The 144,179-nt window shown below is 39.5% G+C and overlaps 1 protein-coding gene across 1 annotated transcript; it reads left to right on the top strand.

Moving 5' to 3' along the window:
- Positions 1 to 88,644: 88,644 nt before the first annotated feature.
- ACTBL2 (actin beta like 2) lies at positions 88,645 to 89,775 on the top strand (the record flags this gene model as incomplete). The annotated part of the gene is made up of 1 exon (XM_080696762.1): positions 88,645 to 89,775. The coding sequence occupies one exon, from the start codon at positions 88,645 to 88,647 to the stop codon at positions 89,773 to 89,775; it is 1,131 nt and encodes a 376-aa protein (XP_080552888.1).
- Positions 89,776 to 144,179: the final 54,404 nt, after the last annotated feature.

Raw genomic sequence — 144,179 nt, 5'->3', positions numbered from 1 at the left:
GAATCGAAAGCAAGTGTTCATGTTCTTTCTGCCTTCAGAATATATGCTGCTCATGGCAGCACCACTGCTGGAGGATGGTCCTTCCACACTGAGCACCGATAGGGCGACCTCCAGTGCTGATCAGAAGAGTTTGGCAGCATTTGCTTGCTGCCTGCTGGAGCCTGGCCTCAATCCAGCCAGCAGCTGAGTGGCCACCCAACTGCCGGATGCTGCCCAAGGCACAGGGCTGACTGCCAAGTTGTTTACCAGCACCCCTCAGCAAGGCCCCATCGTTTGAAGCTGTCTTTCACTGTGTCTTTAACACTTTGGCTCTGACCACCCAGCCTCAGCAAGCATGGCCCACATTTGCCCAGGTCTGTCACCTCCTCCACCCTTTGTGCCTCCTGGTCCAAGCCCCGTGAAGACTTCACTGCTAGCAATGCCGTGACTGAATATTAGTAGGAACATGTAAACCAGGGCCATCAGCCATTTCATCTCTCAATTCCTAACTCAACCAAGTCACACTCCTCACATACATGCCCATACTCATTTTGCCTCACATGGAGACATGAAAATGCCTCATTTATCAATCTTAATAGGCAATTTATAGCTCTGAAATTCCTAAGAACTGTTTTCTTAAACAGTTTGCACATACTTATATGACACCTGCTTATGTCATTTTCAAAGGGCCCTATTTTAAGCCCTTTCAAATAATAATAACTCATATATCCAACATGGATTGCGTTGTCTCCATTGTGCAGGTAGGAAAACTGACTCAGATGGTATCTTGCCCAAGGTCACTTGCTAAGAAGTTGGGGTCAGGTTTTGAACTCAGAGAGTCTAAATCCAGCATCTCTGTCTCTACCACTATACTCTATGACCTTTGGGTTGGAGCACATAAGAAAGAACTGAGTGAAGATGGATGAAGAATGGATGCTAGTGTAGGAAGAACAGAGAGACAAGTGCTAACAGGTTAAAAAGAGTGATCTCAATAGATTGTTAATGGAGCAGGGAAGATTCTCTACTAATAAGTCAAATATTGCATGAAACCATCAGACTTGCCAATTTTTTCAGTGCCCTCTTTTTCTTAATCCACTCTCTACACTCCAAAAATAACCAATGTGGAAACATCTTCCCAGCCATTTTCCTTCCAGCACACAAGGGAGTGCCTATTCATAACAGTGTCTATTTGTCAAGATGCAGAGATTTGATAGATTCTAAAATGGAGACATTACTTTGATAATTTATAAATAATTGGTTTTCAAGCTGTGGCACACAGCCACTTTCCTTGAGCTAGCAAAAAGGAAAAACTCAGTAGTTTTATACCTCAAATATCTATGACACTATTGTTTAGGTGGGGGATGTGCTTGGGGGTGGTTCTGTTTCTGTGGTTGCTTAATTTGGTATTTAAATTATGTGGTTGTGCATTGCAATGAGTTGATCCACACTCATCTGTGGGTCTTTTGTGTGGCAGTATCACACACATCTGACTATTTTCCATAGATTCTGGCTTATTTTATAACGACTTAGAGAAAGTGGTAATGTTATAGCTAAGGAATTTATGTCATAATATTAATCCTTTTCTAGCCTTAAAAAAGCTAATTGTTCCCTGCGCTGTAGCCACTCCCTCCCTCAGAGTTCCTATTGAACTGTACTTAACTATCTGGGTGGGCTTCTGGTAATAATTAAATTGCCATCTCCATTAAATACCAGGGAAAACAGACAGTGGAGACAGCATCAGCAAAGCCTGTAGGGATGTTTCACCATTGTCTTGAGGTGACTTGAGGGCTCTTTCATGTTCACTGTTCTTCTGGCCTTAAAGCTATAAATGTCATATGATCAAGCATCCATTAAACACTGGACTCCTGCTTGCAGCAAAGTTCTATTATATTTTGACACTTTATTTCCCCAATTAAACAGTGGCTTTGGAAATACATTAAAGACTCCTTCAAAAAGCACTTGCAATCCAAATGTCAATAAGGATCAGATTTTTAAAATTTAGAGAAAAGAAGAGAGAGAAAAGAAAAAGTGGTAAGGAAGAAGGAGAGAAAGAGAATACTATGGAGGTATCATAGATCATTGGCAAAATAAGATTTCTGGAATTTAGAAATAAATATTAATTCCACCTCCTCAAGTGGTTAGGATCCAAGAAAAATGGAAGCAATCTTAGGCTCTTTTCTTCAATATTCAAACCTCATAAACTGGGTACATTAGTCAGAACCAGGTTGAACTGAATTATTTTTTATAAGTGGGAGGATTGAGGGTATTGCTCAGTGGCAAAGCATTTGTGTAGCATGAACAAGGCTCTGGGCTCAATCCCCAGCACTAAACACATACACACATACACACACACACACACACACACACACACACACTAACAGCAGTGATGTGGACACACTACACAAACCTGAGGCAACTGGGGGCTGATACAGCAAGTACACAGTTCAGGGTCCAGCATCTACTCCGTGTCCCTCTCACATTCTTAGTTTACCAACTCATGGTTTAAGATGGTTCCTTGAACTCCAGCCATCTTATTTGCATTCCAAAAAAATATGGAAATAATAGAAAAAGGGAAGGAATAAAGAAGCAGTGTGCTTTCTCCCTTGAAGAATATTTTGAAAGCCACACAGTCTCATTTCCAGATCACATTTTCTTGTCCCAACACCTTAGTTACAGAGCCATACCTTAGTCAAAAGAAAGCAAGTAAAGGTAGTCTTGCCAGGTAGTAAAATGCCCAGCTTAGGAGAAAGCAGAGAAAGCATTTAAGATGAGAAATGGTCATTCCAGCCACATACAAAAATAGGCTTCCCTGCTGGGGTATTGAAATATGTCTGGGAGCTATTAATATAATACTCCAAATGTGGAACTTAGATGGAATTATATAGTAATGAACAGTTTTCTTGCTTCAACCTAATCTTCCCCTTCGACCTATCATCTCTATCCTGTCCCACTGTAGATATTGCCCACCAGCAATTTAAAAAGTTAGACTTATAACACTGATCCCTAAATTTGATAATGAAAACATCCTTAGGCTCGTACCTTTCAGGGTTGCAGATGATATATTTACACGGTGCATTATTTAAAGACAGAAAATTAGAAGAAGTTTCCTGATAAAAAGCTTATCAAAACATTGAAATGTAATAATAAATACTAGAAGTACCTGGTAATGATACATATGAATTTTAAAAATTACTTCTAAAGTGGCTGATGTGATGACCAGGAAGATAATGGAGAGCTGGAACTACGCTAATAAGAGAGAGTGATGGGAACAAGATGACTAAAGATGAAAGGTCGTCTGACACAAGCTAGTCCTACCATACTATGGCAACCCTATCCCAGACAGTGTCAAATAGTTATCACGGAATTGCATGAGATAGGTGCCTCTTTTTTACTAAACCCTTTTAATACTATAGTTTGTATCTTAAATGTTGCCCCAAAAGCTTATTATACATTAAAGGCTTGGTTCCCAGTTTGATGCTATTGGTAGGTGGTAAAAATTTAAGAGAAAGTCTATTGGACACTTTTAAGTCATTTGTACTGTACCCTCAAAGGTGATTGTGAGGCCCTGCTCTCTCCTTCCTCTCTCATTTTTGACAAGGAGGGGAATGGCTGCATTCCCAAGTGTTCCTCGCTGTGATGTGATGCTCATCTCAAGCCCAGAGCAAGAGGGCCATATGATCATGGACTGAAACCTCCAAAACTGTAAGCCAAAACTCATAACAACCCTTTTCTATTCTTTTCTTTTCTTTCTTTTTTTTTTTTTTCAGTACTGGGGATGGAACCCAGGGGCATTCTATCTCTGAGTGACAGCCCCAGCCCTATTTTTATTCTTTATTTTGAAGCAGGGTCTCACTGAGTTACAAAGGACCTCACCAAGTAGCTGAAGCTGGCTTCATACCTGCGCAATCCTCCTGTCTCAGCCTCCCAAATGCTGCGATTAAAAGCATGAGCCACCATGCATGGCTAACCCTTTTTTTTTTTTTTTTTTTTTTTTTTTTGGTGGGGTTGGGTCCCAGGTGTTTATTGCAGTACAGAAAGCTGGCTAACACTTCACAGATAAAGAAATTAAAGTTCAGAAAAGTTTAGAGACACATTCAAGACCACACATGTAGAAGTGGCAGAAGAAATTTATAAAAAATTACAAAAAACTAAACAGTAAATTAGCCCAAAGAATACAGTCTTTCATAAAGACAGGCCATCTTTTGAGAAGCAGAGACCTGTCCTGGAGGACATGGCCAACCTGAAGCAACCTAATAGAAGGGCAGCCTGGAATCACAGCTTGAGACTTGCCTTTTGCCCTTCTGCCAACTTCCTGCAGTTGCTCACATGCATAAACCCAACCAGGAGTCCAAGGCAAGGGTGTTCTTTAAAGCCAAGATGTAGTCTACACAGGTCAGCCTCCTAGAGAAGAAAGCAGGGTTGAAAGAGGAAGGTTGAATCCAGAGGGCCAACAAGACACCTAGCACAGAACTTATTTTTTTCTATATGATTCATCCACTTACCAAAAAATAGCCAACGTAAGTCTCTTGAGTCTAAAGGAAAGAGAATGGCATGTCAGCAACATTCTCTAAGTGGCTCCCTCTGTTAAATGCATGGGGAATGGTAGAGATCTTATTTATTTATTTATTTATTTATTTATTTATTTTTGCAGTACTGGGGATGGAACCCAAAGGAATTCTTCCTCTGAGCTACACCCCCAGCCCTATGTTTTATTCTTTATTCTGAAACAAGGTCTCACTGAGTTGCAAAGGGCTTCACTAAGTAGTAGCTGAGGCTGTCTGTGAACCACGATCCTCCTGTCTCAGCCTCCCTACTGCTGGGATTACAAGCATGCACCACCATACCTGGTTATGGTAGACATAAGATCTTTCATCTCAGGTTTGCAGATCTCTAGAACATCCTCTACAAGTGATCTCTAGACATCCTCTACAAGTTTTCTTTCTTCTGCTGTTTTGCGCACTATGGCTTTATTTAATCCTCCTAAAATGTTCTTCTAGTTTCTTTTGGCCCATTTACTTCCCACCTACTCACTTTTTCAAGATAGTCTGTGTAGAGTAATCCATTCCATATAGGCACTTTGTGGGACTTCAGTTTCCATAGCAACTATGCTCATTGGCAAAGCACAATGGAACCTTATTATCTATTAGCACTACATGAAATGTGCTTGAACTGCTTGCATAAAAATTTAATATAGAAAGAGCTTTTCTTCATGAGGACATATTTTTGTTGTATGAGTTTACCATCATTATTTAATTAATCTGCTGTTGTTCGGTACTTAGAATCCTTATTATTTCACCATTAGGAACAATGCTATTTTGAAGATAGTTATAAACATATCTCTGTGGCCATCTGAAGGTATTCAGTAGGATAAATACTTAGGAGATTTGATTAGTCAAAAGCCTTACATGATTTTTATTGTAATAGATACTACAAAGTCCTTTTTGTAAGCCATTTGCACTTCTACCTAGTATATGGAAGTATATATGCCTTTATACCATCCCCAACCCACACTGAAATAATGGATATTACAAATCATTACAATAGATTCCCAGTATGATAGGCAAAAATTAAGGTTATTTTATATAGCTATCTGTGATTTCTAGTAAAACTGAGTATTTTTCATATGTTTATAGAACATTTACATTCTACTCTTCAAATTGCTGGTGTTTGCATTTTCCCATTTTAATAAAATATCTATTTCTCATTGACTTGTAGATATTCTCTGTGTTATGTAGATCAAGGGTTCAATTCTGTTATTTATTACACATATTTTCTCCTAATCTTATGCTTGTCACTTATAGTGGGTTTCTTTATAGATAAAAATTCACAATTTTACATGGCAAAGTGTATGAATTTCTTGTAACCTCAAAATTATAAAAATATGAAAGCTTATTAAAGAAAAACCTCCCCTCTCTTCTCAATTTTTAGGACTTCTCTCTATATATATTTCTCTGAAATTTTCCATCTATTTGGGTTTAGCATTTGATATATTCTTTTAATCTGAAAATAGTTCTTTAACTTTGGAAATATTTTATATTTTGTTGTTGTTGTTTAAAATTTCTTCTCTCTGATTTTTTTTTGTGTGTGTGTGTGTAGTACTGGGGGTGGAACCCAGGGGCTTTCTACCTCCTGGATATACTCCCAGACCTATTTTTATATTTTATTTGGAAACAGGGTCTCACTAAGTATTGAGAGCCTCACTAAGTAGCTGAGGCTGGCTTCGAACCTGTGTGATCCTCCTGTCTCAGCCTCCCAAGTGCTGGGATTACAAGTGTGCACCACCGCACCCACCCACCCCTTGATTTTTTTTTATTCTCTTTCCAGAATATCAGGAACTCTTAAATTGTTCTAAGTTGATTTTCTTTCCTCTATAATCTACCTTTTAGACATTTTTTTGTGTGTGTGGTACTGGGGTTCCTGGAAGCCCTTCTACCTCCGGGCTACATTCCCAGACTTATTTTTACATTTTTATGTGGAAACAGGGTCTCCTAAGCCAGCGCGCGTGGCTGGCTTCGAACCTGCGCGATCCTCCTGTCTCCCAAGCGCGGGGATTACAAGCGTGCGCCACCACACCCGGCCTACCTTTTAGACTTTTTGATGTAAAATTTCTGTAAGATTTTGTCAAATTTACCTTCTAGTTATTTTACTAGGTTTGAAATTTGTTTTCATATTTTCAATTCCAAAATGTCTTATTTTTGTCTTTTAAATTTTTATTTCTATAGCTTTTTGACTTTTATTTCATAAACAAAATTTATCTTTCCAAAGATGTTAATGAGAATAAGTTTGTTGTTTTTCCTTTTGTTTCAAGTTCCATCTTCCCTCATAGATCCCATTTTTTTCCAGCTGCTTGCTTCCCCTTCCTGGCCTTTATATTAGAGTCTCTTCTTAAATGTCTCGTGGCTCTTCCCATTCACTTATGTATAAGAGGAAGGAGCTACAAAACTGAGCATGTGTTCTTTTCATAAGGTTTCACTGTGAGGGCTCAGGCTATACAATAATGTTGATGAAGCCCTGTCTTTTTCAAGTCCTTCTGGGCTGGTTGGTGCCATGCTAGAAGGATAGAACTCTGCCTAAGGATTCTGGCACACAAATGGAAGGAGAGTGCTGACGGTCTTAACAATCAGGAAGTATACTTCCACTTCACCTCTTACTTTCATTGTTGTACTCCACTGTCAGCTGGGCCTGGTGTCCCCAGTCCAGACATTCTCTTCAGACAAGAGAACTTCAAACAAGCTTTTAGCCACTGCTCAAAGTTCCAAAGGAGACACAGAATGGCCTCCTATAAACTCAATAAGAGTATCACGTGTGAAATAGCACCTTGAAAAACTAGGAGGCTGGTCTGCAAGTTGTTATATATGCTCACAAAGGACACCTAATAAATTATGTTGTCCCTACTCTGTTTATACTACTATAACTAGACATAGTTACAAATCATTCAGAAGCCAAGGATAAAACAGGAGTGATTTTTCTCATTAATATGGCTTATAAACCACTTGTGAATGGTTCATTACATTCCTAATGTCTTTGGAGTTGACTGGACAGATGGATTAGCTCCCAAGAGAAAGGATAATTCTTCCATGGACTGGAGAATTGCAGCTGGCCACCTGGTTATTTAAGGCCTCTTATGCCACTGAACAAACCATCAAAGAACAATAGTATTCTCCTGTTTGAAATGATTATTTCTAATTACTAAAAGAAATTAGGACTGTTGAACAAAAGGGCAGAATGCTGTAGCCTGGAACCCAGAGAAATCCTTTAGAGCACTTTCACTATATCTGTGCCCTGTGACAAATTTTTTTTCTTTTTTTTTTTTTATTGGTACACTGTATTCATACATCATTGTGGGATACAAACTTTTGTAGACATACATGTACACATCGCCCAGTCAGCCCCCACCCAATCGCCACCCCATTCCCTCCCCATCCCTCCTTCCCATGCTTGGCTTAGTGGTTGACATCTAGTATTATAGCAATTTATCCAAAATTAAAAATGATAATTTCACATAACAGTTTCATTTGTCTAATACCAAGTTTTTGATGACTTAAAGATAACATTTCAATATTTCTATTTGCTTTTTTTATTACCAGAGAATATTTTTTTCTATTTTTTAGGTGAAACTATCATATATTTATATATTTATTTTTCAGAAAAAAAACTATCCTAATATGGAATATGGAATCTAGATACCCAAAACGATCTTGAAAAAGAACAAAGCTAGAAGATATATATTTTCTGATTTCAAACCATATAAAGCTACAATAATTGAAAACAGTGTAGTACTGTTCTAAAGGCAGATATATAAACCATTGGAGTTAAATAAAAGCCTAGAGCTAAATTCTTCCCTATATTGTCAAGTTATTTTTGACAAGGTTTCCACGAATATTTGGTGGTGGAAATAATAATCTTTTAACTAAATATTGTTGAAAAATAATACTTACATGGAAAAGAATAAAATTGGACCCTAACCTAATCCCATATACAAATATTAACTCAAAATAGATAAAAGACCTAAATATAAATCTTAAGACTATAAACTTTTAGAAGAAAATCTGGGTCATAAAACCTCACAACATTGAAATTGGCAGTGATTTCTTGGATATGATTTCAATGGCACAGGCAACAGAAGGGTAAACAAACTCCCTAAAAAATAAAAAAATATTGTATATCCAAAGACAATGTAAATGTAAACAGAGTTAAAAGTTACTGATAGAATGGGATAAAATATTTCCAAATGCTATATCTGAAGGTATATTAATATTCCAACTAGAAATCCTAAAAATTAACAACAATAAAGGCAAACAATACCATTTAGAGATAGGTAAAAGACTAACCTAAATAATGAATCTCCACAGATAACCAATCTTAGTTGTCTGTTGGATGGAAACCCTTGTTTCTCTGGTTCTGGTGTGTGTTACCTATTTCTTCTTTGTAGTTAATCTCTTTGAGTATTTTCTCTAGCGCTGGTTTTGAAGACATAAATTCCTTCAGTTTCTGTTTGTCATGGAAGCTTCTTATTTCCCCATCTAATTTGATAGAAAGTATTGCTGGGTAGGAAATTTTTGGCTGGAAGTTGTTTTCTTTCAGAGTTTGGAATATGTTACTCCAAGCCCTTCTGGCTCTCATGACTTGGTTTTGGAAGTCTGGAGTGATTCTAATTGGTTTGCCTCTGAATGTCACTTGGCCCTTTGTTTTTGTTGCCTTTAAGATTCTCTGCTTGGCTTCCACATTGGTCATTTTGACAATTATGTGGCGTAGAAATCCTCTTCTTCGATCCTGTCTAAAGGGAGTTCTATAAGTTTCCTGGACCTGTGTATCAACCTCTTGCTCTATGTTTGGAAATTTTTCTGCTATTACTTCCTTGAAGAGATTGTTGATCCCTTTGGTTTCACTTTCTTTTCCCTCCTCTATTCCAATTATTCTTAGGTTAGCTCTCTTAAAATGGGCCCATATTTCTTCAATGTCAGATTCCTGCTGTCGGATATTTTTTTCTAGATTAGAAACTATGCGTTCATTTTTGGAATGATCATCTTCTAAGAGTGAGATTCTGTTCTCCATGTGGTCTAATCGGTTGTTTGTGCATTGAATTGAGGCCTTTACTTCATTAATTGCATCCTTTATCTCTTTTTGGCTCTCTCTGAGTTCTTTTCAAAGCACCTCTATTATTTCTACAGTTATTTTCCTGATTTGATCTTCTATAAATCTCTGATTTTCTGTTTTATCGGGTTCTGATGTTGTGGGGTTGTGGGCATTCATTGCTCCAGTGTTATTCCTCTTTCCCATGATTTCGGAAGTTTGTGCCTTCTCTGGGTTCTTCCCTTGGGTCACTATGACTTCGCTTAAGGTGCTCTGGATCTCGAGTCTGTAGTATATCTGACCCCACTACTCCTTTACTGGATTGTATCACAGAGTCTCCGACCCAGGGAGTCGATAGAGGCTGCTTTAGACTATGGGGGGTGCCAGGTTGCACGTTCTCCTATGGTGTGATATCTCTGCCACCGCCACTCCCCCACTGGGTCAAGTCCCTGGGAGTACAGTACTGGGATTTCTCCTCTGTGGCCCGCAATTTGACTCACTGTTCTTGAGTTCGCAGATGTAGCTGTACTGGACTCCGTGAATTCACTGCTGCTGCCACCGGTGGCAATATGGCACTCCTGCAATGTCCTCGGCCATGAGGCTGGCGTATTTTTTCTTCTCTGGTTTTGAGTTCCACTCTGAGTCCCTGCAGCGTGTGCTGAGCTCAGCCACTGGGAGCTTTAGATGTTCCCTGCGCCGAAAGATCCTGCCTGGCTTTTCCGCAGCAGCTAACCTCGGCTTGCTGTAGCCGTCCCGTGAATTCGCCGCTGCCGCCGGCAGTATGGCGCTGCTGCCGCGTCCTCGGGCGTGAGGCCAGTGTATCTCCTCTGTGGCTCTGAGCTCTGTTCTCAGACCGCTTTCTCTCTGGAGCCTGGTGATTTTTTTGTTTCTCTGGTGATGGTGTTTTCTGGCTATGAAAGGCGCTGATTTTGTGGTAATGGAGATTGGTTGTTAGCGAGGCTCTTAAGCCCCGCTTTTCTCAGTCGCTATCTTCCTGGAAGTAGACAAAATATTTTAAATAGCCCAATATAATGAGGACCCCTGAGAACTCAAACCTAAAGAAGCCCACTCAAAGGTGCCTTTTAGGAAATACATTCCCATAACCTTATCAGGTAAAAGATATTCTGACTAGTTAAGCTTTTGAATTCAGGCAAAGAGAACATGAAGGAAGACAGTTCCAACGTTAGCCTTAAGATCAGGTTAAAAAAAAAGACAAAGTATGTATATTTCCTTCCATGTTTGCACATTATATATTTGTGAATATTGATTAATTTTTCTTCTTTTTTCTAATATTTTATACATTTGATTTTTTATTTGCCTGTCTTCTTTTTCTGTTAAAAAAAGAGTTTCTTGGTCAAATGTAATGTTAGTTGGAGTATAATGGATGTGGAAAAGTCATTCTGAAACATAAAGGTAAGAAAGATTTAAAAAGAATTAATAAGAAAATTAAAAAAGGTCAGCCAAAGAATTAAAAATAAATAAGCAGTGTTGTGCTATGAAAATCATAAAAAGAAGAGACATAAAAACACAAGGTCCCTTATATACAATATTTCTAAAAGACCCTTGTAAGACCAGAAAATCAGTCATTAAATTTGATAAGTTAGTAATAATTTATTGACAACTAAATTTTGTATTAAATATGTGGTTTTAGAAAACTGACTAAAGCAAACTATAAGAATGGGAGGTAAGAAAATAGAAATGATGAGTATCATCAATAAATATGATTAAAATGATGAGTATTTTTCAATAATGTTACTATAAAGGAAAACAGACGAGAGTTTTTGTCTGGCGTGTAGATAAATGAAGGGTAATAAAGTGTTAAGGGAACATTTTAGTTGGCTTTGAGGAATGATCTGATATAGAAGAAATGTGATAATAAAATAATGAATGGAAAAATTTCAGAGAGGAGTCCTGGAGAACATTAATAGAAGAGAGTCAGGTGGGTGAGTAGAGATTAACCTCAGCTGAGAGTAGGACCGTTTTCCTACTGTAGCAAAGACAAGAGAGAAAACATGGGTACAGATATAGGTAGGTTAATTTTTGGAAATTCTGAAGGCATTTACATTTCTTTTTTAAATTATCAGCCAAATAAGACCCAAACATACCACCTGAGCAGAGTTGGGTGAGAGTGCTTTAAAGAGGAATAAGAAGATATAAAGTACCAGAAAAAATGGTACTTTTTATAAATAAAAAAGCATATTTATTAGGGATATGTTTTAGAATTGTTGAGCAATAATAATGATATGCTTGAAATTATTTGTCACAAAGTAAGACTAGAGACCAAAATAACATTTACATTCAGCCACTTAAATTCAAGCTGGAGTAATAAGCTGGTTAGACAGAAGGTAGTACTCAGCTTGACTGTGAGATTTCAGTATTGACAGGTACAATACATACCTGACATAGTCTAGAGTATGACAGAGGAGTGGAGAAAAATGATCACAATAGATGAGAATGTACAGGACTTAAATGTGATACAGTAACAAGAATTATAATTTTCATGTGCAGAAAAAGAGAGCAAGACTTCTGTGAATAAAGAGGAGTCATGAGGGATGAGAGAATTACTGCAAAGAGGAAAGTTTGCAAGGAAGTTTGTGGACCAAGGGAAATTACGTACTTCAAACTAAGATTTTTAGAAAAGGAAGAAATTTTGTTTGAGAACAGCAAAAAGAAGAATATTATTCAAGCTGTGTGGTGTCAGAGGGCTAGAGAGAAAGGAACCGCCTTGTCTTAGCATTTTCACTGATATAATCTAAAAGACTAACCATGCAACTTAGAACAAGGAAGATTTATTTGCTCACCTTTTCCTTGGAGACTTTTGGGTTAAGTTCATGTGAGGCCAGGGGCCACAGATCTCAGAGCATGGTGGCAGGGAGCAGAGAGAGGGAGAGCACAAGGCTTGACTCTCACATCAGAGAGGCTCAGAGGCTAGAGAGCAGAGAGAGGAGAAACCAACATATAATCCCTACAGTCACATACCCTAAGGACTCCTCCTTAACAACCAGGCCCTACTGCCAACATTTCTACCTTGTTTCTGTGAAAGCTAGGGGTACAGTCCAAATTCAAACCACTACAAGCCTCTCATGAGGCAGCCACGTTTCAACTAGAACAGTAAAACAGTGAAGGAAGCATTACAAAATCATACTTCTTTATCCCAAGTTGTCTTCTTTGTTAGATAAATTTTATCTTTCTTTTCTTTCTCTACTTTTATGGAGAATATAATCTAAACATTCCTTCAGATAATTTTTAAATTTTTTATTGGTGCCTTGTAGTCATACATCTTAATGGAGTAAAAGATGGTAGAGGCATACATGCACACATCACCCAGTTAGCCCTTACCCAATTCCCACTCCATTACTCTCCCTCCCTCCTCATGTTTGGCTTAGTGATTGTCTTTGATATGTTTGTGAATGTACATCATGTACATTAGGGCATTTCCCTCTTCTTCCCTCCCATCCCCTTCAATTAGGTCACCTTATTTGCTCATTTATGGTTTATCCTTCTTTGTCTAGAGTTCCTCCATGACCCTTTTTCTCCCTAGCTTCTGCATATTAGGGAAAGCATCGGATTTCTTTCTTTTTGTGACTGACTAATCTTACTTAGCTTAATGTTCTCCAGTTTCATCCATTTCCTTGTAAATGATGTAATTTTGTTCTTCTTCGTGGCTGAGTAAAATTCCATTCTGTACATATACTGTAGTTTTGGAATCCATTCATCTGTTGATGGACATCTTGTCTGTTTCTATAATGTGGCAACTGTGAGTTGTGCATCTATGAACATAGATATTCATGTATTAGTTTGTTAGTTTTGTTTCTATTCTTTTGGGTAGATACCCAGAAGTGGTATTGCTGGGTCATACGGTAGATTTGTTCCCATTCTTCTGAGGATACTCCAACTGTTTTCCAAAATGATTACACTAATCTGAAATCTCACCAACAATGTACTAGAGTTTCTACTTCTCCACATCCTATCCAGCATTTATTGTTGTTTGTGTTTTGAATGATTGCCATTCTAGTTGGAGTTAAGTGAAATATCAGGGAGTTTTGATTTGCATCTCTCTAATTGCTAGTGATGTTGAACATTTTTAATGCATTTATTGGCCATTTGAATTCCTTCTTTCATAAAGTGTCTATTTAGTTCAATTGCTCATTTTTTAAATTGAGGTATTGGTTTTCTTAGTGGTGAGTTATTTTCTCTTAAACACATGTATATTTTGCTAAATAAAATACTCCATGTTTCAAACAACTTGTGTTTTTTATATCTTAACTCTTCTTTCATATAGAGTTCTCAGCATATTTACCTGAGTTCTGAGGGCATCCCTCACAACACCTTCTACCTCATGAAATGCATCTTCAGCTGTGATTACCCTAACATGCATCCCATCCAATACTGGATTCTTAAAAATTGACTCTCACTTTTAAACATCAATGATTTTTTTTTGTGTGTATGTGGTACTGGGAATGGAACCCAGGGGCATTCTACCTCCAAGCTAGACCACCAGCCCTATGTTTTCTTCTATATTTTGAAACAGGGTCTCACTGAGTTGTGGAGGGCCTAAGTAGCTGAGGCTGTCCATGAACCACGATCCTCCTGTCTCAGCCTCCCGAATGCTGGGATTGCAAGCATGTGCCACCACACCTGGCTTCATCAGTGTTTTTTATTATTATTTATATCATTCTAATTTTGGTCTGTGGTAGTAACATTGTCAATAATCCTTCTGAGAATTTAATTTATTGACGTCTTCTTCTGTTAGCCTCATGAACTCTAGTTACTATTCATGTGTTCGTTCTTTTATTTATTGAATTTAATATCTTTCTTTCCTTAGTGCTGGTTTTCCTCAAGTGTTTAGTCATTCTTGGGTCACCATTTGTACCTATATATGAAAATTGCCATTTTTATGCCAATAAATATTCTATTTACAATGGCAATCATTAGTGGTTGATTGAGAAGGATCAGATATGCGAGGTTAGATATGCGAGATTAGATAGAGTATGTAGGTAGCTTGTCTTAAGTATGAAAACTCTTCAGTTCTTCTGGAGGTGGTCTGTGGAATACTGTGCAGCCTTGTTGTTCAAGCCCTACCACCCAGTATGTGGTTATCCTAGGTCAGAATTTCCACATTAAGGAGTTAATCTCTGAGTTTATTCTGTGAGCAAAGACTGAAGACAGTTGTTCTCCTGCTTCTATTATCCTTGTAGAGATCTTGTACTAATTGCTTTAGTCTTTTTTTTCTTCTCAATCTAGATACAACTCTCACACAGTGACTATTCCTCAATCACATAGTTTATTTTAGTTTGAAAACAAGACTCTGAGTTATATCCCAGGAGAAATTTCTACTTCTGCCTGCTGTTAAGTCTAGCCTGAGGAAGAAGGGAGGACAAAGGATTTCCAAATGCAGCCTATTAACTAATTTCCTTGTGATAATACAAAAGGATATAGTTGAACCTGCCTCATACCATACACAACAATTAACTCAAACTGAATCAACATCCTAGATATAATAGCAAAAACCAAAATGCTCTTATAATAAACACCAAGGTAATAAACTCAGAGTTGGCAATGAATTCTTAGATATGACACCAAATGTATGAACATTAAAAGAAAAAATTAAATAAATTAGACTTTATCAAAATCAATAATGTTTGTACATCAAAGAACACATCAGGAAGACACCTACAGGATGGAATAAAATATTTACAGATGATAGATCACATCCAGAATATATAACCAACTCTTAAAACTCAATGAGAAAAAGACAAAAAACTAAATTTTAAAATGCGCAAAGGACTTGAAAAGACTTTTCATTAAATGATTTTACAAGTGGGCAATAGACACATGAAAAGATATTTAATATCATTAGTCCTTTAAAAATGCAAATAAATGCCACAATGATAAGTTACTTCAAACACATTAAGTTGGCTATAACTTTTAAAAATTGAAAATAACTCATATTATTGAAGACAGAGGAATTAGAACTCATGAACATGGCTGGTGGGATTGTAAAATGGTTAAACTCTATGGAAAGCAATTGAAGTTTCCTCAAAAAGTAAGGAAGAGATACCATATGATCTAGAAAATTAAAATTATATATCCAATGAGTTTAAAGCAGGTTCTAAAGTATTTGTATATGACTGTTCATAACAGCACTAGTCATAATAGCTATTTAATGGGTATAGAGTTTTAATTTTGATTTTAAGAATTCTGGTGATTGACTGCACAACAATGTGAATATACTTAACACTACTTAACTACATATTTAAAGGTGAGTAAAATGTTGAATTTTATGTTACATGAATTTTACCAAAAGTAAAAATAAAAGTAAATCAAAACACTGGTTCTAATTTATTTCTCACTTCAAGAAGTATCCTTATAACATATCAAATACTTTAATCTAAAAATTGTTTCCATTTACTAGGTATTTTTATATAGTCTATGTTATTTCAACACATAAATTAGATTACTTTGTTACTGTTATCTTGGCATTAGCCAAGTTCCCCTTCAATATTGAGAATATTATAGCACATTCTTTATGCCAGAAATTAGTAAGCAGTATGGGAGAAATACAGATCCCACGCTCGCTCACTGTATAGAACTGTAGAAGCTAGAAGTTTTGGAAAGATTTATTTTGGGATAAAATTAGATTCTTGCCCAAATCCTTTTGCCATAAGGAACACATATACCATAATTTATTTCTATAACACCCTTATTACCTTCCCTTGTGCACATCATCACCATCATTACCACATACCTCACACTAGTTCTTTCTGGGGAAAGAAATGCTGTGGGCTACAGTCTAGTTGTCATGACAACACAGTTGCATCCAGGAAGACAATTTACTCTCAGGCTACTAAAAATATGCATTAATTGTTACACCCAGACTTAAATAGATCTTTCATGTAAGATTAGGGTTGAGTTGGTTTATCAGGCACACTAAGTGTACTCATATCAAAGATGTAGAAGCAGTTCTGAAAGTCCAGTTTAGCCATAAATACATACTTGTTGCATAATGGTTCCATTTTAATTACATACCATCTGAGAACATTAAAACAAACCACATCTAGCTCCTTGGTTGCTTACCTGTGCCACATAGTAGTCAAGAAGGAGGGCATTACAGGGGCACTTGACCCTTGAAAAGTTCAATAGAAAAGTATTGTTTCCTGATTCTCCTTGTCATTTTCAGACTTTTCCATGCCCTACTGTGCCAAGAACACAGTTTCTTTCACACTCTTAATTTTAATACCAAATGTCCCTATCCCAACCAACACTCTGATGCCCTACTAGGATAGCTGGACCATGACTAGCTTTTATTAAAAACTTCATTTCCTGCCAGGATGTATGCATACCTTGAAAGGGGCTCCTCAATTATTAAACTGTGGTTCTTGTGAATCTTCACAATCTCAGATCAAGAGGAGGCTGTCATTGCCAATCAAGGAGGTTAGACTAATACCAGTAGTGATCAGAGCGAGTTATCACATGAAAGACAAGCCCTTTCATGGTCTCAGACCTGCCTCTCCTGAAACTCTCATTTCCAAAGACCTCAAGGACTCTACCATCTCTTCCACCAGGCCTTCCAGGGTCTGAATCAGAGAGTGATTCTTGCTGGAGCTCTGGTGTGGGTGAGTGCTTACCAGGTTCTAGAAATATGGGGATCAACACCCTTTAGAGAGCTTGGATATCTGCTTACAATCCATGAAGAGACTCAGAATGCTATAGTGTAACACTATAAGGATAAAGACTGAAGATACTATTAATCAGTAAACACAACTCCTTTGGTTGGGCTCAGTTGTGTCTGAGTTTGTCTCATAATTATCCTTCTTACATTTTTATAAGATTTATAGAGATAAGATTGCTATGGAAAACAGACTAGGTTATGACATCTTTGTATGCCCATGGGCCCTCCTTGGTAAACTTTATATGGAGAGAATTTTCAGCACAATCAGAACCTTCTATTGCACTTCATTAGTGGGGAGGAACAGACAATGTTTAGAAAACTCTAAGAGTTAAAAAATAGAAAAGGAAGCCAGGCGTGATGGCGCACGCTTGTAATCCCAGCATTCTGGAGGCTGAGACCTGAGGATTGCAGTTTACAGACAGCTTCAGCTACTTAGTGAGGCCCTCCACAACTTAGTGAGACCCTGTTTCAAAATAAAGAATAAAAAAAATAGGGCAGGGGGTGTAGCTTGGAGGTCGAATGCCCCTGAGTTCCATCATCAGACCCACAAAAAAAAAAAAAAATAGAAAAGGAGAAGATAAATATTTGTGAGCCTTTTATTACTACAATTTCAGAGTGTTTTTTTCCCCTGAAAAGTATATCCAGATTTCCAGTTGCTTAGAATTAGGTCTTCTTCACCTTAAAGCAGCTCATCTCTCTGTGTGGCCAGCTTGCACTGAGTAGGAGTTCCTGGGTGGGGCATCCTCACTTCAGCAATCCCAAGAGAAGAATTTAAAGACCTACTGGTGTGCTTCCAATGGATACAGAAAAACAGAAAGGAAGGAAGGAAGGAAGGAAGGAAGGAAGAAAGAAAGAAAGAAAGAAAGAAAGAAAGAAAGAAAGAAAGAAAGAAAGAAAGAAAGAAAGAAAGGAAAAGAAAAAGGAGCAACTCTTGACAACGCCTCAGCTTACATCCAGGATTCTCCTCATTAGGGATCTGGTTCATCCATGTCCAGAGGCCCTGGGCTAAAAAATACACTCTTCCTTTTTTCACCACCCTCTGCTTCCATCTCAGCAATTGCCTAGTTCAAAATAATTCCATTAAATAGCAGTTTCCAATAAGGTCTTCTAGGATAATGAATGTTTGATTAGACCTTGGTGTCCAAACTTGTTTTGCCTTCAAAAACTGATCTAACAAATTTTATAAAAGAATTGGACTAACAGAAATACTGTTGTGGTATTATATGCAAAGAGAGAAGAGAGATGGCCCACTGAGAACTTGTGGGAGGCCTTCTCACTTGCTCATGTATGGCTATGACTGTACCTTCTCTCCTGTGAGAGACAGAATATTAACCCCCAAAATGTCCATGTCCAAATCCCTGGCACTTATGATGTGTTATCTTATAAAAGGGGCTTTCCATACATATCACACACACACACACACACACACACACACACACACACACACACCTGAATTGTTGTAAGCCACTAAATTTTTTATAGCAGAAAAAAGAAACTAACTAGACCTCCCCTTGTTCCATCTCAAGGAGCTAACAACCAGCAAACTCTGCCTCCCAGGCCTCCTAGCAGCTTGCTGCCAGTTCTGTTCAGCAACAAAACACACTGGAAAGGAACCAGGAGTCTGCAGAAAGAGAAAATCCAGGGTCTTCCTGCTTTGCACAATGTCTCCAGCAGCTTTATTCCTTCTGTGGTTTCAACTCTTTTCTTGTCACCCAGATCACAGGCTATGGAAAGACCACTGCCTCCACCTGTCCCTCCAGACCTCTCAGTGGCCTTGCCTTCCTTTGTTTACTTCTATAGCTGTTTTAATGCCTTTATTGTGAATTTAGCATATTTGATTCCTTCTATTAATATACCTCACTTGGGTTATATTTTTTAAATATATATATTTGCATTGTAGTCTTAAATCATAAACTAATTCAGAGTGATAAGGACAGACGCACACGGCACTTAGTGGGCTCCCCTCCTGATCCCTCTCAACTCCATCCCCTTCTCTTATACATGACATTGAGATTGCCATTGATAAGTCCACATATGTACATAACATCAAGGGAAATGCTTTCCACACCCACCACCCTCCTCTAGACCCCTCCATCACTCCACTGGAGTGTCTTCTCTTTCATCTAAAGCCTCTCTTATATCCTGATTATTCCTTAGCTACTACATATGATAGAAAACATTTGAGCCTTCACCTTCTGTGGCTGGCTAATCTTAAGATAATGTTCTCCAGGTCCACTTATTCTCCTGCAAATGACATAATTTTGTTCTTTATTGATGAGTAGAGTTCCATTGTGCATATGCCTCATAATTTTGTAACCCATTCGTCTGTTGATAGACACCTAGGCTGATTCCATAATTTGGCTGTTTTCTTGCCTGGGTCCTTTCAGGGATCAATGATTTTTTTTTTCTTTTTTAAAAGTTAATCTTTTGTTAGAACATTGTAATTGTACATTATAGTGAGATACATGGCAATACAGACATACATACACACATCACTTGGTCTGTTTTCCTACCCATACCGCCCCATACATGATAGTGAGATTCATAGTGATATACTCTCACCTGCACATTATTTGGTCTGCTTCCTTCCAACCTTCCCCTTTTGCTCCCCCACTCCCTCAGCCCCCTTCCATAGGTCTATAAGTCTCATTTTCATGAAGTTCCTTTTCTTTCCTTTTTTTTTCTCCCTAGCTTTGGCACATGGGAGAAAATATACAACCTTTGATTTTCTGAGTCTGGACACCAGCCATATTACTAATTGTAACTCATATGTAGTCCCTGTCACTGTGTTGCTTGCCCCCGGTGGTTAAGATGAATCTACATTTAAAATCTTCTCCCTTGCCTCTTAACTCTCTCTTCCTGGGAACATTAATAGCTTTTCAGGATTGACAGTCTTGTTGCTTCCTTCATGCCAGGCTTCTGTCACCATAATGAATTGGATAACTCATCACAGCCAAGGCTAAGCTGCAATTCATTAGCTTATGTAAATTGTATAATTCAGGTGTAAATCAATCTGGATTTCTGTGATCTAGTGACCTGGTAAAATGAGAGCAACAGTGATTAGTAAAAAAATAAAATAAAAAAAAAATAAAATCTTGATTAGCCTAAATCTCACTGGCAAATCAGGACACTTTTTTTTTTTTTGATGTGTAAACCAAAAAAAAAAAAAGATCATTCTCAACAATTTTAGGTCTGGAATCATAGCACTGGTAACTCTCAATAAACTCCCAAGGTCTAATTCCTACCCTGATATATTTGTTTGCTAGGGATGCCATAGCAAAATCCCATGGATGGGTGGCTTGTAGGACAGAAATTGATTCTCTTATCATTCTGGAAACTAGAGAGCCAAAATTAAGATTTCTCCAGAGTTGGATCCTCTCAAGGCTGGGTAGGAGAATCTCTTCTATAACTCTCTACTCTCTGCTTGTGGTTGTCCAACAATTCTTCATGTTCATGGGCTTGTCCTAGAAGCATCACACTAATTTATTTCTGCCTTCATCCTCATAGGGTGCTCTCCCTGTGACTCTCCAAATTTCCTCCTTTCCTAAGGGGAAATTGGATTAGAGACCACCTTAATGACCTCCTTCTAACTTGATTGCCTCTGTAATGACCCTCTCTCCAAATAAGGTTGTATCCTGAGGCACTGGGTTGGACTTCAACATATGAATTAGGGTAAGAGTAGGAACGCAATTCAATCCATAATGGTTATTCTACCAGGTAGGCTGTTGATAGTCACATTTTTAATTCTGATAAACTGGGTTATATGCCTCAGGCCTTCACTTTTAATGTATTTACAAGTCTCACTTATACTAATAACAAGAACAAAACTCATTTGACCCAACAGACTATTTGTTCTATTTTTAATCTTTTCTATAGGAATAAGAAGAATGACTTTTCCTATCAATCCTATTGCTACTGAGACAGGTTGAGGACATTCTCCACATTTCTTTTATTATTACTTAGAAATTAAAAATCACAGTGATCTGAAATATCTACTTTTGTATTTCTATTCATCAAGTTCTATGAAATTGGAACAAAGGTAAGATATCTTCAGACAATGTCCCACAAATAGAAAGAGATAATATGCTTTAGGCAGAGGGAAACATCTTCTATCTTATAACTAGAACCACTCTTGGGCAGGCTGCTTTCCTTTTATTCAAACCCAAATTTGAGTAAGAAATTAATTTTTATTAAGTTCTTAAATCATGTGTTTTCCTTTTTTCAAATTCTTTCTTTAGTTTTATTTATTTCTTCTGGCCTTTCTGGAAGAAAATTAATTTTATAACTATAGAGAAAAAGAAAGATAAAGAGTTCAACAACAACACACTTCAAGTCATACAGTGAAGATAAGCAAGGTAAGCATGCGCCCAGACACTGAATTTAAGCCCTGGAGAGATGTATTTTATATGATTACATGTGATATTAAAATATAAAGGCCCAGTCTGAAATCATGTAAAACACATACCTTTTATCACTTTTATAAAAGTAAAGTAATTATACTAAAACATGTAAAGAACACTTTCCTAGGGCAATAAAAACTAATTGAAAGTCATGCTTCTTGTGCTTAGAAGCTAAAAAGATCGACCATATAAAAAGGGGAAAAACGTGCCAACTAGGCTATATTCCTTAAAGAAAGTATTTCTCATTTTCTGTAACCTTCACAATTCATGTTCTAAAAATATATGTGCAGGTTTTATAAGGTTAATGTCCTGAGGGAGGTGTTCGATACTTGGATAAATGAGTTGTGATAAAACTGGCTCATAGCAACTTTCTGGAACTGCAAGATATTTTACAAAAAGCATTACTGGAGAGAAAAGAAAAGAACAAGAGACACAGAAAATTATTCCTCCGCAGGCACATTTTAAGCTAGCCACTCAAAGCTATCCAGTGGCCAGCTGCAGGACTCAGCATGCAGAACCCCTAGCCTAGCGTTATTAGATGAGCAACAAGATCTGCTGCACAGTGGGCTTCTAACAGACCCTTCCAGCTGCTGATTCTGAAGCCATCATCTGCAGTCACTCCTTCCTGTCATCCTAGTCCACTAATCCTAAGTGTTTTCAGAGTCCACCTTCATTTCTTTCTTCTCTGCCTAAGTCATCACCACCTGTCACATTTACCATGTTAAAATAAAGCCAATGCTTTTCATATAAAGCCCTTTTGTTAAGACTATAGCATAAGAATCGTCAGCAAAAATCACAGAGAAACAAATACTCTTTTGAGAAGCTGCAATCCTTCAATCTTTTGTGAACCACATGCACCAAACATTACTTGATTACAACCCTCAAATAGGAAACACGTTTTTACCCTGTTTCAGGGGAAGTAAGACTATATTGGCCTCTTGATGGAAGTCTTCTTTGCTGTGTCTTCATTGTGTATGTAGTCACTCCAAAGGATCAAATGTATCAAAAAGTTTGGCAAGAAATCTTTCCTTCCTTTTCCCATTTCCCACGGAGTTTATAAACGTTGGCCCTTGAACACACAGAACTGTGCAGGCCTATTACTGTAAACTTTCTCTGCCTGAAAATTAATATACAGAAGCAATTTTATATTCCAGTCATAACTGAAAATTGTGGTTCTTGAGATTTGGAAGCAAAGTGAAAATTATAAGTCAGAACAAAGGCTATTTCAGTTCCACATGCCTGGTAGAAAATTAAGATTATTACCCATAGTTTCCAATGCTATAGGAACTAACTGGAGGTAAAAGGATGTGATTTCAGTTGCTTCTTTTATTTTCTTATTCCCCTTCATGTCTGTTTCATATTCATACTGTTTATATAAACTATTCTCATTTTCAATATCCTATCACATACTAACCTTGAAATTCAATAGTGTATATTTTTTGTGGTACTGGGGATAGAACCCAGGGGCATTCTACCTCCTAACTACACCCCTAGCTCTATTTTTATTGTTTATTTTGAAACAGGGTCTCACTGAGTTGCAAAGGGCCTCACTAAGTACTAGCTGAGACTGTCTGCAAAATGCGATCCTCCTGTCTCAGCCTCCCAAATGCTGGGATTACAAGTGTGCATCACCATGCCCAGCTCAATAGTGTATTTTTATCTGAGGCCTTTTCTTTGCCATTGAGAACCAATAATTATTGGCATATGTGATTATTATAATAATAGAATAAGGTTTAAAAATGGGCTCCATTCAAACTACCCAAGTTCTAATACCAGTGTCACTACCATTTACTATTAAGCTGAGACCTATGAAATAACCATTTTGTAAGTAGGTTAAAAAAACAACTTAGTACTCATAATAGCTTCTGGATCAATTTATTGAAGTCTCAATTATCTGAAATGATGATAGCTGCTTTGAGTAATTAATGAGGTAAGTGTTAAGAGCCTGGGTTACATAACCAAACTAGCAGGTAAGAAGTGTGGTAAGGCAGTGCTTTTTTTTTTAAGGTGCACAGAAATTACCTGGGGATCTTATTAAAATGAGATGCTGATTCAGTGACTCTTCAAGGGGCCCAGGGTCCTGCATTTCTAACAAGCATCCAGAGGATGCTGACACTACTAGTGTAGGGGACTACCCTGGGAGTGGCAAGGTTATATAAGAAGTGTCCCTGGGATGTGGAAAGAAATCACCAGGAGCTGTGTGCATGTATGCTTTGAACACATTGAACGTCACTGTGAGGTATAATTGCAATACACAAATTAAATGACTAAAAATAAATAAATAGCTTGGCATGGTGGCACATGCTTGTAATCCCCACGCTTGGGAGGTGGAGACAGGAGGATCGCGCAGGTTCGAAGCCAGCCGCGCTGGCTTAAGAGACCCTGTTTCCAAATAAAAATATGAAAATGGGTCTGGGAGTGTAGCCTGGAGGTAGAAGGTTTTCCAGGAACCTCAGTATCACCAAAATAAAATAAAAATAAATAAATAAATAAGTTTTGTTTGCATAACCTTAAATAAGAACTGGTCCTTCTCTGATGATAAGAATTACCTGGGGCACTTATTTAAAATGCTGCTTCTCAAGCTTCCACTTCAGAGACTTTTATTCAATCAATCTGGGATTGGGCCCAGATTTTTTTTTTTAATTTTTAGCAAGTCCTTGCAGGTGAATCTCATTATGCAGAAAGCATAAGACGCACCATTATAGATAGGAGAGGTAGAAGCAAACTCTGGATTATTTTCAGCAGAGAGGTCAGGGCAAGCTTTGAAGAGGAGACAGCTCTGAAGCAGACCTTGGAAGACAGGCAGGGGTGATCTCCAGAGCCATGTGAAGGAAAGCCCTCCAGAGAGCACCAGGATATGGTGGCTCAGGAGGAGCCAAGGCAAAGAGTGCCATTTATCATTTGTTATTTTGAAAAAACTTGAAAGATGTTGATCATTCCTGACATGAGCAGAACTGATCTTTCAGCACCAGGGCTGCACATAGACTGAGGCTGGGCTCAGACTGGTGACAGTGGAATCATCCATCATGTATCTTGAAGCGGAGCCTATGACTGGGAACCAAGTACATAAAGGGACGGACTGGGGGGTGAGAGCTTCTTTGTCTTAGCTTTATCAAAAATAGAATGCCCATTTAAACATCCAGGTGTTCATATGATGAGTAATTTTCAAAGTGCTTTTTATATGTTAGTCCCTTCAAAAAATATCTGCCAACAGCTATGTAGAGTCCCACAGCAATGGAATGACGGGAGAACCATTTGCAAATCACAAGTAGGGTTAGTTTTTATCATCCACACAGACTTCAAGAAACTCAAATGGTGCCCTGAGGATTCTTGTAGCTCACCTAACTCTAATTTCTTTAAGAAGTTTCATCTCTTCCTACAATAGCTTTTTATGAAGGTCCAACCCTGAGTGCCAGGGCGATCAGTGACTAAGCCACTTTCAGAGAGTTATAGCCTTTCAACTCAAGGACATCCTCTCTTATTTAGGACAATGTATTTTTAATGTAGTAAGGTGTTTTATCTCCTCCAAAGAGGATCCAGTGAATGGGTGGATGGATGAATGGATGGAAGGATGGATGGATGGATGGATGGAAGGAAGAATACACTTATACATCACTCCAAGCTTATTAGAGTGCTAAGCTCTACTATCATATTCCAAATGTTCACCTTTCCCTTGCATCCCCAGCACCCTACTGGCTCTCCCAGCACTCCTGCTGCACTGGCTCCCTTGCTCCAGAATTATTTCCACCTCAGAAGACTACCTATCTGCACACAGGGGTCTGCCTCTCCCTAATGCATTGCTAAGTGCTCATGTTTTGCCCAGTCCATATCCAATCCAGTGGTGTTCTGATTTAAATGAGGTTTTATTCCCACTCGTTCACAATATTAGCTATCTTAAATGCCATATTATTTCTGATAGCTTTAATTTTTTTTTCATTTTCAATGGCAAATGGCCGTTAGTGAAAAAAATAAGCTAAGCGCAATAGCAAATGGGTTTCAAGAACTTTTTTGAGAACTTTCTAAGAACTTTCTGGACTGCTTTGGATGAGGTAAATTGACTAAGATATGTATGTGCCCTGCAAGTTTGCTCAAGGTAATAGCAAAGGAAATCCCTTGTTTCATACTCCAGACACCCAGGGGAATTATAAATTAGGTGGGAGGGGTCCATGAAAACAAAACAAGCATACATGAGCAAGGCAACTGGAGGACAAAACAAGGGAACTTCTAAATCAGCAGTGTTCAAGATGCCATCCACAAGGCCCATATATACATAAAATAATTGTTAAAGTATAATTTATGTGCACTTAGACTTTTTTGCCACAGAAATAGCAGGCACAGCAGCCTCTCTGATCCCACACACTCCACTGTGTACAGTACTTCTGTCACAGCTGACAAGCAGAAGTAGTCCTGAAATAGTACTTTGTGTTAGAGCTTTAATTCTTTTTCATGCAAGTAAACAGAACCCAGTGCTATCAAGGATGCTTCAAGCATCTTCTGCACTAGCGTTGGCTTACTGCGGCACACTTAGCTTCTGTTTCTTGGTTCACGCCTCTATAAATGGGAGGCAACACTACCTCGCACATTAGATAATAACAGCTGCATTTATCAAGTTCCTGCTCTGTGCCAGCCACTTTGTATATTGTCACTTATGCTCACACCAACCTACCAGCATGGTTTTATTATTCCACACATTTCACAGAGGCAGACACTAAATCTCTCCCAAAGACAGATTATAAGTGACAAAACAAAGCATTCAATCAAGGTTCATCTAGTACTAAGTTTTCCAATGCCATGTTTCTTCGTGTGACGGTGATGAACATATTTCTCAGGAGTCAATTACATTTCCAGGTGAAAGAGTCCATGAAGAACAAACAGCTGAGGACAGAGACCACCTGTCTACTCCAGTTTTTATTTCTCATCAGATAGCAGCGCTAACCCTACCCTGGTATCTTATTCTTCCAAACTTTACTTTAATAAACTATAATATACCTTCTCCCAGCTCTCTCAACTTTCACAAGGCTTAGGTAACTGTCCCTGCACCCACCATACACATTTTAAACTGGTAGGGAGTTTAGGTAGAGAGAATGTTGATCACTTCCTTTATCACAGTTCAATATGAAAAGGAAGAGTGCTCACTAGAAGACAATAAAGTAGAATTTGAGAAGAGTATTAGCATCTGAAAAAGAAGACCAAAAACTTGCCACACGAGGTACTACCATCACAAAGCCAATTTTATGAATTTTTTAACTACTCTATTCCACTAAGAAAAATAAATTAAGTTGGTGTTATAAAGCCCTCTTAGTCTGGATACATATTGCTAATACCAGAGTCTGAGGACACTGGCCTTGGGGCTGGAGGACAAGCTGGATCCCATTTGCTTAACTGTATGTTTGGGTTAACCAAAAGCCAGCTAATCAGAGCCACATGGTATTTATGTGAACTCCTTTCCATCTAGAAAATAGATATCCCCCAAACCAAAAACAAATAAATAAATAAAACTTGCTTACCAAATATGCTGCTCTCATTTCCCCACTGTTCTTGATGTTTGCTCATAAGAGCTGATTTTTGACCAGACTAGTGGTCATTTAGGGGAAGGTCCACTCCATAACAAGCCTCATAATGACCAAAGAGCATACATATCAAAGAGATACTTCTATGTCAAGACTAGGGTCAAAATGGGATGCTGGAGTTGTTGCTTTTCATAACATCTTTACCTAACCTCAGAAGCCACACTAGTAAACTAACTCTGCAAGCATTGCTAGGTTAGGAATTGCGAAAGGGAAAAGACATAGTCTAGTTGTATGACTTCTACTTCTGAGTTAGAATGCCATTAGGGACTCTGTAAGGAAACACAAGTGCAATGGAATATGGGTGTGTCTTTTGTCTTCTTTGCCCTTGACAGATCTCCTTTGTGGCTTATCTGGATGAGAAAAGAATAGCCTTCATTTCTTCTTTTCTTCCTTCTATATCTACTATTTCCCCCCATTTTTTAAATTTTTATTTAGTATATTGTAATTTTACATAATATTAGGGTATAGTATGTCATAAGAATACATGCACATAACCATTGTTACCCTCCCATTACCTCACATCTGGACTGTTCACTATTTTTATTTTCAGTGCTGGGGATCAAACCCAGGGCCTCTGCATATCCAAGTGCTCTGCCCTTGAGCCAAACCCCAGCCAGCCCACGCTGCCCACTTCTTACATCAGAATATGCAGCAATCGCAAGTGAGTCTTAAACCACTTTCAAAATATCGTATCCCCACTCAAGAACCTAAAGTCCTACTTTTTTTTTTTCAGTATTAGAAATGAAACCCAGGGGCATTCTACCTTTGAGATATACCCTCAGCCCTATTTTTTATTCCTTATTTTGAAACAGTCTCACTGAGTTGCTGAGGGCCTCACTAAGTAGCTGAGGCTGGCCAAGAACCATGATCCTCCTGTCTCAGCCTCCCAAATGCTGGGATTAAAAAAAAAAGCAATGCAGCATGGAGAGAGATGCCTCCTGCTTGGGGGTAAGTGAAGGAATTAAGTCCGGAACTTAGACATGGACTCAGGCCCACCAGAGTAAAATCCAGTGCCAGGCAGAGCCCCAAGGCCTCTGACCCTGGACCAGATCCTAGGGACAGAGCCTCTGAATCTGCCTTAGCCTGATGGCCAAAAGGCTGGCTCCACAACCCCTCCCCCAGCCTCAAGCAGTGGAGTACCCAGACTCTGCCCACTTAAGAGTAGGATAGTGAGGTAAGCACTAGGCTTAGTCTTGAAACTCAGCACCAGACCATTGACACCCAACACCAAAGGGTTCCCCAAAGCCCTTGTCCCCAGGCCAGTACCTGTGGATGAGGCCTTTAGACCTGCCCTGGTGCCAAGAAGAGACTTGTAGCACCAGTAGGGCATACTTGTGTGCCTGCCCATATCACCTGTTTTGGCTACAGTGGTCTCAGCCCACAGTGGCAGGCAGACCATAGCAGCATGGGTATTGGTACTACTATAACAAAATCACAGAGGCTGCACAGCATATAAAGAAAAAAATTTTCTCACAGTTCTGGAGTTTGGAAAGACAAAGACCAAAGCAACAGGTGCCTGATGAGGACCTTCTTGCTGCTGCTTCCCAGGGCAGAAGGCATGAAGGCAAAGAAGGATTGATGCTTTGTTTTCACATGACAGGAGAGAACAAACCTATTCCCACAAGCCTTTTGGTAGGAGTATTAATTCATGAAAGCACCTGAGCACTTCCATTAATCCCCACCTCCCAGTGCTTTTGCTATGGAGATTAATTTTCCAATATATTAATCTGGAAGACACATTCAGATGATAGGACCATAAGGTGAGGCAATTCCACTCCTAGTTATTTACCCAAGAAAAACGAAAACCTACATTCACAAAAATACATGTATATCCTTGTCCATAACATCTATAATCATAAAAGCCCCAAACTAGAAATAAGCCAATGTCTATCAATAGGATACATTAACAAACTATAGTATATTCGCAACATGAAGTACCACATAGCAACAAAGAAATGAATTACTGATGCACACAACAAAATAAATGTACCTTAAAATGGTACACTGAGCAAAAGAAATAAGACACATAAGAGTACGGCATGGGGTATGTTGCCAAGATAGCCCTGGCTTCAAACTGAGTATGAATGTTTGCTTAAATCTTTAACTTAGGCGCCACTGGTATCACCCAAGTCCCAGCCTGAAAGTCCTTGCTGTAGAATTTTACTTGTGTGGAGCCGGAAAAACTAATTTCCAGTGACAGAAAGCAGATCAGTGGCTGCTTTACATCAAGAATTGACCATCTGCAAAGAGTTTGAGGGAACTTTTGGAAGAGATAGAAATGTTCAGTATCTTGATTGGGGTGATGATTAAATAGATATAAATATTCATCAAAACTCATTAAGTTATGGACTTGTAACAGGGTGAGGTATAAAAATATTTCTCAATAATGCTGAAATGCTAAAAGACAGAGATAAACCAACTTCCACAGAATGATGAGGGGAAAAAAACTGCATCTCAGGAATCCAGTTTTCCCCCTGTATGAGACAGGTCACCCCTGGGGAGAACCAAGTCCTCTCTTGTTTGAGTTACTGCACACTTGGTCACTACATAAAATATCTTAGCCTGAGCCCCAACTAACACAATTACATAAAACTCAGTATCTTTATCACTTACTCTCATGTGTATTTACTGTATTTATTCAAAATAGATGATAAATTATACTTAAGGCAGGCCTGGAGAAAATTGAGTCTTATTCCCCAAATTGCTCAGATATACAGGCTCATGGATAATAGCCAAACCCATGTCTCTCTCTCTTCTCCCTCTTCCCTCTTCTCTCTTCTCTCTTCTCTCTACTCTCTTCTCTCCTCTCTCTCTCTCAGAATACTTCATTTACTTGAAGCCCACTATGACGGCCAAAGCATTTTGGTGGCTAATTGGTGCTCTCTGTCCTAGGAACACACAACAATTAAGCAAACCTATTGAGTCATTTCATGGTCTCCAGAAAAAAAAACAACAACAAACAGTGGATTATTACAGAAGTAACAGCAGATATAGTCAACATGATGAACTCTTCAAAGAAGTTATTGATGTTGAGCAGGTGATGGAGTCATCGTTTAGGTTAGCAAAACACTATCTCGTCTGTCCCCCAACACATACACACTGAAATACGCTTTCAACTTCTAGCTCTTCTGGCTGTGCTGCATAAATAGTACATCCCTCAGTCTTCCCACAGCCTGCTAAGAATCTAAATTCACTTATATTTGGAGATTGGCTAAAAAAGGATAATAGAAAATTTTCCGAGTGGATAGATGATACTTGTAGTTTTAATGACCCATATTCTTAAAAGGTGTACTGAGGTAAAAGAAGATGTGGAAAGTAAAAGTTAGTATCAAAAACTGATGAATGACTCTTTGTTCACTGAGCTCACTGTATGCAGGGTGTCATCTAAAATTCTAAGTAAACAAGAGGTATGCTGAAGGTACCCTCTACAAACAACAACACTATCCTCAATTTTAATAAGAGAAAAAGCTGAAATATATGACCTTTGGATTCTAAAGAAAATGCTATGGTGTCTCTAGTCTCATTTCCCATTTAATCTCTGAGACTTAGAAAAAGAATCCCATCAAAAATTTAAAAACATCTGCACTATATTAAATCATAGGTATTGATAAAGATTTTTCCTTTCTTGAATATATTCTAAGCATTCACAGGAGTAGCTTCATGCAATACAATCTGTTTATAAGATGAAAATACAAGATAGTGAACCTAATTCCTAAATAACCACTCTCATGTCATCTTTAGGAACAGAAGGAGAACACACTCCTTTTATACACTCAAAAGTAATGAGCACATATACCTCTCTACCTTATTCTTGAACTTTCTGCTGAAATTGGCTAGTTATGGCACCACCAAAGCACACAACTCCTAGCCAAGAGCTATCTTTGTGGTTGAAGATCAGTAACACCTCTGGAGTCCTATGTAGAAGCCTTTGTCATCAGCATGGCCCTATCTTTTCCTTTCCATGGCCCTTTGAAGTGGAATTCATCCTCTTCCCTGAACAGCTGCAACTAAAGAGGAAACTTCTGCTCCTGTCCCTCTTTCAGCCCTTGCCTAACCCTTCAATCATGACCTCTTTCCTTCAGCAAAAAGGGAAGTGAAATTTTTAATCTAATCATCACAAATTAGGTTGAATCAAGCTCCAGCTAGTGATTGCACCCTGAAATCAGTAACTCCAGTAGGTGTCCTTACTGTGCCACGCCAACCACAGTGTACTCCAAGACTCACCTCCCCCCTTATGACTATGAGCCACTGGCTTCCTCGCTTTCTCTCTTTCTCTCTTTCCATATCTATCCTTCCCTTCCAACTCCTCTGCTTATGATTGTGAGGTCTTTAGACTTAATATCAATAAAGTAGAAAGTCTTACTCAGTCCTGAGCAATTCTCCAATATGACTTACATAAAATAAGATTATTGGGTTCTTATTAAGCATTATCAGCATCTCATTTCCCATTTGGCTATTGTTTCCCATGGAGTGCTCCCTTAGCAAGAATCTCAAAAAAATAAAATAAAATAAAATAAAAAGGGTGATTGTTGCCAGGCGTGGTGGCGCATGCTTGAAATCCCAGCACTTGGGAGGCTGAGACAGGAGGATCGCACAAGTTAGAAGTCAGCCTCAGCTACTTAATGAGGCTCTCAGCAACTTACAGAGACCCTATTTCCAAATAAAATATAATACAGGTATGGGAGTATAGCCTGGAGGTAGAAAAGCCCCTGGGTTCCATCTTCAGTACTGTAAAAGAAAAAAAAGGGTGATTGTTAGTATTCCCAGACATAGTCCTGCACAGCTAAGAGGCATAACTAACTTCCTCTTCTCTTTTTGATTCTACATTGACTGAAGCACAATTACAAACAATCGCAGCAGTTTTATTTACACAATACCTATAGTTTTTAATTTTATTCTTTGTGCACTATCTTATCTGAGTCTCCTACAACTCATGAGGTTGGTACAACATAGATTATCAACTCTATAATAACAAAACTGAGGCTAAGAAGAATTAATTGACTAATATAAAGATTTACAGAGGGCCAGAACCCAAAACTGAGTGCTCATCTTTGTAAATCAAGACATTTCTTTTCATGTAAAATCATAGTTTCTCAGTGTACCTTAAAGAGAAAATTGGAAGTATACCCAAGAAACATGAAAAAGGGGCATTTTGTGAACAATTAAATAGAAGTGTGCAAGTAAATATTTCTGTGTACCCCTATGCTAGCAAAGGACCAAAACATAAAATGTATGTATATATATTTATAATTATATAATTACTTCATAATTGTAAATATAATCATTTGATGAAAGATAATTTTAGTTGGTTTTATTGTTTTCCTAAATTATATCCAAAGTGTATCCACTTCGTTGCTTCTAGGAAGTTTGCTCAATTATAAGAGTCCTCATAACCTCGTTTTAATGACTGTTTTAGATTAAAACAGAAAACCCTCCCATATTTTCTTACCTATGGGAAGTAATTGCAAATGCTACCATATATAGTGTGATGTTTTCACATCATTCCTTGCTTCAGCGCAATAAAGCAATATACTTTTATCTATTTATGAATTTATTTTAGAAAGGCAGACTGCCATGTGAAGTGCCTCATTTGGATGTGTCTGGAGTCTTGGAAGCTTGACTACCCTACATTCTCCTACAATTGGACCTTGAGAGCTTGTTTGGAGGTTCTATCAGGGGTGTGCAACTACTCATATACCTTTGACCGAAGACCAGTCCTCTTCTACTCAGGGAAGGTCATCCTCTTTGAGCGTGCAGCTTCAGGAGGGACACACATGGAGCGGTGGAGGAGGAAGGGGACACCTGCCTAGCCAGCCAGATCAGCAGAATCAACCCTGGTGATCAACGGGGTGACAGAGGTCACAGCAAGATTGCCCTCACCAAAAAAAAAGCAATATACTTTTAAAACAAAGAGTTCTTGTTGCTAATAGTATAGATGTTTACTATTGATTTTTCTCTACTATAGTACTTCTTACAAACAAAATATTACTTTTAAACTAGAGTTATATAATTAAAACTATGCCCAGAATCTAAAAGTAAGATAAAATAGAGGTCATCAGATATTTTTTTTTTAATGGTAAAGAAATGTCAGCCCTGGATGAATGACATAGAGATCTACCTTAATATTTTAGGACAAAAAACCCTATTGTGATAAAAATGACTTTAACTCAAAATAATAAACCCACTGCAAGTATTAATAGTAACAGACTATACCCTAAGTATAGCCAGAATGTAGAGATGAAGCCAAGAGACAATAGCAACCACATAAATAGACTTAGCAGTTAATGGAGCTTCAATCAACTGGAGTGCAACCAAATCAAGTTTATTTCCACAGAGAGACTTAGTTTGCCAGCTTCCCAATAACATGCTGCTAGGGATCTCTAAATTGAGCAGGCCAGTCCAATTGCTGACAGACCCAAGAGGGCTGAGCTGGCTGTCAGACACTGCCCTAATGCACAGAGTATGTGCTTCAACTGCTCACAATTGTCATTTGGTTAACAGATATAACCAAATTTTCATATACTACAGTCTTCAGAAGTGGGTGTTTTTTTTTTAATCAAACATCTGAGTCTACGGTCCAAGTTGTAAAATGCATTCTGCAGAATTTCCATGAAGTGTATATGTCACTGCATCTTTTCATCACCATGACTGGAGTCTGAATCCAGAGACCTTGGCCAAGTAGCATAACCAGAGGTCAACTGATTTCTCAGTTATGTGGTGGTAACAAGATTTTCCTACTTTGTTTTGGCCTGAGAGTTTATTGATTTATTTGTTGATATTTCCCCCATTAAATTTTTGTGGAGCCAGGCGTGGTAGCATGTGCTTAGGGGGCAGAGACAGGAGGATCGTACAGGTTCAAAGCCAGCCTTCTTGGCTTAAGAGACACTATTTCCAAATTAAATTATATATAATATATATGTCTGGGAGTGTAACCCGGAGGTAGAAGGGTTTCCAGGAACACCAGTACCACCAAAAAAAAAAAAAAAAAAAAAATTGTGGAGCACCTACTGTATGCCAGCCACCATGGTAGGAATGAGAGACGGAGGGCAGGATACAGCAGAGAATAGACCAATATCCCTGCTCTATTGAACTTACACTCAGGTGGGAAGTAGGTAGATGAGGAGAGAATCCAACAATAAACAAACATGCAAAATGTTTAGTATATCAAAATGTAAAAAGTACTAGGGAGAAATTAATGTTTAGAAAGGAGATAAGAAAAGCAAAGATAATAGCAAGTTTCTGTTTTAAATGGGGGGTGGGGAGTCTTCAATAATAAGGTGGCAAAAAAAAAGTCGAAAATATCTTATAGTGTATCTTTCCAAAGTTGAAAAATACTTAAGTGAGGAGAGCCCATTTACAATTCTGATTCCTCTGTTCTAATCTCCTCGTAAAATGAAGACATGATGAATTATCTGAATGCCCACAAGTACTGCCTGGTATACAAAATTCAACAAAATTTCTTGTGTGTATCTCATTAGTTTTCCATTAGGGGAGTAGTGAGAAGCACTATGATTTGAAGAAAGATCACAGAACTGGAATTTGGCGCTTTACTCTCTACTCTGTAAATTCTTTTATCACTTTACCAATGTGTAAATGCATTTGTTTCTTCATTTGTTTTAGTGGATTTGGGAAGCAAGATATACATAGGCACAAATTAAATAAGAAAAGAAAAAATATATATTTTTTGCTAGTTCTAATAAAAACTCTTGGAAGAGATTTGCAGAATAAGAGTCATATAATTTGTCAAGTGAGAGATGAGAAGCGAATCAAAACATTCAGAAGAGAGCAAACTGGGCCAGAGTATGAGGTGTAGATGAGGAGTTCTTTGTCATTTTCTTGACTGTAGATAAAATACTAATGAGGCTAATAGTATATAATGAAACAAAGAATGGAAACCAGAGCCCACTAATGAATCAACTTAAGGATGTGAGGATCTTAAACTTTAAGGAGAAGGAGGTCCTATGCATTTAAGAAACTATCAAGAAAGAGAATTTCAGAAATAGAGAGGAAAGATTTTCAGTCAAATATAACAGCTAGAAGACAAAGAGATAAATCAAAATAAATTCTAAAGTTGATCTCTTATGATTATATATTTTCCAACATTTTGTAATTGGCATTTAGCATCATGATAATCAGAAAAAAATGTAATTCATTCTAGGAATAGTCCAAACAAAATAATGTGATTCCAAAAGCAAACAGCTTAAACTAAAAATCCCACTTAAGACATTGTCCTGAGGTTTGTGGTCTGATGACCATCTATTTCTTTTTTTTTTTTTTGTGGTACTGAGGTTCCTGGAAACCCTTCTAACTCTGGGCTATACTCCCAGACCTATTTTATATTTTTATTTGAAAACAGGGTCTCAGGGAGGCTGGCTTCGAACCTGCGTGATTCTCCTGTCTCCACCTCCCAAGCGTGGGGATTACAAGCATGTACCACCATGCCTGGCTATGACCATCTATTTCTATCAAAAACATTTTGCATAAAGGAGAATTGTGACTTTAGAAAACATTTTAGAAACATCCAGTAGAATCTCCTTCAGTTGCTGAAAAAGTTCATGAAATATGGAGGACTTGTGCAATATAATGGTAGCACACTAAGACAATCAAAACCAGGACAGGACCACAGCAACATGAGGGCCATTAGCCCAGCCCTTAGCCTAGCAAGAGAGAGCTCATCAGCAGCGTGCAGAGAAGAGATTGGTGGCTAACACCAGAATATTTTAAACTAGTGGATTTTAAATTGTGAACAATAGCAGTCTTCAGACAAAACCTAGTATATAGGCCCAATATAAATAAATTTAAAAGGGTCAGATTTACTGTGGGAAAAAGAGCCTACAAGTGCACCTTCTCAGATCTCCTTCAGCACATCCGGCAACTGACAGTGGCACCTCTAAAGACCACTAAACTCAAAGAAACATGGTGGGACATGGTGTGAAAACCATTGACTTTATTTTTTATATACATTTTTGGTGCTTGGGAATTGAACTCAGAGGCATTCTACCTCTAAATCATACCTCAGCTCTCTTTTAACTTTATCTTTTTTTATTTTAGAACAGGTTCTGCCTAAATTGTCGAGGCTGACTTTGAATCTGCGACCTTCCTGTCTCAGCCTCCCAGGTACTGAGATTACAGTTGAAAATCATTGACTTTTACATCATCTTTACATATTAGGATTTTACTTTGCGGTATGGGGAGGGGCAGTTCATATAAATAGACATTAGCATAAATATGCATATAGATAAATTTATCTCTTTAATTCATAAAATGAATTTTAAGTTAGCTTTTTAGTATAATTGATTTTTCTCTGATGTGCAGTCTATGGCGAGCTATCTGAACTTGGTTGAAAGCATCCATCTTTGTAATCACCGTCTTGATGGGTAAACTAAGCTTGAGCATCATAACCTACTAATTGCCTAACACAGCCCAGTTTCATACATGTTAACTAAATAATATCACCCAATGCCTAGGTTATCTGAAGTCTATGCAGATCTTTGATAAAATGAAAAAAGCAGAAGTAGGACTAAAAAAAAGTAAATATAAAACTAGAGCAATCTTCTGCCTAAAGACACTGCATATTGGTCATATATTGATCATCTATGTTCTCTTAGGTGCTGCCTTGGGTTCTGTTTCTGAGAGAATCTCACCGTGTAGCTCAGGCTGGCCTCACACTCTCTGGCTCAGGTGGGATTGTACGCGGCCACACCCGACTTGTTTGGACTTTGAATTAATGCAGTCAGCTTTTGTTTCTTCTCTTGTTGTTATTTACCACTTAGACCTCTTTACCAAACAGCCTACAATGACATCTCCATACATGGTTTTCTCTGAATGGCTCATCCCACCGCCCACGACATATAATGCTGAGAAGGCTACCAAGATGACTATGAGAAGGAGGGAACGGAGGTGATGAACGATCTGCAAGGGGTTCTAAAATGATTAAGTCCCAAGTTCCAACCGTAATTCAATTGTAATGTGCAATGGAAATGAAATCATAGCTACTTATTCATTTCATTTGACATTTTTTATGGGTTAAGGAAAAATAAGAGCAGACTTAAGATCAGTTCTTTCCTTCCAGACAAGTCAGGAAAAGGAAAGCTAATTATTGGAACAAATGGAAAGAGTCCCCATGCATTTATCCACTTAAACATAAAAATAGGAACTGAGCAGCCAAACACTTCTTTCAGAGGCTTTTGCTAAGAACGTAAAGGGAGTATCTCACAGACTCCAGCCTCCCTTCCTCCCTGGCTGCCTTCCTCTTTTACTACCAAGACGCTGAGGCCCCGAACAAAGACACTAAAGCAAGATTTCTTTGAATTTTTAAGGAACTGGAAACTGAGAGACACAGGGTTGGGAAAAGGAGCCCTTCTATTTTTCTAATGAAATCCCTCAGAGGGAAATCCCGCCTTTAATTCAAATTAGAACCAGAAATGGCAGAGATTACGTTATAAGAAATTGAAAAACCATGGTCTTTGGTTGTAGTGAAATGGGAGATGCTTTCAAATGTTCTAGGAATAAGCTTCACCAGCAGCTTCAGCTCTTTGTAGTTCAGAGGTTTTGCAGGCAAAAGCTGGCTTACATCCAAGCCTTGAAATGACAAAAACCCATTTTTAACTTAGGTTGCTGTGAGGGTGTCCAGGAAATTCCTTAGCAGGACTGGGTTTACAGGGTATTGCAAAGGGTTGTTTTGGGTTTCCTTGCAAGCATCTTGGGAAGAGGTGCTGCCTGAGCTCTGACTGAGCACTGGAGACCTGACTTGTAGGGGGAGTTTAGGGTGACGGTCCCTCCACAAGGGAGACTGCAAGTAAAAAAAAAAAAAAAAAAAAAATGGAACTGCCTCACTAAGTAACTAAGGCTGTCCATGAACCTCAATCCTCCTGTCTCAGCCTCCTGAATGTTCCATTCCTGGCTGTGATAGGTATTATTATAAGCTATATTTCATAGGAATAAGAGTTCAAAGGAATAAGTAAATTGTTGGAAGTTTCACAGTCAGTATTTATATCTAGGCAGATTAACTCTTTGCCACTATGTTATACTGAGCTCCAAAGAAACTCGAAAATATGAAACTAAAACATGGGTACTAATCTCTGCAGGGAAAAGTATATAAGTCTAGGATAAGAATCAGAAGAGGCAACAAGGACAAAGGTTCTTATTTTCTAAAAGCAGATAAAAGAAGACAATAAAAATGATGTTTTTATGAGTCTGATATCAAACCCAAGCAAAGATATGTGCAAACATATAGTTTATGCACTTTAGAAAAAAATAGTAGGTACTAAGTACAAGTCTAAACTCATTAAGAACAAGTCTTACCTTCTGATGAGGTTAATAAAATGTCAGTTCAGGGAAATTACAGAGACAGAGGTTAAGTTCAGTAATACATTGGCAACATCCATTTTAATATTCTTAAAATCATTATTAAAATGTGGTTAGATGAAAAAATGTTCCCAAAGGGAGATGATTCCCAGGTATCTATCAAGTAAAAAGGAGGTCTTGAGTGGCAGGAGGGTCTCAATTAGTCTTATTCTATTTTTAGCTATGATTAGGAGAGAATATACTTTCCAAAGACAAAAAAAATCACAGTATTTTTTTTTTCTGAAACAGGATCTCACTAAGTTGCAGAGGGCCTCACTAAGAAGCTGAGGCTGTCCGCTAACCGCCATCCTCCAGTTTCAGCCTCCCAAATGCTGAAATTACAAGCATGTGCTACCATGCCCAGCTGAAATCACAGTATTTGGAGTGGTCTTTCACAAATAGAAAGACCAAAACTAATTGACATTTAAAATTTTTTGATAGGCTAGAATAATGTATCCAACTCATGTACTAAAATTTAACAAAATAAACAAAAAAATTTTCACCTAATTTTTTTAAAAATCAGTTGCAAATGTACAGGGTAAAGAATGGCCTTTAAAATAGTTCATGTGAAAGACCTCAGGGCTTGAGTGGATGAAAGCTCAAAATAATCCCACAGCAAAAGCCTGCTGCCCAAAGAGCTAATGCAGTCTTAGGCTGCATTAAAAGAAATGTATCTGTCATCTTCCTGAGCTCTAAGCACACCCAGGACTAGATTTACTGTGATCCTAATACATTTGCAATGTACATCCAATACATTTGGGAGTACTAATACATTTGGGAGTACATCCAAACGAGAAAAATTGGCATCACAAAGGAGTTAGAAACCTTATTAGGGAGCATAGTTGATAGGATCTGTAATGCAACAAGTCGAAAACTTAACTGACTAGTATTCCCTCCACCTACTGTTCAAGTATGTGCTATGGTTAAAGATGTCTCTATTCATCTCCCCAACCAGACTAGAAACCTTAATATCACCTCACCATAACTTGTCCCACTACTGACAACAGATCCCTTAATCCTGTCAATTTCTCTAATAAATCATTTTTCCTATCCATCCACCTTGAATTATTTGATGTTCAATATCCATTCCTTGTATAATTGCAAAAGCCTTCCAACTAGTTTTTCTTGTTTGCTTGTTTATTTTGTTTGTTTATTCTTTGTTGTTTTATTTTGGACCTCTTCAATCTGCCTTTACTATAAACAATAATTTTCTAAAATGTCAAATATTTCAAGTTATACCTTTTATTTAGACCCTATTGTCCATTTAAAAATACTCCAAACTCCTTAACATGACCTTTGAGGCCTGCCACTATTTGAACCATTTTTTTTCCCATGACCAACCTCACCTCTTGGTGGGTCAATCTCTTTGTACAATCTATATTCCATACATACTGAACTCTCTGCACTTCTTGTGGATGTGAGCGGAATTGTAAATAAGTGCTATCATCAGAGGAGAAAGTCTGGAGGGTACAGGTCACATGGGTAAGGCTTGAACCATTGCTTATGGCAATCAAATCACCTCTATAGAGAATAGAGTTGACTGAGTCTCCTGCTGCTCCTCCCCAAGTCTACCTCCTCCTTCATGCAGAGGCCACAGTTCCTGAGAGCCACTACCACTCCCAGCAGGGTGAGGGTACTGAGTCAGACCTCTTCCAAATGGATGGAGAACTCATCTAGTGGGCACCTTTGGCTTGGGGTATCCTCATCAGTCTGGCCTAAACTTTGGAACTGTGGGACAGTATGAGATTCTTCCTACACTATCTTCCTCCCATCTGCTCTCCTTCAGAGGTGTAACAGGCCACATTGTGGTCTGAGCTCCCCTCATCTCTGCTTTGGCCCATCTCCTGCTCCCCATTCTAAGCATTTCCTTGCATACCTAGACTCTTCTTAAAGTCTGCTTCTTGGCAGACAGATCTAACACACTGTCTTTACCTACCTCGCAGTTCTGTTTTTCCTCTGTCTTTTTCTAATGTCTCTTCATGAAAACCTTTTGCCATCATATCAACATGTTACCTTAAAAGTCACTGAAAAGGCACCACTCTTTCAAGAATGGACTCAGGAGAAAAAAACTGGTCTCTTCCCTACCTGTGGGAAACACCGGTTATGTTGTGTTACACTGCCATGCTCTTCTTTCTCCCCAAAATATCATTAGTCTATTGGTTCTCCTGCAGACTCCTATTCATCCTTCAACACCCAGCCCCAGTATCATCTCTTCTGTGAAGACTTCCTTGAAACACCTAGCAATATTTTGTTGTCACTAACCAAAATTTGGTCCTCTAAGTTTCTTAATACACATTCTATTATCACACTTTTGTTTTTGTTTGATACGGTATACTGGAGATTGAACCAGGGATGTTCTACCTCTCAGCTACACCCCCAGCCCTTTTCCTTTCCCCAGTGCTTGGATTAGAAGCATGAACTTCCACACCTAGCCCTAGCAATGCTTTTTAGCAATTATTCCAAGTTTTAGAAAATGTCAGTTAAATTAAATAAGCTCTCTTTCACTGATTACTTGTAGCAATATTGCACAGAAGCATTTTTGTTTCTTGAGCAATCTTAGAAAAATGGTTTTGATGATTGGGTACTCTTCTCTTTGACACTAATCCGAGGCCCAACATGGATATTTCTTAAATTCATCACACTTGAAACAACAGAATACAATCTCCATACTCTGTGCAAAGTTTCTTTTAGTAATTTTTAATAATTTGTTTCATCAAAGTATTTTCTTGCTTAGGGAAGTGGTACTCATCTCTGCTTGATTCTTATTTTGATAGGGCTTTTTTCAGAAATTTATTTCATTAGTAAAAACTCTTTTTCTACATACAAACATGACTTTCCTATTTAATCCTAAGACAATTTAAGAACAATTATAAGGATTTCTGCGAAATTATGTGTGAGAGGGAAGGAGGGACAGATAATGTCTTCTCAGAGTTAAGCATGCCCATCACATTTTTAAAAAATCATATTGAAATATAATGTACCTATTCTGTACTCTCAAAATTGCCTGCAGGTATCTTTTATAGCCCAATGTCTACATGATTGTTTTATTTTATTTATATTTTCTCTTCTACATGTTCCATGAGATTAGGTAGTGTTTCTGGTTTAATCAATTCCTATTACTATAAAAGGCTCTTTCAATAAATATGCATAAGGTGAGTAAAAGCCCCAAAGTAGAACACAATTATAACTCTTCAGACCAAAAGAAGAAATAAAGAGTCTATGAAATGTGAATTGTGTCCCGTTCTATCTCCTCTGCAGCAACATCAACATCACTGCTTTCCAAGGATGGGAAGGAGGAGCAAGGGCCAAACAAAAACCAACTTAAACTGTATTGTCAGCTGAATAATGGCTCCACAGAAATATTCAGGTCCTACTCCATGGAATACTTGCTGATATCTTATATAGCAAAAATGAACTTTGCAGATGCAATTAAATCAAGGATCTTGAGTTGAGAATTTATATTGGACCATCTGGCAGATCCTAAATATATTCACAAATGTCTTCATAAGATACATGTTTATAAGAAGGAGGTTTGACACAGAGACAGAAGAGAAGAGGATATGAGGATGAAATAGAGAGATTGGAGATGCTTCTTTAATGACTTTGAAGATGGAAGAGATGTCATGAACCAAATAATGTGAGTAATGGAGCTCTAAAAGCTGGGAAAGTCAAGAAAATGAATTCTCCCCTGGAGTCTCCCAAGGGAATCCAGCAGCGCCAGCCCAATATTTCAGCCTGCTGAAACTGATGTGGACCTCTGAGATCTAAAACAGTAAGAAAAAAAATGTGTGTTGTTTTTAAGCCAGTAAGTTTACAGGAATTTGTTACAATAGCCATAGGCAACTAATACAGGTTATGAGTACCATTCTGGTGGTATCTTAAAATTGATAATTATGAATATTATTTTAGGCCTTATCTGTACCAGGCTCTGTAATGAATACCTTAGACATATTGTCTCTTATGATATTCATATAACCTCTATGAGAGAAATAGTATGAAGAGGTTCAATTTATACATATAAAACCATGCCACACAATTATCTCAGGACAAAAGAGGAAATTATAGGAAAGCAGTCCACAATTCAGAGTTCTTTTTTATATGACCTAGGTTATTTAATATCTATGACTTTGTTACTGTCTTGTGCATTAGTATGTGAGAGAGGAAGGAACTGTGACAGGATACCAGAAAACACCATCCTTGTGAAGATTCAGCCTATCTTCTACCTTATATCATTCACTTTGAGAATTGTTCCAAATTACTACTTAATAGATGAAATTGTCATTAAAAAATAGTGCTCTTCATCAAACCTGCGGCAGAGCTGAAAACAGCTACTGCTAAACAGCCAGCTCTGCCTAAGCAATGTGCCATTAGTGATTCTTAAATTTTCAAAACACATTCACCCTTCTTTTATCTTCTTTGAGCCTCTCAGTGATTCTGCAAGGTGAGTAAAGAAAATTTTGAACGTTTCAATTTTACGAAGCAACTGAAATACAGAGGAAGAGCAAAGATCCTGTGTATTCTACAAGCTCTAATGGTTTTGTGGTGTCAAGAACAGAGCTTGGGACTCCTGTCTTTCACCCTGAGTTCTCTCCACTCATCAGCACTTTGCAAGTTTGTAAATTATTCAGCATTATTTACTGAGCTAGCCTATGGATGACATCAGAGACAAGACTCAATACTGCAACAGGCTTTCAAAAGACCCCCAGTGACCAAAGTGGTAGCCAGTAGCCCCTAGCTACATATAGCTACTACTGAGCATTCGAAATATGACCAGTCTGCATTAAGATTTCCTATGGGGGTAAAGTATACATTGAATTATGAAGACCTAGAATGAACAAAGTATCAAAAATAACTTATCAATTTTATTTTTATTATATGTGCTTAAATGATAAATATTTTGAATATAAGTATGATAATTGTTTTAACATTGCTAATTATGGCTATTTCACAGTGTGAAATTAAATAGTTGACTTTGTTCTTATATTGGGTGTACTGCTTTACATTTTATCCCAACCAGTTAAGAAGATAGTCTCTTCCCAGTATCCCTGAGACAATCTCAATTTGAGCATTTTCAAGGTCAGAACCTTTTCCCCAGAAGCAGCCAACTCTATTTTTGGATGAGACCAAAAGAAAAATCACTTTCTACTGAATGAACATCATTGGTAAAGGGAGGTAAATAGATTACAAGTATATATTTTCTGGAGGAGGACTTGAGATTAATGAACTCCAGTTTTAAAATGATTCTTCAAATTACCACTAAATCCAAAGTTATCCCTAAAACCATAATGCCATAAAATACTTGAAATAAAACATTAGATTTTTTTAAACTGGAACAAAAGACTCAGAAGCCATGCTAGAAAAGCATACACATGTAATTCCTTAAAAATTTAAAAATGACTCAATAAAAGAAATACTCTAAGGCTTGACGACAATTGATTAAGGAAGAAAATGTCTTTTATATGACAGACAAGGATTCAACTAGCCTCAGAGTACAAAATAAATTTTATAACTCATTTACAAACAACATAAACCCAGTTGAGAAGTAGGGAAGAGATGACAGTTCACAGAAAAGGAAACACAGTTGCTTTTGAAGATACAATAAGATGACCAGCTTTACTCATAAGAGAAATGCAAACTGAAACAAATACAATAAAATGCCATGTCTTCATCCATTGATTGACAAGCATATAAAAGCTTCCAGATGTTCTGTGCCACTAACGTATGGGAAATATAACCTGGAACAATGTCTTATAAGAACAATTTGACAATAATTAGAAATATCCTATTGATATACTCACAGAAGCTCACAAAACAATAGATCCAAGATTATTCATTGGACTATAATTGCTACAGCAAAGAATTAAATTCGAAATAAATGTCTTCAAGAAGAAATTGGCAGAAGTAGGGTATATTAATAAAATATAGCAGTGTGCAAAATTTAAAAGAATAAGACAGGCAAAAGACCCAGAATAACCAATACAACTTTGAAGAAGAATCAAGTCATAGGACTGACTTCAAATTTTGTTATAGACTATAATAATCATTGCAGTTGCAATTTGGGCACAAGATTAGTCAAATTAAACAGTGAAACAAGACAGAAAGATGAGAAATAGACTAACAAATATAATCAACTCATTTCTGACAAAGGAGAAAAGACAATAAAACAGATAAAAGACAGTTACTTCAACAAATAATGCTGGAACGACTGGACATCTGAAAACAAAACAAAAAAAAGAGTCTAAACAAAGTCCTTATTTAACCCCTCCATAATAATTAACTCAAAACAAATTATAGAAATAACTGAAAAAATACAAAGCTGTAAAACTCCTACCATATAGGAGAGAACCTAGATGAACTTGGATGTGATGATGACTTTTTCTATACAGCACCAGAAATACAAGTCATTCGAATTAAAAGTTGCCGCTCTATGAAAGACAATATCAAGTATATGAGTAGACAAGCCAGAGACCAAGAAAAAGGTATTTGCAAAAATTATATCTGATCTGCCGGGCGTGGTGGCGCACGCTTACAATCCCCCCGCTTGGGAGGCAGAGACAGGAGGATTGCTCAGGTTCGAAGCCAGCAACGCTGGCATAAAAGACCCTATTTCCAAATAAAAATATAAAAATAGGTCTAGGAGTGTAGCCCAGAGGTAGAAGGGTTCCATCCGCAGTACCACAAAAAAAAATTATATCTGATAAAGAAATATATGAAGAATTCTTAAATCTCAACAATAAGAAAAGAAACTGATTTAAAATTAACAAAAGGCTTTTCCACCTCACCAAAGAAGATATACAGATAGAAAATAAGCATATGAAAAGAGGCTCCATATTATATGTCATTAGGGAATTATAAATTAAAACAATAATGAGATGTGACAATAAACCTTGTAGGAAATTCTAACACATGGTAACACCAGATGTTGACAAGGAGATGGAGCAACAGGAACTCTTAAAAACCGCTGTCAGAAACACCAAAATAGTGCAGCCACTTTAGAAGATAGTTCAGTAGTTTCATACAAAATTAAGCATATTCTTAGAATATTCTGTCAAATTGCATTCTGTGGCATTTATTCAAATGAGTTGGAAACATGTCTTTATTTATTTATTTATTTATTTATTTATTTATTTATTTATTTATTTTTGCGGGTCTGGGATGGAACCCAGGGGCATTCGACCTCTGAGCTACACCCCCTGCCCTATTTTTTTATTATTTATTTTGAAACAGGCTATCACTAAGTTACGGAGGGCCTCACTAAGTAGCTGAGGCTGTTTGCAAACCACGACCCTCCTGTCTCAGCCTCCCAAATGCTGGGATTACAAGCGTGCGCCACCATGCCTGGCCTGGAAGCTTGTCTTTAAAGCACTTGGTCACAGATGTTTAAATAAGCTTTATATATGGTTTCCAAAACTTAAAAGCAACAAAGATGTCCATCAGTAGATAAATGGATAAATTGTAGCACATACAAAGAATAGGATATTATTTAGCAAAATTTTTAAAAAAAGTAAATGGGCTATCAGGTCATGAAAACATATGGAGGAAACTTAAATGAATATTACTTAATGAAATAAGCCAGTCTGCAAAGGCTACATACAGTATGATTCCAACTATATAAAATTCTAGAAAAGGAAAATCTATGGAGATATTAAAATGGTTAGTGGTTGCCAGGGACTGCAGAGAAGGACTGATAAATAAGTGGAACCCAGAGGGTTTTTAGTGGATATTATTCTGATAGATACACATCATCATCTTTCTTTTATCAAAACCCAAGTGGTATATAACCTCGAGAGCAAACCCTAGTGTAAACTATGGACTTTGGGTGATAATAATGTATTAATGTGAGTTCACTTATGGCAAAAATTCTACCACTCTAACGCAGGATGCTGATAGTGGAATAGGCTGCTCTAAAAAGTAAAGTATATTTAATTTTTAATTTTTTTTCTGTTACTGGGGTTGGAACCCAGGGACATTTTGCCTCTGAGCTACACCCTCAGCCCTATTTTTTTATTCTTTATTTTAAAACAGGGCCTCAGTGAGTTGCAGGGCCTCACTAAGTAACTGAGGCTGTCTGAGAACCACGATCTTCTTGTCTCAGTCTCCCAAATGCTGGGATTACAAGTGTGCCCCACCATGCCCACCAGTAAAGTATATTTTAAAACTTGAAATTAAAAAAAAATGAGACAGGTTGTAATAGGTAGTTTTATGTCTCTACTTGACTGGGCCATGGAATGCCCAGAAATTTGGTTAAACATTACTCTGTATATATCTGAAAGAATATTTCTGGATGAGATTACTATCTGAATGTGGGTGAGCGTCATCCAATCAGTTGAAGTCCTGAATTAAAAAGACTGACCCTCATACAAGTAAGGGATAAATTATAGCACATCCAGATAATGGGATATTATTTAGCAAAAAAAAAAAAAAAAAAGTAAATGAACTATCAGGCCATGCTTCCTACCTGCATGCTTAAACTTGGACATTTCTTTTCTTTCTGGCCTTCAGCCTCAAACTAAAACATCCATTTTTCTTGAGTCTCAAATCTACCAGCTTTCAGATTCCTGGCTCTCCCAAGTCTCCAGCCTACCAACTAGAGATCTTGGGACTGTTCAGCCTCCATCATTGTGTGAGCCAGTTCCTTAAAATAATAAACAAACGCACACTCATTCTGTAGGTCCTGTTTCTCTGAAGAGCCTAGACAAATGATCTATGAATTGTCATACACGATGTTATGTTTTTTTTTTTTTTTTTTTTAGTAAAAGAGCACTCCTATGTGTAAAAACCACTGTGCTTACTCAGCGTCCTGTTTGTACACAAAATACCCCTAAAAACTAGCCAGTGAAGGGTGGCAGTAATGACCTCAGAATGGGAAACAGGGATCTGAGGGAAGGGCAGGTACAATATGCATGTTCATGGGATGGCTTTCTGTAGCCTTTAGTTATTATTCTATGAATATGTGTTTTCTTTCCAAATAAATATATTTTGAATAAAAATCAAAGTGCCTGAGTAAGAAACCCTGTCAAACACTTAAGAACAGACATTTGAAGGAAGACAGTTTGGCTTACAAGCTTCATTAGGCAATAGCTGGCTGGCTGTAGTTTGATGGCATAGAGTGGTATTTTGTGCCTTCAACACTGACTTTAAGGGTCACCTGAGGTGTGAAAAATGTCAGCCATGGTGAGCACTGAGAAATGCAAGAAAAGCACAACCTACACTTCCTTCCCACATCACCCTCTAGCTAAACTGACCATCGCTTCCCTCCAGGAAGATGAGAAGGGGGTCAGACTCCAGAGATAAGCTGTGGACAGCACCAGGAGCCCTCACCCTCCTTGGGGGAATCATGGCATGAGTTCCCAGGAGGGTGGCCCAGGTACAAGCGTCTTTCTTCTCCCAGTTGATTCTCTAAGAGTTAATACAATCAACTAAAAACAGATTGGTGCCCAGTGAGAAGTGAAGATACTAAGGGTGAAGATCCAGGCAGGGAAAAGTGTTTTGTCCATCTGAGTTGGCACTAATTCTTGTACTAAAAACCTTTCCTCCTCACTCATACAAAGTTTTCAAAATGAGCTGCTCTGCAAAGGAATCTAAATAACACCACAGAACACAGCTTTATATTTTCACACACCAGCCTATACCTCCTGATGGAGTCTGACTTCCAATTCCACAGGCAAGGAAAGACAAATGTGACATCTGTGCCTCAGTTTATAGATACCCATTTCAAGATATTCCAAATGACTTGTTAATTCGTAAGGGACATTTTTCACCTGCCACTACGATCAGTAGTAACTTCAAGGATCAAGATTAGAAATATATATGGAACAATAACTAGTTTCTCTAATATTTGAAGAGAAAAGCTCCTTGTCTTTCTGACTGTTTCTAATGGCTTCATCACAGGGGACATAGTTTAGCAGTCACTTCCTAGTCATTTGTTTCTAGAAATGTAGTCTAATGACTCTTGATCTGTTTCCTCATCTGCAAAAAGAGAATAATGATCAATGATTGAATGGGATGATGATCAGAACTAAGTGAGATACTATGTAGAAAAACATGGAGTACTCTGTCTTGACATGGTCTTGATCAGGAAGTGCTTGATACAACATTCTGCATATGGAAAATTAGTGACATTTCTCAATTCACTGGTGGCCTAACCAGCTTTTCATATTATCTCCTTATTTCAGCTAAATTGTAACCCATGTACCTTATTTGAATGGTTCCTGGAAACCAACAGAAAAGAGAATCACTCTGCATCATGTGTGGGGACATAATAGGGAAGTGCAGGAAAGGGTCTCGTTCTTGTTCAATTTTTAGCATCAAGGTAGACCCCAGGAGGGGTTTAGTTCCCAAATTTTTTAAGCTCTACTTGTACTTTATTTTTAAATTAAACTAGATGTCTCGTCTCTAGTTTCTAGAAAAACTTGCAACAAAGAAGAACCTGGATAATAATAGCTGATGCCCAAGTAGTGATCATCCTTCATATCTTGACTTTAACTCAACAATCCTTATGTAGGTACTATTATTTTCTACCATTTTATTAATGGGAAAGTCACAGCATAGATAAGTCAGTCTCCCCCAAGTGACAGCTCAAATGGCAGAACCAGGATTAGCAAAATGCATGTACTTAATCAGCAGGTTAAATAGTCCTCCAGGGACCAGACCCAGTGCCAGCCACAGGCCGGGCAAGGAGAGGCCAGTGTTTGAAGTCAGGAGGAGAGCTGCTCTTCCTTCATCCCTCTTCTCAATGCTGCCTTTAATGTAGGCTCTCTTTTGATTCCACTCAGCCCAGTCCTCTAATCCATATGCTCTGTTCCCCTCAAATCCTTGATCCCTTCTCTTTAATGAGGGCTTTATTTTTAGATGTTTGAATTGGGTCTCCCTTTCTTGGACTTTCTCTCTACTTCTCTCCCTCTACTCTTACCTAAATCACTGCTCTCCGCTCATCTTCTAAGATCTGATCCCTTTAATTTAACAGGTCTTTCACAACTGCCAGTTATGTCCCTGGATGTCTGACCTTCTGCCTGTAATGGACCCCTCCCAACCACCCACCCCACCCCACTCCACTCTAATCATCAAAGTCTTCCAGCCTTTCAAGATATCACTGCATCCTCCTCACGCATGGGGCTTTCTTCTGACTGCTTCAGCAAGGAGAGGTGATGCCCCCTGGATCCCACTGTCTGCATTTCACGGGACACCTTCTGCAAATGCTCATAAGTGACTTCCCTATTGTGTAATGCCCGTCTAACAGATGCTGTATAGACAATAAAAGCATGATAAACTGTGCCTAAATATTAGCCACATCACTAGACTATTCTAAAGCAGCATGCCAGCTATATTGGCTATATTCATTCTATTTCCTCTACATTACTATAAAATCCATGTTGATAAAACCCATATCTGCCCCTGATCATTTCTATTGCCAGAAAAAGCAATACAGCTTCATTGTATATGCAGTTAGGAATAGAATCATTTCTTGCAGAAGTCAGGGAAGGAAATACTCATTATTAGGAGAAGGATGAGGATGAGAGAAGGATAGGGAGGAAGAGGAGAAGGCGGCAAGAGAGACTCTGCCATGGCTGGGGTAAAAGAAAATTGAATTTGGGTCAATCTTAAAACAACTCCAACCCAAGACCTATTCAAAATTAGAACAGAGGTAAAAAAACAAATTCTGAAGATATACTGAAAACATATTGCAATAAGCTCAATCACATTTAAATTCCTCCTGTGTGTTGTGACAGAGTTAATCATACTCATTTTTCATTTGTTTTCACTTATTTTCTGATTCACAAACATATATTTGTGAAGCTCTGGAATTCATACTGGTCTTTTTGTTTGTTATTGCTAATCATATTTAACTATGGAGAATTTTCATTTTTTATTAAAAATAAGTCAAAACGATTAAATGTGAAGTCCACCACTGCTTTCCAAATTCACCAGACCATTGCTAACTCACCAAAGTCAGGAAGCAATAATAATTCCTTCTCTTTATAATACGTCTTTTCTCCCCAGGAAACTTCAAAGCTCTCTGCTGACGCCCAGGCTCTGCAGCTGCCAAGTAAGAAATGTGGCTCCACTTACCCCAAAGGTCGCCACACATGGGAGACCGGCTGGACAAAGAGCAAACATGCCCTCCCAGGGGCCTAGCTGCCTCCACTCCATCAGAAACCCACACCCACAGGCTGGGGTGGGGGCAAGTAGACAGAGAGGTGACTGAGGTGCCAATCCACTCACATCCCCCACCTACCCAGATAAGCATTATAAGGTCAGGAATGGCCAGAGGCAATGTTTTGGCTGGAAAACTATAGCAGTTGTCTGAATAGCAGAATGGGCAAAGTCCTGCAGCTGTGCCCTAATAGAAAATTCATCCTGAACTGATCCTAGCAAGGTGTTCCAAGAACACAGTTCTCATATAACAAAAAAAAAAAAGAAAAAAGAAAAAGAAAACTAAGAACTCTGGTACCTTTGGACCTGCATATGAACTCATGTTCAACTCTGTCCCCTTATATAGCACAGTATAAGTTTTACTGAACATATTATATATGTGAAGAATTTCTAGTTTCATTGCTAGGAAGCCTCATAGCCATCCTGAAAGGGAAGTGTCAATAGTATCAAGATTTGGCATCAATACTTCACAAACGCTGACATTAAGTTTCAGAAAGATTTAGTTTTCTTTTTAAAAAATTCAATGCTAGGCCTTCCCCCCCCCCCAAAAAAAAATGTTTCCTAATCATTCTGCAATGATCAGTTTTCCCTTGGAGGAAACAAGTTTAGAGCTGCTAGGTATAGTGATACCACCAGGCCCATCTCTACCCTGCAGACCATTCAACTCAGCTATCAGCAATACATCTTTACCTAGCTCTGTGGGTCCCTCATAGCGGCCATTTCTTTGGATGTAAATGAAAGGATACAGGGAGTGTATCATCCAAGTACATTTCTGGTTTTAGTTCACATACTTCTGGTTTTTCCCTTCAGGTAGAAGTTGAAGAAAATGAGGCAAGACTGAAGATATAAAGGAACCCTTAGCTAAGTCACCTGGCTGCAACAACATGAAGGAACTCGGGCCACACCAAGCCAAGGAGAGATTTACCACCATGTAACAGATGGGAGACTGAGACTCATGGAGACTGATTCTGCATAGTGATGATCTTCAGCACGTGGAGCAAAGAGGAAGGAAAATAATGGGAAAATTAGAGGCCAAAACAGAGACAGCCATACATGAAGCAGATGTCTTCAAAATGTGCATAAGTATCATGCACAGGTGGGAAAAGAGGGGAATGACTACAAACACCATGAGCTGATCATAAACATCAGATCTCATGTCTATTGAGAAAACAACCTTTCCCATTTGGGAACAGATGCCAGAAAGCTGACCTAAGCTTTATGGTGCTTTGGAAGACCAGCAATTTTGGAATGGAGCGAACTTTACACACCATATTTTATTTAAGTTTCCCTACCTGAGTGAGCACTGATGCCCATATTTTGTGAGAACCATGAGAAGGACAAAGCAGCCTCTCTCTGATTGTTCTTAAAATTGTCCTCATGTTACAATCAACTTCCAAGTAAGGATCCCAGCAACTATGACAGCAGAGCCAAGGAATGTGAAGAAAAGAGATGCTCTTCCTTCACCTCTACAGAAAACTGTGATGGCTCCCTGAAGAAACGAGGAGTCTCCGTGGCATGAGTACAGTTAGTAATCATTGGAAAGGGGTAAGTTATGAAATCACACCGGGAGGTCTGCCCTCCATCCTGGCTGGGCTGCTCTACCCGGTGATTTTCACATGGTAAGGGAGGATGACAGATGATGTGAATTTCAAATCCACACATTGCTTCATACACATTATCTTATTTAATCATTCTATAAGCATTTAAGTATTATTTATCTCATTTTATAGATTAGGAAGCTGAGGCACCACAAAGTGACAGAAGATTAAATTGTAGAGTTAGGAATCACACCCAAGTTTTTCTAACTTTGAAAGCACTGTTCTTTTTATTACACCAAATTGTTTTTCTGTTTCAGATATTAAGATATCTCTATGTTTTCCAACCTTGCTAGCTCTTAAATTCCAAGGTGATTCTGACTCTGGGTAGAGTTATGATAGTTGAGTTCTAATAGGAAAAAATTTCATATGCCCTCTGAACCTTATCAGAAAGATCAAAATACATGAAAGCTAGAGAACTCACTTAAGTATTGCAATAAAATTCTAACAGAAATCTTATTTTCCTCCTAATGTCTTTGGCATTTCAAGAAATGTGAGATAGAAGATGACCATAAATATGAGAATGTCTGAATTATTCTGCAACAACTAATATACTGTCAACCCTCAAATCAACACATTTTTAAACATCTGCAAAAATGAATATTTAAAGGAGCTGTGTGATCAGGTGCCCTAATAGTTTTACTCAATTCATGTATTATTTATGACTTTATACAATTGGCCCCAAAATGAGAACCTCCAACTCAACCTCTCCTCCAACTCCTGGTTTCTTGACATCGGCTATTGGCATTTAGCAGGCATTGCAAACTTAACATAACTAAACCATGGCTCCCAATAAACCAAATTCCCTTCAAATAATTGCTCAGTGCAGAAACCTAGTAGTCATTCTTGGTGCTCTTTTGCTTCTAACGTTTTTAATCCATTAGGAAATTCTATATCTTTAAATATGCCTCTAGTCCAAAACATCTCACTGCCTCATTGACACCACTGCAGTCCAACCCCATATCACCCTCCCATCTACCCAGTTGCAAAAGCTATTTAATAGGTCTCCACTTTTACTCCTTTCCCCCTCCTGTCTAGTCTCAATATGATAGAACATTTAAGAATGAAGCAGATGAGCCCACAAATCCTTATTCAAAGTCCTTATTTCTCTCATAACAAAATCCAATTACTTACAATGCCCTCTATGAACCAGACCTGCTGACTTTTGGAATCTCCTCAGCTGCTTCTCCCTCACTTACTGTGACCCATCCACCCAGGCCTTCTTGCTAATTCTAGCTACACCTCTAGCTTGTTCCCCCAGATGTTCACATAGCTCACTCCTTCTCATAACTCCCATCTCTGCTCAAATGGCACCTCCTCAGAGAGGACATCTGAAGGTCCAATCCAAATTCTCTCTATTCTCTTACCTTGCTTAAACTTCAGGGACCTTTTTGTTATCTGGAATAATATTATTTTCATTATTGGAACATTCATTATGTTATTATTTGTTCAAGCACACTTTTCCACCAATGTGTGTGTTTACCCGTTTATATATTTATTCTCTCTCCACCTCCACATTACAATATAATTTCCAAGAGTTCTTATCTGCCATGTTCACTGCCTCATTTCAGGGGTCACTGTGGTGCTTAGAATGCAGGAGACACTTGGGAAATATGTGTTCATTGAATAATTTAGTCTTCTGCAATTCCCTGTTATTCTTAGAAATATGTCCTTTCTTTTTGTTATCTGCCTAAAAACTTGCCTAAAGTTCATTGGGTTGATAGTCTCTACCTATTGAAGTTTTATCCCTTCGACACCAGCTACCCACTTCACTAATAATGAATTTCTTTCTGTTTTTGAATTTCCATATGTCTGCCTTTTCACTTAATCATTTTATTCTCTGAAGAATCCATGTACAACCTAAATATTCACAGTGGAAGAGTATCTCAACAGTATTCCTCTGGAGAAGAATATAATCAGATTTAACTTCAGAAAAAAAAATCTTTTGTCTTCTCTGCCTCTTCCAAGCACCCCAAATACAAGACAGCAATACTGGTGTTATGTCACCTCCTGCCACTCCTGACATGTGCCATGGATCAGTTCATGTCTGTTGGTGTGTATTTCACATATCAGGGAAGAAAGATGATTAAAAGAAAAGCATGATTTCTCCCTTGTCCTAAAGTGGAGAGAAACCTCTCCTGTTATCCACAGCATGGACAACAGTGTGTGTGTGTGTGTGTGTGTGTGTGTGTGTGTGTGTGTGTGTGTGTATTTTGCTGGGACTAGTGTGCAGAAATAGAACTAAAGTTAGATTGGTCCCGGTCTGGAAATAGCCAAGGAGCCATGCTCATGGTTTTTCATAAAACAAAAATTAAAACCCATTCCAGACTACCTTAAAAATAAACAAACCTTTGAAAGAAGTATATTTTAGGAACCATTTTTAAAAGATGCTTATAAACTCTTCCTCTTAAAATATACTAGACAGTTGAAAGGGCAGTAGAGAGTTACTATTCCAGTATGAGACAATATCACTAGAGGGCTTTCAAAAATGACTGACAGCAACAGTATTTTTCTGTGCTTCATAGAAACCACATTTACATAATTGCATAAAGTGATTCTGAATTGACCTCACACGTGGAAACAGGCAACAGATGGCATTAAGATGCCACGCTGAAGGAAAACGCATTATGGAAATCGCTTGCAAAAGCTAAGAGATCAGACTATTGTTCAGGGTCTTGTGGGCTTTATAATCATAGATTTACTGCTACATTCATTCTTTTTGGAGAATGTGGAACAGACTATTATGAAGGCTCCTATATACAGCCCCCAATTGTTTTTATTTACATAGGCTTGGTTAAGAAGAAAAGAAACAGCTTTCATAATCTTTGTAATGCTAGCAATCAGATCGCTTTCATTCATTATATCCCGTTTCCGTTCTCATCTGTTCTGTAAAATTACAGTTGTCTGACAGCCAGCTCCATCCGGTGCTGAGATTTCCCCTTATTGACCTTGAACTCGTTTGGAGCAGCATAATTCTCAAGTCACTTTATTGAGCGAATATTTGATACAAATAGGATTTTAATTTATGTAGAATCAAGATAGGGATGTGGATTATTGGAGAAAGAATAAGCATCAATGAAAATAGTGTTTTCCTGCATACAATATAAAATTAATGTTGAAATAAAGAAAATCATTGTTTTCCAAATGAACATCCAGCCTTCCCCTAAAGTAGTTAGTTTCCTAAGCAATACAAATGAGTAAACATTTTTCTGAAACCTGCTCCTTTTTCCTTTGAGGAATCACATGCAATTTGTGAGCTTTCCATAGAAAGCAGGAGAGAAAAAATAATCAGTACTGTGTGGTTCCCAGGCAACCTTTACAACAGACCTACTGTGCATCTGGCCTTTATCCTGAGCTCTGAAAATAGAATGACCTTTCCTGCACTAGTAAGGAAAAGGACACTGGGCAGCTTTGTGACCATAAAGCAACGCATTCATTGTCTAAAATGTATTGCTTCTGTTGTGAGACCATGCACAGAGAGCAAGGTTCCTACACTTTGACTCATCCCTGGGACATGCTCATCTCTCGTCAAGACACCTAAGCTTCCCTGGTCTCAATAACAAACTCTCAGCTATCATGGAGCCCAAGGGTGTGACAATGATGTTCTTCTGTCCATGCCTGCAATCTTTCCTGCTCCTGAGAGCACCCCAGTCATTACCATCTGCTCCCTCAGAAAGGCCACTTCTAATAAAGGGCAGGGCAAGGCAAAACTTTCCACAAAGTACCTGGCAGGCTTCTACAAGAACATCTGCTCACCTGAAGACTGCTGACATTGAAACCTCTCAACCCTATTCCCTGTCCTTTCCCTATTCACCATCAGAATCAATAACAGCCCATACCTACTGTTGCCTTCCTTACTTGTATACCTGCCCCTGGTCTATGTTTTACCTGGCTAGAAGGGGAGATACTGAAGGATGTGGGAGGGCAAGGAGAAAGGGGACAATGGTCTTCTCAGAATCCTAACTTAAGGTAAATTGGAATGTCCAGAACATTCTAATTTCATTCACACTTAAAATGTTTCTTTTCGGTTAGATGTGGTGGCTCATGCTTTTCCACCATTTGGGAGGCGGAGACAGGAGGATAGAGGTTTGTGGACAGCATTAGCTACTTAGTGAGGCCTTTGCAACTCAGTGAGACCCTGTTTCAAAATAAAAAATAGGGCTAGGAGTGTAGCTTGGAGGTAGACTGCCCCTGGGTTCCATCCCCAGTACTACAAAAAAAAAAAAAAAAAAAAAAAGTTTCTCCTCTATCTAAAACAAAGCATACCCTAGATTTAGTTCATAGAAAATTGTCAGTATTCAACCATTTTTGACCTAAGAATGTCAATTTTATGTGGTTCAACCTAATAATAGAAGGTGACTTGATTCCTTGGCTCTGTTATTTCTTAGGTTGAGCTTTTTTAAAAATTCACTTGGAGTGTTATTATAACCTGCCACTTTCCTCTATCACTCTGCCATTATGGAAATCTGGTTTTACATCCCTAACAACGAACTGCAAACAAACTTTGGAATGCAGTGCATTCATAAGTAGAGGAGTACCTACAAAGTACTACAAAGGCTGTTCTTTCCTGTGCAAGACAAAGTTGATGGATTGCATTTATTAGAATTACAGGATCAGGAAACCACAGAAAGGCTAACTTTGGGTCTCCAGATATCCCTCTCAGCCTTCTGGCTCCAAAACATAATCATAATCTAAGTCTGTCTGGTGGTGAGCCAGGCCAGCTCAGGGAAAACTGGAATCAGGAACACATGAGGCTAGGCCAAGGCCACACGTCTGAACCTGGAAGCACAGGAGATGCTGCTGACTCCTCCAACAGTGGACAGATGCAAGAATGCAAGTCTGCAACAGTGTTCCAACCATACCTGCCTCCTGGAATAACCCTGGAACACTTGGAATCGTCAGTTCCTGTGCCACACATGAAATTCTGATTTCACTATGCAAGGGGATGCATCCGGACATCTAAATTTTGAAGTTCCCTGGGCAATTCTTTTCATGTATATAATTTCATTGGTGCATTGTAATGATACATCACAGTGAGATTCAAAGTGCTATATTCATACATGCACACATCACTTGTGGCGTTTCCCCCGTATCTCACTCTCTCTCCCCTCTTCCCTTCCCATACACACTGGTGAGATTGGAGTCATACCTGCATATATTTCCCTGGACAGTTCTAATAAACAGTCAATTTTGAGAGCCATGGTTTCAAAGAACAGTCCAAATGTAGGACATAGGTCCAAAGGATTAAAGTACAAAAGTATAAATAGTACTTCTAGGTCCCAACTGATCCCCTGAGCCAAGATGGCACCGGAATATATGAGGTTAGAGAAGCCCATGGTGGCTGCCTGGAGGCAGGCAGGTTGCTGGAAATCAGAAAGGCCTGTGGCATGAAAAGGTTTTACCTTAAAGTCCCAGGGTTCAGCAATGGGTTCAAGTAGGACCCTGAGGGGAGAAGGAGAAGCAAGCACAATACCCCACCAGCAAAAGCTCTGAAGAAGGGCAACAATCAGAAAACCAAGGGCCAGCTAGCACTTGGGACAGACACAAGTTCGCACCATGCAGCTGGAAGATGCATCAACGCCCAGTGTTAGTTCCTTCTTTTCCTTTCCCTGAAGTTGGAATTGTTTCTACACTCCAGAGGAGGTTTTATTAGCCCAGCTATAAGGGTAAAAACTTCAGGGGCAAAAATCCAGGAGTTCTTTATAGTATTTCCCTCGATATACGTAGCTCAGCTCTTTCTGTTTGCCACACCTGGACTAATCTTTCAGTTCTGCCCAAGATCTATTTTGCAGGAAACCTTTCAACCTAATGGCATAATTATAGTCTACTCTCTTCCCTCAAGATGTACTCATGTACATCAGTACAGTTGGCACACCACACAAAAAACCCAGTGGAGAGGGCTGGGGACTGAAGTCATGTGGCTGTGTGCAGGGCTCTTTCTGTCCAGAGGATCTCCTTTCCCTAGTTTGCACAAAGGCTCAGTGTGGGCCAGCAGCAGCTTGGACAGTGAGGAGTGATTTACAGCTATTCAAGTATGTGTTGATTGAATGACTAAACTACACACTTTAATCCATCTCTCCTGTCCAGATAAATGCTATATTTTAAACATGTGATGGAGTATTCTGCATTTGCCCTGCAAACACATATTGTCTTCTTTAAAAAGAAATTCTCTCAAATGCAGCATACTCTGTGCAGTCAATTCCATCCACTGACGACAGCAGAACACAGCATAAGGGCCCCTTGTCTTGTTGCCTTTGTTTGCCATATTCTAAGCAAAACTGCACAGGAATTATGAACAGTTAGCAAATGGTGCATAAATGACCAAAAAAAAAAAAACTAATGACAGCTCCATGAGCAGAAGCAGGCCAACCCTGGCTGAGCCAAGCTGCTCGAACTCTGGAAGGGATGCAAGGGAATCAAGTTCCGTAGCTGGCAATGTCCCCAGTCGCTGCTGACCTGCGCCTGCTCTCACATCCTCTCCCTCCCAGAGCACGCACGGGGCTTCCTGACCTCCGCTGCAGTGCTAAGATCTTTGACTTGCTTCTTCAGAGGATTTGAGCAGCTCAGACAGGACTTCAAAGCCACATCACTGCAGGGAGGGCACCTCTTGGGTCCAGCTCCCCAGAGGATCCCTCTCTTGGCTGCTGAACTGCTGTTTAGGCCTTTGATGCAGTGGGAATCACAGGAGGGGAAATGGATGCAGAGAGGACCTCATTCTCCAGTGGGACAGACATGATTGGCAGGGGTAGAATAATTCAAGTGGCATGTGACTACCATCTTAAAAGAATTGATGCATCCTGCCCCTCTGAATGCCTTCCTCTCTGCCTTCCACTCTCAAACCCTTTCATAAAACATTTCATGCTATGATTCCATTACTACTATTTAGGCTCAGATAAGGATGACTCAGACAATTCTATTTGGACACCAGTTCCTGGCCTTTGTCTCTTTCTTCATTAGGAAAAGCACCCTTTCCATCCCAGAAGTCATGCACATGCTAAAGATTGTGATCTAGTTAGATATAGGATGTCTCCTGAAGAGCTTATGTATTAATGATCAGAGTAGATGAAACTAAGTCATTCAGTGTGTGAATGGATTTACTGGGTAATAACCTAGGCAGGTGGGGTATTGCTGAAAAAGGTGGGTCCCTTAGAGACTGTACTCTCTTCTTTGAATCACCTTGCTTATTTGTTCTTTCTTGCTTCTGGTGTCCATGATGTGAGAATAGAGCCTTGCTCTATCCTTCTCTCTGCTTCCCACCGCCATGCCTGAGAGTCATGGACCCTGGCCACACACGGACTCAACCTGAGATCTCCAAAGACTGTGAGCAAATAAATCTTCCTTCCTCTAAGTTGTGTGGCCTGGATTACAGCAATGAAGATGTGGGCCCTTCCCAGGTGATGGGATTCACTGAATACATGTCTAAGCCTGATTTGGTTGGATGCCTAGAGAAATACCTCCTTCCTCTACATCTGGAAGCATCCCCAAGCAGGAGGGAGGTGGGGAACTCACCTGGAGAATTCATTTAAATTTGGGCTCTGGCCTCAAGTCCACTTACTTCTCCCACTCATTTCACAGGAATTCTTTATGAGTGTCTGAAATAAATCAAAAAGATGTTCCTACTTAATAGAATACATAGTTTTAGTAATCACACCTGGGTCCTCTCATCTTCTAGGGTGCAGCTAATTCAGGAGTCCTCTTCTAATAAGTGTTCTGTAGTGCTGGTGTCCCCAGAGTTCTCTTCTAGTAAGTGTTCTCTATCCCCGATGTCCCCAGTCTCTTGGGAACTTACAATGGAAGGGGGGCTGGCTTTTGTTTTATTTTGCAATGAAATAAATCCTCCTCTACTCTCAAGTTGCTATTCGCCATGCTCAGCAAGAATAAATCATGGGCTGAGAAACTATTATGATGCTACCCTCCCTCCTAAACAGTTCACACCCCAATCACTCACCCCAGACTTAAAACTCACATTTGGAACCAAGAGACCCCTCAAGTCCTACTAAAAGTCTATAAGCATTTTCTATCTACTTACTGAAAATTTTTTGAAGTATAGCCCCTTATGGTTTTTCTCCTTTTCATCATTCATAATCATCCAAGGCTCATTAAAATATCAAAAGGATTTGTCTCTGTAGCTTCTATTCCATTGGTCTATGGGTCTGTTTTTCTACTAATACTATTCTGTTTCTGTTACTATCGCTCTATAGTATAATTCAAAATTAGGTATTGTGATGCTTGCAACCTTATTCCTACTACTCAGAATTGCTTTGGCTATTCCTAGGCCTTTGTTTTTCCATATTTTAGGACTATTTTTTCTACTTTTCTGATGAATGTAAGTATCATTTTAATAGGGATTACACTGAGTTTGTATGATGCTCTTGGAAATATGTCCATTTTGATATTTACTCAGCCTATCCAAGAACATGAAAGTTCTTCCCATTGCAAATTAAATTATTTTCCTGGATTTCTTTATCAGTGGAATGATTATTGGTGCATAGAAAGGAAACAGAAAAAATAATTTTATGTGAATAAATGAATGTATCACTATGAATCTCACTAACATATGAAATTATAATGCAACAATATTTGTAAAAAAAAATTAAAAGGAGTAAGCCAGGCATGGTGGTGCACGCTTGTAATCCCTGTGATTGGGAGGCTGAGACAGGAGGATCGCATAGGTTCAAAGCCAGTCTCAGCTATTTAGTGAGGCCCTCTGCAACTTAGTGAGACCCTTTTCTAAATAAAAGAATAAAATAGGTCTGGGAATATGGCCCAGAGGTAGAAAAGCCCCTGGGTTCCACTAAAAAATAAAAAAAAAATAAAAAAATTTAAGAGTAAAAAATAATAGAACCATATGTCTATAGTTATAATAAAAATCAATAATTCAAAAGCTAATCTTCTTTGAGGGTGAGAGATGTAAAATCTTTACTTATCTTTTCTACTTTTTTTTCTCCATAAAAAGTATTCTCTAAGAGAGACTTCCGGGAAGATGGCGACGGAGCAAAACGGGGCTTACGAGCCCCGCGAACAACCATTCTCTATTACCACAAGATCAGCGCCTTTCATAGCCAGAAAACACCATCAGCAGAGAAACAAAAAATGTAATTTTAAGGGACAGAGAAAAAGAGGGCTGGAAAAACGAGACACCAGAAACCAGACCGCAGTGCTGCAGCCGGAGCCGCGGCGTGAAGCGGCGGGCGCCATTTTGCCTTGCAGCACCAGGCTCCAGAGAGGAAGGGAACTCATAACAGAGCTCAGAAACCAGAGAGGAGATACACAAGCCTCATGCCCGAGAATGCGGCAGCAGTGCCTTACTGCTGGCGGCAGCGGAGAGTTCACCGGACGGCACCAGACCAACACGCTCAACAGCCTACCAAGCTCCAGAGAGGAGCGGCGGACAGCGAGCCGAGGTGAGCCTCTGCGGAACAGCCGGGCGGGATTCAGCAGATTTCTTGGCGCAGAGAGCACCTAAAGCTCCCAGGGGCTGGGCTCAGCGAACCCTGCAGGGACCCAGAGTGGAGTTCAAAAACAGAAAAGAAATACGCTAGCCTCATGGCCGAGGGCGCAGCAGTGGCACCATATTGCTACCAGCAGCAGCAGCGAATTCACCGAGTCCACGACAGCAACATCTGCACACTCAACAGTGAGTCAAATTAGGGCCCCTAGAGGAGAAATCCCAGTACTGTACTCCCAGGGACTTGACCCAGTGGGGGAGTGGTGGTGGCAGAGATATTACACCATAGGAGAACACCCAACTTGGCACCCCCCATGGTCTAAAGCAGCCTCAATTGACTCCCTGAGTCTGAGACTCTGCGATACAACCCAGTAGAGGAGTAGTGGGAACTGAGATACCATAGTCTCAAGATCCACAGCACCTTAAGTGAAGTCATAGTGACCTAGGGAAGAACCCAGAGAAGGCACAAACTTCTGAAATCATGGGAAAGAGGAATAACAATGGAGCAATGAATGCCCACAACCCCACAACATCAGAACCTGATAAAATAGAAATTCAGAGATTTATAGAAGATCAAATCAGGAAAATAACTGTAGAAATAATAGAGGTGCTTCGAAAAGAAGTCAGAGAGAGCCAAAGAGAGATAAAAGATGCAATTAATGAAGTAAAGCCCTCAATTCAAAGTACAAACAACCGATTAGACCACATGGAGAATAGAATCTCGCTCCTAGAAGATGATCATTCAAAAAATGAACGCATAGTTTCTAATTAAGAAAAAAAAAATCCGACAGCAGGAATCTGACATTGAAGAAATATGGGCCCATTTTAAGAGAGCTAACCTAAGAATAATTGGAATAGAGGAAAGAAAAGAAGGTGAAACCAAAGGGATTAACAATCTTTTCAAGGAAATAATAGCAGAAAATTTTCCAAACATAGAGCAAGAGGTTGATACACAGGTCCAGGAAACTTATAGAACTCCCGTTAGAGAGGATCGGAGAAGAGGATCCCCATGCCACATAATTGTCAAAATGACCACTGTGGAAGCCAAGTAGAGAATCTTAAAGGCAACAAAAACAAAGGACCAAGTGACATTCAGAGGCAAATCAATTAGAATCACTCCAGACGTCCCAAACCAAGTTATGAGAGCCAGAAGGGCATGGAGTAACATATTCCAAATTCTGAAAGAAAACAACTTCCAGTCAAAAATTTCCTACCCAGCAAAACTTTCTATCAAATTAGATGGGGAAATAAGAAGCTTCCATGACAAACAGAAACTGAAGGAATTTATGTCTTCAAAACCAGCACTAGAGAAAATACTCAAAGAGATTAACTACAAAGAAGAAATAGGTAACACTCACCAGAACCAGAGAAACAAGAGTTTCCATCCAACAGACAATTAAGATTGGTTATCTGTGGAGATTCATTATTTATGTTAGTCTTTTACCTATCTCTAAATGGTATTGTTTGCCTTTATTGTTGTTAATTTTTAGGATTTCTAGTTGGAATATTAATATACCTTCAGATATAGCATTTGAAAATATTTTATCCAATTCTATTAGTAACTGTTAACTCTGTTTACATTGTCTTTGGATATACAATATTTTTTTATTTTTTAGGAAGTTTGTATACTCTTCTGTTGCCTATGCCATTGAAATCATATCCAAGAAATCACTGCCAATTTCAATGTTTTGAGGTTTTATGACCCAGATTTTCTTCTAAAAGTTTATAGTCTTAAGATTTATACTTAGGGGGACTTCCGGGAAGATGGCAACCGAGAAAAGCGGGGCTTAAGAGCCCCGCTAACAACCAATCTCCATTACCACAAAACCAGCGCCTTTCATAGCCAGAAAACACCATCACCAGAAAAAAAAAAAAAAAAAAAAAAAAAAAACACCAGGCTCCAGAGAGAAAGCGGACTGAGAACAGAGCTCAGGGCCACAGAGGAGACACACGCACCCGAGGATGCGGCAGCAGCGCCATACTGCCGGCGGCAGCGGCGAACTCAACGGACGGCTACAGCAAGCCGAGGTGAGCCGCTGCGGAACAGCCAGGCGGGATTTCTCCACGCAGAGAGCGTCTAAAGCTCCCAGTGGCCGAGCTCAGCACACGCTGCAGGGATTCAGAGTGGAAATCAAAACCAGAGAAGAAAAAATACGCCAGCCTCACGGCCGAGGGCGTGGCAGAGGCGCCATATTGCCACCGGCGGCAGCAGCAGCAGTGAATTCACTGAGTCCAGTACAGCTACATCTGCGTACTCAAGAACAGTGAGTCAAATTGCGGGCCACAGAGGAGAAATCCCAGTACTGTACCTCCTGGGACTTGACCCAGTGAGGGAGTAGTGGTGGCAGAGATATCACACCATAGGAGAACGTGCAACCTGGCACCCCCCATAGTTTAAAGCAGCCTCTATCGACACCCTGGGTCGGAGACTCTGTGATACAACCCAGTAAAGGAGTAGTGGGGTCTGAGATAATACAGACTCGAGATCCAGAGCACCTTAAGTGAAGCCATAGTGACCCAAGGGAAGAACCCAGAGAAGGCACAAACCTCCAAAATCATGGGAAAGAGGAATAACACTGGAGTAATGAATGCGCACAACCCCACAACATCAGAACCCGATAAAACAGAAAATCAGAGATTTCTAGAAGATCAAATCAGGAAAATAACTGTAGAAATAATAGAGGTGCTTCGAAAAGAACTCAGAGAGAGCCAAAAAGAGATAAAGGATGCAATTAATGAAGTAAAGGCCTCAATTCAAAGCACAAACAACCGATTAGAACACATGGAGAACAGAATCTCGCTTTTAGAAGATGAGCAATCCAAAAATGAACGCATAGTTTCTAATCTAGAAAAAAATATCCAACAGCAGGAATCTGATATTGAAGAAATATGGGCCCATCTTAAGAGAGCTAACCTAAGAATAATTGGAATAGAGGAGGGAAAAGAAAGTGATACCAAAGGGATCAACAATCTCTTCAAAGAAGTAATAGCAGAAAATATTCCAAATATAGAGCAAGAGGTTGATACACAGATCCAGGAAACTTATAGAACTCCCTTTAGACAGGATTGGAGAAGAGGATCCCCACGCCACATAATTGTCAAAATGACCAATGTGGAAGCCAAGCAGAGAATCTTAAAGGCAACAATAACAAAGGACCAAGTGACATTCAGAGGCAAACCAATTAGAATCACTCCAGACTTCCAAAACCAAGTCATGAGAGCCAGAAGGGCTTGGAGTAACATATTCCAAACTCTGAAAGAAAACAACTTCCAGCCAAAAATTTCCTACCCAGCAAAACTTTCTATCAAATTAGATGGGGAAATAAGAAGCTTCCATGACAAACAGAAACTGAAGGAATTTATGTCTTCAAAACCAGCACTAGAGAAAATACTCAAAGAGATTAACTACAAAGAAGAAATAGGTAACACACTCCAGAACTAGAGAAACAAGATTTTCCATCCAACAGACAACTAAGATTGGTTATCTGTGGAGATTCATTATTTATGTTAGTCTTTACCTATCTCTAAATTGTATTGTTTGCCTTTATTGTTGTTAATTTTTAGGATTTCTAGTTGGAATATTAATATACCTTCAGATATAGCATTTGGAAATATTTTATCCAATTCTATTAGTAACTTTTAACTCTGTTTACATTGTCTTTGGATATACAATATTTTTTTTATTTTTTAGGGAGTTTATTTACCCTTTTGTTGCCTGCACCATTGAAATCATATCCAAGAAATCACTGCCAATTTCAATGTTGTGAGGTTTTATGACCCAGATTTTCTTCTAAAAGTTTATAGTCTTAAGATTTATATTTAGGTCTTTTATCTATTTTGAGTTAATATTTGTAAATATGTTAGGTAAGGGTCCAATTTTATTATTTTTCATGTAATTATTATTTTTAAACAATATTTAGCTAAAAGATTATTATTTCTTCCACCAAATGTTCGTGGAAACCTTGTCAAAAATAACCTGACAATATATGGAAGAATTTATCTCTAGGCTTTTATTTAACTCCAATGGTTTATATATCTGCCTCTGGAACAGTACTACACTGTTTCAATTATTGTAGCTTTATATGGTTTGAAATCAGAAAATATACATCTTCTAGCTTTGTTCTTCTTTGAGATTGTTTTGGGTATCTAGAGTCCATATTCCATATCAGGATAGATTTTTTCTGAAAAATAAATAAATCAATGTATGATAGCTTCACCTAAAAAAAAAGAAAAGAAAAAATATTCTCTGGTAAGAAAGAAAGCAAAAAGAAATATTGAACTGTTATCTTTTAGTCATCAAAAGCTTGGTATCAGACAAATGAAACTGTTTTGTGAGATTATCTTCATTAATATTGGATAAATTGCTATAAAACTAGATGTCAACCACTAAGCCAAGCATGGGAAGGAGGGATGGGGAGGGAACGGGGTGGTGATCGGGTAGGGGCTAACTGGGCGATTTGTGCATGTATGTCTACAAAAGTATTTTCTTTATACCATTATGATGTATGAATATATTGTACCAATAAAAAAATAAAATAAAATAAAGTATTCCCCAAGAAAACAAAGTAGAATACATTTAAATTATAAGTAGGCATGCTTTAATTTAATTTATCCACACCTTTACAATTAATGGGTGATAATCAGAAACCAATTTCTGGATATGGGTAAAACATCTCCAGATATTTGGCAATATCTGGAGAGATTTATTTGTCATATCTAGGGATTGAGGATGAGCTTGCTACTGCATCTAGTGGGTAAAGGCCAGTGGTGCTGCTAAACATCCTACTATACATCCCTGATCACCACCACAAAGATCTAGCCCAAGATGTCAAGAATACCAGTGTTGAGAAACCCTAATCTAAAAATACAAATCGTCCTGGATATACAAAAACATTATTTTTCCATTCAACAGAGAAATTGCTTATTACCATTAGTAAGTAGTAGACTCACTAGCAGGCAATCACATAAATAGGACAGTCAAAGTACTACTGTAAATGTGATAGCAAAGACTTAAGAAGCAAGACAGAGCCACTCCCTTCATTAGAGATTTGCTAAGCATCCAAGCAATTGACCAATTCCTCACCAAAGAATGCTGCTGCCATCTAGGGGATGGTAGGAGAATCCTCCAAAGCCTTCCCTAGTGCTCCAAGACAAGCTCCAAGCAAGACCTGTTGGCAGGCATTTCCCACATTTACAGTGCTGAAAAGGAGAAAAGAGAAAGAGAGAAAGAAAAAAGAAAGAAAGAAAGAAAGAAAGAAAGAAAGAAAGAAAGAAAGAAAGAAAGAAAGAAAGGGAGAAAGAAAGAAAGAAAGAAAGAGGAGAAAGAAAGAGAGAAAAAAAGGAGAAAAAAGAAAAATGGGAGACCTTATGGTAAGCAATTACAACTTTTAAAAATATATCACTCACACACGCTTATAATCCCAGCATTCGGGAGGCTGAGACTGGAGGATCGTGGTTCAGCTTGTAGTTACATAATATGGTACGGTTCTATGCCCTCTTCTGGTAATTGTAAAATTTCTGGGTCTTTGATGAACCATTACTTGACTCTTGTGCAGGTTGAGAGTTCCTTAATAAGACCCCTAAGGCTCAGGAAATAAATCTGATAATCAATAAATGAGATGCCATCAAATGAAAAGCTTCTGCTCAACAAATGAAACCATCAAGAATCTAAAGATAGATCTATAGAATGGGACAGAGCTTTTACATCTACTTCTCTGATAAAGGACTAGTATCTAAACTATATAACAAAACTTTTTTTAATTCAGCACTAAAAATATCAAATAACCCACTCCAAAAATGGACAGTCAAACTGAATAGACATTGCACCAAAGAAGAAATACAATAAATATAGAAAAGTTCAATATCTTAGCAATCAGAGAAATTTTAATTAAAACTACACTCATACTCCATCTAACTTCAGTTAGAATGGCAGTCAAAAATACAAATAAGCCAGGCATGGTGTCAAACACCTATAATCACAGTACTTGGAAAGCTGAGAAAGAAGGATCACGAAGTTTGAAGCCAACCTCAGCAACTTAGCAAGGCTCTCAGCAACTTAGTGAGACCCTGTTTCAAACTATAGTCCATAGGTATAACACCCCTGGGTTCAATCCCTTGTACTATAAGAGAAAGAAAAAATGCTGGAGAGAATGTGGAAAATAGGAACTCTTATATTCTGTTGGTGGAACTGCAAGTTAGTATGTGTAGTTTCAGAGGTATATTTATCATTGCTGGGCTCAATGCCTTGTACTACAAGAAAAATAAATAAAAAGAAAGAATGCTGAAGAGAATGTAGGGAAATGGGAATTCTTATACACTGTTGGTGGAACTGTGAATTAGTACAACCACTATTGAGATTAGTATGAAGGTTCCCAAAAGACTAGCAGTGGAACAATCATATGACTCAGCTATACCAATCCTTGGAATCTTTCCAAAAGAATTAAAGTCAGAATACTATAGTAATACATGCATATCAGGTTCACAGCAGCACAATTCACAATAGCCAAGTTGTAGAACCAACCTAGGTATATGTCAACAGATAAATATGTAGGGTATATACACAATGGATTTGTACTCAACTACAGAAAACAACACAATTATGTCATTTGCAGGAAAATTGATGGAACTAAAGAATGTTAAGTTAGATTAGCCAGTCTCATAAGGTCAAGAGTTGAATGTTTTCTCTCATATATGGGAGCCAGAGGGAAAAAATGGGAAACAAAAGGAACTTCAGATAATTGTGGAGAGAGACCAGTAAAATAATAGAAGGGGATAGAGGAAGCAAAGTATGGTGGGGAAAGAAAGAACTGATGAAAGAAATGATTCAAATTATGCTGTGCCCATGTGTGAAGGTGTCACTACATACTATCTCACTGTCACGAATGGGGAGGGGTGGGTAGCAGGTGGGACCTGAAGGGAAGCACACCGAGACGTGTGTGCAGCTTTTTTTGTATGGCTTTGAGCCTCACGATGATGTGTATTACAATGCACCAATAAAAATGTTTTTAAATGAGATGACTCTTTTTCTCACTGGTTTAACACAATAGCCCTCCCCACCTTCCACCTCTAACTTTTCTGGGGTTCTGCAAATGCCACAGTCCAGATCTTACTTTCTTCAAGGGAACTACCATCAGAGCAGAAAAAGAGAAACTCACATTATAACTAAGACATGATTCCATGCTGGCTAAAAAGAATTATGTGATTATCCATGTAACTGCTTTCATAGCTCACAGACTACAAAGGAATGGGTGGGTGGGTGGATGGATGGATGGATGGGTGGATAGATAGATGGATGGATGGATATAGGTAAAGCATGAAACTTTCACTAGAATTTCAGGATTCCATGAACTTTCCATAGCCCAATTCTCTTGAACAAAAGTATTATGCAATATTACATGAAAAAGCTCTGTTTTAAACAAATAAAAGATATTATCTGGAATACTGTTATGTTATTAACATCTATATTATACTAAATATTGATATACAATGTCTCTTTGTCTACCTCATGGAATTTATTGTGAGAATCAAGATAGATAGGCAAGAAAAAAAAACTCTTAGAAGTTTTTTAAATGGCACTATACATGTATGAGAGGCTGAAGTTCTTGTCAGATATAGTAAAATAAATGATCACACAGACAGTTTTCCTAAAGGTGATGGCATGTCTCCATGAACAGAGATGCTTACTTTTTCAAAAATCACATACTCTGAGCACTCACTCATAAAAAGGAGACATAGTTTGACAAGTAGACAAGATAATTTGAAATTGGAACTATTTCCTATTGAACTTGAAGAGATAGCTCTGAGTCTAATTCAATTCAATAAATCATTTTATCTTACAGAGACAAAGAACCCTTAAAGAATATCTATTGTAAGCTACTCTTTATCAGCTTATTTTTATTTTTATATGATATAGAGGACATATTTATAATATAGACATGTGAGAGAAGATACAAAATTGTATGTGCACAAGTCTCAATTACGTAAAAAATGTGAAAATAATAGTAATGATTATCCTTGGATGGTGGAATTATGAAAGATTTGTTTTCTGCTCTAATGAAAGTTCAATGTTTTTTAATCTTTTAATTTTTATAAACATTACATATGCATTTTCAAAAAGTAATTTTATTACTAATCCAAAACAGGATTCTTTTGTTCCTGGACTTTCTACCACCAATTCCCTTTTAGAGACAACTAATACCAATTTATTAAAATGCTTGTTTTGGATTTTGTCTTCATATTTCTAAATGATGTATTTATACAGCTATAAAGCTATATCTTGACTTTTCAGATTTAGATTTGACCTGTATCCTCCTGTTATGAAAGTAAAAGGTTTAGACTCAGTGTGTGTGTGTGTGTGTGTGTGTGTGTGTGTGTGTGTGTGTGTGCATGTGTGTGTTACTAGGGATTGAACCCAGGGGCATCTTATGTCTGAACTACACCCTGGGTCTGGGTAGGGTCTGGCTAGATTGCTGAAAGTCTCACTACATTGCTGAGGCTGTCCTCAAACTTATAATCCTCCTGTCTCAACTTCCTAAGTACTTTGATTACAGGCATGCATCACCACAATGACAGGTTTATACTCTTTTTTAAGTTTTGAAATATTATTTTATTTTTGTGGTACTGAGGATTAAGCCCAGGGGCATTCTACCTCTGAGCTACACGTTGAGCCCTTTTGTTTGTTTGTTTATTTGTTTGTTTGTTTGAAAACAGGGTTCTCGCTAGGTTGCTATGTGACTGAAGCTGTCCTCCAACCTGCAATCCTCCTGTCTCAGCCTCCCAAGTACTGGCATTACAGGAACACACCACAACAGCCAGCAAGTTTCCTCAGTGGCTCTGCTTACTCATCAATTCCTGTCCTCCTTTCTCCAGTATAGTCACATCACTGATTAATATTATATCATTATTCAGCATTTGCAGTACAGTGACTATCTCAGTATCTTCCAAATTTCCACTTCTGTACAATTTTGGTTTCTATGAAGTTAGTAACAGTTCATTTCCTCTCTTCAATTAATATTCTAGGAATAATTTTTCTCAGTGCATTTAAGCAGATACTTGTTCTGTAACCTTGTCTCTCTCTATAATGTCTTTCTGGAGACTTCTGTGCCCACTTTTCTCTGGGTCTGCTGCTCTCTAAGCCTGCCTCAGGGCACCTGTGAGGGAACCCTCCACTCTCATTCTGGAAGGTTCTTTGGATTATCTCCTGAGTTGATTTCTGTTCTCTGGATCTCATGTTTTTGTTTTTCCTTTCTTAGTATATATTCTTATTTTTCTGGGGCACATAGGTTAATAATGTTAACTCTAAGGAAAGTGGAAAATAAAATTCGGGGGCCTTGTATGTCTGAAAAGGTTTTTGTTACTTCCCTATAATAATTGTGTGATTGGCTGTTATAAAACTCTATTTGGAAGGAGGGATCTAGCTTGGATATACTTTTTCCTCAGAATTTCTCATTTCACAATTGAGAAGGCTAAAGACATTGTGATTCTCGTTTCTTTTATTGGGTTGTTAGGGATTTTTTTCCCCACTTAAAACTTTTAGAATTTTATCTCTGTCATCATTCTGAAACCTCACAGTGGCATCCGTTACAATATGGATCTTTCCACCTGTTTGTGAGTTAGCCTGTCTAGTCTAGAGGTTTGCCCCTCTCACTTCTGGAAACTTTTCTTAATCCATATATTTTATAATATCCTTCCTTTATTTTTCTTTCTGTAACTTCCATTAAGTGTTTTTGCACTTACTGGCTTAATTCCCTAATTTAAAAAATGTTTTTACTAGGCATGGTGGCACATGCCTGTAATCCCAGTACTTGAGAGACAGAAACAGGAGGATCTCAGATTCAAGGCCAGCCTCAGCAGCTTAGCAAGATTCTCAGCAACCTAGCAAGACCCTGTTTCAAAACAAAAAATAAAAAGGTTTGAAGATATAGCTCAGTGGTAGGATACCCCTGGATTCAATCCTTAGTACCACTAAAAAGTAAAATCTTTTCTATTGTTCTGCTTCTTTATCATTGTTATACTTTTTGAAGTATGTTTCTTCAATTTTTATCTCCAAATAATGCTGTGAAATTTTTTATTTATGCAATCCTGTTTTTTAAGTTCTCAAAGCTCTTTCTGTTCTCCAAATATTTCTTTCGTATCATTCTGTTCTTGTTTTACGGGTGCGATGTGACCTTTTATTCTCAGGGGAGACTACTTGTAGCTTTACCTATTTAAGATTTTTCTGTTTGGGTTAGTTGCATGGTCTCTGCTTCCTTTGTGTTGCTACTGTTCCAACTATTTCTGTTGACTGGAGCTTTCAACTTGGAAGCTCTTATCAAGAGTTAGGCAGTAAGAAGCTCACTAGATATTCTGTACTCTTGAGGTGATAGACTTCACTGTAGGGCAATTTGGCTGAGCTATTGATTGAGCAATGCATAAATGTCAATATCTGTAGGGATTTCCTACTCTACTCTCATGCTTTAGTGGTATGATCCTGGCCATGGACCTGTTCTCCTAAGCCAAGTTGAAAAAGGAAGCTGAAGGCCTCTGTATATGCTATGCAGACTTTTACTTAGTCACTTGGTGGAGTCTTTTCCACTATAGATGTGGTCCTATCCTACAAATAAGCCAGTACCCAGCTTTCAAATGGAAAAATACGTCAGCATAATGTAGAAGTCATGCATATGCAATATTTGTAAGCATGGGAAAAGAGAACGTGGAGCAAAAGTTCAACCATCAGCAAAAAAGAAAAACTTTTGAATTCAGTCACTGCATTGGTGATGGGCACAACTGTGCCCATATTTTCAAAACAAGATCCAAACCTGGGCTTCAGCTTGAAGCAGCTACACCCCAGACTTCTACGGCTTTTGACACCTAGCAGGTTGTCCTGTCTCTGTCACACCTCAAGGGACGTCACACTGACAGAAAGCCACTTCTATCTGTATTGTCCACTCCTCCATCCCTGCTGCAATGTAAGTGCCACCAACATTCCCACTCAGTATCTTTCTCTGATATCACCAGGCATAACAGGCTCCAACAACATAAGATGCCTGCTTGGACATAGCCCAAGTGAATTCCCTTAGTATCACTTACATTCTTTATTAGTGCTGTACGTAGGTTTGAATGGTGCAAGTTGAAAACTTGTATGTGTGAGTGAATCCCATCCTCACTGTTTCTTATTGTTGCTTCCAAAACTGGGCACAACTCTTCCTCTCTGTGTAGCCACATGTGTTTGCAATTTCACTTTGTAGCTCTGTCCATCAAGAAGTACATTTTGTCCCCCTGCCACCCCTGAATTTGAGCTGACTGTGTGACTTGCTTTGCCTAGCTGGATATATGGAGGTGACATGTGTCAGCACCAAGCCTACCCAGCCACAGTGTGAAAGCCCGGGCTTGGCCTCACGGTCCATATGAAGATCTGTCAGGCCTCCCAGATTTCCCAGATAAAGCCTTTGAAATATGAAACAGCAGGGTGGGAGGGGGGATGTATCTTTGACTAACTTCTTGTTGTCCGTATGTTTAGCTTATTTTTCTCTTTCTGATCCCACTGTGTCCCCACTTTTTAGAACTACCTGGGAATCTCCATCCCCAATCCTTTCTGTGGATCTGCAGGAAGATCACCTTTGCTTCTGGGCCTCTCCACTGCCAACATTCTGTTTCCTCAAGCCAGCTTAGTTAGTACTTGCTCACCTCTTTCCTGCTTTAAAAATGTTATGGCTGTGATGTCCTTTTCTGCTCCATTTGTACTTGTTTTTAATGCCTTTTTATATCTTTGCTGCTGCAAAGTTTAGTGTCATTTGGAGAGAACATGTAGATAAACAGATGCTTTAAACCTGCCAGAAGTAACAAGAAGTCTCCTCACTTCATTTAATAGATGAGGAAATAGAAGACTACAGAATCTAAATGGCTGGCCTGAAGCTACCTGAATGGTTAGCAAAAAATCTTGAAACATTCAGAGTCCTGGGAACAGTCCAAGGTTCTTTCCTTTTTTCATTTCACCCCGCAGCTATGTCAGAAAGCCCACATGATAGACCAAATCATACCCTGGTTGATATCATTGTAGGCTGCATCTGTGTAGCAATAAGACTCTGCAACATCATTGCCTAGTCTAATATTGACAAATACTGTGATAAGCCAATTTAATAAGCATGCTAGAGTGTACAGTAAACCCATATTATATTTCTCTAATGTCTGAACCATCATCCACATAGAAATGCAAATTTCATAAACTCTCAGACACAAATTTTAAACTATATAATCCAGTATTTAAAATTCTAACTCCAAACAGTAATCCCTGTGCCCAAAACTAGAACAAAATTGAAAGATACATGCAGTAACTTTGCTGAACAGGTAAATGGCTCTTGAGAAAATGGCTGGTACTAGACACATCAAACAATACCAACAACTTTTCTGATGTCTGATGACTCACAGATCAGTTGCAGATATCTAGTTTCTGCCAATAATCATCTCTTATCATGCAGAAAAGCTTGGTCCAGATATTGGAGTTGCTCATGCAAAATCTGCACAGGCTACCATATCCTCTTTTTGGCCCTTTTTTTTCAAATTCTTTCTTTTTTTATTGGCACAATATGTTTATACATAATATCAGGGTTCATTATCCCATAGTTGTACCTGCATATATATATATATATATAACTTGGTTGATTTTATTCCCCTTATTTCCCCTCTTCCCTCTCCAAGAGGGTCTCCCCCTCTATTTTCATGAGTGCAGTCCCACTTCTTTTCTAGGGACGATGCTCAACTCCACCACACAACTCCAGTGGGAATCAGCCAGCATGGAAAGTTGGAGGAGCAAATAGAATAGTCCACACCTCTAAACCTGGAGTAAGAAAGCACTGCATCTAGATAAGTAGCAGGCATCTCCTATCTTGTTTCTTCACTCACCTGTATATATCATTGAGCCCCAAGAAACAGTTTTGATTCCATCTCTACACAGAATGTAGCCAACTCTGACACAATAGTATGAGCAACTTTGCCTGGCTTGTAGAATTCAAACCACTCAAATGGAATATGGAAGCTGCAGGGTTTCTCACCAGTGGTTCACCTCCCTGTAGTCTCCTCAGACTTTCCTTTTCTTAGTGCTAACTATAGATTCTGTCCCATACAGAGGGTCTGTTCAACCTCCATTAGGACTTTTTACAGGACTGCTCAGCTCATGACTCCACCTCTTCACTGTGAGAAGGCTCAGTTGGCCAGAACTGCTCTGAACAGGACTCCTGGAGGGTAATGAGAATGCTGTGGTTATTCTAATATTTACTGAACTCTTGCTCCTACAATGCACTCTGCTAAACACTTTATAGGCATCATCTCATGTCAACTCCAACACAACCTTATGAGAGAGATGCAATTATTATCTTCCTTATGGATGTGGAAACTGAGACTTGGGGAAGTTCTGAAATGGACCAGTTTACAAACCTAGCAAGTGTGGTACAAACCCAACTGTGCCAGATTCAAAAGTTGTGTTTTTAACCACTATGTTTTCATAGTTATTGTAGGCTCAAACCAGGACAGAATTTGGTTCTGAGGAACCAAATTTGGAACTCAGGAGATTCACATGCATAATAGAAAAATTTGATGACAATAGTTTTCAGAGGGGTTTGGGATTGGAAGAGATATTTGGCAAAGTACCAAATAGAACTTTGCTAAATATAAAGGAACCAAGGCTTGAACTAAAGCAAAATAAATTAGAAAAAAGGGAGCAAAGGCTACAAGAAATATCCCCAAAATACTCAATAGAACTCCATGTTCTGAAAAGTGAATTAAATGGCTGAGTCAGCATTGATCCCCAAATTAGAAAAAAGTAATTTTGAAAATGTTGAGATTACTTATATAAACAGAGGACTTTGAGTAAGCTAAAGAATTTGGTTATGAATATGGTAAGTTAGTAACAAATTGATAACATACTTGGAATATTATAATCGCCTTCTCAATAAACTATTTCAATATTGGAGGTACAAGTCAATAGTTAATGATTAAACAACTAGAGCTGAAAGACTCTGACATAAGCAATATTAAAAATAAAATGTGAGGGTGATACAGTGAAGAAGATAACCAAGTGCCTAACACAACACAGAAAGAGAAAATAACTATAATAAGATATAGAGGCTAAGCACTATGTAACTTCAAAGACATAAGAGATTCTCCTAGGGAAACTGGAGAAGGCTTTATAGGGCAACTGGTGAGCATCTGAGATGGGCTTTTAATGAAGGATTAAACATCAAAGAATAGAGATGGTGGGAGGGACATTCCCAGTGGAGTGGGCAATGGCAGCGACTCTGAGGAGCAGGCTGTCTAGGAATGCAGTTAGTCAAGGAGGATGGAGCATAGGGTACATGAACAGGGAAGGAGAAGGGATAATAAAACACCCAGCAGGGGAAGTAGGTTGGAGCCAGATAATAGAGGGCCTTACAGCTTACACTAAAGAGTTTAGACTTTATCCTATAGCTAATTTGAAGTCCTCCAAAGCTTTCAAGTAGGGAGTGACATGTTCCTATGTGAATCATATTCTAATCTTCTAATTCCATAAATAAATATATGATCTTCATAAGATAAATGAAATTATGTCTTATTTCTCTCTGCAGCCCCTCTACTTTATGTGGTAATCTTGTCCTTGGGTCAATATTTCTAAAATATTTTGCATTTTTTATGTTTTATGCCATCTTTCCAACTAACCTTGTACCTAACTGGGAGCTCTTTTTTTTCTTTCTTCTCTGGTTAGAACCGAAAATATTCCCAATGTCAACCAGAGATGTCAATAAAAGAATTCTTCCTTTTTTAATCCTGAAGTCTATTTCAGATACTCTACTATTTTACCCAGATCCCATTTGCAGCTAGATATAGCAAAAAGAAGCCTTGTTCTGAATCCTGTAACCAAAGCTTTTTTGGCAGATCCTTATACCACATTTGAGTGTTCTTCAAAGAACTCAGTTTCAGAGAGAAGGGAGCTTACAAAATGAAAGCACACCTGATTCACTCCTAAAGATACTTCTCCTGTTTAATAGAAAAAAAAATCCTGGAATGTGAGAGCATCATTTAGAAACTGTTTCAGTTTGTTTCAGTTCATTCAACTAGAAACAGGAGAAAAACATCCAGAACTCTGGGCTTTTTCACCAGAGTAGCAACAGAAAGAGTTCACCAGAAACAGAGTCATATTTTGTTAAATTTATAATAATTTTATTATAATTGTTAACTAAATTTTTCTCTTTTGTAGCACAAATCCATCCCATAATTATCACATCCTCAGTAAAGCAAATAAGAATAAAACCTCCATTTCTGCCCTGCCATCTTTTGAGTTGTATTCCTCTTTAATTCCTAAAAACTAGGTGTTGCATTTGGATATTTGTCATGTAATTAAAGAAATTTGACCTCGCAGTATTTCTTACTATTATAGATAACAAACCATTTCCAAATCAAGAAAGGTCCATAGAGCACTGCATCCCCACTCCTCCCTCAAATGAACAGCCTTCCAACAGAAGCAGAAAGAGACCAAGACTACAAATCTGTGGAAACTGTGAAGGGTGACCTGTGCTTAACACTAGACCCAGGTCCATTGATACTGACCATCTGCATAGATTGAGAAATACTCAGAGAACCAAACTCACAGCAGGAAAGGTTCCTGTGGCACTTGGTATCTGCACAGAGAGAGACTGCAGAGGTCCTGTCTGCTGAGTAATCATATGATTGTAGAGTTGCATTAATTTATTGTTGTGTTTGTTTTGGGGTTTTTGTGTGTGTGTGTCTATGTGAGTGTGTATGCCTATTTTTACCCTTTTCCCAAACCTTCTTCTAAGCTTCTTCCCTTGTACATACCTACTTTATTTGCCCTATTCCTTGTCTATCTTTTTTCTTCTTTTTCTCTCTCCCTTGTCTTGTATTAAATCCATTTCATATCACTATACCAGAAACTCTACTTTGGTTACTAGAATACTACTACATTTTTACTATCTCTAATCTCTAACATATACTACTTTACTAAACTCATACTTTCATTCTATTGGACCATATCTGATGCTTTCCCCTATTCTTCCATTTACACCTTCACTTCCTTCCTCACTCAATCTTCACTGTTGATTATGATACAACTTGCCCTTGGATACACCATCTGACACCTAGAGACTGAGAGAAATCTATCAAAAGCAACAGATACAAACTTCTGAAATCATGAGGAGGAATAACAAGAAAGCAATGAGCTCCCACAATCCCACAGTAACAGAACCTGATAACACAGAATTGTAGAGATCTCCAGAAGGTCAAATCAGCAATGTAACTGTAGAAATAATATAGGACTTTTGGAAAGGATTTAGAGAGAGTCTGAAAGAAATAAAGGATGCAATCATTGAAGTGAAGGCATAAATTAAAACTATAAACAATCAATTAGACCACAGGGACAATAGAATCTTGCTCCTAGAAGATGATCACTACAAAAACGAACACATAGTATATAACTTAGAAAAAAAGTTCAACATCATGAGGTGGACATTGAAAAAAATATGGGCCCATTTTTAAAAATTGGGGTCCACCTAAAAATAATTGGCATAGAAGAGGGAAAAGAAGATGAAACCAAAGGGATCAGCAATCTGTTCAAAGACATAATATCAGAAAATTACCCAAACATAGAAAAATAGGTTGATATACAGATACAGGAAACTTATAGAACCGATCTTCTAGACAACAGGTCAGTAAAGATGCCTCAGATCTAAGGATCTGACATTAATCAAATGGACCTGTTAGACACATATAGAATATTTAACCCAACTACAGCAGAGTTCACATTTTTCTCAGCTGCTCATAGAACCTTCTCCAAAATAGGTCACATCCTGGGCCACAAAGTGAGCACTAGCAAATTCAAAAATGTGACATACTTCCCTGTGTCTTTTCAGACCATAAAGAAATGAAACTAGAAATCAAATATAAGAAGACCCAGAGAAACCACATAAACATGTAGAGAATGAACACCACACTGCTGAATGAAGAAAGGGTCATAGAAGAAGTAAGAATAAATTAAGAAATTTCTAGAAACAAACAAAAATAGAAATACAACATATCAAAACCTCTGGAACACTTTGAAGTCAGTTAAGAGGAAAATCATAGCACTGAGTGCTCACATAAGAAAAAGAGAAAATCATCAAATAAATAACCTAATGATACACCTCAAAGCCATTGAAAAACAGGAAAACTCTAACCCCAAAGCCAGTAGAAGACAAGAAATTATTATAATCAGAGCAGAAATCAATGAAGTAGAGAATAAAAAAATACAGAAAACCAACAAAACCAAAAGCTGGTTTCTCAAAAAAATTAACAAGATAGATAAACCACTAGCCAACCTAACCAAAAAAAAAAGAATATAGTACTACTGACAGTGTAGAAATCCAGAGGACTATCAGAAATTACTTTGGAAAACTATCCTTCAACAAAATGAAAAATCCAGAGTAAATTGACAATTTTCTAGATAAATACAACCTGACTAAACTGAGTTAAGAAGATATAAAAAATTTAAACCAGCCAATATCAACCAAAGAGATTGAAACAATAAAGACCTTACCGTCAAAGAAAAGCCCAGGACCAGATGGTTTGTATAAAAAGGTTTTTACAAAACCTTTATAGATACTCCTCAATATATTTAGTGAAATAGAAAAAAAATAGGGCTCTTTCAAATACATTCTATGAAACCAACATCACATTAACACCAAAACCAACTAAAGACAGTTCAAGTGAGGAAAACTATACATCTATATCTTTGATGAACTTGGAAGCAAAACTGCTAAACAAAATACTAGCAACACACATTCAAAGCAACATCAAGAAAATCATACACCATGACCAGGTAAGGTTCATCCCAGTGATGCAAGGATGTTTCAACATATAAAAGTCAATTCATGTAGTTCATCATATAAATAGACCCAAAGACAAAAATCACATGATCATTTCAATAGACATTAAAAAAGCATTTGATAAAATCCAATATCTATTTATGCTAAAAAGCACTGCAGAGAAATGAAATAAAAGGAACATACTTCAACATCATAAAGGCAATCTACAATAGGCCCACATCCAACATCATATTAAATGGGGAAAAACTTCCAAAATTCCCCCTAAAAATGGAACTAGAAAATGATGTGCATTATCACCACTTCTCTTCAATATAGCACTTGAAACTCTAGCCAGATCAATAGGGCAAGAAAGGAAATAAAAGAAGTACAAATAGGAAAAGAACTTAAACTTTCAATAAGGCAGATGACATGAAACTATCCTTAGAAGACCCAACAAACTCAACCAAAAGCCTTATAGAACTGATCAACAAATTCAGCAAAGTGTCTGGATACAAAATCAATCTTAAAAATTAGAAGCTTTTCTGTACACTAAATATAAATCCACTGAAAAAGAAATTCAGAAAATACTTACACTCAGGATTTCACACACACACACACACACACAAAAAAAAATACTTAGGAATAAACAACCAAAGAGATAAAAGAAAATTATAAAACATTAAAAAAAGAAATCGAAGATCTTAGAAGATGGATCTTGCATGCTCATAGATAGGCAGAATAAATATCAAAATGGCCATACTTCCAGACAATATCCTTTAAATTACCAAGGTCATTCCTCACAGACATAGAAAAATCAGTCCTTAAATTCATTTGGAACAACAATAAACACAGAATAGCCAAAGTAGTTCTCAGCAACAAAAACCATCCAGGAGGAATCACAATATCTGACTTTAAACTATACTATAAAGCCATAGTAATAAAAACAGCATTGTACTGGCACAAAAACAGATACATAGACCAATGGAGCAGAATAGAAGACTTCAAAACAAATCCACACACAGCCAATTGATTTTTTACAAAGGGGCTAAAAACATATGTTGGAATAAAGATAGCCTGTTCAGCAATGATGTTGGCAAAACTGGTTAACCTTATGCCAAAAAATGGAAATAAATTCCACTTTCTCACCCTGCACAAGAGTCAATTTAAGATGAATCAAAGACCTGGAAATTAGAACAAAGACCTTGAGGCTCATTGAAGAGGGCAAAAGTCCAACACTGCAACACATAGGCACAGATGAAAACTTTATCAACAAGACCCCAAAGGCACAAGAAACTAGAAGGCAAATCAATATGTGGGAATGCATGAAATTGAAGAGCTTCTGTACAACAAAGGAAACTATCAAGAACATCAACTGAGAGCCAACAGAATGTGAGAAGTTTTTGCTACCTACTCCTCCGATAGAGGACTAATATCTAGAATCTACAGAGAACTCAAGAAACTCAGCATTAAAAAAACAAATGACCTAATTAAAAAATGGGCAAGTGAATTAAATAGACACTTCATGAAGGAAGAAATTCAAGTGACCAATAAATTCATGAAAAAATGTTCAACATCTTTAACAATCAGAGAGATGCAAATCAAAATTACCCTGAAATTTCACATTACTCCAACTAGAATGGCAATCATTCAAAACACAAACAACAACAAATGCTGGTGAGGATGTAGAAAAGTAGGAACTATAATATACTGTTGATGGAATTGCAAATTACAGCAATCACTTTGGAAAATAGTATGGAGGATCCTTAAAAGAATGGGAATGAACTTACCATTTGATCCAGCAATACCACTTCTGGGTATCTACCCAAAGAAAGGAAACAAAACTACCAAACTAATGCATGTGTATCTATGTTCATAGCTGTACAATTCACCATTGCCAAAATATGGAACTAGCCAAGATGTCCATCAACAGATGAATGGATTAAAAAACTGTGGGATATGTACACAATAGAATTTTACTCAGCCATAAAGAAAAACACAATTACATTATTTTTAGGGAACAAGATGGAACTGGAGTACATTATGCTAAGTGAGATTAGTCAGTCACAAAAAAGAAATTGGATGCTTTCCCTAATACTCAAAAGCTAGGGAGAAAAGGGTAACAGGAGGAACTTTAGATAAAGAAGGAGACTCTATAGATGAGCAAATAAGGCAACCTAACTGAGGGGATGGGAGGGAGGAAGAGGGAAATTCTCTAAGGCACATGATATACTTTACCAAACATAAAAGTCAATCACTAAGCTAAGCATGAGAAGGAGGGAGGGGAAGGGAACGGGGCAGGAACTGGGTAAGGGCTAATTGGGTGTTATGTATATGTATGTCTTCACTATCTTTTATCCCATTGAGATGTATGACTATAATGCACCAAATAAAAATTTTAAAAAGAAACCTGCTTATTTTACAAATTCAAAACTAACAGTTAAAAAGTTTGTATCAAGTGCTGTGTGTATGTATGTCACTATCGCTCTGCACTATATTATGTGAGACTACAATGCACAAATAAAATTATATAAAATAAAGAATTAAGCCATTTTTTAAAAAGTGTATGAAGAAATCAAGGCACAGTAGGGGCCTGGGTGCATACTCTGTACTGAGCCATGATCTAGCCTGTTTGAGGATCCAGACTCTGTACTAATACTATCTTATCTGCAGTTCTTTGGTGTCATTTTTTGTGGGCTTGGTGCAAGGATAACTGAAGAAAGGGAAACTACCTGTAAACAGGTTATGACTCTTAATTTTCTACTACCCTTGATTTCACCTAGGTTTCCTACTTTATAAGTCCATCCCTTTCTCTCCTGAGCCCCACAACACAGGGCCTCCAGCCCACTCATCCTTTCTCTGTCAGCAGATTATGCTCTGCCTTGATGTCAGCAAATGTACTATGAAAACCTGCAAGAGGCCTTAGGAGGTCTAGATGCCTGAAATAATTTCCTTCTGAGTCTCTTCAGATCCTCAGAAAGGCTGCTTCTCTTAGTTTAGGGGGGGAAATACATTGAGTCATATCCTTCCAATCAATAAGTTTTCCCCTGGAAGTGAATTAGACAGCTTCCAAAATTGAATTAGCCTTTTCATCCTGCATCATCCACCTTTAGAGTCAGTTACCAGAGGCACCACTTTGGCTTCATGATATAGAGAGCAGGCTCCCTGGACAGCAAGAAACTGGTTGTGTCCCGTGTTTGATAATCCATAGCCCTGTTTCAGCAGTTACAACTAGGCATGGGTTTCTATATAATCTTCATGACAATGTGCAAAAGCTAGTTGTGACAATCAGTCACAAAGCTAGGCTCACCAGGATGAAAAATGCATACTGAGCCACAACTCAGTAGCCACAAAACATTTTATAATTTTTGTTTTTAGTGTTTTTTATGGCAAACTAACTTGATTAAATTAGCCTTTAACGGCCTGTGATCTCTGGCCCCCATCTGTGTGAGGTCACAGTTTTACTCACAGCTGTTTCCTCTCCCATTCCTGCAGGTCCCCAGTCACTCACACCATGCGAATTATCCCCTCTCCCAAGTGAATTATCCCTGACTCCAACCCACACTCTTTAAGGTGGTCTGATCACTAGTAGCTGTATTTTGACCCAATTTCCTCGCTTTCAAGCTTTGCCAGCTTCGCCTCTGTGGTCTGTTGGTTGCTATTCGTCATGGATGGCTTCTTCTCTTGAACTACTTCAGAGGTCATCAGGCTTCCTCAGTCACCCCAGGCTCACCTCATATCCTAAACCAGAACCCCTGCTCCATTTTCTACTTTGCACATCTTGGCATGACCATGGCCAAATATGGATTTTTAAAGACAGCATCATTTCAGATCTGAAAACTGACACCTGGCAGGCTCTGCTTCCATACGGCTGGGATCCAGAGGATGCATTTGTCTTCCTGATTTAGCTTTTGCTTTCTAATGATCCATTACCTATTCTACTATTTCTTCCAGAACTCACTCTCCTACTGTTTTATTTTAGATTGGAATCGGTTCCATTTTTTTCTTATAAATATGTTTCTGAGATCCGGCATGAATTCATTATGTCTTTTTCATCTTGAAAGTAAATATCCTGATGTTAATAATATGGAAAAACCTGCTATAGTTCTCTAGAATTTTATTCAGTTGTCTTCTTTTGACTTAAATATTCAGCCTAGTTGCACTTTGAAATGGCATTTTAATACTCTTAGATGTTTTCCAGCAATAAATACAGAAAATTCTCAGGAACTGTCCTCATTCATTGTCTCTCTCTCTCTCTCTCTCTCTCTCTCTCTCTCTCTCTCTCTCTCTCTCTCTCTCGGGGGTAGGGGAAAGATCCCCTGTATCCTTTCTTCTAGTCCACCAATAGGCAGATCTTGGGCTCTAGATCTGTGGGCTTGGATTCAAATCCTAATGTCACCACTATTGGGCAGAGTGTGGGCCAGTTTATGTTCCAGTTTACTCCTTCTAAAGTGGGGTTGATGATTCCATGTATCTCAAAAAAGGTTGCATGTAAAACATTTAACACAGAGACGTGCACACATGAAGTAATCGGCAACTACTCCCTGAACTGTTCTCCCTGCACCCTACAGGATCAGAACTCAATTCAGAGTTTATCTCAGTGTTGGGCATGTGGATCCCATGGGTAACAGAGGTACTTCTGTAACTGTGTTGCAAAATCTTCTCCCCTGCTTCCTCTCATCCTCCTGTAAGACAAGGTATATTTGAATATTCATTTCTATACATGGGAATCTCTTCCTTCTCTTAACAGATCTGCTTACAGGTCAATGGCTAAGAACTGCTCCATGGCATGTTTTGAAGCTAGAGTAAGAAAAAAGTGCCATAAAATCCATTTTCACTAAACACTCCTCTATTCTCTGAAGTCTACCTCTGCTCCTTTTGCCCTCAGTAATGGAAGTGGGTCTTGTTCGCAGGAAGTGTCCTAGCACGGGCTGGGGCCTGGGAGCAGTGGTCAGCTGCATTACCAAAATGATGCTTCTGCTCAGATTTCCCTGCCAAGTGCATCCCGAAACTAGTCAAAATGCACCTCACCACAGCCACTTTGTCCTTCCTCCTGCCCGTGCCTGCCTCAGGAAAGAGGAGAGTCAGGTTTTATTTGAGGAAGAGCTTGTTGTACTTTTAAATGTTTCATACAACTCTTTTGTTTATAAAACTCTATATATTTAAAAATAATAGAAAACTGCTGTGAATCCTATCAATAATTGATGAATTCATCATATGCAATAATTCATTAAAATCATATACTAGACTTCTCCAAAGTGAATAGTTACAGTTCATAAAATAACATGTTTAAGCCATCTTAACAATATGAAATCAACATCATACAGTATTTAACAACAAACTTAATGAGCTGTTCAAGTGTGTGTGTGTCTGTGTGTGTATGTATTACTAAGAATTGAACTGAGGAGTACTCTACCTCTGAGCTATACCCTTAGTGCTATTTTATTTTTTATTCTGAAGTGGGGTCTTTCTCAGTCACCACCCACTGGTCTTGAACTTATGATCATCCTGTCTCAGTCTCCCATAGGTATATGCCCTCATGGCTGGCTGAGCTTTTTAATTTTTAAGAGTGGCCAGCTATATATATATTTATCAATATTTTAATGAATACATGAGAGTATAATAAAAAAATCACACTATCCATTCTTATGCCTGCTTATTAAACATGCTACAAATCTCTACTAAAAGCAGAGTCTGATGGAGGGAGACTCTCCAAGCTATCAACACAGTGGAAGAGGTAGACACATGTACAAAACCAACCAAGAATGAAGGGAGAAAGTGTGGGACACAGGAAAAAATGAAGACCAAGGATGGAGGTAAATCACTGCAGTATTCTAAATTGCTGGTGCCAGAAAGGACCTCATTAAAATTTCCAATCTCATCAGTTTAAAGAGATGAGAGACTAGACAGGAAGTAATCACTACAATGAGGCCTCCCAGGGCCCACTGGCAGGATGCCCTAGTCACATCTCACAGAACCTAGAGAAGATGTGACATGCAGTCCTGGAATTTCTGACCCTTCCTTGTGCCCATTAAGATCCACACTCTTAACCGGGCATGGTGGCGCACACTTGTAATCCCTGCGCTTGGGAGGCAGAGACAGGAGGATCGCACAGATTCGAAGCCAGCTGCGTGCGCTGGCTTAGAAGACCCTGTTTCCAAATAAAAATGTAAAAATAGGTCTGGGAGTGTAGCCCAGAGGTAAAAGGGCTTCCAGGAACCCCAGTACCACCAAAAAAAAAAAAAAGATCCACACTCTTGTTCTCATCCTTTAGACCCGTGCTAAACCTAGAGACCTACTTCCAAATGCACACTTGATTTTCTGATTCCATCCAAGTTGGTAGTGCCTGTGTGAGCAACATTGCCCACCCTGGCCTCTGGCAATCTCCTCTCCATCCTCTGAGACCCAGCTCAGGGGTCATCTTCCTTGGGCCTCTCTTTTCTCTTGCCCTGACCTCAGGGTCATTAGCCCCTCGCTGCATCTGCATGTCTCCCTGAGTTCCTTTTCTTTATTTACCATGATATACTTTTATTATCTGGGTATCTGAAAATGACATCCAAAATCTTTGACAACTGGTGAACAGTGGCATAAGTACAAGCCAGCTGCTCCATACTGCTGTTGAGCAGCCACTTGCCAGCCGTTCAAAAGTAATTCTCTGGGCAGTACCCTGATAAAACCAGGATGTGTAAATCTGCACCTGGTACTATAAAGATCACCCACAGACATTTCCACTGACCTGGCTTTGTTTTATACCCTAAAGCAGAGCATTCATAAATGAGAATCTGTACTGAATACAATGTGTACTTTATTTTCCATTTTGTAGGATACATGTAGTTTATTGGAGTTTTTAAAAATAGACATTCCCAGAAGCACCAACCTCTAGCAATAAAATATTGTTTTAATCAAAAGCTGGGTTGTTACACATGAAAAGGAAGTTCATACAACCATTGAGGTTAAAGGTCAGTTCTTATAACTGTTAAAAGAGAGATTTTTTTCAGTGATATAAAAGATTAAGAGAAAGATTAGTCCTGGTGAGACCCAAAGCAAAACCCTGGATCTTGTGGTGAAACACATTCTTTTATGGTTGGTTTTCAACATGAAGGTTTTGAAGTCACATTATAGGACTGGGTAAACCCAGAGAAATAATTCTACATCAGGCTGCAGACAAAGAAGAGGGCTGGATACTCGCAGCATGGTATTACCATGACTCTCCGCATGAGGCTCGCTGGGCAAGGACACAGGCTGGTTCTCCTCACTCTGAACTGAAGAGAATATTTCTGCTCAGTAATGAGGGGATGCTTCTACCCCCTACAAAGTGAGCTGTGTTGAGCAAATGACCGACTGAATGAATGTACCAAAAGAAATGTGACTTTGGAGAACTGAGATGTGGTTATGAAAGGTCACTTTGCTTTAGAAAAACTGACAGAGTTTATATCCAAATTAACCTTGCACATGAAGAAATAGGCATAATGAGCTTTCTTAATTACTGCTCCTCTGAAACACATTCAGTAATGTCCTACATTTTATCATGGTACACATCTTACCAGGTTGTCTATTTTCCCATATTAAACATAAAATCCAAACAAACTATCGCTATGAAATTATCAGTGTAATAAGGAGGAAATTAGGGAAGGACTAAATGAGTGATGTGTGCGTGTATGCCTCTACCATCTTGTACCCCACTAAGATGTATGACTACAATGCACCAATAAAAAAATTAAAAAGTAAATACTGGAATATTTTTTAAAAATGAAAAGCAAGTAATGCTCTTCCAATTATGTAGATTTTGATAACTATAGAGATATTTAACATGATAATATAGCATTTACATCTTGAAGATTAAAATCTTAGGAGTTTAAATATATAATTTTCAAATTTATTTAACTACATTCATTCTTGTGCAACTCAAGAGTTAATGTAAACAAGCAAAATTTTTATAATTTGCATTTCAATTAAAAATCATGCAAAAAAGTTTGCATTCAGACTCTATGCAGTCAATATGGACCCAACAAACCTTGTTCTTTGAGCAATGTCTAGGCATAGTAAGTGCTTAATAGAAATTGGTTATTAGAAATGTAAAAAACCTATAGTGACTTACTTTATTGACTACCCTACTGCTTTTATTTTATTTCTAATGGGTTGCAAGTCTATTACTTTTCCACATTTTGAATAGTGCAAATGTACTTATAGCTGTCAGGCCACCCTTGACGACCTGTTATTTTCATTCATTAAGACAGTTTCCATGCCAGGCGTGATGATGCACCCCTGTAATCCTAGTACTTGGGAGGCTGAGAGAGGAGGATCACAGTTTCTAGGACAGTCTCAGCAAGTAGAGAAAGTCTCATCAACCTAGCAAGGCCATTTTAAAACAAAAAATAAAACAGGGCTGGGGTGTAACTTAGAGTAGAAGGCCTCTGGGTTCCACCCCAGTACCACACACACACAAAAAAAATAAATAAATAAATAAAAAATAGTCTCCATCACGATGACATTTTCTGGGCTTGGGAATCGAATTGGAAGAAAAACCCTGCTAAAGTGAAGATTGCAGAATTAAAGCCTTCATACCTTCAGAAGAACAGTGAATCAATACTGCCAAGTTAAAGCTAGTGTGGAAAAAATGAACCCAGAGGGCAAACTAAGGAGGGTGTGGTCCTCTGCTGGTGTCCCCATGCCCACCACTAGCACTCTTCCATCGTGCTTTGATAGCTCCTATTGCATCACCTAGTTCTTTGGAGACCTTGCCAAGCAGGCTCACAGCCCTGTGTGGGCTGCTTAATTATAGTAACTAGAGATTTGGCCACTTGGTAACCTATTTTCTCCTTATGAAGGAAGGACTACTAATGATTTCTGTAGTCATCATCATCATTAATACCTGAAAGGTGACACCACCCGGAAATGCTGGGAACTGGTGGGATAGGATGTGGGCGGGTCAGTGTATTCCTTTAAATACCTGTGAGCACAGTATAGGCTGTGAAGGCGGTTCACACTCTCTGAAGGTAATTCTGGAGTGTTTGGGGCCTATTTCTCCTCTCTCTTGCACAGGGTAGTCTAGTATTTACCCTTTATTTAACTTCTGTTTGTCCATCTGGAAGATTCCAGCCACCATCATGGTTGATGACGAGTTGTCTGCCTTGGTAGTGGATAATGGGTCAGGGATGTGCAAGGCAGGTTTTGGGGGTGATGATGCCCCCCGAGCTGTGTTTCCCTCTATGGTAGGGCGTCCCCGACACCAGGGGGTCATGGTAGGCATGGGCCAGAAGGACTGCTACGTAGGGGATGAGGCTCAGAGCAAAAGAGGCATCCTGACCCTGAAGTATCCCATTGAGCATGGAGTAGTCACCAACTGGGACGACATGGAGAAGATCTGGTACCACACTTTCTACAACGAGCTCCGTGTGGCACCAGATGAGCACCCCATCCTGCTCACCGAGGCACCCCTCAACCCCAAGATCAACCGGGAAAAGATGACTCAGATCATGTTCGAGGCTTTCAACACACCTGCCATGTATGTGGCTATCCAAGCTGTGCTGTCCCTCTACGCCTCTGGACGAACTACAGGTATCGTGATGGATTCTGGGGATGGGGTAACTCACACTGTGCCCATCTATGAAGGGTACGCCCTGCCCCATGCCATTCTCCGCTTGGATCTGGCAGGCCGAGACCTGACTGATTACCTCATGAAGATCCTGACAGAACGAGGCTATAACTTTACCACCTCAGCTGAGCGGGAGATTGTGCGGGATGTCAAGGAGAAGCTGTGCTATGTAGCCCTGGACTTTGAGCAGGAGATGGTCAATGCAGCTGCATCTTCTTCACTGGAGAGGAGCTATGAGCTTCCTGATGGGCAGGTGATCACCATTGGGAATGAACGCTTCCGTTGCCCCGAGTCCATTTTCCAGCCTTCTTTCCTGGGTATTGAGTCCAGTGGGATCCATGAGACGACTTTCAACTCCATCATGAAATGTGACGTGGACATCCGCAAGGATCTCTATGCCAACACAGTGCTCTCTGGAGGCAGTACCATGTACCCAGGCATTGCAGACCGGATGCAGAAGGAAATCGTAGCCCTGGCACCCAGCACCATGAAAATCAAGATCATTGCTCCCCCAGAGCGCAAGTATTCTGTTTGGATTGGGGGCTCCATCCTGGCCAGCCTGTCCACATTCCAGCAGATGTGGATCAGTAAACAAGAATATGATGAGGCTGGTCCTCCTATAGTTCACAGAAAATGTTTCTGAATGGGCTTCATGTTAAGGAGTTTACATTTTCCTTCTTTCTGGGTTATAGTGATGATACTACTTTCATCTACTAGAATTAAGGTAAATAATCTACTCCTCCTAATGTATAAACCAAAAAAACCATTTCTCCATTTTCTCTATCCTAGTGTCCTGGGATCTTGCCTAGCTAGCCGTATCATGATCTTTATCAACTGAATGAGAAGTCCAATACCATATTCAATTTTCTTCTCCTATAGGGCTCAGAGAAATGCAGGCTTGCTTAAATGAAAATAAGCAGCAAAGAATAAAATTTTGAGAAATGTCACTTCAGAATGGATAGCTAAGATTTCCAAGCTTTAAAGTAAACTTCTTGCTGAAGTGTTCAAGCAGGCTGTTCAAACCTACGCAAAATATGTATTTAGCAGTTGTGTCATATTATTAGTTAGGTATGTTATTATGCTTACCTCTTTGTGTAGATAAAATGAATTATATAGGTTAGCAGTATCCATATACACATATGCACTGGAGAAATAAAATGTTACATCTTAAAATGTATTCCTGCATCTGGCTATATGAACTAGTGTGAATTTCTTTATTAGACAACAGTCACACAATCTTAGTTCCATGTTTAATTTCCCTTATTAATTAAGCAAATAAAATAGCTATCATTCAATTAATGTTCTATATAAATCAACCTAAATTTTCAGCTCATGGTAGAGTTCTGCTGGACAAAATTATTTTAATATCTTATTTATTGAACCTCATCATACTTGTAAAATAGCAAACCTACAGATAGTGCCTAATTTTTAAAAGGTAATTTCCTATCAAATTATCATTCCTCTACAGTTACACAAGAATAATTTTATTTGTATTTTTAGTACAATAATGTCTTGAATACTTTCTATCAGCTATGATTTTATTTCTCTTATGCAAGGATTTCATATAAAGCCACAGCATTTTTGTAAGTACCAGTGTACTTAATTCAAGTATATTCTTGAAATTATTTTTAAAATAATTCTGCTTTATTTTATCCAGTGATTAGCACCATTTCTTTATGCAGGTGTGTCTAAGACACTAACATTTTGGAAAGAACTAGCATTTCTTTCTATAATATCTAAAATGTTTTAATGAACCGAGTGGTGATTTAACAGCCACTTTTAAGTCTTACTGTTTCTTTCAGTTTATAATGTGATTTCTTATTATTTGGATATCAGGGCAATTTATATTCTTCAGAGGAATTTTCTGAAATTTTAAAATATTTATTCAGAAGGGAGGAAAGTATCTCTCCTCTTTTCCTCTTAGTTGAGAAACTTCTACTTGTGTTTTTGTTGTTGTTGTTGTTGTTGTTGTTGTTGTTGTTGTTGTTTTGATTTGTTTTGTTTTTTGGTGGTACTGGGGATGGAACCCAGAGGCCTTCTACCTCCGGGCTAAACTCCCAGACCTATTTTATATTTTTATTTGGAAACAGGGTCTCTTAAGCCAATGAGGCTGGCTTCACACCTACAGGATCCTCCTGTCTCCACCTCCCAAACACAGGGATTACAAGCGTGCACCACTATGCCCAGCTCTACTTGTGTTTTAAATCTCTAAACTTCAGTCTCTAAGAATTTTATGTTTAAGATGAAACTTTTCAAATAATTTAATTATTTATTATTTCCTTTATTGTCTCACAAAGTTTTAAAAATATGTTTAATCAAAATTAATCTGCAAAAATCTTTTCCCATTCTGTTGGCTCTTGATTGATGTTCTTGAAAGTTTGCTTTGCTGAACAGAAGCTCTTGTTTCATGCAATCCCACATATTGATTCGCCTTTTAGTTTGTTGTGCCTTTGGGGTCTTGTTGAGAAAGTTTTCATCTATGCCTATGTGTTGCAGTGTTTGACCTATGCCCTCTTCAAGGAGCTTCAAGGTCTCTGGTCTAACTTCCAAGTCTTTGATCCATCTTGAATTGACTCTTGTGCAGGGTGAGAAAGTGGGATTAATTTTCAATATTCTGCATATGGTTAACCAGTTTCCCCAAAACTATTTGTTGAAGAGGCTGTCTTTTTTCCAGTGTATGTTTTTGGCCCCTTTGTCAAAAATCAATTGGCTAAAAGTGTGTGTACTTGTTCATGTGTCTTCTATTCTGCTCCATTGGTCTATGTATCTGTTTTTGTGCCAGTACCATGCTGTTTTTATTACAATGGATATCTAGAATATACAGAGAACTCAAGAAACTCAACACTAAAAAAAAAATCATCCAATCAAAAAATGGGCAAGAGAAATAGATACTTCACGAAAGAAGAAATTCAAATGGCAAATAAATATATGAAAGAATGCTCAACATCATTGGCAATCAGAGAGATTCAAATCAAAACTACCCTGAGATTTCACATTACTCCAACTAGAATGGCAATCATTTAAAACACAAACAACAACAAATGCTGGCAAGGATGTGGAGAAGTGGGAACTCTAAAACATTGTTGGTGGGATTGCAAATTAGTGCAACCAAAAACAGTATGGAGGTTTCTCAGAAGAATGGGAACAAATTTGCCATTCAATACAGCAATACCACTTCTGGGTATCTACCCAAAAGAAAGGAAACCAAACTACCAAACAAATGTATGTGTATCTATGTTCATAGCTACACAATTCACCATAGCCAAACTGTGGAACTAGCCAAGATGTCCATCAACAGATGAATGGATTACAAAAATGTGGGATATTTACACAATGGAATTTTATTCAGCCATAAAAAAATACAATTGCGGTATTTTCAGGGAAATAGATGGATCTTGAGGACATTATGCTAAGTGAGATTAGTCAGTCACAAAAAGTAAGGAATCAGATGCTTTCCCTAATATGTGAAAGCTAGGGTGAAAGGGGTCATAGGAGAAGCTCCAGGTGAAAAAGGAGATCCTATAGAGGAGCAAATAAGGCAACCAAACTGTGGGGATTGGAGGGGGGAGAAGGAAACTCTTTAAAGTGCATGATGTACTTATTCATATCAAAGTCAACCACTAAATCAAGCATGGGTGGGAGGGAAGGGGAGGGAGTGAGGTGGAGACTGGGTGTGCACTGACTGGGTGATGTGTGCATTTAAGTCTACACAACTCTTTTTACCCCATTATGATGTATAAATACAATGCACCAATAAAAATATATAAAAAAGTAATCTGCAAAGGCACTTTATTTTGTGACTTGAAGTCTCCTTTCATTAAATTAAAATTGCTTAGGCCGGGCGAGGTGGTGCATGCTTGTAATCCCTGTGCTTGGAAGGCTGAGACAGGAGGATCGTACAGGTTCAAAAACAGCCTCAGCTGGCTTAAGAGACCCTGTTTCCAAATAAAATACAAAATAGGTCTGGGAGTGTAGCCCGGAGGTAGAAGGCCCCTCGGTCCCATCCCCAGTACCATTTAAAAAAAAAAAAAAAACATGCTTTATACTTGGATTTCCTGTTGTTCCTTCTGAATCCTTTCCAAAAAAACTGGACAATTGTACAAGAGAGGATTAATGTGTGACTTAATGATCGATACGTTACAATTTTGTACCTACTACATTGACCATGTAAACATTAAAGCCAGATTTAAAATAAATATATGTCTTGTCAGATAAAATTATAAATTCCTGTAGCCTCAATTAAAAAGCTGAGGTTTAGTGGAATAACTGGTGATCTGGTAATTAGCAGGCAGAGATAATGGCAATGATAATAATATTTTGGATTTATTTGCTGAGTGCATAGTTCTCACAAACATCCTGACCTATATTCAAAATTACCATAGAAAACAAGTCTCTCCACCCACAGAAAGTTTACGGGACAGGTAAGGTGAACTTTCAAGACACTAAATAGCACTAGATAAAAATATAAATCCAATCATGCAAACAAACTTAAACCTCAGATCTTTGGACATTCTCCTATTCATCAGCATTAACTAATTAACAGATGAGTTTAATGAGGAAACAGCCCATCTTGCAACTTCATCTTTCAGAATTAATGTGATGTCCTTGGGTAATACAGCTGCCATGTTATGCACCAGTGGTTCACCAGCTTAACTTCTCAACCAAATTTCTTAGAAACCCCTATACAAATAGGGGTCCCTGGCAGGGGGTCCCTGGCAATGGGCCAGAAATTCTGATTCTGTAGGCCTAGCATGAGGACTAAGGACCCAAATATATAATCAATAAAAGGAATAATAGCTTTAAAGAACACAAAACCCAAAGCCCATTACGGACCCCAAGGTTGGAGAAGGAGTAGACATTCTTCTCCTAAGAACAGAGAAGAGTGGCAGCCCTCTCAAGTAAATGGTTTTCACTCTCCCTGAAGATGCCCTGAGTAACGATCAAAGATTAGATCTTTTTCATAATTCCCCTCCCCCTCAAAAAATAGCTATTTCCCAATCACAGACAATATCTTTCTGAAAGTATATCTGATTCAAAACCAATTCCTACACTCTTCTTCCCTAGCATATGGATGTGCTTTTCTTTATCTTTCTTTCTTTCTTTCTCTCTTTCTTTCTCTCTTTCTTTCTTTCTTTCTTTCTCTTTCTTTCTTTCTCTTTCTTTCTTTCTTTCTTTCTTTCTTTCCTTCCTTCCTTCCTTCTATGGTACTGGGGGTTTAACCCAGGGACATTCTACTCTGAGCTACACCCACAGCCCTTTTGCATCCTCTGCTTTGAAACAGGATCTCACTAAGTTTTGGAGGGCCTCACTAAGTAGCTGAGGCTGCTGCAGCTGTAATCCTCCTGTCTCAGCCTCCCAATCCAAGTGCTGGGATTACAAGCATGCGCCACCATGCCCAGCTCTTATTTTTCAATAGTGAGATAAAGTTGTCCATGAGTATAGGTTGGACTATATTCTAGATAAACAATTTAAAACTCTGCAATACAGAAGGACTTAGATATGAGTATTGTGATTCTGAGGCAATCAAAAGATGATCCTTTGGGCGACCCAGGACCTGACCACATTTATTCACTAATTTCACAATTATTAGTGAATGATTTTTGCCAGAATGATACCTAAGACATACCTAAGAAGTGTTTTAAGGACATTGGAGAATTTATAATCCGGCAGTAGAGGAAATAATATGTAAAAGAAAGTGCTATAATCTAAGAGCAGTTCACACTAAACACAGTCCAAGGTATCATGGTCTCTATTAGGATACTTAAAACCCAGGGAGATGGAAGAAGGAGTCACAGAATAGACAGTCACTGAGTTAAGTCTTAATGTACACACAAGTTATACTGAACACAGACTCTTATATGGCTCAGGTACCAATTTGATCACTATTTATATGGGCTAGTAAGGCTCTAGTTCTTATTTTGAATGTTTCTATTAGACTATACCAGAAACAGAAGAGAAGTGCACAAGCTTTAAGGCTAAGTTCAACTGTTGCCTCTTACAAAATCTTTTCTAGCCTCCTTCCCCCCCTTTCCAAGGAATGGTTGCAAACTGTATTTTTAAGCTCCTCTTATATTGTTTACATGCATAAAGCATCATAACACATCACAAACATATGTTCATACTCTATTTAGTCATCTTTGAATCTTCCAGCATTTTCTAGTGTGATGCACATAGTATTAACTCAATAAACAGTTTGAGTTCATAAATTGATTTATAGATTGTGTGGTGTACTTCGTAAACATCAAGAGTTATGTATTGCGTATTTTATTTATTTATTTATTTATTTTTGCGGTACTGGGAATGGAACCCAGGGGCATTCTACCTCCAAGCTACAGCCCCAGCCCTATTTTTTCAGTCTTTTTTTAATTTTTGGAACAGGGTCTGAGTTGTGAAAGGCCTCGCTAAGTAGCTGAGGCTATCCACGAACCACGATCCAACAGTCTCCACCTCCTAAATACTGGGATTACAAGTGTGCCCCAACACGCCCAGCTATGTATTTCTTACTCTCCTATTCTCAGATCCTGACTATCAACACCTGCTTCCTTTGTTGGTATTATGCTTCTTAGGTATATTTTCTTTCTGCTTCTCTTTCCTTTTGTATTTGCTACTCTCATGCTTTTTAACATATAGGGCTATATTTTAATAATCTTCTGTTTATCAATAAAAGTATGCCATTCTTCTGATGGGCCAAAGCATCAGCCAATCTCATCCTTTGGCGTATGTGCTGGCTATGTGGCTGCTAAAATTTTAGAAGGTAAGAAAAAGAAGGAAAGGAAGAAAGGAGGAAGGAAGGAAGGAAGGAAGGAAGGAAGGAAGGAAGGAAAGAAGGAAATGTTTTACTGAGTATAATTGTTATATTTAGTTCTTATAATCTATTTGCTTTCCTGCTAATAATATTCTCCTTTTTCAAAACTCACAAATGCCCCAGAATTGAGAGTTTCAAATATCTGATTTAGTAATAACTCAGACACTATACTGTATTGAAAAGTATGCTTTTCTGGTAACTATTAACAACCTCTTTTGAGTTCCCAAAAGATTCCTTTCAAAGAAAATGTCTGAAGCTAAGAACTAAGCGTGGTTTGCCTGATACTGCTTCCAGATGTTGATAGGTAGAGAGGTAGAGAGTCTTTAAAAATGTGTGTGTGTGTGTGTGTGTGTGTGTGTGTGTGTGTGTGTGTGTGTAGAGCCTATCCATTAAGATTTATATATTAAGACTTTCTTTTTAAATATGAAAGGAACTCTGAAATGTCATTTTAAAGCTAACGCCATAAGTAATAAAGGTGCTAGAGCTTCCTTGATTTGCCTGCCATTTAATTGGCCTCTTCAAAATTTGCTATCATAATCACCTTATAATTCTAGCTTCTGTTAAATCTACTCAATAGATGTGCCAGTATGATATGATGACAGATATTTTATCTAGACAATACCCTGACACTGCTTTAAAATGGAAAATGTTATTTAATTGGCTATTTAACAATATGTAGGTTAAAAGCCAAGTTACTTCCTCTGGAATTAGGAGCGAGGCATCAGCAGCTGTACACAAACCATATGATGTGGTATCTGGTGAAGAAGGGAGCAGATATATAGACAGAGAAGGAGGAGTTGAACTTCCTGCCGCTGTTCCCTTCCTGGATACACTGTGGTGAGAAAAGTTTTCTTAGTTACTTTATAAGTTGAGGGTGAACAGATACCAATGTACCAAGCAGGGCACCAATGTGATATTTCACCTTCAAGCTCTTTCTCATCACACTGTACGCTGCATAGTGACCCACTCAGAAGGCACAGGGCAGACTCTATCACAACCACTCTGCCACAACAGCATGCAAACCATGGTAGACAATATGTAGATAAGTGGATGTGACAATGTTGCAATAGAATTATGATTTACAAAAATTAGGGAAAGAACCAAGAGTTGTGTGTGTGTGACAGTACCTCAATATGATATAAAATTCATATTAAATGCACCAAATTTAAAAATAAATAAAATAAATCCATTCATATGTTGATGGAGAACTAGGTTGGTTCCATATTTTGGCTATTATGAATGTGCTGCTATGAACATGGGTATGCATATGTTACTGTAGTTCTCTGATTTCAACCCCTTTCAACAGATGAATGGATTGCAAAATTATGGGAAATACATACAATGGAATTCTATTCAACCATAAGGAAGAAAAATAATGTCATTTGCAAGAAGATGGAAAGACCTGGAGAACATTATATTAAGTGAGATCAGCCAAGCACAGAAAGAGAAGGGGCACATGTTTTCTCTAATATGCACAAACTAGGGAGTATTAGAAATACCAGATGGAGTCCAGATAATGGAGGGGAAACCTCAGCAAAGCTAGAATGAAAGGGTAGAAGAGGAAGAAGGCTGAGGTTGATTAATGGAGGAGCTGCATTCTAATATGTATATAAGTGTGAATGTAGCATGGTCAACCTGGACACTCACTGTTGGGAGGGGAGGAAAGGGGAAGGGGAAGCGGGGAAACACCAAGCACCGTGTGAATTGTGCCATTTTCAATATGACCCAGATAAAAAAAGAATAAAAAATGGGGCCGGGGTAAAAAATAAACATGTATATTGAAAAATAATAATAATAAGGCTATCTTGGTCTTAAAGTTAAAAATAAAAAATCATTTTAATAAAATCAGTAACAAGCTAGATTTTGTCCATGGGACATGGTTTGCTAAACCCTTTTTTAAAGGAAGAATAATTTTCAAATGAAAATATCAATGATTTCATTTAATAAGAAGTTATAACTATCATCTGGCCAATTTAGCTCCTCTTACCACTGGACAAACTGACATAAAAGAAAATTACTCTTGGCTGAAATAACTGGTCCTCACAGCCAAGGAGAAATAAATTTGATACTTCCCAGATGGACATGAAGGAAATCATGTCATTAGCAAGAAGATGGAAAGACCTGGAGAATATTATGTTAAGTGAGATCAGCCAAGCACAGAAAGAGAAAAGATATATGTTTTCTCTAATATACCCAAAATAAGGAGTATTAGGGATACCAGAGGGACTCCAGATAATGGAGGGGAAACCTCAGCAAAGCTATAATGGAAGGAGAGGAAGAAGGCTGAGGTTGATTAATGGAGGAGATACATTCAAATATGTGTACAAGTATGAATGTAGCATGGTCAACCTGGACACTCATTGTTGGGAGAGAAGGAAAGGGGAAGTGGGGTGGGAAGGGCACCAAGCACTGTGTGAATCTATGCCATTTTCAATATGATCCACATAAAAATAAAATTAAAATGATAAAAAGCAAATGTAAAAAATATCTAGGGCATCATAAGAAATATTATGCTTAATATTATGAAACAAAATTTGCATTCAGAATAAAAAAGACATAGAGGACTCCTGCAATACCACTTGTACAACTATGTTCAGGAATACAATTACCAGAAATACTTTAATTCCACCTGGGTGAAACGCTGAGCCTCAAACTCTTTGGAGGTGAAGAGGCAGCCCCCAGGAAAAGCAACACAACTATATTATCTTTGGTAACTGGAAAGTAAAGGAGTGGGAGGACTCTTACCTCTTGCTTAGAAAGCCTACAGCCTAATCACATGTTGCTCAATGAAGCACAATTCCCAGACTTCCAATGAGAAGAGGTAGTCCAGATGAGAGAGACATGCTTCCCAGGGATCCAGGGATCCACTCTTGAAAGACTGAGGAAAAGAGTTGAAAATTTGGAATGTTTTGGGGATCCCAAAAGGCACTTACTGGAATATACATACATGACACAGCAAGAAGGTAGAGGCTGCAGTACTCTTTCCTGAAACTCAAAAAAAAAAAAAAAAAAAAAAAGACTTAAACCATAGATAGTTGAAACTGTCAGACCCAGGACAGAGAAGTAAAAAATCCAAGCCAGTCAAAAAGGAAATCTAGAACTCATGTATGTGGGGCACATTAACACACTCGGAATCACAGCCATAAAGGTGCTAGGGTAGGGTGATCACTGCTTTGTTAACTGTGGTTAATATGCTCGGTGTTAAGAAGAGTAAGGATGCCAAAGAGCAGTGAGCAATGTCCTCACCAGAGTACTCTGGATGATAGTACCTCTGCACACAGGAGAGTCACACTTTGAAAGAAATATCACAGTCCTCTTTGTTGTGCATGTAGATGATTCATGAAAATGAGGTATTATCCAAGTACCAGCCAGAGGTGGTTTAGGGGGTTAGTATACTATGTGGGGACATAAAACTATGAAAAACATGGTTTATTGACAAAGCTAGCTCAGTTGAGATTTTTTTTTAAAGTATTAAACCCAGGGTCCTTTCTATTCAGACCCCAAACACCTGGAGGGAGCAGATGTCACTGAACTCTGAGAGACACATTTTCACCAGCAAAGAGGAGAAAGCAGAGCCCAAGAGTTTATGTGATCCTGACAGAGAGCATTGCCACTTGCTGACATGCTCCAGAGAGGGGCAAGCCCTGTGTGCAGCTGGAGCTGACTGGATATTATCTTTGGTAACTGGCAAGTATAGGAGTGGTAGGAGCTCTTGCTTCTTGCCATAAGAGCTTACAGCATCATCAAATGATTAATGTCAGGTGTTGTTCCATAGAGCACAATTCCCAGGCTTTTAGATGAGGACCTGCACAGTGAGGAGAGGGTTGGATGAGAGACACATGCTTCCTCTATACCCACTGGGCAGATGGTATAGAATTTTATTCGAAAGTGAACATCTCCTTGGAACTTTTAAAGCCTCAACCACTCACATTGGTGGAGTCTGTTCTCTGAAAATACAATGTGTGAAATTTTTGACGTTTGAAATTTTCATTTTCAGACCCAGTAATATTAAGGCTTGTAGCTTTAGAAAAAAACATATGCTTTAAAATGTGATGAAATATCAGGCCATTTCAGGGAATTCACTTAAGTAACTTATATGAGTCTAACAAGACTTCAGGGTGTAGAAAACTTGGATAACTCATCTTCTTCCAAAGGAAAATCTGTAGCATTTCCATCAATTCCATTCATATTCACCCCTTGTACTTTGCCAAAACTAATAAAGTATAACATATTTTGGCTATATTTATTTGAGGAAATAGGAGAAATTATATGAAGAACTGCTCTTATCTTTCTAGAAAGAATATCCATAAGAAATCCAAATAGTTAATTCTTTATTACTAGGTTTGAATTTAAATGAAAAAAACAGACTAAACATTTCAAACTGAGAAGAAAATTAATTCAAACTAAATTATATAAAGTAAGCTGGCACTACATAATACTCCTGGATTTTAGGTTGAAGTTCTCAAGCCAGATTGACATTATCTTTTTAGTTCTTTGAGTACAGATGATTCCAAACATTTAGTCTTTACTCTTAGATTCATAAAACTTTCCAACTTCTAATATTTCCTAAATAATTTTTGTTTTTATTTTTTATTTTTGGTACTGGGATTGAATCCAGGGGAATTCTACTTCCTAGCTACACCCCATCTCTATTTTTTAATTTTTTTTATTTGGAAACAAAGTCTCACTAAGTTGTGGGAGACCTCATGAGATTGCTGATTCTGGCTGTGAACCTGCAATCCTTCTGTTTTTGACTCCCAACTACTGGTTTTAATAGGCACCACCTTGCCAAGCTAAACGATTTAAATAATCACATCACAATCCTCTTTTGGAAATCACAGGTAAGGATATAGTATGTCTCTGTTTCTAGTTAATGTATACATATTTTAATCTACCAAGACATTCGCTGTCCCTGGCTGAAATAATAAAATGAGAAATAAAAAAAGTTAATAATAAAATTAATTCCTGGTAGTTCCTCATCATCATCATCATTGTATGGGGTCTTGCTAATTTTCCCAGGCTGGCCTCAAACTTGTGATCCTCTGTCTCAGCCTTCCTCAAAGCTGGGATTGAAGTCATATACCACCATACCTACCTCTGGTGACTTCTCTATTCCCACATATGAGGTTCATATGAACATGCGCTGATTTCTTTTTCTGGCTAGCATGAAGTTCCCAAGAGCATCTTAGAATTTTAGTAAATCCACAAGAATATAAAATACATATTTCAGAGAAGTGAAAGTATCTCTCATATATATATATATATATATACACTATATATTATTACACTATATTCTCACATCATAATGTAGATAATGATGGCAATGGCATTTATTCACACAGTACTTGGTGCCCTCCCCGCCTCACTCTAAGGCAGCACTTCCAGCCCATTATCACATATCCAAATCACCACCTGTTCCAAAGAAACCCACTCCCAGAACCTCCACCATCATTTACAATCTTTTCCAACCACTATATATATATATGTGTGTGTGTGTGTGTGTGTGTGTGTGTGTGTGTGTGTGTATGTGTGCATATATATACATATATACATATGCATCATATAAATACACATATACATATACATATACATAGGTAGCCCTGCCAAGCATGGTGGCACATGCATGTAACCCTAGTACTTGGGAGACTGAGATAGGAGGATCGAAAGTTCACAGCCAGCCTTAGCAACTTAATGAGACCCTCTACAACTTAATGAGGCCCCGTTTTAAAATTAAAAACTAAAATAGGGCCAGGGGTGTAGCTTAAAGGTAAAATGCCTCAGGGTTCAACCCCTAGAACAAATACATAGATAGATGATAGATAGATGGATAGATAGATAGATAGATAAGATAGATAGGCAGACAGACAGACAGACAGACAACCTCAGCAACTCAGTGAGACCCCATTTTAAAACAAAAACTAAAATAGGTCTGGGGATGTATCTCAGAGGTAGATTGCCTCTGGATTCAACCCCTAGTAGTACGAAAATACTTGACAAGAAATAAATACTTGACAAGAAATAAAATACTTGACAAAAATCACATATAGTCAAGGTGTACAGTGTGATGAATTGCTATACTTCCTTCTAAAGTTGAAGTAGGCAGTTGGTTCATTCTGGACCACGCACAGAAACTCTATTTGGTGTTAGTTTAAAAGTTTGAACTTGAAGATATTACTGAAATAATGAAAACTATTTTCTAGGCTTCAGCCATTTTTTCTTTTCTGGTTGCTTTTGAAAACCTGTTCCACTTTCTGCTTATTGAGGTAGCCAAAGAAAACTAAGAGTGCAACATGTAATCACTCAATCTGATCTCTTTCACTAGTCATTACCAATTCTTTTTTATCTTAAAAATGAACTCTGATTGCCTTTTGGAGGACATTACAGTATCTCAAAAACAAATTCAAGATAAGAAAGCTCATTATAAGAAATGCAGTTGGTAAAGTGTCTTTTATACAGCAAAGAAAAGGATTACACATAATCTTAGGTATGCAGGTGTTTAGCAGCCATTGAACACCTAATGATAACAGAGCAGCATAGCAAAACTTACAGGTGCATTTTAACCATTACAGTACCTTGTACTGAAAGTGACTGAGTTTTTGACTGGGAGGATGGGTGCAATGGCTCACCTGGTGGGCAGCTGCCTTCACATGGACGGCTGCTGTGCTTAGAGTTGATAGTGCTCAGTTTCCTAACTCCAAAGTTGCCCACTTCTATTACTACATGTGCTCTGATCTTAGGGTTGAAGCATGGTAATTGGCATGGAGAGATGCATCCATATCACAAAGAAATTTTATTTTGAAATCCTTACAGCCAAGACATGCTTCTCACAGAACCTTGACTTCTCCTGAACTTTTCCCTTCAGAGGACAGTGAGCTTCCTCTAAAGAAGTTATTTATTATCGTCTCCTCATTGCTCCTCTAAAGGGACCATTTCTACTTTACCAAACATGATCATTTGCCTCCCCTTGAAAACCTGTGGCACAGCTGCAACCCACATTAAATGTATTATAAAGACTTGACTCGAAGCTCACAGGTAGCATGAAGCAATTCAAGACAGAGAGTTGCATATGATTAACTGATCAGGTTTTCCTGTTAAGGCCAGTTCCTCAGAAACCACCAGCCTGGCCTGTCTCTGTGGGGTCTCCTGCACAGCCATCTGTCAGGCTTGCGAGCACCTCCATAGGATAGAGGCTCTCTACTGCCAAAAGGCACCAGAAAGCATATTGAGATATCCAAAGAGTGAGGCCACAGTGGGTGTCATGAGGCACTGAAAAGGATTTGAGCTGATCAGAAATTTAAAAAAAAAGATTCCCAAAGGGAATAGGATTGAAGCTATGACTTCAGTGAGAGGAGAGATAATCAAGATGAATGGAAACAGCTTATATGCCAGGTGTCATGGTGTACACCTATAATACTAGTACTTGGGAGGCTGAGATAGGAGGATCACAGGACTGAGGTCAGCCTCAGCAACTAAGAGCCTGTTTCAAATTTTAAAAAGCTGGAGATGTAGCTTGGAGTTATAATGCCCCTGGGTTCAATCCCTAGTACCAAGAAATAAAAAATAAAAGGGGTAATATGAGTTTTCTATTGCTCTTGTAACATATTATGACAAGATAGTGACTTAATGCAATCTTATTATCTCCCAGTTCTAAAGATCAGGAATAAAGTGGTTTGGCAGGTCTGGTTCCTTGGAGACATCCTAGAGAGACCCTGTTTCCCTGCTGTCTCCAGCTTCTGGAGATCCTGCCCCCAGGGGTCGTGGGCCTCTTCTTTCACAGTCAGCAGCCACGTAACCCCAGCATTTGCCTCTCTCCTTGCCTCTCCTCTGACTCTCCTAGTCTCCTCTCACAGAGAAGCCTCCTGGTTACATCCATCCCACCTCTTAGACAATCCCCATCGCAACATCCTTAATCACATCTGAAAAGTTTCTTTGCCATGTAAGGGAGCACAGTCACAGGTTTGGGGTGATCAGAATTAGATACTATTCTGTTTTTGAGGTGTAGAAACAAGGGCATTCCTCTGCCTGTGATAGTGTTGTTGTTTCTTTTGCCATCACCAGGCGTGGTGGCGCACGCTTGTAATCCCTGCACTTGGGAGGCAGAGACAGGAGGATTGTGCAGGTTCGAAGCCGGCTGCGCTGGCGTAAGAGACCTTGTTTCCAAATAAAAATATAAAAATAGGTCTGGGAGTGTAGCCCAGAGTTGTCGAAGGGCTTCCAGGAACCCCAGTACCACACACACAAAAAAATAGATAACCCTCAGACACTGCTGGAACTGTGTACAGACAGAAACAGAAACCCAAGTTGTAAGGCGTGTGGTTGGCCCTAAGTTTAGTCCCTACCTGAGTGAATTGGGGTGGAGTCTCAAGTCATATGCCTAGATTTAAATCCATACCCAACGGGCATGGTGGTGCACACTTGTAATCCCCGCACTTGGGAGGCTGAGACAGGAGGATTGCACGGGTTCGAAGCCAGCCTCAGCTACTGAGTGAGGCTTTCAGAAACTTAGTGAGACCCTGTTTCCAAATAAAATATTTTAAAAAAAGGTCTGGGAGTATAGCCCGGAGGTAGAAAGCCTCTGGGTTCTACCCCCAGTACCACCGATAAATAAATAAATAAATAAATAAATCCATACCCCAGCTCCTACCCATGGTGTGAATTTGGCCATGTAAATGAACCTCCTCTGAACTCAGTTTTCCACTCCAATCCCAGTATACATACACAAAAGTATCCATGCCAAACTCAATATCATGCAAGGGGAAGGGGCGGGGGAAGGGTGTGGGAAGCTCATGAGTACTGTGTGCATGTGTCTCTATCCCTTTGAACTACATCATGATTATGATTACAATGCACACAAAAAAACCTCCATTTCCTCATCTAATAATATAATCTATTGTATAGGATTACAGAGCCAATTCAAAGAAGTATGTGGTATTAAGCTCAGTGCATAGCAAGCATTAAATATTAATATGATTAATATAATGTTATATAACATTATATTATATAGTATTATATAATATTATCTGTTAATGATGGTCATAAAACTGTCCAGAATAACCAGAAAGCAAAAATAAAATGCTCATCACCAGTAAGTCCATACCTGCTACAGATGCTTCTGTACACTTAAGGCAGATCTCTGACCCTTGAAATGATAGGGGGAGGGGAAGAGACAGTGAAGGGAGGTGGCCGGCAGGATGGCTCAGGGTTGCTGACATTCATGAAAATGTGAGGTCAAGGCTGCTGCAGCTCCTCAAAGATCAGACCCAGAGAACCTGATCAGGGCCTTATGTTGTAACAGAACTGCCTCCCACCCCTACCGTCACAATCACCAAAACACAAAGGGGCTGGCTTAGGTTTCTAAACGTTTAGTAATTAATCAAGTGGAGAAAATTAAAGGAGGAGAAAGAGTGAGCCAAAGCCCCCGCCCCATACCCATCAGGTGTCTACTGGAAGCTCAGAGCTCCAGAGTGGTGTGGTGAGTTCAGAAGAGGATGAATGAGGGCCGTGGCCTCTGCCCTTGCTTTTCTTTAAAGTTGAGAAAAACAAATGATTCTTTCCATGTGTCTGGATAGACTGTTTTCCCCCAGTAGCTGCATGTCCTCCCTCACTTCCCTTCTGCTCTGGTAGTATTGTTTGGGGAGGTGCTTAGAACCACTTGAAAAGAAAGATTTAAAAAACAAGGTGTATATGTTTATAGCAGCCCAATTCCAATAGCCAAATTACAAAACCAAGCCAGGTGATTGTCAACAGATGAATGGATAAGAAAAATGTGGTGTATACACAAAATAGAATTCTACTGAGCCACAAATAAAAAGAATAAAATTATGTAGTTTGCTAGCCGGGCGTGGTGGCGCACGCTTGTAATCCCAGCATTCAGGAGGCTGAGACCTAGAGGATCGCGGTTCACGGACAGCCTCAGCTACTTAGTGAGGCCCTCTGCAACTCAGTGAGACCCGGTTTCAAAGTAAAGAATAAAAAATAGGGCAGGGGATGTAGCTCAGTGGTCAAATGTCCCTGGGTTCCATCCCCAGACCCACACACACAAAAAAAAATTATGTAGTTTGCAAAAAAATGGATGAACTAGAGAACTCAGAAAATCAAGGGTGGTATATTTTCTTTCGTATGTGGAAACTAGAGAGAAAATAGAAAACATAGGCACTTTAAATAATATATAGAGAGGTCTGTAGAATAGTTTAAGGGGGTTGGGGTGAGAGGGGAGCAGCAGAGGGAGAAATGAAGAAGGAAATGGCTCGGATAATACTATGGCTATATGCGAAGGTATTACTACCAATCTCCCTAACTCATGTGGAGAGTGAGGGCGAGTGGGATATGGGGGGAAATACACAAAATATTGGGTGCGTATATTTTTTATTATATTGAACTTTCACTATGATATATAATTGCAAAGTGCTATTAAAATATTCTTTTAAAAAGACCTCATGCCGGGCGTGGTGGCCACGCTTGTAATCCCCATGCTTGGGAGACAGAGACAGGAGGATCGCACTGGTTCAGAGCCAGCCTCGCTGGCTTAAGAGACCCTATTTCGAAATAAAAAAATGTAAAATAGGTCTGGGGGTATAGCCCGGAGGTAGAAGGGCTTCCAGGAACCCCAGTACCACCAAAAACAAAAAGGACCTCATCAAAATGAGGAAGAAACTAGCAGAGAAGCAGAAGAGGATTGGTGTAGGGAGGAGGGAAGGGAAAGAGAGGTTTGGGGAGAGAAACAGACCAAATAATTTATATGTGTGTTTATGAATGTATCACTATGAAACTCAAGATTGTGTATGAGGAGGGGAAGATGCACAAAGGAAACCAAGTGACATTTTATGCATATATGAAAGTAGCACTGTGAACCTTACTATGGTGTGCAATTATAAAACACCAATAAAAGACTAATAAAAATAAAAATGAAGTGTATCAAGGAGAAATGCACTCTCCTACCATTTGGGCAATTTAAAGAATACATAAAACTCTTCTTATCCTGAGTCCAGACAGTTCTAGTGAAGAACCAGCCATTTTGGGCATGGGACCACCTTGTCCAGCAGGATTGTACTACTGCTCAGCTCACAGAGGCAGGGCTGGGCTCCACTCTCCTTTAGCTTCTGGGACACCAGCTTCCAGGCCCAGAAGACAGGTTGCAGGGATCTTAGGCAGGAAGCTGGCCAGACTTTGGGCATCATTTTGTTTATTGTTTGTTTGTTTGTTTGTTGCAGTGCTGGGGATTGAACCCAGTGTCACTGTACCTCCGAGCTACACCCCAGCCCTATTTTTTAGTCTTTTCTTACTTTTGAAACAGGTTTCATTGAGTTATGAAGGCCTCACTAAGTAGCTGAGGCTGTCTGCGAATCACGATCCTCCTGTCTCAGCCTCCCGAATGCTGGAATTACAAGTGTGTGGCACCACACCCGGCTTGTTTATAGTTTTTAAATATTTAGACATGTATCATTCACACCTCCGACTGTACACTTCTCTTGAGTATCTGAAAATAGTAATTCTTCCTGCCATGATAAAATCCATCATTGAAGGGATGTGAATGGACCATAGGGTGGACTGAGAAATCTTCCCCCAGGCTCACAGAGACACAGACCAAGCCACAGAGGCATAAAGAACAGGACAAGTGAGCAGGGAGGAACCTGTCGGAGATGAAACATCATCCAAGTGAATTAAGATGTTTTCAGGCCTATGAACATAAAATATAGTTTTATACAATAAAATAGGGTTTCTCTGCAAATCAATTTTATAAATTGTATTTGAAGGTAAGCAAAAGCAGACCCAGAGTTCCAACCACATGCTCTATGGTAAAGGAAGTTGGAATTATAGTTACAAAGAGAATGTCTATAAAATGCTTTTAATACGATCCTTTTTCATGTCACACAGTCTTCATCTTAAAAATGATGCAGTGGCCTGGGTAGTTTCAGAAGTATTTTGGAACAAGAGTATCTGATAAAGCCTTAGCCAGCCTCCTTGGGGACTCTGGTCTGCTGCTGTCTCGAATCCCTGCCAACTTCTGTGCTTTGAGATCCAACATTCAACAGGAAGGCTGCCCACCCACAACTCATTGTCCCAAACACCCGTCTCGTCTCCGACATTTCTAATAAAAGAGGCTCGCTTAAGAAAAGCTGCTGCACTGATGAAATAAAATGTCTAAGGAAATACCCCCAGAAGGGAAACAATGAAGGACAACAGAGCCAATCAGAAAGAACCATGTCCATAGGAAAATCCCAAATGCTCAGCCAAGAAAATGAATGAACACATGTGCCAGAAGGAAGTGAGGAGAGAAGCCCGTCGGGGAAACACCCTGACCAGGCCTGGGTGCAGTTGCCCGCCATCTGCCTGGCAGCTGCACACAGGGGACAGAACAGGGTTTCAGCCACGCTGGGGGCCCTTTCTCTCCTTCTCTTCTTCGCTCTCTCTCTGTTGTGCCTGATGTCAATCCCAATCCCATCTCCTCATTCTTTCCTCAGCCCCTGCTTTATTCTCTAACCTATAACCCAAATATTTTGACATTTCTGATATTGCCAAATGTCTAAATTGTGCACACACAACAGAAAAGGAATATATCATAGGAGTAAAGAAATAAAAAGAGAGGCAAAGTCCAGAGCTTTAAAAATATAAATCTCTGCACACAGAAACTGATTTTAGAACAATGAGCGCACACAGCATTCCACCCTCCACCTCCGAGCCCTCAGGCCCTTCTGAAAGATCAGGGAGAACACAGGCAAGGTGGTATAAGGTCTTTTCCTTTCCTGAACAAAGTAGTCTTTGTAAACTTAATGTTAGCTTTTCAGAAGAGCGCTGTAAAACCCTGTGTCACCAACTCCTGACTTCAAGAGTGCAATAAAAAGTCTGTGCATGGCCTCATTTTTTTTTAATTCAAAGACTCATCTTGTAGAATGAAAAGGATGGTCTCCACATCACCCAGTTCTCTTCAACAGGAAGTAGACAGGGCTAGCCAGGGGTCAATGGCTACCCACACCTTCACTTTCCTGGGGCCTTGTATTTCTCCTCTGAGGTCTCCTTGAGGCCACAAGTACTTCTCCTCCCCCCAAGTTCCTATGTGGATTATAACTAGAAAGTTGCATGTATTTCTCAAAACAATTCCCATTTCTTTGTCTGGGTGTAAGTTTGAGAATAAAAGCCATTCATCTATCTGGCCCCATCGCCATCCAGAACCTTTCTAGTTCCTGAAGATTCACTTCCTGATTCTCCATTGAAAGTGACCCTGGTAAATGGTACGTTTGGGTATGTGGAGACTCTTGAGCAGAGAACTCTATGAACCAACCCCATGTGCAGAAAAAGCACAAACTTTGGATTCATAACAACCTGAATTCAAATCCCAACTTACTTCTCCCAGGAACTTAGAAGACAGCCTTTCTGCATGTGTTGCTCCATCTGGAAATAAGAATAGTGATACCTAATTCAGAGTACAGATACTTGAAAAGTACACCAAATAATATATTTATGGGTAAAAAAATTGGGTGGAAAAAATTGTCCAGAAGACTTCATGTAGACATTTCATTAAAAAAATAACCTGGAGTTGGAATGAAAGCCCAAAAGGCATGCTCAAGCCATACAAAAAATAACAACTTTTGCACTGGTTTTGAAGGAGGGTGATTGCTACTAAGTAGAGACTTTGGGCAAGATAGCAGAAGGAAGAAGTTTGGTTATAGAAATTAGGTAGCACCAAGATGAAACTGAACAGGGTGGTTGAATTTCACAGAATTCCTTTATCAAAATTAAAATGGGCCTTGTTGTTGATACATTTATGTAATATACAATAGTATTTTTGCCAAAAATATTATTTCAAAATCAATGCCACCTTGTAATTAAGAAAATCCAAATACTTAAGAAGCTACTGGCTTATATAGTGGGTTCTTAGGAAGTGATGTCTGTTTCCTTTCCCCCCATTTCCCCTGCAGGTATAGGACTCTGAGGTTAGAGGGACTGCAGAAAGGAGAGAAAGAAAGGAAGTCTTGGAGCCAACATAGCCTCAAGGGTTTAAAGTCCTGACCTGAGCCAACCTATGCCCCTTCTTAGGCAAGAACTGTTGACTCAGTCACTATGTTAGCTTTTCCACCACACTCTGCTTCTTCTACTCAATATTGCTTAGTAGCTCCCCCAACGTAGGTGTCACAGGAACCCCAAAGGGAGTGAAATACTTCTTTCCCTGAAAGAGGTCACTAGTCAGATGGACATGGCAGGTACAAAAGTAACTGGGATTACTAAGTCCCTGCAGAAAGGGTAAGATGGTAATGGGTGTTCAGATAAATGAGACAAGGTATAAGGAAGGAGAGATCTAGAAGGGCTCTGTGGAGGAGGTACATTCAGGATCAGCACTGCAGCTGGACACAATTTTGATTGGCAGATTTAGGAGGAGGACAGGATTTCAGTCAGCATTCTTACTGTTGTGACACAGAATACCTGATGACAACGGCTTAGAGGAAGGAAGATTTATTTGCTCGCAGTGATGGAGATTTCAAAAGTTCAATCGTTTTAGGAGAGATGAAGTCTGCGGACCTCAGGGCATGGTGTAAGGAGCAAAGGGAGAGAGTACAAAGGCTCTGTTCTCACAAGATGGAGGTTAGAAACAAAAAGACAGCTCCTGAAGGGAGTTCACAGATACATTATGCACAGTCCCCAAGGCCACACCACCAGGGCCCCACCTCCTCCAGCCATACCCCACCTGCCGAGGTTACCACGTAATAAGTCCATTAAAGTGGGTTTATTCACTGATGAGACTACAACCTCATAATTTAATGATACCACATTTGAATATGAGCTCTTCTGGAGACATCCAAACCATAACAAATGGACTCTCTAAAGCATCATGATATGATTTTATCATAGTGGCTGCCACCCCACCTTCTGGAAGCTAGGGTCTGGGTAAGGACTACTGTGTTTTACTGGATTCTAATATACCTGCACCTCAGAACCTTCAACTGACTGGTTCTCTTATCATGCATAGATCAGAAGTTAGAATATAGGCCACACATCAAAATATTCAAAATAGCCTAAACTCTAGCACTTCTCTGGGATCACTCTCTTTTCTGTGTCTTTCCTTCTTTCCTTCCTTCCTTCTTTCTTTTCCTCCTTATTTCCCTCCCTCCCTCTCCCTACCAATATGTCCCATTCTTGTTTCAAAAACTGCCCTCTAGAGCCGGGCATGGTGGCACAGGCTTGTAATCCCCACGCTTGGGAGGCTGAGACAGGAGAATTGCACAGGTTCAAAGCCAGCCTCAGCTACTTAGTGAGGCTCTCAGAAACTTGGTGAGACCCTGTTTCCAAATAAAATATTAAAAAAGGTCTGGGAGTATAGCCTGGAGGTAGAAAGCCTCTGGGTTCCACTCCTAGTACCACAAAAAAAAAAAAAAAACTGCCCTCTCAAAAAAGAATAGTGGATAAGATAGTAAGCACATGAACTTTGGAGTCAAAAACACCAAAGTTAGAATCCAAATCTGCCAAATACCAGCTATGCAATATTTAACACAATATTTAACCTCTCTAAGCTTCCAGTTCTTCACTTATAAAATGTGTTTTATAATTCTACTCCATGGGGATGGAGCTCTAAAGAATCAGGATTAAATAAAAGCATATCTGAGAATACCTGAAATGTGCTGTCTCATAGAAGGCACACTATCAGCTCCTTCCTCTTTCATATCTAGGTTGCTTGTTCATCTCTCCTCACTCATCCAGAGATTTACTCAAACTTGCACAAGAAAAGTCTCCACTGCCAGGAGAGAATGGGTGGTTTTCCCCACTGGGACTCGCTCTAACCAAAGCATCCACTTTCTATTTCAGGATTTCACAGATAATTTTACTCCTCTTTCTATGAGAACATTTTGTTCCTAACCAGTTTACTTATACTGTATATCTGTTTATATTTGTGCAACCACTGATATGCTTCTTTTTTCTATTTATTTATTCTCTAAATTTAATTTAGTCTAAGTGACTGTCACATGTACAAGATGGCTGAGACCAGCCCTGTTTCACTTTCTTTGCACAGTGCTTTGGCTGGGCAATGAAAAGGAAAGTGTTCAATAAATTCTTTCTAATGTCGGTGGCTTAAGTTCTTCTTCATAACAAACTCTGGTTCTGGCAGATCTTCATGAGTTGGGTCAGAACAATCATTCCCATCATTAAACCAGGAAACCAAGCACAAATAGGTGGTAAGACTTGATTTTATGTTGTTGTTTGTTTTTTTGTTTTTTTGTTTGTTTGTTTTGTGGTACTGGGATGAAACCCAGGGTTAGTCTACTTCTGAGCTACATCCCCAGCCCTATTTTTTATCTTTTATTTGGAAACAGGGTCTCACTGAGTTTCAAAGGGCTTCATTAAGTAGCTGAGGCTGGCTTCGAACCTGTGCAATCCTCCTGTCTCAGCTTCCCAAATGCTGGGATTACAAGAGTATGCCACTACACCTGGCTGTAAGACTTGTTTAAAGCTGTGCAGTGTAATGGTGAAAGACCCTAGTAGTTGGAGTTTCTGCCACAAGTGATGGAGACAACAGAACTAAATAGAGAAATGTCAGGTCAGAAATGCCAGGCCTAGTTCCAATCTGGGCTCCACCTGTTAAAACTTTTATGAACATGAACAAGCAGGTCAACCTCTCCATTCCTCAGTTTTATAGTCACTAAAATTATATAATAAGGGCTGGGGATGTTTCTCACTGGTAATGTGCTTGCCTAGCACGCACAAGGCTCTATTTTCAATGCCCACCACAGCAAAAAAATAGATGATAGATGATGATGATGATGACAATGATGACGACAACGATGGTGATGATGATGATAGATAGATAGATAGATAGATAGATAGATAGATAGATAGATTAGATAGACACATTCATTTAGTAGGGGCATGCTTAGGATTAAAGGAAATAACCAACAATGCCTCTAAAAAAGTTCTTGCTAAACAGCATGCTCTCCAAAAAGCCAACTAAGAGTTTTCTTTCTTTCTTGACCTTGTGAGAAATTCTAAAGATCAAAAGCATGCTCTTTAGAAAGAAAAAGCTAAAAATTTGAAGATGGTCTTGTTTGGAAGCTCTGGCCTCCTTCCTTAAAGGTAACCTGAAGCTGTGAACCATAACCAAAATAGTTGTTCTTGTCCTAGGCTTTGGCTGTTGCTCATAATCTGCCCTAGAGTCACTTTCTTTTCTCTTTTATTGACCCCCCCCCCTCATCAGTGTTAGAAACAAAGAGACAGAAGACCCTGGCAAATATTTTCTTGATTGGAAAAAAATCACCTGAAGATTGTTTTGTACATCCCATCTCCATCAGCTGCCCCAAAAATCTTCATGCTATGAAATTTGCGAGTGCCAGGCCAGCACTGGTCTGTGTAGGGAAAACCTTGCAAATCTACTTTGGCTATTTACCTAACAATAAGTGACTCCATCACTATAATAAAGACCATCTGACATATCAAATTCAGGGACAACACTCATAAGCACTGCAAACCAATTGTCACAGATGGTGCATGTTGAGGCTCTGCAATTTAATTTGACAGGGAACTGCCAAATGCAAAGTATGGCCATCCCATGCCTGAGACCAGAAGCCAGCAACATGCCCCACTTTGGACGACTCCAGTAGAAGTCTATCATTTCCTGTCTTTCTCCACCAGTGACTAATAAAAGAGAGGAGGCTGCAGAGGCAACCCATTACAGGAAAAGCATAGACATGTTCTCAGCTTATGTCTCACTGCTGGTTTTCTCTGGCAGAAGTAGAGAGTTCAGTAAATACAGAGGGATTTCTCAGACTTCAGAATGCATCTCAGAAACATGTATGTTGCCTTTTGCCCTGTTGTAGTCCTTGAGAATCAGACTCACCTTCTCTGAAAATACAGCAAAAAGACTTTTCAGAAAGTCACAGGAAAGAGACAATAGAGTTCAAGTCACAGAAAGGAAAGCATTTTGGTAATCTGTCTTAGAGAACTCTCGACTCTAATTCCAAGTTTTGTTTATTTTGACTGGAGACAGGGATCAGCAATTGTCACTTCACCCAGACAGATTCCAAAAGAAATAAAGCAAAAATTCAGTACAATTGCAATTTTTTTTTTTTGGTCTGGTCTTCTGTGAAAAATAAATAGCACAGTATCACAACAGGAGTGGGTGTTTCTAGAGATGTTGATTATCTTGGACCCGTGGTCTGAAGTCTTTGGATTCCACAGGAAGGCTTCCTTAGACTGTGAAATCTTCTAATTTGGTGTGGCAGAACTATGTCCAGGGACACCTATCAAAGAACAATATCTGGCTTCTTGGCTTACTTCAGATATGTAGATCATTCGTTCCTATTTCTTAGTTCTCCTCATTCCTTGAGTTAATCTCTCCCAATTGTCTCCAAATCCATCCGTTTTCCAGAATCTCTCCCACTGGCATGTCATCTGGGATTCTTCAAAAAGCTATTGGATGTTCTAGCCATTCTTCCCAGTAATGTTCACAGACGAAATAGAAGAATATACATCCTTCCTCCTTAGTTGCAAGCATGGACCTAGGAAAAATGGTGTCCTCCCATGGCCCCTGCTGGCCACCCCACCACCATCACCCAAGTCCAAGGCCTTTTCATTCCACCCCTCCTCTCCAGAAGTAGCCTCTCATGTGGAATCCCTGTGTCTCATTTCACTTCACCTACTTGTAACTTGACTTCTTACGCTCAGCTCTGGTTGCATCATTGAGCTGCACAGAAGCCAATCCCTCCTGAGCAGAAGAATGGATTCCTTAGCCGCTGTGCAGGGCCCCACATAACATGACCTTATTTCACCTCTGTTCCTGCCTCCTAAGACCACACTCCAGGCAGTGTGGATTGTTCACAGGTTCTCAGTGAGAACCTGTACATTCTCATTTCCATGCTCTTGTGACTGTATTTATTTGTCCATGGTATATCTCAATTCATACTGAGTCAATAAACCTAGGAATTGCCCTAAGAAAAATTATTATTTCTTGGTATTTGCACTCTGGCCTATTGTTTTATTTAAAGTCTTCCTGATAATTTATTCCTCCTGGGTTTGGAAACTCTGCTCTTTGCTGTGATCTTTGACCCACTAAGGTTGTGATAATTTGTTATAGCATAAATAGAAAACTGATACACATAGTTTTCCTGGAAATAGAAAGGGATGTTGACTGACCCATATACTCTTTCAATCTGCACAGCTGGGAACCAGCTCTAAAAATCCTTGGGCCTAAATGGTCTCTAAAGTTTTCCAGTTTTCTGAGGCTCTAAAGAGTGGGACAAGGTCCTGCGTGACCAACACATGCCAGCTGGCATACATCCTAAACCCTGCAGAGACACCCCAGGACCCGGGCCTGGCCTACAAGCTGCTCATAGTAGAGAACTGTGATTCAAAGCCGGGCATGGTGGTGCACATTTGTAATCCCAGCACTTGGGAGGCTGAGACCGGAGGATCGCGGTTCGTGAACAGCCTCAGCTACTTAGTGAAGTCCTCTGCAACTCAGTGAGACCCAGTTTCAAAATAAAGAATAAAAAATAGGGCAGGGGCTGTAGCTCGGAGGTAGAATGCCCCTGGGTTCCATCCCCAGACCCGCAAAAAAAAAAAAAAAAAAAAAAAAAAAGAACTGTGATTCGCTGGGTATCTAGCTATTCTGCTATGCCTACCATTTGTAACCTAACTTCCCCAATTACAGGGCAAGTGGTGATATAGCCATTTTAAAGATGAGGAAATGGGAGAGAAAGAGATTTTGTGAGTTGCAGAAGACACATAGATGTGGGACCTGGGACTCTCCATTCTGTTTTTTTCTTCCTCTATCTGTAAGATTTCAGAGATACCTGAAGTGATGATTCCGTATGTTTGAATCATTCTAGGTTCCTAGGGCTCCCTGTGCTGGGGAGCAAGTGAGTCATAACTCAGTTTCACTAACTCTGCTCCCACTTGGGCAGCTTGAGGCCTCCAACCTCCCCCCAGAGCCCCAAGGGGATGTCTCCCAAGAACTCAAGAGAGCCCTCACTGCTTTCCATCACACCCACCCCAGGTGGTCCAGGAAGGAAAGTGACTCGGACTACCACCCTGGCCAGCGCCATGCCCTCCGGCAGCGAGCAGCCCATCCTCCCAGAAGGGGCAGCTGATGTGGTCTGAGTGCTTGTTGTTCCCCCAAATTCACATGCTGAAACCTACTCACTACAGAGATGATGTCAGGAACTGGGGTCAATAGGAGGTGATAGACCTCTGGGAATGGAATTGAGGCCCTGATGAAAAGGGCTCTGTAGAGTTGCCTCGCCCCTGCCACTGTGTGAGGATACAGGGACAGACACTGAGTCTACAGCATCCTGGCGGTGGGTTACCCAGGCTCCAGAACAGTGAGAAGTAAGCCTCCCAGCTTCTGGTGTTCTGTTACTGAAGCCTTCCTAGCAGCCCTCGGTGAGCTGATGCCATACCCAGATCTGTACAGATCTGTCAAGAGCCCCTCCCTGCTCTGCTCCTCAGCCCCAAAGCCACTTCCATGAACCCCTGCTTCTCACCAAGCCCCTCCCCAACACATGCCCCCTAGCATCCGCTCGCTGGCAGCCCTCTCTACAAAATGCTCATCACAGGCAGTCCTCCCCTCCGTCCTCCTCAGGGACATTCACATTCCCAGGCACACCAACTGGCCCACCGAGGCCTAAGGAACCCCGAGACACGTGGATTAGCTGACTCCTGGGTCAGCAAACAAGGACAGGGCCAAACACAGTGTGTACAATTTACACACCTTTTATGTCCATTGTCACACTGGGTCTTCACAGTGCTTCTCACAGGAATATCACTCCCTTTGTTAGAGATGAAAAACTAAGTCTTAAAAAGTTAAGTGGATTACCCGATGTTGTTCAATGCTGGGGCCAGGCCTGTGCTCTTGGGCTGTATTCCTGGTCTAAAGCGAGTTCTTCCCCCCACACACACACACCCTCAATGAGGGAAGAGGCCCATGGAAAGGAAAGCTTCCTGCTGCCTTTGAGAAATGAAGCTGCCAGTGGGCTTGTACAGAAAAGCCATAATGTACCTTTGGGGAGAGAGGTCATATACCTCATCCCTTCCCTCTTCCATGAACAACATCCAATGTCTCTCCAGGACAAGTAGGAATTCAGAAGACACCCAAGCAAAGATGACCCACTGCACAAGTAACAGGAGAGCTAAGTCTTGCCCCCTCTGTAAGACATCAGCCTTGGGGATCCTCTACCTTTTCCAAAGTGTAAACTAGACCAGCCAGAAAGGGCCTGAAAATCAACTGAGCAAAGAAACTTAAGAGATAGAACAATAAAGATTGAGAGTGAGGTTTTATAAGTATAATAATAATGATAATTAATAATAATAATTTGCCTCTCCATTCAGGCTAAAGGGTTTTTTTCCATGTTCACTAAAATAGAATATGGCAAAGATAAATACATGAAGAATGAAATGCTTTATCTGGAGCCTGCAAGCTTCCTCCACAATAAACTCAGTGTGGTGGGATATAAAGGGCCCTTTATATAAACCTGAGCAGTCTCCAGGAAAGTGACTTCCCGAGCAAGCTGGGCTGTGGGCTGGTGTTGGCTCACTCTGCTCCTGCGGTCACAGAGAGGAGATTGAGGACCACAAGAGTGTCGCTCACTGCTCTGTGTCCGGTGCTCAGAAGAGTTCATGGTAGGCTGTAGGTGCTCCAAAAACCAATACTGAATGAATGAGTGAATAAGGACATCAGCACACTCACCTCATGTCCCTTAATAACCCTCTTTCTTCCCCCCTTCTCCATCTCTCAATAACCCAAGTACCAGGAAATGCCAATTTAGAATCCTATACACATATTGGTTGAGAGGAAGTTCAATTTGATACATAAATTGCAGACTGCCTGAAATTCTTTGAGGCTACTAACTCAGCCTGGAAGAACCAAACGTTCAACCACTGCTGAGTGAAATGATTGCAATTGCTTGGCCAGTATCTCCACTGTCCTAGGGGTATTGCATGATATTTCTAATTTTTTTTTAGTACAGCATCACTGATAGAATCTGTTTCCATCAAAGCATTCTAGGTACTGTTGATTGTTGATACTCCTAGAATAACCTTGCAATTAAGTTGATGTTCTTTTGTGTGTGTGTGTGTGTGTGTGGTACTGGGGTTCCCGGAAACCCTTCTACCTCTGGGCTACACTCCCAGACCTATTTTATACGTTTTTGTTTGGAAACAGGGTCTCTTAAGCCAGCACGGCTGGCTTCGAACCTGAGTGATTTTCCTATCTCCACCTACCAAGCGCAAAGATTACAAGCGTGCAACACCACGCCTGGCTAAACTGATGTTCTTTTAAAAAAGAAGACAAAAGTCTTTTTGAATGTACCTGTGTCTATCAGACTTCATTCCCTCGACTCTTCTGCTTAAACTCTGGTGTCCATGCTATGCCTGCTTCTTCTTCACTGGCCAAATGCATCCAACCCTGGCTCTCTTTGCTCCAGCTCTCTTCTCACTCCCAGATTTGTGTGATAGCCCCCCTTCCTGACTTGAAGCTTTCCAGGCCCTCCCCTTCCACATCTCTAACACATCCCTGAAGGATTTATGCTCAAGGTGAAAAATCTAAACCTGACTACCTCTCAAGCTTATCTCCTGACTATTCCAACACAGAAGTCTGCCTTGATCATACAGACTTTGAGTCATTCCCCAAACAAACACACCAGGTGCTTTTTTCCCTAAGTAGCTGCCCTGCCAAGAACGCCCTGCCCTTCCTCCTTACTTGTCCACATCATATTTTTATGGCAAAAATGTGGAAAGGTTAAGAATTGAAGTCACGGGCTAGCTGGGTGGTCTTGGAAAGGTTATTTATCTAGGCTGAACATCAGGGGTTTTTGCTGTAAAATTGGAATTATCAAAATAATGATGATAACAATAAAAATAATAACATAGGATTATTGTAAAAAAAAAGTGAATCCCTGTAAATTCCAATTACAGTGAATGGCATTTAGAAGAATTCCCAGATCCTTCATCTCATTCTCCTTCTTTGAGCCTCTCTTTCTTTGTCCATCAGTCATGGCGCTGATAACGTCCTCCTGGAAGGGTCTCTGTGATAATCAGCTGAGATAATACAGATATAATCACTTTGAGAATAGTGATGCTTTGGTGGTTGTACCTTTTCTTTCAGCCTGACTCCTAGGAGCCAGGCAGGACACCTCCTCTTGGTGGACAGTGACAGCTATCTCTCCTGAATCCAGACCATGGTCAGCCTGGATTGCTCACAGAAATGCAACAGAGACCATCTTAAGATGTTCTTGGATGCTGTTATGTTGGGATTTGTTTTGGCGTTCTCCATTCTTGTCTTTGTCATTTGTCCATTCATTGTAAGGCCCTAAACAGGAACTATATCTCACAAAGCAGCTCCATATCCCTTGGAGCCTTGTACTAAGTAGGGGAACAATAATCAGCCACAGTGGCTGTCGGGGCTGGGTGGGAATGCAACTCTGGTGGGCAGAAGCTCTGGAAAAGAGTCCTCACATCTCAAAGGCCTGTGTGAAACCACTCCTTCTTCTCAACCAGGATCCAAGGACCACTTGTCAGGTGCTGATATCAGCAGTGATATCACAAAATAAAAGAAACTGCCTATAATCTATTCCCCCTTCAGTTCACTTCAAGCAAGCACAATAGTGCACTTTCTTAAGGCATGAGAGAGGCAGGTGCTCCATCCTGGAGCTGACCCAGTTCCTAGGCACTATCTATTCTCACAGGGGCTGCCCCTTTCCCCCGAGCTCCATGAGACCTTTCATGACCCCCACCTGTGTGTGGGTGAGCTAAAATACCTACATGCTTACAATAATAACAGCACAGTTATCATTTCAGCAACAGCATGGAGTGGGACCATCTCCCTCATGCCATGTGGACATGTGCCCAGTCCACTCCGCTCTCCCCATCACTCTCATCCACTCACTCCTGCAGAGCCAAGCCAAACAGAGAGCTGACAGCTCTTGGAGGACAGAGTATGCCCGGGGACAGAAATGCCAACACAAAGGCATGGCAAATCAATTTAGCCCTTCTCCTCATTGTTTCCTTTCTCAAAAAAAATAAGGATTGGAGACATCCTACCAACTAGTGTTCTTATATAAACAAACTATCTACTAATGAGCCAAGACTAAGAAGCATACAGACAGCATACTAAGAAGCTCCAGAGAGCAAGAAATTTGAGTCCAACTCTCATATATTAATGCAGAGGGGCAACCACAGGCAAGTCTCAGCCACCTCCTCCTCTTCTTCATCATCTAAGTCCACTTATTGAATAGCAGTGTCTTCCTTGCAGGGCAGAATGGGGCTAGACCTGGTGGCCTCTTGAGAGGCCCTCCCATTCTGCAATCTGTGATCTCACACTTGGTTATGTACAGACACATCACAGAAGGTCTGAAGAAGTTCTCAGCTAGAGCTGGTGGTGGAGGATGGGCTGCTAATGGTATCTAGTGGGCACTGGCCAGTAAAGCAGCTAAACACCCTGCAGTGCTCAGGACAACACCCATTCATAAAGGAGAATAAGGTCCCAAATACCAGCAATCCTAAGGTAGAAAAGCCCCAACCTAAAGTAATCAAGCCACGAGTCAGAGGAAGATACAGTAGTGTCGGAATCCTAATATTCCTCCAACCTGGAATGAGATGGACTTATTATGGAAAGAAAATAAACCTGGAGGTAAAAAGTAAGACAAGATCTCATAGTTCAAACCATAGAGGGGCACGATTTATATGCCTAGACAGTGAAAAATGACTGCCAGTGGGTCCAGACTGGAGGAAAATACTGACTCTGAATCACACCTCGCCTTCCTTAGAAAGTATTGAGTCCTCATTGTGTGTAAACAGAGGAAAACCTTCCTGAACCCCCCACCATCCTTATTGTGGGATGGAGATAAGAGCAGGTAGGGGGAAGGTCTCTGCTCAGGTTTCTATGGCCCCATCCCAACTGAACCAGAGACCCAAGAGCAAACATAACCACACAACTCCCAGGCCTGTACATGGGGAATGGAAGGCCTTCTCTGGAGGAGTTTCCTTCTCAGTCCTGTGGGACTTGGTCTCTAGTCTCCCCAAATAGAGATGTTCTTTGACACTCCAGCCAGTTGCTCTGAGACTGAGGTGACGCAGTCCGCCCATGCCCTTCTAGTTTGGGAAAGCTGGGACGTGGTTTAACAACTCAACAGCAAAGAATAAACTTCACAGAAATGAATTTCTCACCATGACTCCTCAGGAAGCCAGTCTCCCCAGGCTCCTAGATCTCTAGAAGCACCTGAGCTGAACATGTGGGGAGAGAACCTACCTGCAGGTGGACCCAAGAGGACCCAAACAGATGTGCCCATACTTCTTAGAGTTGTTTCCACACTGGAATAGTTCTCACACAGGGATGAATAAGTAGAAAGGAACATTAGGACCAGTCAAGTGTGGTGGCATGAACCTGTCATGAGACTGGAGGGTCACAGTTCAAGGCCAGCCTCAGCAACTTAGCAAAACCATATTTCAAAATTAAAAAAAAAAATAGGGCTGGGAGGATAGGTCAGAGGTAAGATGCCCTTGAGTTTAATCCCTACTACCACCAAAAACAAACAAACAAACAAAACTTCAGGGCCATGAAAATACTCTGTGCTACCGCATCTTTTGCAGATCTTGAGAAAGCTCCATCAGGGGATCCACAACGGCGTAGATCCCCCATGAAGAATGTCTAGCATTCCTTTCTTCAAAAAATTATTTTAGGATTATTTGGACTAATATGTATAATTGGAATTTTATGTATAAACATTATAACTAAAACTGATGGGCAGCGGCTTGTGAGAGACTCAGGCAGCAAAGATTCTCTCCCAAGGATAAAGTTATTGGGTCAAACAATAAGTTCAAACTGACCTTCGTTAGAGCCACTGTATAAGATTGAGTTTGAGTCAGCCTTGTGAAGTGAGACAAAACACACTATGATTGTTTAAATGTCTACCACCCTTCCCCTAAACTTTATAGAAAATAATAACTTTTACTGTCCTTGGCAATCCTGCTTGCATGACTATGCTCTTGCTTTTCTGCCAACAAAAAAAGTATAAAAACTATAACAAATCCTGAATAAAAGGAAGAAGGTTGAATCTATTTCGTGTGGTCATTCTTCTTTCATTATCGGCCTCGGTTTCCCCCTCATCAACAACAAACCCCAACTCTGCTAGGGATGGACCCCGGCAACTCTGCATACACTGCAATATGAAAAAGTAGGTATAGCTCAAAAGAGGTAGAAAAAGACATATTTAGGGAAAAGATTTACATGTGTGTGTGGGGGGGTGTGCATGTGTGTATTGTGATGTTAGGAATTAAGCTCAGGAGCATTTTACCCCCAAGCTATACTGCAGCCCTGTTTTTATTTTTTATTTGGAAACAAGGTCTTGCTGAAAGCCTAAGTTGCTGAGACTGGTCTCAAATCAGCAATCCTCCTGTCTCAGCCTCTTAAGTGCTGAGATTATAGGCACATACCACCACATACAGCAAGATTTGATATTTTATAACATTATTTGCTATTTTTAACAAAATTAATACAAACTATGATTTAAGAAATAAAAGTTGAAATGATTACACATAAAAATAAGTTGTTTTAAAAGAAGCCTGCAGCCAGGCGTTGTGGTACACGCTTGTAATCCCCGCGCTTGGGAGGCGGAGACAGGAGGATCGCACAGGTTCAAAGCCAGCCTTGCTGGTTTAAGAGACACTGTTTCCAGATAAAAATATAAAATAGGTCTGGGAGTGTAGCCCAGAGAAGGGTTTCCAGGAACCCCAGTACCACCACCAATGATAATAATAATAATAATAATAATAATAATAATAATAATAAATATTAAAAGAAGCCTGCAGTGTTAAGAAAAGGGTGTAATTCCACAATGTTGGCAGAATTTAAATTACTCTTTAAAGGAAGAAAATTAGGTGCATAAAATTAAATCATGTGGAAGATGAACTTGAGAATTTCATCCAGAAACACCAGAAAATGTCAAAAAGAGGAAAATGCTGAAAGGGAAAATGACTTATAGGAATGACAAAATTGAGCCCACACACAGACCACAAGTGTTCTTTTATGAGCAACCAGAGTCAGTGAATTAGAACTATTATTGTAAAAATAATATTAAAGAAGAAAATTTTCAGGAACTGAGTAAGAGTTACCTTAACCAATTGAGTATGGTGATAAGAGGCATCCAAGGTCAGCTCACAGAAATGCCACGTGCATCTCTCCGGTTCTGTTAGGACCTTGTCTTGGAACCCAGCCACCATGCCATGAGAACGGCAGGCGGCCACATGGAGAAGCCACGTGTGAATGTTCCAGCTGACAGACCTGACGAATATCCCAGTCACAGCCTGCATCCAATGCCAGACATGTGAGTGATTAAGCCTTCGGGTGATCATCCCCACCATCCAGCCACCCCTAACCGACAAGTGTTCCCCATGACATTTTATGGAGCACACTGAGCCATCCCAGCCAAACCCCGACCAAGTTGCAAGTTCAAAAGCAAATGAAATTATTTCTATTGTTATAAGAACTATGTTTTGGCATCTTATTATGCAACAATAACTTGGATACCAACTGAAAAATCTTTCCAACTAAGAAGAGATAGTATTGAGCAGTGGCTCCTGCAGTGACTTGCTCTCCCTGCCTCAGAGCTGAGAGATGAATAGAGGGCGGTAAGGGGAGCAGAGGATTCAGAGTTATTTCCTTCCCTACAGCATCATGGAGGAGCTGCCATCAGCTGTTTTGGGTCCTGAGAACACTAAATCCCCAGAGTAACTTTCCAAAACACCCACCATGGTTGCCTAAGAGACTCCCTGGCAATCACCTAGGGGTTTTAATATCTCTTGGACAAGTTTTCTGTATGCGCGCACGCACACACACACACACACACACACACACACACACACACAACATACACTTGGACAAGTTTTCTGCACGCGTACACACACACACACACACACACACACACACACACACACATCCCACTGCAGTTATTTATGTGATCAACAAAGCATCTTTCAATGTTTATAGCTCAGTGTGTAGAGTTCTTTCTCAGCATAAAAGATGCAGGAGCCACTTAGAATGAGTAAACATGCAAGATATTCCTGCAGTGTTTTAAAACGGAGTTGGGGCTGTGGTAAACTGTCATTCCCAAAGGTGTTGGGGGAGGAGAAAGCTGATGTTTGGCACCTGGGGACTAAATTATCAGGTGAATGATGCCCTGCTCCTGCTCCTGTGACTCCTACAGCCCTGCTCAGAGGCTTCCTTCCTGGGTGCAGCTGATGCCCCACCTGCCTGGGACCATCCCTACCAGCAGAACCAGGAGCAGACACAAAGCATGGCTAGGCAGCTCCAGCACTGGTCACAGGGGGGGCTGACTAGCTCTGAAAAACTCTTTAAGACTCACAATACTGGTCCCTTGGCATGACTGAGGGATGGGAGAGGAGTGTCAGAGGAAGATAAAAGGAAACCCTATGACCTTTTAAAAACAAAAACAATGCCCTTCTCTAAAGACTAAAAATAGAATTACAATATGATCCAGTAATACCTCTACTAGGTATATAAATTAAATCATTACACTGAATGATTTAACTTAATTATTTTATATATTATCATGTTTATTGCAAGACTATTCACCATAATGAGGATATAGAATTAACAAAGGTGTCTATCAATGAATGAATGGAAATGCAAATGTATACAACAGAGTAATATTCATCCATAAAAAGATAGAAATCATGTAATTTGTGTCAAGGAGAATGGAACTGGAGGACTTCATGTTATTTTTTCTTTCTTTTGGTGGATATTAGGGATTGAACCTGGGGCCATTCTACCTCTGAGCAATGTCCTCAGCCCTTCTTATTTTTTATTTTGAAACAGGGTCTTTCCAAGTTGCTGAGGGCCTCACTAAGTTCCTGAGGCTAGCCTCGAACCTGTGATCCTCCTGCCTCAGCTTCCTAAGTATTGGTATTACAGGCATGTACCACTGCACCTGGCTTCACATTAAGTTTAATAAGCCAGGTACAGAAGAACATACACCATATGTTCTCACTCAGTTGTGAAAATTGAAACATCCATCTCATAGAAGAAAGTGGAATCCTGGTCAAAACAAACTGAGAAGGAAAAGGGGGAACGGATAAAGTTTAGATACAGCCACTGAAAAACAGATAACAGGAAATAATGCTGGTGTTCTTGATCCTAGAAGGGTAACTAACGTTTCTAATAATCCATGATATGTTTTGAAATAGCTAGAAGAGTTTGAAGATTCCCAACACAGAGAAATGACGAATGTTTGAGATGGAAATGCTTACCATTACCTGATTTGTTCATTTTTATACTTTGTGCAGATGTATCAAATTGTCACCCTATACCCCATAGTCATGTGCAAAAGCTACCTATCAAAAACAAATGCTGAAAATGCAGTGAGCAAGTTGTATTTCTTAACTTTGCAATGGTGTGAGAATAATCTGCATTCAATAAGAAACTTAGTTCTCAATTTTGAGCTTTAATCTTGTCCAAGTCCAGTTTGGCCCTAGAGTTTGAACTCAGAATTATCATGCCATACTGTCCATAAGACCTGGAAGAGAAGGCTTTGGGAAAAACCAACAGCTTTTCTTTTTTAGGAATCATGAAAGCAGAGTCAGAAATCAGCAGTAGCACAGAATCACTGTGTTGTGTGAAACAAAATACTTAACTCTCTTCACTCCCTTGATTTTTTTATTAAATAGAAAAAAAAAACGGTACTAATGCGAGATCATTGTGAGACTTAAATAAAAGCACAGAGGTAAAAGAGAGAAGAGTATTAGCAACTGCACTCCACAGCTTAATAACAGAGGCTAAATATAAGAAATGTTGCCAAAAGTTAGCATTCATTTAGCCCAAACATTTTTAAAGTCTGCCTGGGGTGGGTAGTCCAAGGCAGCCATCACTCTTCAGTCTCACAGGGATCCAGTACCTCTTTACTCCTTAGCAGATGGCTCCACCTTCAAAGTTGTCTGATGACCCAAATGGCTGCTGCTACTCCAGCCATCATGTCCACTTTCCAAATGAATTAGAAGGAAGGAGTTAAGGAATACAAAAAGTGTGAATTAGCTGAGAATATCCCTTTTAAAACACTTTTCCAGAATTCCAACAACTTCTTACATTTTATTGGTTATAACTAAGTCACTTAACAATATGGAGCAGCAAATAAAGTTGGAAAATATTCTGATTACTGAGCACACTATAGTCTAAATGAAATCAGGATCTGATCTTAACTAAAAAGAAGACATGGATATCGGTTAGATAACCAGCAATCTGGCCACAGAAAGGAATTAAATTTTATTAAGCATCAACTCCCTGCCAGATACTTCACATAAATTTTCTCATTTGATCCTAATAATGACCCATAAACATTTAAAAGTTATCATTACCTTTATAGATAAGGAAACGAGATCAAAGAGAATATACAATATAGTGGCTCATAGGGAGACAGATATAAGCCAGATCTACCTTAAAAATTTAACCTTTATTCACAACACTGTCTAGCCTCCAAAGTTTCCTCTAAGGAGTATTCCCTAAAGTTCTAGCACCTCATATATTTGTAGAACATTTTTTGCATTAGTACTTAAAATTATGTTTCTGTTACTTCCTGAGAGAAAATGAAAGATAACTTCAGTTCTTTTGGAGAATCTACAGAAATGAAACTCCCAGTCATTTCCATTGGTATAAGAGAAACAGTCACTGAGCATCTGTATATAAATGTCTCAGTTACTGATATGCCTATGTTTTGCAATTCATTCTAAGCCTCTCTCCAACAGTCAGGGTAAACAGGCAGCAAAGGTCATTTCCACAGAGAGCAGACTATCACTCTGAGTAACATCAACCCCCCAAGTTCCAGCCCCTTTCCTGTACCACAGAGTGTTTATATTAGAAAGAAAAGATGGTCTTTATGTTTTCTCTCCTCTTGCTTCATTTTAAAAGGAGATATGACAGGGAACCCAGAAGAACCTGTTCCAAATTCTACAGATCCATTTGCATCCTGGGTCCATTCCAGAAATCTGAGTGTTAGAAGAATGAGGAGGTGCAGGGCAAGGAGGGAAACAGAAATGTCTGATCAGCTGTAAACAGGCTCTTCCACACTTTGTGCTGAGTCTCAGAAGATCCTTCCCTGCAATCCCTCCCTTGCCCTAAGTAGAAGGCAATTCTGATTTGCACAAACTGAGAATGGGATGGGTTGTCATCCTTGAAATTTCTTTCTACAGCTTGACCTTGGGGACCCAGCGGCATACTGCTGAAAAAGCTCTGCTTTGCAAGACCCTCCATGCTACAGATACAGGGGCCATTTGCAGGCACACAGCATATCATGGCCTCTACAGCCATTTCAAGTGTCCCAAAACACTTAACCCTCTGCTGGCAACATTTTCTTTGAAGAACAGGTCTTTTATCATACCTCAGAGATACCACACATTACCTATCCATATTCTTTCCTGAGAGCTGATTCTAGTGGGGAGAAGAAAGTAGGGAGAGCACAAGATGGAAAAAGAAAGCCTGATGTCTTAAAGATAAATGTTCTCATGAGTTTTTCTTTTGGATTAATCTAGCTAAAAATTTTTCATACATTTCATACAGCTTCTGTGATGGAAAAAAGTTTTGATGGCTTAAGAAAGAAGGAAAAAGAGAGGAGATATTTTAGGATAGAAGGCATGAGGGTGGTAGGGTGAAGGAGGCAAATGATATATGAAGAAGGGAGGTGACTGAGAGGTGAGTAGATGACACTCCTCAGAGCTGAGAGGAGACTGGAGAAGACACCCGAGTGCTCTCCACAGCCGCAGCCCAGGGTCCCCTAGAACTGGCACCAGATTGCCGTGCTCACAGAGGTTGAATTTGCATCTAGAGTTTCCTGAACTCCTAGCGGGAGACTGGAAGGCAAAATCATACCCAAGGAAATACAGGAAGTTCACAACACAGAGAAAATAGACTGTCTGGACTCTGCACCTACACTGGCAGCTGGCCAGTGGGGTTTGTATGGCTTTCTGTACCAGGTAAGACCCAGCCCTGAAAGATGATGCGGTGTCAGAGTGGAAAGAGCTTCAGCACAGTGTTCCCAAGACCCTTCCTACACCTCAGTGCTGCCTTTAGACTGAGGTAGGAAGGTCCTGCCTAGAACAACCCCTGTGGCTGTGGCCATTGTCAGTGGGAGTGGGAGTCTACATGGCGAACATGAATTCACATACCCTTCTAGACCATGCTCTTGGTGTTGAGGACCCTGGAGTTTCTTTCCCAAATACCTAAGCCTGCTTGTGGGGTCTATGTGGGCTCCCCCATCCCAGATTTTATCTCTTAATAATTCACTGCATGGCTCGTGCATGTGTGTCCTATAAGCCCAGAGGGTGCAGCTTTTGAAAGAAGAGTGGACATAACTTAGATAAAGACACACAAGACCCCTCTTGGTGCTAGTTAGAGTTGATTCTTGGTATATACTCTTGTTTGAGTTTATAATATTCCCCAAGAAGTCCATGTGTTAAAAACACAGTCCCCAAAGCAGGTTCAGAGGTGGGCATGACTGAGGAGGTGGGTCTGTGGGGGACATGGTTTGGGGGACTATAATGTCCCTAGCCTTGGAGTTGAACAACCACGAACTGCACCTTGATAGCTGTGAGCCAAATAAACCTTTCCCCCTCCAACTTGTGCTTGTCAGGTATTTTGGTCATAGCTATAGAAGAGCTGACTAAAACAGAAAGGAAATGGATGCATCGGTTCTGGGAACCCACTCTACCATATTACACCATTGCAATATAAAAACTGGCTTTCCAGTTTATTATTAAGATATGTTTTGAGGCAGAAATATAGAATATATTTTATTTAACATCTTCTAGTTTAACTTATAATTTTCAATATTTAGACATAAGGTATGTGGATGGGCTTCCCTTAGTATTCTTGCCCCAAACACTTGAGGGTAAGTCCTCTGGTTTTCACTAAAATCTCTCCTCCCAAGTAGAAAGATAGTGCTAGACTCCAAGGGAAGAACATGGGTGTTCTGTCTGGGCTCTGTCACCAGCAATCTGTGTGCCTTGGGGCCAGCCATATATATCCTCTGGGATTTAGGGTCCTCTTAATGCTATTAGATTGTAAATTCCATTAAGTTTCAATACTTAGTGAACAAGGAAATTAAGGATTTGATTCACCAACAGGGAGATGGAGCAGGCAAAGGTTTTGCCAATATTGCCACTGGAGTTCATTCAGAAGGAATTCCAATATCTTGCCTTTGTGCTGTACCTTCTCCGCTGAGAGAACTGTTTTTCACAGAGCTCTGAGTAATAAGAAGAAAATCTTCCACAGACTTATGGCTTTGGAAATTCTCCCACTAAAGACCCCCATGATCACATTTTTCTGTGATTAGTACAAAATTTCCCAGATAGGTGTTGTTTATGTTATAAAAATGGTTCCAAAATCAATAAGAAGTGTTAATGCCTTATCTCTCCCTAGAGGGGAAAAACAATGAAGAATGTTGTGAGGCATGCCTGGAAGGACAAAAAGTACATACATTCATGTCTAATACAAAATGACCATGTTTCAGGAGACAATATTTATCAAAGCTCATTTTAGAAGCCAGTTCTTTGGATCAGAGGAATCATCTCAGAGAAACCTCAGTATGTAAATGTAAGAGTAGGAAATCAGTTGCCACCTCCCTCCACCCCAAATAGAAAAGGGCATCAGGAAGCTAAGACCCCATTACATTTTCTGCAAATCTATGAGAGAATAAACTTGATTCTAGTTGAGTTATAACTCTCTTATTTTTAAATTGGAAGACCTGTGCAGTATGTCTTTCCTTCTATGCTTTGAGCTGCTACTTTTCTTCGAATATGTGGCAGGAAAGTAGCAGCTCAAAACATAGACATAAATCACATCACTACAAAGCACAAATAAAAGCCTGTGAAAGATAAATACATTATATAAAATAAAAATGAAGAAATAACTACTAAAGTCAGTTGACCACAGTGTATACAATGATACAGCAATCAGTAAAATCCAAAGAAAGACACATTACTCGTTGAAATAGAAGTGATATCCACCAAGACAGTAGGAAAAGAAGGGCAGGGTGTGGGTATAAGAAGAGGAGTTTTAATGTTGTATTTGGGGGTAATAAAAATGAGAAATCCCCAAAATTACAAAACATTGACTTTGTGTGAATGGAGGAGTACAGTCAATGAACATGAAGAAGTCTGAGAAGAAGATAGAGGAATCCAAGTTCTACTACGAGTTTAAGATGGTGACGGGATGTCAAACTAGAGCTGTCCAGCAGGCATCTGGATGTTTGAGGCTAAAGCTCAGGAAAGAAGACACAGTTTGAACTGTGGAAATGGGAATCATTCAGAATTTAGATCATAGATGAAGCCATAGAAGCAACTATATGCTAGGAGTCAGTAGAGCATAGTGAACCATAAATTGAATTTGGGCATGGTGGTGCACACCTGTAATCCCAATACTTGGGAGGCTGGGAGGCTGAGAGAGGAAGAGTGCAGGTTTGAGGCCAGCGTCAGCAACTTAGTGAGACTCCCTCGGCAATTTAGCAAGACCCCATTTCAAAATAAAAAGAGCTAGAGTTGGACTTGGGAGGTAGAATTCCCAGCATGATGAAAGAAAGAGAGACAGACAGACAGACAGACAGGCAGGCAGGCAGGCAGGCAGGCAGGCAGGCACTGTGGGCTGAGCTAACTATCATAGAATAGAAGACCAAAATGGATCCAGAGGAGACTTTAATATATAATGGTGTATGCAGAGCTACAGAAACAGAGCCAGACAGTGAAGGGAAAGAAAGCTTAAAGAACAATAGTGCAGCCAAGTTTAGGTTAATAGAAGCCTGAAAAAACATGCAGGGATCTTAATATCAGCAATGACCCTCAGAAAGAACAATTTAGAGGGAAGGTCAGGGTTAATATGAGGCCAACGAGTTGAGATTAGGAGCAGAGGGATTAAAACTAGAAAGTGTGCATTGCTCTTTTTGAGAAGTTTGGCATAAAAACAAAGAAAGTCAAAGGGTTGGCAGCAGCTGGGGATGCATGAGCATGATTTTAAAGAGAAGTGAAAACCAGTCAAGCACCCAGTATATTAAAAGTGGTGGGTCAGAAGGCCCAGGCTTACTCCAGGAATGCCAGAGGAATGGGTTCCCACAGCCACTGGGCAAATGCCAAACCACCCCGTGGTAGTCCTGGCTGCTTCCCTGGTATCAGAACTGATTAGACTCCAGCATTTGGAATGTGTCTGGATTTTCTCAGAAAAAGAAGCAACAGAAACACAAACCCTTGTGATAAGCAACACAAGCACTTGAACAAAAGTTGGCCAGAATGCTTCCAAAGGTAAAGGCTGATCTTTATGGGAAATGACTCAAATGTCCCCGTGGACCCACTGAAGTAGAGGTTTCATAGATTTGAGTACAATAGGCCATCAATGTGAATTTGAGACACAGGAAACCTAATTATGAACAGAGCTCTACGATTCTTTTTAGGTGACCCAGGACAAGCTCCTCAACCTCTGAGCTTCCATTTGCTTCACTGAGACAAGAAATAAAATCTCCCTGGGAGATGAAGATCCTTTATAAATTACAGAGGTCACTATGAATGTATATTTTGTTCCTTTAGCTGTACTATTAAGAGACAAAATTGTGCTCTTAATGGTCTCGAATACTTGAATAATTCAAGTTTTAAGCCTTCTCTATCATGATAATGTTGTATCAACGTGGCACTGGAAACATTGTGCTGGGTCCAAACATGTTCATAGAAGCAAGCTGGTGGGCTGCCATTTCCTTGACTCTCTCTCTCTCTCTGTTTTTTTGTTTCTTTTGTTTCTTAATGGAGAATTGAAACCAGGGGCATTATGCCTCTGAGCTACACCTTCAGTGCTATTTTATTTTTTCTTTCAGCACAGGGTCTCACTAAAGTGCTGAGGGCCTCACTAAATTTCTGAGGCTAGCCTTAAACTTGCAATCCTCCTATCTCAGCCTTCTAAGTACTAAGAAGCTGGTGTGGGCCTCACTATACCCAACTTGTTTCCTCAACTCTTAAGACTAGTGATACAAGCAGTTTTTGGCAAAATATATTTAAAAATACTTCCTTCACAGTCTAACTTAATTGCCAAACCATGGAACCAGTCAAGATGTTCATCATCAGATAAATGGATCACAAAAAGTGGAATATATACACAATGGAATTCTACTCTGTCATAAAGAACAAAATTATGTCATTTTCAGGAAAAGGGATGGAACTGGGGAATATTATGCTAAGTAAGATTAATCAGTCACAAAATAAGTGAAAGGTCAGCTGGTTTTCCTCGAAAGGGGAATCTCTGGAGAAACTGGTGCACAGGAGGGATTCCAGACAAGAGAGGATACACCTTTGTGGAGTGAGGGAGGAGATTAACGGAGGAAGGCAGAAGCAGAGAAGACTTGCAGAAGGAAACATCTCAATGGACATGATGTACGCACACAAACTTATCAATGCCAACCACAGTTCTGTGCATGGGAAGGTGGGAAGGAAGAGGGAGTGGGGTGGGAACTGGGGGAGGGCCGAGTGAGTGTTGTGTGCATGTATGCCTCTATCACCCTGACCTACATATATCACAATATATAATTACAATGCACCAATAAACATTTCTTTCTCTAACATTTTATTTCAAGCTCTTCGACAAAGGTACTTTTCATTTCATATTTTCTGTGGGTAGAGAACTGACTAGCAAGGTTTTAATTCAATCAAGCTGTTGTGTTTTATGAGTTCATCTGAATTATAGCTTCTTAATTCAGTTTTTTTTTCTTCATTTAAATTTTGGCGCTATATAATACATTTCCATAGAAAACAATCTGGTTTCTTTATGGGATATTTGGTGGCCAAAAATAGAAAAATCAAGAATTGTTTTAAGTTCAAAGAATTGGCAGTTTTTATTCCAGAAAGAGAGAGAAAGAGAAATTACCAGGGTTCCATTATGATTAAATACTTATGTAAAGACTAAAATATTTGATTTCAAAAATTTAAACTGGAAAAATAGTTAATACTGAAAATTAAAAATTTTGGTTAAGAAAATGAACTCAGCTTACAAAATGAAGCCTGCATGCCCATGTTTATTTTAGCACTGTTCACAATAACCAGGTTATAAGATGAGCTTAGATGTCCATTAACAAATGAATAAAGTAAATATGGTATACAATAGAGTATCATTCAGCCATAAAGAAGAAAATCACATCATTTGCAGAAAAATGAATGGGAGGACTGCTTCTTCTCTACATTCTTAAGAATCTTGGACATCACCTGTAAGGAGAGTTTAGTGGAGACCTAGGAGGAAGGCGGTGTTGGAAGCAGTCTCTGCGATGGCGGTGGAGACTTGTATTCAGGAGAGGCAGAAATCTGATCCTACCAACCTTATTTTTAGGAGAAATTACACCAAATGTCAAATGCTACCATCGTGCATGCTTAGGAACACTGGACAACATTCAGAGTGGAAAAAGAGCTTGGTAAAGATTTGAAATGGTAGAGGCAGTGGCAATGGCAGTGGCCAGTACTCAAGGGAGGCAGAGATCTGATGCATTACACCTGGAACTTTTGAAGTAACAAGCCCAGAGGCAGAATGCCACCACCACACACCCTTGAGAACGTGGGACAAATGGCTGGGCGAAGACAGTGCTTAGACTGGAGCCTGACAAGGGGAGAGGACGGCGACGGAGACAGTAAAACCGGGACTGAAGCCTGCCATAAGGCAAGGCCAGAGCTAGGGCCTCCAAGGCTGTGACGGAGCCTGCCGAAGGGTTAGGCTGGTGCTGGGGTCAGCAAGGTCAGAATCGGAGCCTGCCATGAGGCAAGGCCGGTGCTGGGGCCTTTGAGGCTGAGATTGGAACCTGCCGAGGGGTTAGGCCGGTACCAGGGTCGGCAAGGCTGGGACGGAGCCTGCCTTGAGGCTAGGCCAGTGCTGGGGCCACTGAGGCTGGGATCAGAGCCAGCCGAGGGGTTAGGCCGGTGTGGGAGCCAGCGAGGCCAGAATTGGGGCCTCCCATGAGGCAAGGCCGCTGCTTGAGCCAGCGAGGTCTGGATCAGTCCACCAGGTATCCAGGCCACTACTGGGGCCGTCAAGAGTGGGATTGGTACTTGCAACATGGAATGCACAAGGAAATATCGCAGAAAATAAAAACCAGATGCTTCTCCTAATCAGCAATAACTAGGAAGAAAGGGGCAACAAGAAGAGGTCGAGTTATAGAAAGGGCCCTATAGCGAAGCAATTAAGGTGACCAATCAGAGGGTATGAAATAGGGGAGGATGGTGCCTCTTGAAACCTCAGGAGGTACATAAACAAATGGATCAAAGTTAATCACCAAACAAGCATGGGATCAAGGGAGGAGGAGGGAATGGGATGGGGAGTGGATGAGGGCTAATTGGATGATGTGTGCTTGTATATCCTCTCAAGTCCTGTATTCCAATGTGATATATGATTACAATGCACCAATAAAAATAAATTTTTAAAAAATCCAAAGGAAAAAAAAGAAAAATGAATGGGACTTGAGTTCTTCATATTAAATGAAATAAGCTAGACTCAGAGAAACAAATAGTATATGTGCTTTTCTTTTATGTGGAATCTAAGGGGAGAAAGACCACATAAAAGTAGTAAGAGTATTACTAATAAAGGGGCAAGGTCAGGGGGAGAGGTAAGGGAGCTTAAGAGGGCCATAGGGGGAATGGATATTGTCCAACTACATTAGATGCCATGTATGAAACTGTCACAATGAGGCCCATTCTTTTGTAAAATTAATATGTACCAATAATTACAATTTTAAATTTTTTTCTTCAGACATAAGAAGGGCCTTATTTAAAATGAAATGCCAGTAATATTTTGGTTCTATTAGGACCAAATAAGTCTCAGAGTCAAGCACATAGCAGGTTTTCAATAAATGTATGTAAAATGAGAACATTTTATTAGTGCATATTAATTATACAGAATAATGGGTTTCATTGAAGCATATATGTACATGAATATAACATATTTTAATAGTGTCCACCACACATTTTATCCCTTTCCCTCCCGCCATTCTCCTCTTTTCTTCCTCTTCTCTAATAGAAATGGACTCAAATTATATCATAATAAACTGAGCTTATATATGAAGAATTATTCCCTGCATGGAATGACAGCTACAGGAAGGTGGAATAAATTTCCTGGACATGCGACAGTCCCACAGTGAGGTTAAATAAAAGGCTGTATTCTATTTTATTTTATGTATGCATGTATGTATGTAGTCATTCATTCATTCATTCATTCATTCATTTTTTGAGGGAATATTGAAGATTGAACCCAGGGGTATTCTACTACTGATCTATACCCTCAGCCCTATTTTACTCTTTATTTTTGAAACAAGCCATTCTGAGGGGCTTGATAAGTTGCTGAGGCTGGACTTGAAACTGTGAACCTTCTTGCTCAGCCTCCAAAGTACTGGAATTACGGGAGTGTACCACCACTCCTGTGCAAAGTTATATTCTTAATTCTTTAACATGGTTTGGTTAAAATTCTGCCTAAATTTGAAACATATCTAGACAATTTATGAAATCCATTCCTTTCTGAGATTTCATAAAATATTAAAAATCCAGAGTAAAATGGATCAGGGAAAGTACAGAAATTGGGCTAGAAAGATATCTTCATGGAGAAGACATGGTTCATGGCCCACTTCTGCAGCTGAGCTAGAATGCTTCAAACAAATATAAAATATGGTGCCTCACCCAGATGTGGTGACACATACTTGTAATATCATACTTGAGAGGCTGAGACAGGTGGATCACAAGTTTGAGGTCAGCCTCTGCAACTTAGCTAAGCTCTCAGCAACTTAGTGAGACCCTGTTTCCAAATAAAAAGTAAAATAGGGCTGGAGATGTAACCTGAAGGCAGAATGCCCCTAAGTTCAATGTCTAGCACCAAAAAAAGAGAGAATATGGTTCCTCGAAATTCAAAATTTAAGAACATTGTCACACTTAGAATAAGGCCCCGTTTACTTCACTGGACAGAGAAATGTCTGCCTATAGTGTATCTTATCTCTGCTATACGTCAGCTAGCTCTCTGATGCACTTATTGAGCCTCTATTACGTATTAATTGCATTCATACTGCCCTCAAAATAGTGTTGCAAAACTTATAAAAATAAGTAATTCTCCCCAGGACATCTAGACAGGAATTGGCAGAATCTGCAGTTATAGCCAAATGTGCTTGGTCCACTATTCATTTTTAGATCGTCTTTGCCAATGTGACTCTTTCTGGGTGAGAAGAAAATCTCAAGCCAGCCTGTGCTCTCACCTCCTCCTCCCTCGTGAAAAAAGAAAATGGTGCTTCAAGCGGCCCCCTGAGTCCATGGCAGTGGATCCAGCCTCTCATTTCTCTCCAGGACTGATGTTTCCATCAGCATTCTAAAAGACTGACCACACACATAACTTAGAGAAAAGAAGATGAATATTTTCTCACCATTTTGGGTTCAGTCCATGTAAGGCCAAAGACTTCAGATCTCAGGTCAGGGTGGTAGGAAGCTGAGAAAGGAAGATGATATGGACTGTACTCATGGCATGGAGGCCAGAAGCAAGGGAGAGCAGAGGAAGAAGAAATCAAATATAATCCCACCTCCAGCCACACCGTACTGGGCTGAGTCATCACCCAGATAAACCCACTGCAATGGATTTATCTGCTGCTGGGATTACAACTCTCAAGACTCAATATATCACCCCTCCCCCCCCAAAAAAAACATGATCTCTTCAAGGGGCCATTCTCTATCTAACCATGATAATGACCAATATGACAGACCCCCTCCACTATGGGCAGGAAGAATTAGAGATGCTCCCTCCACCAGCAAAGTGTGGTTTTCAGCATGGTATAGCTCAGTCCCACCACCTCCACACACACCCCTTCCCCCTAGACAGGGCCATCAACTCCTTACCTGCTCAGTCTTTGCCTCAAAGTGTTTGTTTACTTCCAGTCTCATGGACAGTCAATGTTTCCACTGGGACCACTAATAGGATGACCTCACAATGGCATTTGCTGTGTCTGGCTGTATTTACTGCTTAATCTTCTACCTTTGTCTGTATGCCCAGAGGCCTAGGCAATAGAAGGTTTTTATAAGTCTAATAAATAATTATATGCAATATTTACTGCAGTCCATTCCTATTACATCAGATCCCATTAAAATCAAGAAGAAAAAAATGCTTATTCTTTTCCCAGAGCACGTATTGTGTGCTATAAAGTATTTCCATATTGGGAAACAAATAGGAAAATAGATTTGGACTATTTTTAAGATCCTCTCCCTTAACTCAAATAAAGCCTTTCTGATGTTAAAATCTCTTTGAAGATTTCTTTAGTACATGCTAATCAGGAGTGACTCTCCTGATCTGCATTTCAGCCCAGGCCAGCGATGCTGAGATGCTAAAGAAAAATCTCTTTCAGTGGAGTACAGCATTTCTCCACTTGCAGTTGGGGAACTTGCATTTGAACATTTGCCTTTTTATAGTTCTGCCTGATTTCACAAGGTGAAGCTCTACACTTTTCCATAAATCAGCTTCTGTCTCTAAAAGTCAACTTCTGCCCCATTCAAAATGGACCTGCTATTTTTCTCTTTTATCAATTTCCACAATGAAAGAAATTAAGAAAGTGTGGAAACTAACCATTCCCTAAGAATGTCTCATAGAGTGTTTTCTGGTTTACAAAGTATTTCACAAACACTACCTTATTTAATTTTTGTATCATCCTTGCTAAAATTCAGTGAAGTAGATATTATTATAGTGATTTTTCACCTAAGGAAACTGAGGCTCAAAGAATCTTAATTCTGTGCTCAAGATCACATACCACTATATAAAGTCAAATCCAGGTATTGGTAGATTTAACAGTCACCCCTAATATAACCTGTCTCTTCCTTCAGTTAGGAATAGAATCTTCAACTTTCAGCTGGGCACATGACTGCCTAGGGAAAAAAAGACATTTCCAGGCTCCTCTTGTAGCTAGGTATGATTATACCATTGAGTTTTATCTAAAGATATTTAAGAAAAAGAAGCATATACAACTTTCAGGAAGGGCTATGGGAGATACAAGTCCCTCCTTTATCCCCTTTGTCTTACCTAGCTGGAATGTAGACTTGTTGACAGGAAGAGAGGCAGCTATGTTAGACCACAAGCTGACCATAATGGTCATCCAGAACAGAGCAGTAAGTATAAGGAGCTTGGGTGTCTGCAGACTCTGTGGCCTACAGTGGCCCTGCCACCCTAGGCTGCCTATGCATCCTGATGTTAATATGAAATATGAGGGAGAGGTGAAAGAGAAAATCCCCACCTCATCTAAGCAATTTGTCTGATTGTACTGACAATTGAATCGAATATTAACTAATAAGTAAGTCTTAACTATTAAATCATTTGACTCCTCTACAACAGGATAGACGTACATGACTAGAAAAAGAAATGATCTGACTAGACCAAATGGCAAATAACCTAAAAAGCCAGCAGCAATAGGAAACCAGGTGACTCCTATGGGGGCTCATGCCGCCATTTGGCCAATTAATTTGTATGGAATCTCATTTTGCTATCTAAGTCTTCTTGCGTGGAGAAACAACTACATTAGCATCCTCCCTCGGAGCTGAACAAACCAGACTTAAATGTCAGCCTTCACTAAGAAGCGACGCCAGTGGGAAGAAATCACAGAGCTGAGAGATGCATCCCTGGCGTGCGCCTGGGGGCCATGCTGCCTCCCTAACACGGGCACCTCTCTGTGAGACCAGATCATGCATTGAAGACCACATCTGAGAGCCAAGACACTGACAGCATGGTCCTCCTGTGCATACTTGCAGGGGCTCCAATCTTCTTGCCGAATGCAAAAGACACTGATGCAAACCAGATGAGTAAGACCACCTCAACAGGCCTGAGCTGGAGCCAAAACCCAAATCACAGCCCACTCTGAGCCCAGCCTTCTGCACCAAGGAACTGCTGCAGAAATTTGGCAAAGGACTAAGAACTCCAGATGGAAAGTGTGTGAGGAGAGCAGACACTCCTGCACTTTTTAAAACCCTTTAAATCATCCTCCATAGCAGCTGCATAACCAACTACAGGCGTCACCCAAAAAACTTGGGCTTCTGAAGGTGCCCACTCACAGCCCTAATCCTTATCACTAGCTCTCCAGTTAGAATCCCTGATTGCTCAGATGGGGAGCTGAGGGCTTGAAGAGTGTGAAGGATTTGCCTGCAGTCCTGTTGATCATTAGTGCTGAGAGAGAGGCACAGAGCTCAGTACCTGCCCCGCATCCCCACCCCAATTTCTCACCGGACCACCCACTCCTCGGCCTCAGAGTGGTAAATCTTTAGCAGGGTCATCTGGATTCATTCCCTCCCTCTCTCCATCCCACAAAACTCAAATGAGGAAATGGCAGAGGAGATATACATTGCTTTTCAAAGAGCACTACTCCCTGTATATGCGGGATAGGGGGAGGGGAAGGGGTGTATTTTTAAAAGGAAAAGAGCATTGCTTTATCCTATCGCTTTTTAGGCCATCACTGCAGGCCTACACCCAGGTGATTTCCAATCCTCGTGTCTGCATTGTTTGCCTCAGGGATTTCCCCCAGAAGTTTGCCTACTCACCCACAGCAGGCCACAGAACCAGAGAACTAACACCTTCTTGGAGCAGCCCCCAAACAAGACTCTAGGCCACTGGCACAGAAATGTCCCAGTTCCCTCCCCCTCAGGCAGGATCATGCTGGGGTGTGGCTCTACACCATTTCCTGCAGTGCCCTGAGGACTGGGCTCCAGTTTCCCACTGTTGCACTAGCTTGGTAACATTCCTACATTGACTGCAAGTCCCCTGTATCATGCCTATTTCCCTAGTGTTATTCTCTGCACTTCCCAAACAAGCTATTTGTATTTTTATCCCAGAGTCACTTCTGAAAGAGTCTAGCTGTTGTGTTGTGCAACAACAGAAGGCCCAATTCCTGCTGCAGTCGGTGCCATGCATGACCCACATGGCCACACGTGGTGACCGAGCAGTGGGAGAGCTCTCTCAGTTGACTTTCTTACACAGCCATCCTCCAAGCCATCCTCCTGTGTGTGCAGAGCAATGGAGTGTGAGGCTTTCCCTCCAGAACCTGTAAGCTGTCTCCCAACAATCTGCAGGTCTCCTGTTCAGATTATTTAAAGGGGATAATTGTCATTATCCCCTTTGTATCTGGTCACACAAGTGTTGGGAGAACAAGGGGAAGGATGCCTGTGAAGGCCTGTAGACACTAAAGAAGCCATGGAGCTGAGTGGGCAGTGGAAATCACAGAAAACTGCAAGTGGGACCATTCAGCACAAACAAACTCAACAGAAAGCTTACGGATAGGAAGCAGCCTTCACGCTGAACTTCAACCTCCTCAAGAACTCTGTCCTCGATGTCTTGAACAGCAACTATCTGGATATGAAAATTAAAGCATCACCTGGCAGAGCAGAAAAGATAGAGAAATTCATTTCCAGATTGTGGAAATTACATGCATAAAACCCTAACACCACTTTTATGTGTACTTTTGGGTTTTTTTTTTAATTTGCCATTGTCAAAATACTTATGCAGAGAGAAAATTATTTTCCCAGTGCATCTGTTACAAGTGGGAAGTGGGCACCCCTTTACTGGTGCTCTCTGCAATGAGTAACAAAATAGCCAAAAAATACAGCCTAGTTCAGCCTCTGTGCGAGTTTGAGGCTTGGTTTGAACCATTTGAACTGTCAGTTCCAGCCCTTAAAATTCAGAAAACTCACATTCCCCAGTCCCACCACATCACTCATGTGCATTCAGTAGACACTGACTGCACCCAGATGTGTGAGACAGGGCAGGGCTACCATGAGATGGATTAATCACTCTATAGCTTCACATGTACAAGAGCCTTTCTAGTCTACTCAAGCCCTTCTACTATGGCTGGAAAAGGAGAGCTTGCATGGACACTCACAGTTCCCCCAAAGACACAAGACTATGATTTTAAGCTCTCAGAATATCTGGAGGGAGATCTGTACACAGTCTGGAGAATACATTGGGAAATCTGGGATTGCAAGAGGACAAATCATGATTCCCCAAGAAGAATCAAAAGTGACATCTAGGAATGGGTAGCTTGCTTTCTAAGAAAGAAACTGTTTTGGCTTTTAGAATGAGGCAAAACAAAATCATTGGTGAAGTGCTTTAGATATTATTAAGAATCAATTTTAATTATTTTTTTGTGTGTACATGGTACTAGGGATTGAACTCGGCATTATACCTCTGAGCTTTACCCTAAGCCCTATTTTGTTTTCATTCTGAAACAAGGTCTCACTAGGTTGATGAGACTCTCACTACTTGCTGAAACTGTCCTTGAACCTGCAACTTTCCTGTCTCAGCCTCCCAAGTACTGGGATTACAGGTATGCACCAACATACCTAGCTACAATTAAATTTTTATATCAGCTATTCCATATAGTATTATTAAATATATAAATATGTTTGTGTTCCTTGCTCATCCTAATTCATATTATTCTGAAACTTAAGGGTTTCAGCTAATTCTACACAAAGCAAAAAAACTACAATATCTTTTTATATAGTATCTCATTCTCACAGGCATTGGAAGTTGGATGTTGGAAACCATGACTCCCAGCTACCCCTTTGCTGATGATATTGCTAATTCCAAATGCGTCTGCTGAAAGGAAAATATTAGCCTCTGAGGCTCTGAATTTGCTAGGAGCCTCATAGCTTTGGAGCAGCCTCTAGCATTCTTTTCTTTTGGTTTTGGTTTGTTTGCTCTGTTTGACAACATTTAGACAAAAGCAGAAAAGTCAAAAAATAGATGAAAGCAGAAGACTAACAATGAACAGCAGAGACCGGTTCCAAGTTCACTCCATTTGTATGAACACTTCAGGGACTAACCGGTCTTTGTACTTGTGTGTTCTTGACGTGAATTATAAATACATCCTACCAAGAATCTGTGTGCTTGGACAGAGATGAGATTTCATTAATCACCAGAGAGCAATAAAACATTGCTCTGTTCTGTGAGGTCCAAACATATTGTCATCGTGGCTGAGCATAGAACCAGTCTAGACTGTAGATCCACTTATCAGCAGAAACCAGTCAAATGAACTCCTGGAAGAATTCATCTTTCACGTGGCTTCGGTCTCGCCTCAACACTGCACTCACCACCCTCGCTCTCTCCACTCCGATCATTAGTTTTATTTCAGTTGCTCACACACTCCAAGATTTCTCCCACATCCAGTTCTTTGAATATGCTCTCCCGTCTGCCTGGAATATTTCCCTATTCTTCAATTGAATCATTTCTTTTTCAGATCGCATATCAGCGTCATCCCCTTTGGGAGGCCCTCCCAGAGCCCTCTCATAGCACATCCCCGGAAGAGCACTACTACATTAAGACCTCATCATTTACAGTGCATAGCCCTGCCAGACTCTCTAGCCATGGAAGGAGAAACCATTTCTACTGTACCTGCCACTGTACTTCTGGAACCTAGGACAATTCCTAGCACTCAGTAATCATCATAAAGATTTATTAAATAAATAGATAAATCAATTAAATATGTAGATGTACAACTAAAGTGTAATCCGATTTAATACCTAATTAATACATGGAAGCCCTACATGAGCTGATAGGGCCAAGAGTCAGCTAGCAACACAAGCACAAAACCAACTGAATCTCTGCAAGTTCCAAACCAGGGCAACACTTCAGTCCCTGATATCAGAAGCCAAATGTCAATTTAGGAAGTTAGGTCTTTAAATCAACCAAGGGATCATGTTGTTAAAAAGAACCCCCCACCAAAAAAAAAAGCCAAGAAATTATCAGCCATAACTCAATATAAGGAAAACCCAGGAAGCTGTATGGGAGGCATTTGGGATTGTACTTGGTTCATTTCCAAAATGGCATGTAGGAAGCTTGCATGTCGAGGCAGAGATGATAGATTGAAAATAGAAAATGTGTGCATAAGTCTTGGATCAGAAGTAAAGACAAGCAAGGAAGCCTTTGGAAAAGCAGTTTTCAGAAGAACTAGAAGAGGATTATAGGTGCTCAAAGGTGACCTGAAATAGAAATAAAATAAAGGGCAAAAATAATAGCAGCAGCTGACTTGAGCGAGCTGACGGGGCGCACCTTGCAGTGTGGTAAGCATTTTGCAAGTCTGGTCTCACTTAGTCCTTGAACCATCCTCCAAAATACCTGTGACTATGATCTCATTTAAAAAACTGAGGTTTTAAATGCTTAAGTAATTTTTCAAATTATCATATTTAGTATGAAAACATATGTTCAAACTCGTAGTTCTGGAGACCAGATTCTTAAATTCACTGTACTATAAATTGCTGAAGCAAAATTTAAAAAATTAAAAAATTAAACTTATGGCTCATTTCTACTAAATGCACATCAATACCTGCCTTTGGTGTGACTTTTACAACCCTCCCCACCCACACCCACACACAGCTCTACAAGGTATTTTGGTGAAAGTATCAGAAGACACCCTCTTTTCATTGTAGCCACGAAATATTTCCTAAAGAAATGCACATTAGTAACTACAGAATGTTCCCTAAAAATGTAGATAAGCTGGATGTGGTGGCACTAGACTGTAATCTCTGTACTTGGGAGGCTGAGACAGGAGGATCACAGATTTGAGGATAGCCTCAGCAAGTAGTGAGACTCATCAACCTAGCAATACCCTGTTTCTAAATAAAAATAAAATAGGGCTAGGAGTGTGGCTTAGAGGCAGAATGTCCGGGGTTTAATCCCTAGTGCCACAAAAAAATGCAGAAAAGAGTCACAAAAGGAGGCTAGCCCACTCTTTGTGTGTAGTCCCACATCAGGGTCTAAAATGAGGATACAATTAGGAAGTCACACTTATTTTTTTTAAATTCTGCCATTGTGCATGTGCATGCTTGTGTGTTCGTGTACACACACATGAGCCTAAACACTTAGAATACTGTTCAGAATCACATAAGCCAAACTCAAACAGAGTGGCTCATGGAAATAGAGTGTAATTCAAAGCAGAAATGAAGAGGAAATATCCCTTCTCAGACATCATAAATAAGTCATCTAGCCTATTTTTCTGTTAGTACAACAATGGCACATACTTCTCCTCCTACCATTTCCTCTGTTGCACAGCCTCCTGACACTTCACCAGCAAAAAATACTGAATTCCTAACTTGTGCAATAACTTGCTGCAATTTCAACCTTGATCCTTTTTTTTTTTTATTTTTGGTGGTACTGGGGATGGAACCCAGGGGCTTTCTACCTCCGGGCTATACTCCCAGACCTATTTTATATTTTATTTGGAAACAGGGTCTCACTAAGTTGCTGAGAGCCTCACTAAGTAGCT

Source organism: Muscardinus avellanarius, assembly GCF_963383645.1.
Source record: "Muscardinus avellanarius genome assembly, chromosome: 1".
In the NCBI taxonomy this organism is placed as follows: domain Eukaryota; kingdom Metazoa; phylum Chordata; class Mammalia; order Rodentia; family Gliridae; genus Muscardinus; species Muscardinus avellanarius.
Note: the sequence above shows the minus strand (reverse complement) of the source record. Positions and strands in the feature narration are given on the sequence as shown.